The sequence below is a fragment of the Chanodichthys erythropterus genome, chromosome 1 (assembly GCF_024489055.1).
Source record: "Chanodichthys erythropterus isolate Z2021 chromosome 1, ASM2448905v1, whole genome shotgun sequence".
Taxonomy (NCBI): Eukaryota; Metazoa; Chordata; class Actinopteri; order Cypriniformes; family Xenocyprididae; genus Chanodichthys; species Chanodichthys erythropterus.
Window position 1 is genome coordinate 2,571,663 of NC_090221.1, and position 141,382 is coordinate 2,713,044.

Below are 141,382 nucleotides of genomic sequence, written 5' to 3' on the forward strand. Positions count from 1 at the left end.
AGATGGATGATGCAGATATGACATCGGAGGATGAGGAGGAAGTGGAAGGAGAAGGCGAAACGGAGGGAGACGAAATGGAGGATGAAATGACAGATGTGTGATTTCACTCAGGTTTCTCAGCCCACCCAAACCACATCACTTGTTTGTTTGTGGACCTTTTCGAAGTGATCCTGACACCCTCCACAGGGCGTAATATCTACAGCAATTGAGAAACCAACATCACACTAACCGTAGCAGTACAGTTGTTCGGCTGCCCTAATATCAAACCCTATGCAAAATATAAGTGGTATTTTTTATCATGAGCTTATTTGTCATGATTTCAGCCATGCAATGTCTCATATAATGCAAGATTTATTGTGTTTAATAAGTCACTCAAGACACTGTTTTCATATGCAGGATTTTAACTTGATCGGTTAAACTGATGAGATTTTTGTTTTTGAAATGAGCTTTTGAAAAGTAGCTTCACGCACACACACATTTACACATAAAAAACTGTGACCAAGCATGAAACACAATCTGTGTGTTCTCCTATGGGTTATATTATATGATGACCACCAAAAGAACATGAATTTTCCATTTTGTCACATCTGAGAGGAACTGTACAGTCATCGGGTAAAAAGGAAGAAGTGACCAGCTTCATGTTACTTTAAAGTCACTGAAAGTCAGCCAAATTTACTTCTAAAATACGTATTACTTGGTCCTTTTTCTCTTTCTTACAAAAGAAAAAAAGAAAGAAAATGTCTTTTATAATCTTGTGTATGTAAAGATTAGCTCCACCCCTTAATGACTTTACTTTTCAGCTTACAGTACCTAGGTTGCACTGGTGGAGAAAATATTAATCAGTTTATGGCCAAATAACTGTTTTAGCCCATTATTGTAGCTGAAGTAGTTTTTCTGAAATCTTGCCAATAGTTAATGTACATGTAATAAAGGCGATGGCAATAATAACGGTAGTTATATTCAATAAGAAGCTCTCAAAGCGTGGGTGTCCATGGTGTCCTCTACAATCTTTATTTGTATAGCACTTTTCACAATAAAACTTCACAATGTCACAATGTCTTAAAACAGCTTTGCATAAAAGGTCTTAAACCCCCGGTGAGCAAGCCAGAAGTGACTGTTGTAAAATAAATAAATAAAAATACCCTTCAAAAGATTTCTATTTCAAATAAATTCTTTTATTGTTTATCAAAGAATCCTGAAAAAATGTACAGTGTCTTGGTTTCCACTAAAATATTAAGCTGCAAGAACTATTTTCTACAAAAATCATTAATAATAATAGATCGCTGATAATAATTGAGCAGCAAATAAGAATATTAGAAATGATTTCTGAAGGAATCACTGAAGGACCAAAAACAACAAATAATGTTTGTGGTCATCACATTAAAATAACATTTAAAGTGCTGGAAAAATGTTGTGTGTGTCTAATTACAGACACATAATTTCTTATTCAAACGTTCCCATTAGTTTTGTCTTTACTGCAATCAATAAAACTGGTTTATTGGCAAATTGGGCAAGTGTGATAACTGCGTTAAAATATAAACACAACATTAAAAGTCAACCATTGAGGGTTTTGTGCAGTGTTGCCAATTTAGTGATTTTGTCATTATATTTAGTGACTTCCCCACCCCTTTTGAGACATTTTTTCAAAAGTTTAGGGACAAATCTAGCAACTTCTTGGACAAACCTTATCTACATTCTTATTTTGCCCACTGATCTATATTCATATTTCTATAGATCAATGAATTTGCCATTATGATGTCATCTAGTGACATTTAGCTACCAGTTTTAGCAACTTTCAATTGAAAGCAGTTTGCAACACTGGTTATCTGTCGATGTACAGAATGACAGCTAGTAGTTCACTGGAAATTCCCAAGCTTGCTTAAAGTGTTAGTTTACCCAAAAATGAAAATTCTGGCATTAATTACTCACCCACACCCGTAAGACCTTCGTTCATCTTCGGAACACAACTTAAGATATTTTTGATGAAATCCGATGGCTCAGTGAGGCCTCCATATGGAGCAATGACATTTCCTCTCTCAAGATCCTTTAATGTACTAAAAACATATTTAAATCAGTTCATGTGAATACAGTGGTTCAATATTAATAGGGCTGCACGATTAATCGTACGATTTGAAAAAACCCATTGAAATCACGCTTAAACAATTTGTCTTAATGCGATTATGAAATCGCATAGCTGCAGTTATTTTTTTTATGCGTTGCTTGTCAATGAATTATGGCTCCAAATTCTAATCCATCTGAAAACATCTGAAAGTTTGAATCGCTTATAATGTGCATTTGAAAAAACAACACGTTCCAGACATGAGAAGCATTTATTAACATCTTGTCCAACAAAAGACAACATTTAATAACATGTTTTTACTCCAAACTCACTTCATAACAACAGTTGAGCATCCTTCTGTGAGATGAAGTGGCTTCTTACACAGAATAAGGCAGTCGTGTGTTTATTAGTCATGTTTAATCAATCAAAACGTTTCAATCTTCTGTTTATTCAGTTACAGCGATTGTATAGGATTTACTGGAATGACGCGTGTTCTACTTCGGCAGCAAGGCATATTTGCAGTTTCTTTCTAAGAGCGCCCTCTGGCTTTCAGATGGAGAAGCATTTACTACTGATCACAGAGCCGTACAACTCTGACAAGCTACGCATGAAATAATCGCAGCCTTTGCTAAATCATGTGCGATAAATTTGTGATAAATCGTGCAGCCCTAAAAGCAACGAGAATATTTTTGGTGCGCCAAAAAAAAAAAAAAAAGACTTCAAAACACTGCTTCAGGAAGCTTCAGAGCGTTATGAATCAGTGTGTCGAATCAGCGGTTCGGAGCGCCAAAGTCACGTGATTTCAGCAGTTTGACACGCAACCCGAATCATGGATACGCTGATTCATAACGCTCCGATGCTTCCTGAAGCAGAGTTTTGAAATCGGCCATCACTAAATAAGTCGTAATTTAGTTTTTTTGGTGCACCAAAAATATTCTCGTCGCTTTATAATATTACTATTGAACCACTGTACTCACATGAACTGATTTAAATATGTTTTTAGTACATTGATGGATCTTGAGAGAGGAAATGTCATTGCTGGCTATGCAGGCCTCACTGAGCCACTGGATTTCATCAAAAATATCTCAATTTGTGTTCTGAAGATTAACAAAGGATGTGGAATGACATGAGGGTGAGTAATTAATGACATTATTTTAATTTTTGGGTGAACTAACCCTTTAATGAAAACCAGGAGACTTTAGCCTGATGTTTGATCTGGAAGTTGATTGGTTGCACCTGAACAAGTTCATAATGGTTTACTCTAAGGGGCTGATCACTTTACCAAATCAGGTATTTCAATTATTAATTTTTAATAATCCTCCAGAATGTTTTAAAATGTTATTTTCACTTTGATGATGAGGGTTATAATGTGTATAGACAGCTCACACAATTTACTACATTTTCCAGGGTGTAATGTGACAAAAGGTAAAGATTTTGATGACTTCGGCACTGTATATGGTGATGCAGGTAGTGTTCAGTGCTGCAAAAGTTGATGCATAATCCATCCTAAATGACTGGAACAAAGAAGGCAGTGGTTAATAATTGGCTTATATAGGCTCTAGTTGGCTGTAGTTTGTGGTCTTTGAAATCCATCCTAAATGGCTGGGATGATGCAGGCAGCGGTCAGTGTTCATCGCTGTATGACTCGTGTAGACTGTAGTTTGCAGTCGTCGCACGGCAACAGATGATGTGGGAGAGGGAAACGAAGCTGGACCAAATCAAACTCTCAAACTCACATTCACGTCTGGCTCTAATCTGTTATCCGACGCCCACTGTTCACGATCCAATCAATTCTTGATGGATAAAATCAAGTCTCTTGTTGAATATTCTGTTTCGCTTGAAAATCCAGCACGTTATGAAAGTCAAATGCGTTGCAATTGCCGCTTCATGTTGACTTTAAAGTAGCTGGTTTAAGTTGTCTGCTGGTAGAGTTTTATGTGTCATTAGGTGAAATCAGGTAGTATTGGCTTTGCCATCATCCAATCACTTCCTGCGGGCGATACACCTGCTGTTTGTCATTACAGTGGTATGAGTTCTGCAGCAGTCTCGAGTGCTTTGCTAATCTCACTGATGGCAGATCTGTAGTGAGTAAGCGTCGCTGTCCTAGTTGCCAAGCTGATGAATTTTGCCCCACAATTCTCTTTTTGATGTCGAGTGAGGACGATCTGCCATGTTGCGGAAAGTATGAAAATCCTCGCAATCCCATTTTATACCTCTTTTCATAATCCTCCAGTTTTTAATACTCTCATCCTCTGTTTATGAAATTCATCTTGAGCTCTCACACTTGCTCTCTTCTCTTCACACATAATGTTATTGACAATTTTTATATGTCTTCCTCATCAGACACATCTGCCAAAATAATTAAACACTTAGTGGTGCAGACACTAAATAAAGCATAAACACGAACGTTCTCAAAGCAAAACTAAACGTAATGACAGATAGCGAGTCTTCTGGCTCTGAAGATCACACATGAACTGTGTTTTAATGGCGCTTGCTATAAAGAAAGCTTTTCTGTTACTTGTTGCTCATATCTGGTGTGAGGGATTTGAGCAAGTCTTTAAGTACTGAACTTCGGCAGGAAACTTGATGCTTTTGTGTCACGCATGAATTATACAAATTAGGCAGCTTTTTGAGGAGAAGGGTGCTATTACATTTATGAATTATGCATTCTGAATTATGATTTACACCTGATGGATTGCTGAAACAATCAAAAACATGACTAAAAAAACATTCATAGACTAGAATATCAGACTTGTGCATGGGCTCCTGTTACGCACCAGCCAGAGCCACTGCATAGCATAGTGTTTAATATATTAATATGATAAAGCACTCAGAACACCTTAGCACATAGTAACCAAAGCATGCATTTTTTATGCAACAACCCAGCATTTTTTTTTAGAGTGTACTAAAAACAGGAATTCATAACTGACCATTTTCTGCTATGGTATAAAAAAAATGGATAGTACCTTCTGACATAAAAGACACTAAATATTAATAAAAGACACCCCCTCCCTACTGCTGATTGGCTCACTCTCTCTCCTCCCCCATCATGAGTGGGCACGCCCCCTACTGCTGATTGGCTCACTCTCCTCCCCCATCATGAATGGACACACCCCCTACTGCTGATTGGCTCACTCTCCTCCCCCATCATGAGTGGACACACCCCCTACTGCTGATTGGCTCACTCTCTCCTCCCCCATCATGAATGGACACACCCCCTACTGCTGATTGGCTCACTCTCTCTCCTCCCCCATCATGAGTGGACACACCCCCTACTGCTGATTGGCTCACTCTCTCCTCCCCCATCATGAATGGACACACCCCCTACTGCCGATTGGCTCACTCTCTCTCCTCCCCCATCATGAATGGACACACCCCCTACTGCTGATTGGCTCACTCTCTCTCCTCCCCCATCATGAGTGGGCACGCCCCCTACTGCTGATTGGCTCACTCTCTCTCCCCCATCATGAGTGGGCACGCCCCCTACTGCTGATTGGCTCACTCTCCTCCCCCATCATGAATGGACACACCCCCTACTGCTGATTGGCTCACTCTCCTCCCCCATCATGAGGGGACACGCCCCCTACTGTTGATTGGCTCACTCTCTCTCCTCCCCCATCGAGAGGACACACCCCCTACTGTTGATTGGCTCACTCTCCTCCCCCATCATGAGTGGATACGCCCCCTACTGCTGATTGGCTCTCTCTCCTCCCCCATCATGAATGGACACACCCCCTACTGCTGATTGGCTCACTCTCCTCCCCCATCATGAGGGGACACGCCCCCTACTGTTGATTGGCTCACTCTCCTCCCCCATCGAGAGGACACACCCCCTACTGTTGATTGGCTCACTCTCCTCCCCCATCATGAGTAGACACGCTCCCTACTGCTGATTGGCTCTCTCTCCTCCCTCATTATGTATATACGTCTCCTACTGCTGATTGGCTCACTCTCTGTCCTCCCCCATCATGAGTGGACACGCCCCGTACTGCTGATTGGCTCACTCTATCTCCTCCCCCATCATGAGTGGGCACGCCCCCAACTGCTGATTGGCTCACTCTATCTCCTCCCCCATCATGAGTGGGCACGCCCCCAACTGCTCATTGGCTCACTCTATCTCCTCCGCCATCATGAGTGGACACGCCCCCTACTGCTGATTGGCTCACTCTCTCTCCTCCCCCATCATGAGTGGACACGCCCCCTACTGCTGATTGGCTCACTCTATCTCCTCCCCCTTCATGAGTGGACCCGCCCCCTACTGCTGATTGGCTCACTCTATCTCTTCCGCCATCATGAGTGGACACGCCCCCTACTGCTGATTGGCTCACTCTATCTCCTCCGCCATCATGAGTGGACACGCCCCCTACTGCTGATTGGCTCACTCTCTCTCCTCCCCCATCATGAGTGGACACGCCCCCTACTGCTGATTGGCTATGTCTTTCTGCTCGGTTCGATCCACTTTCAACAGCATTTCTCAGAAATTATTTACTGCACCTTTAACTACTATCGAGTACTATCCCTTCTCATAACAGATTAGCAAACATGTTAATCCACCAGAACATAATCACAATCATTAATGTACTAAGAACACATTAGCAAGCAGTGATGGTGTGTTTTTTGTTCTTCAGTTACCACAAGAATCTAGTTCTAATCTTGTGATATTAAATGCATTTCTATTATCAGGCCAGTGATTATTTTTGTACTCATTACATCTCTTGCCCCCTTTTTCCTTTAATAGGTTTATTTTATCTTCCCTTTTAATTAGCAATTAATCCCTATTTGGGAAGATGAGGGATGTTTTAAATGCTCTCTCTCTTTGCAACCGGATCAAGATAAAATGGCAAAAAGTTTGTTTTCGGAGCTCTTGAAAACCCAATGCATCTGCAAATAATCTGTTTGTGTGTCTGAACCTGTATCTGTCTCTGCTCCTCTGGATGTTATTTTATTGAATGAGGCTATAATACAAGTCGGACATCCTGTGAGGATGAAAGAGAAGGGAATTACAGGGCAGAAGGGAAGGACACCTGGGGTTGTGCCTGTGAGGAATAACCACTGGATGCAGCTGGCAGCACAAAGCCAGCTGGGTCCTGACAGCTCAGGCCAGCGGCCCCGCAGGAGCACGTCCGAGTCTACTTTGAAATATTCTTGCAGAATGGCCCACTGTGAGAAATGCCACACAACCAGCGGAGTTTCTTCTTCACAGAGTGAGAGGGGTCAGAGAGCGTACCCCTGGAGGAAAGGGCTGATGTCGATGTTCAAGAGGAGGAGGGCAACACTCAAATAAAAGACAATTATGACTACAGAGAGAAAGAAGTCTTTATTCGGACGAACCCCAGGCCAGAAGGACCGAATTTACATTTTGTAAAAAGTGATTTGAAAGTAGTGATACATTTCAAACTCAAGGAGAGTGACTGAAATAGTACTTGACTTTATGTGTTTGAAACGAAGGAGTCAAATCTTCTGTGTTTACAACAGACCCAGGCCAGGGACTGCAAAGTCCGTAACTAATGAATATACTTCGTTTACACTTCAAGATAATGCTAATGAGTGCTCCCTTTTTAGTGCGTAATTAACTTGCACACAGCATTCTCTTATTTGCACACATTTGTTACACTTCAGTGCATTAACACAAATCTGTGTGCTCATATTTCCTTGAACAACAAGAACGGAAAAAATATGCAGAACTTTGTCCTTTATCAGCAGTGTCATAAACAGAGTCTGGTGCTCAAGGGAAACTTGTAAAGGAGTAAAAATTGTGTGGGTGCCATGAGTTTTTGCATCTATTAAGCATATGTGCCATTTCGAAAGTAGTTTGCTTCTTTTGATTTAGAAACTCTTGCTGTTTTAAGTTCTATCTGTGTTTTAGTTCTTGAGTGCTGAGAATGCGCCTTGTTCTCAAACTGCTGCAAGAATAAAAAGGATATTGTATAGAAGTGGTATTTCAAGGATTTTAAATCATTTATTAAGGTGCATTTCAGGTATTTAAAATATATTTAAGGAAGATGAGCAATCACAGTGCAGAATACAATTTACAGATGTATTGTTTTTGTAGTGTTTGCTGCCGATTTTACTGAGCATTTCATCAAAGTTTAGTTGAAGTCCATTATATGAAAAATACAAATATATATCACACCTAAAACTTAAAATTCTGAAGCCATATAATTGCTGTGTTTTTGAGGAACAAACCAAAATTTAAGTCATTGTATTTGTTTAATCTTGAGGTGAAAATTAATGTTCCACACACAAAGCTATCGTATGACTTTAGACACCTTTGATTTAGTCTCTGTTAAAATTTCTTAATTTTTGTTATTGTGTGCATATATTTGTTCTTTTGTTTCTTTTATATATATATAGAGGAGCATAAATGTTTACACAACACAATTTTCAACTAAAAATGGAAAATGTTTACACGACAACAGTGTTTTTAGGGCCTGAAAACAAAAACTTTTGAAAATGTGTGCAAGTTTATTACATTATACGTTATCGTCTCCTTGTAAACTATAAAAAAAATATTTTTTGGAAATGGTGATGTCATGCGTGTTACGTGTTCAGTCTATAGACGCGTAGTGTTTCTTTACAAAGTGACATCGCCATCTACTGGCCTGGCATGAATAATGCAGCCTTTTTTTGGCCTTTTTTCACTGATCGCTTTGAAAACATTGTCACCTGTACATGAATTTCCATTTTTAGTACATCGTTGTCATGTAAACATACCCTCAAGCCCAAAGTATAGTTCACTTTTTATGCGTAAACAAGGGTCAGTGTACAGTGCACGTGACGCGAAATTCGTCATCGGAAGATATGCGCACTGTCTGACTTTTGTAATCGTGTGTACATTGTATACGCAGGTCAGACATGCACACTTGTTTTTGCAGCAATTTGTTTAACCACAAGGTGGCAACCATGCCCTGGGAGCATCAGTTCACAAGGTAGTCAAAGAAAAACTGCACAAACAGAACAGACTGGAACGCATGCAAGCTACAGCGACAATGGAGGCCTAAATAGATGTTAGAAAGTACCCTCATTTATACAACTCTAGCATGAGAGAATACAAAGATATTTACATGAGTTGTAACTTGTGACGAGAGATTGCTCGAAACTGTGCATGCGTTGAATACCTGTGTATGCGTACAAGCCAAATTAAGTACTTTCCAAGGCTGTGCGTTCAACTGTACCAAAGACTATAGAATAACACAAGACGTGTCACTTGTATTGTTTTGAATGGAAGAAAAGTGTAACGCGCAATATGGCGGAATAAGTCCCGCCTTCTAAATAAGAGGCAATCGCCGACTGGTAAAGTCATCGCGTCACTTCAGCGGCCGTTAGAATCACCGGTTTCTTTAGAAACAGTCAGACGCGCGCCTCTGAAGAGACGCGCATTTAGGTCTGCACATGCGCATTAGCTTGATCCAGCCTGAAAAATACAGTTTTTTTGTCATGATTCGAGCGTTTAGAAACTAAATTTATGAGCCGGTTGTTGTTAGATTTCATTGGTGATTTCAAATACGAAATTTAATCGTAAGGTTGGCGAACAGTTTTGGAGAATTTGATGTTTCCCCATTCAAAGAGATTGCATGATGCCCAGGATGCCCGAGAGGCGTTTCAAAGATGGCCGCCGAGTGAAATGACTTGTCTTAAAGGGACTTTGGCTGTACCCAAGGCTTTAGTCAAAGACGCATCACGCATTTGGTGATTTTCAAATATGAAATTTAATTGGCGAACAGCTTTGGAGAATGTGAGATAGGAGCTGCACTTGCATGCCCGAGAGGCGTTTCAACGATGGCCACCGAGTGAAATAAGGTGAGACATCTGTGTCTTTAACCTCTATGTATCCTGCTACTTGGTGAGCTAAGCTTACTTGGCATTATTGTTGTTGGGATTTTACATATGTACATGTTTATGCAGACGCTGCACAATGAAAAACTAATTAGCGAGCTGTTTTGCTTGGAACCGTTTCTCAAGTTGAAGTATGAAGCACATGGAAACCATCAGCAGTGAGCTGTCCAAATCTGTTAGCGCTGTGAAAGCCATGAGCGCCCAGGAGGGAGATTGTAAACCAGAGTGACTGACTGCTCCTGTCCCGTGGAGCTGATGGAAAGCTCATTTGCACAACTACCCAGACTCTGCTGACATAAACACCGAGACTAGTGCCACAGAATTGGGCCATGAATGTCTTGCGATTGAGACAGTGTTTCACGTTCGTTCTGAATGGCTTAATTTTCTTGAAAGTTCAACAAACCATTCCTGAAATGTTCTTACAATGGTGGACATTCGTCAGAGAAAATCCCAGCTGGGAGATCACAAGCTTTTTCAAGGTTCACCGAAGGTACACAGCTTTTTTAGTGCGAAAATGTTTTATTAATTCAAGCAAATTCAGACTCGAACTAATGGATAGAGGCATCACACTGTTCTGTTTTCTTCTCTACGTTTGAATAGAGACCCATGGAGGCGATTGAGTTCCATTTGCAGTATTTTGGTACACAGCGAGGGTTTGGGGTTTTTATTTTAGCACAGTAAATGGATTGTTGGCTTCCATCTCATTCATTATTCTGTTCTCTCAACAGTGGCTTGAGACCTTTGGAATATGTTGACATTTGCGGAAGTTGTCCAACCCTATCCAATTTTGAATCCCAGACAATCAAAATAAAGCTGTGTTTTTCCGAAAGAACTGGAGTGTGCCCACACACATGATTTCATCGGCACGGGGCGGGCCATAGCTGTCCCAATGAGACTCGTGAAGTGTGAAAAGGCGACTGGTCATTCAGTGATCTGTCTTCTTATCTGGGCTTCTAATTCATTACAACAGGTTCCTTGTTAAATGAAGCTAATCTTTTTTTTCCTGCTTGGCATTTTGAAGTTGGGCTATGTAAAAGGAGGAACACTGAACAATTATGTTTAACTGATTCTGGGAGTCAATTTAGTAGGTCGCCAAGATATTCCACAAAGATAAGATATAACTCCCTTCTTGTCCTCGGGCGAGCCTTTTACTGAGTTTTATGTTGCACAAAAGGTCATTCATGAAGCAATCATTTCAGAAATGTTTGGCCCACCGCAGAATTAACATGGAGCTTCAACACGACAATCCTGTGATTCTATGATTTTGACTTCCTTTTTCAGAGGGCATGAATGAACCAATGGAAATGGCATGACCAGTTCAGTAGATGTCACTCTTGACTGACGAACAATAAGCTGATGTCAGCAGCTTAATACTGCCTTTATCTGAGGCCAACTAACATAGCAAACTAGATTTGTACATTTTCTGAAAAAAAATTAGTGGGTTTTCCCTATGCAAAACTCACCATCATGATGCTAAGGTGTTTTGAATGTATGTTAGCAGTGGGGTAAGATGAGCCAGTGTGAAAGTTGACCCACCCCCTGTATCTTGGCAACAGTACACTTTTATAGTCATGTGACCAGATATTTTGGAATCACCCATCATTTTTGACAGACTGTGAGAAGGAGAAGCACATTAGAGGAGTGGAAGTCGCCCATTTACTTTAAAAAAACTTTAAGATTTTAGCATAACAGATGTAATTGTCCAGGTCTAAAAATATTATAAATATATACAAACCCGATTCCAAAAAAGTTGTACAAATTGTGAATAAAAAAGGAATGCAATAATTTACAAATCTCATTAACTTGTGTTTTATTCAGAATAGAATATAGGGGTTGCATGAGTGCGTGTGGCATGGGCAGCTTACACATCTGGAAAGGCACCATCAATGCTGAAAGGTATATCCAAGTTCTAGAACAGCATATGCTCCCATCCAGACGTCGTCTCTTTCAGGGAAGACCTTGCATTTTCCAGCATGACAATGCCAGACCACATACTGCATCAATTACATCATCATGGCTGCGTAGAAGAAGGATCCGGGTACTGAAATGTCCAGCCTGCAGTCCAGATCTTTCACCCATAGAAAATATTTGGTGCATCATAAAGAGGAAGATGCGACAAAGAAGACCTAAGACAGTTGAGCAATTTAGACAAGAATGGGACAACATTCCTATTCCTAAACTTGAGCAACTTGTCTCCTCAGTCCCCAGACATTTGCAGACTGTTATAAAAAGAAGAGGGGATGCCACACAGTGGTAAACATGGCCTTGTCCCAACTTTTTTGAGATGTGTTGATGCCATGAAATTTAAAATCAACTTATTTTTCCCTTAAAATGATACATTTTCTCAGTTTAAACATTTGATATGACATCTATGTTGTATTCTGAATAAAATATTAAAATTTGAAACTTCCACATCATTGCATTCTGTTTTTATTCACAATTTGTACAGTGTCCCAACCTCTTTTGGAATCGGGTTTGTACATATTTGTGATTTACAAACGTACAAAACCATGCAAATCATTTGTGACCCTGGATCACAAAACCAGTCATAAGTCACGCAGGTTTATTTGTAGCAATAGCCAACAATACATTGTATGGGTCAAAATTATTGATTTTTTTAAATGCCAAAAATCATTAGGATGTTAAGTAAAGATCATACTCCATGAAGATATTTAGTAAATTTCCTACCATAAATAAATCAAAAATGTATTTTTGTGAGTGGATATGCATTGCTAAGGACTTCATTTGGACAACTTTAAAGGTGATTTTCTCAATATTTTGATTTTTTTGCACCCCAGATTTTTAAATAGTTGTATCTCGGCCAAATATTGTCCAATCCTAACAAACCAAAGAAAGATTATTTATTCTGCTTTCAGATGTATACATCAATTGACCCATATGACTGGTTTTGTGGTCCAGGGTAACATTTAGCTAAACATTTGCCTGAACTGATAACCAAGTTTTTTTTTTTTTTTTTTTTACCAAATTGGCAGCTATGGGGCAAAGTGAGCCAAATGATGTGGGGTAAATTGAGCCAGTGTTTTAACTTACCCCACCATAAGGCACTGTAATTAAATTAAATGAAGTATAAACTGCTGTAATTTCCATGTAATACAATAAGGTGCATTACGCAACCGGTTTAGTTTATCTTTATTTTTGAGTTTATTTGATGTACAAGTACACCAAATCCTTCTGTGATATGAACCAGAGGATGTTTAATCAAATAAATCTTTCCACCTGTAGTCCCGAATGGCCTAACATGGTCAACATTGCAGAAAAAACTACCATGTCAAGAACCTTTTGACTAAAATGTTTATTAGTTTTAGTGACATTCATTCATTCATTCTTGTTTTATTTAATTTTACTCAAACTCTTTGTTTAGTCAGTTTTTGGGAAGATTACAAATTTGGTTCATATTGTTTCAAAAAATGCAAACAATTAAAGATATTGAAATTTCAACTTCATTTGTTTGTTTTTTCGTTGTTTAAGTTAACTTTAAGAAAAGAAATATGAATATTTGTAACCAGAAAGTTGATTATTAAGGTACAATTTCACATGGGTTTGATTCAGATTCAGTTAGATGGTCAGTTTACACCCACCTACTGACTCGGCTCAACTTACCCCTAACCTGGGGTAAATTGAGCCACAGGAACACTTTTTTTAAAATAAAAATCCATATTTTTTAGAACCCTTTTGTCATAGATGTATTCTGATAATTTAAAATGATATAGGAAATATCTTGAAATTACTTACTTTTATTGGACTTCTGCCTCATTTTCCCTTATCTTGAGGACCACATAAGTAAAAAATGGCTCATCTTACCCTACTCCCCCTGTATGTTGCTAGATGGTTGTTTATCGCCCCTCAGTGGTGAACCATTGAAATTTCGAAAGGTTTCGAAATACTTATGACGTAACGAAGCCTCGTTTACTGAAATCACGTGACTTTGGCAGTTTGATACACGCTCTGAATCACTGATTCAAAACAAAAGCTTCATAAAGCTTCATGGAGCAGTGTTTTGAAATCGCTCATCACTAGATATTGCTGAATAAAGTCGTTATTTTGTTTTTTTGGCGTATTCTCATCACTTCATAACATTAAGGTTGAACCTCTGTAGTCACATGAACTGTTTTAAATACGTCTTTAGTAGCTTTCTGGACACTGAAAGTGTTAATTATGTTGCTCTCAATGGAGGCCTATATGAGCCATCGGATTTTATCAAAAATATCTTAATTTGTGTTCTGAAGATGAACTTTATTGGTCTACAAGGCAATTATAGAGTCATATATATAGAGTGCAGTATATCTAGAATGTATATGTGACCCTGTTTGGTCTCATTAAGGGAAATGAGCTCTCTGAAAAAAGCCAAGCGATTAAAACCCAGCCTGATAATAACACAAAAGCAGCTGTTTCTCTTTTAAATGGATATCTTTGTATGCTGTGCTTATTTTCCAGTGATTAATTACTATTACATGATGTGAGCTCAACGAAATGTTGCTGACACTTTCCTGTAAAGTCACCTTAATTAAGGATGCTTTGTGCTCAGTGACATCCTGCTAACCGCAGAGATTATACATTGAAAAAAAAATTCTGAAAAGGTTTTAGATATTTTTAGAAGCTTAGGGATCTTATTATTCATCAACCTAAAGGCACATTCATTAGCTGTTTTCCTCTTTAAAACATTTGTTGCTGTGGTTAATGTTGGGTATTGATTGATGTCGGAGCCGTTTATGGTGAGAGCCATAGCTGTGTTCTTAAGAGCAGTTGCTGCAGTCAATAGTGGACCTGATATTGATTACAGTTAATGGGATAGTTCACCAAAAAATGAAAATTCTGTCGTTCCAAACCTGTATGAATTTCTTTCTTCTGCTGAACACATTTTTGTAAGAATGTCAGTAACCAAGCAGATCTCCCCTTCCCCATCTAACATTAATTTGTTAGATGTAATACAATTGCAGGTATTTGGAGTCACACTTGGTCCAATTATAGGGTCCACTATTAACTAATAACTATGACTTTTGCTTCAATAAACTCCTAATTACTGCTTATTAATAGTTGAGTTATTTGTTAAGTTTAGGTATTGGGATAAGGTCATGCAGAATAAGGCATTAATATGTGCTTTATAAGTATCAGCCAATATTGTAATATGCATGCTAATAAGAAACTAGTTAATAGTGAGAAATGGACCTTAAACTGAAGAGTTACCATATTATGCGATCTCCTCACACTTATTTTGTTAACATTAGTTAATATATTAGATAATGATATTTTTAAATGTGTGTTTTTTATTAATCCATGTTATTCAATAATGTTAATTTCTACAACTTGAAGTGGTACACTCTTAAAAATGCTGGGTTAAAAACAACCCAAGTTGGGTTGAAAATGGACAAACTCAGCAATTGGGTTGTTTTAACCCAGCGGTTGGGTTAAATGTTTGCCCAACCTGCTGGGTAGTTTTATTTAAACCAACTATTGTTTAAACATTGCTATATGGCTAGCTTAAAATGAACCCAAAATAGTTGGGAAATTAAAAACCAGATGCAATTAGAGACAACAATAATAGACAAAAGGTGAATGTTTATTAATAAGCTTTAATATTTTATTAATATAAATTTAATAGTTTATTAATATACATTTATTAATAAGCAATTTAATAAATGTTTATTGTTTAATAATTATCCATTAAACATTAATAAATGTTCATTTCCAACATACTTTGGGTTAATTATAATTAAGCAATACAGTAATTTTTAAACAATAGTTGAGTTAAATAAAACTACCCAGCAGGTTGGGCAAACATTTGGTTTGGGTTTGTCCATTTTCAACCCAACTTGGGTTGTTTTTAACCCAGCATTTTTTAGAGCGTAAAAATGATGAAAAATAGTTGATTGGTGATTCATTTTTTTAGCTATTGCATTAACCTTATTGTAAAGTGTTATTAATTTACTGTGGATTAATGCATTAATTGCTTTCCTGTAGCTCAGTGGTTAGAGCATGGCACTAGCAATGCCAAGGTCATGGGTTCGATCCTAGGGATTGCACATACTCAGATACAAATGTATAGTATAATGCAATGTGGATAAAAGCGTCTGCCAAATGCATAAATATAAATATAATTGGTCATAAAATTTGACCAGATGTTCAGTAATGAGATAAAAATGTAAAATATTATTAAAAAGTACACTTGCAAATTACACAATTTCAATCCATTTTTAATTCCTGATATTCAAATTTGAATTAAATGCATAATTTCTGCTCATTCAGGAATTGAATTGGAATTTAAAAGACAATCTTAATTCACTACTGGATGACATAAAACCCTGGTGTAGACAGTCAGACAAAGTTTGATTTCTCTGAAGGTTATTCATGGCTGCTTTGCATTCAGAGTTCTTCATGAGAATGACCTACAAGACTTCTCTAGTCCCAGCTCCGCTTGTACAACCGTTTTGTCATCCTTATGGGAGTTTCTCTTTCCTGTCTCACTAATGGACATACCTTGGGGAGAGTTGAGATCCCCTTGAGGCACTCTTAAGATCAATGGTGAGACTCCACTTGTATTTATTAGGAGGAGAAACAGATATCTCATTAGCATGTTTTCAGAGGGGGCTGGTGTACAGATTGGCTCTGCCCTGCAGTGAAACTCACCACATCATTACATTTTCCACTTTGAACCGCTCTTCCCCTTCAATTTCAATTGATTACACATCAAAACACCACACAGCGATCAGCTTTCACATGCCGTCTGTTCTGCTGAAATATTTGCAGAAAAATCTGCAAGGAAGTTTTCTCTTTCTACAGTTTGAACAGTGAATCCTTGAACAAATTAGACGATTGATATTGTGCGCTGTGTTGCTGAAAGCATTTTCCCATTCTCTCCCAACAGTGCGGCACATGCCTCAAACTTACAGATGTATACATTCAGTTAACTACTCACTCGAGACTCTGATTTGGACTCCAGTAAAGGCCTGTCACACATGCTTTCTGTATGAGAGAACTGTCAGCTCGCATGCCAAACGCTTTCATTCTCATATACATACATGCATGTGGCGAGTGACATTTCTATTGTCTTCTTTTCTTTACTTGAAAACAGTCACATGCAATCAAACGACAATTATGCAGAGAGACCTTTGGGAAAATGGAATCGCAGTTTGATATTGTATTCATATATTCATGTTTTAATAATCAAGATCATATCCCAATGGGTCACGTTGATTGAATTAAATGGGACGTAAATAAGGTTCTGTATTTTATGGAAAATTAAATTCTGTGTGCATGTAATGCCTGCTAACATGCTCTAGATTATATAGAAAATTGCTAAAAGATGTCCAGTGTGCATTGTTTATAAGGAGTCGATTCTAAACAGCAATTAAAATAAGCCATCAACATTGGTTTGTGTTCACATTTATAAAAATATGATCAGTATGAGCATGATTGATGTTCATATTAAATTTCTTTGCATGATTTAACAAAGAGGAGATTGGACTATGGTAGCTTTTTGCTTTAACCCAGTTGTTGAAATCCAAGCTAAATATCAGAACAAGGTGTGTGCCAAATTTTAGGTTGATATCTCAAAAAAAGAACTTTCAGTAAGATTTTTTTGTGCCAAACTTTTCCACTAGACGACATCCAGACTCCATCGATAACCATATAAGGACTTCCATATATGTTTTGAGTGATCTGAACAATACATTTCCATACTTCTCAAAACATTTATGAAGTAGACATCCTATTCAGAAGTAGTTTGGGCAGTAATGTTAATATTTGATTTGAATTCAGTCTCTAAAGCACATAAAAATCATACGGAAAGAATCGGAGCGCGCGTTGTAGTTCGGCACCTGATCACAAATGAAGAATCTCTATTGCTCTGTCATTTCTTTTGAAAATCACTCACCAAATATGAAAACTAGAGTCTGAAAGCTTCCAGATGATATCATGATTACTTTAGGTTTAGACCAGAGCCTGCATAAAACAATGGACGTACACTCTAAAAAAAATGCCGGGTTAAAAACAACCCAAGTTGGGTTGAAAATGGGCAAACCCAGCAAATGGGTTGTTTTAACCCCTCGGTAGGGTTAAATGTTTGCCCAACCTGCTCGGTAGTTTTATTTAACTCAACTATTGTTTAAAAATTACTGTATTGCTTAATTAAAATGAACCCAAAGTATGTTGGAAATGAACATTTATTAATGTCCAATGAATAATTATTAAACAATAAACATTTATTAAATTGCTTATTAATAAATTTATATTAATAAACTATTAAACTATTAAATTTATATTAATAAAATATTAAAGCTTATTAATAAACATTCACCTTTTGTCTATTATTGTTGCCTGTAATTGCATCTGGTTTTTAATTTCAAGTTTCAAGTTTAATTCATTTCTAAAGCACATTTAAAAACAACAGTAGTTGACCAAAGTGCTGTACACATAAAAAAGGACATAAAACAAACAACAACAATAAAAAGGGCAATATACCTGTCACGATCACCGTCTGCCCCTGTCAAGTTTCGGACTACATTTCCCATCATCCCCCCTGTCAATCACATGCACTCACTCCACCAATCACCTGTTGCCACATACAGTCATGCACACTCCACACTAATCACCACACCCAGCTGATACGCATTACCTGGACTATAAAGGACTCACACATACACCACCTCACCGCGAGGTCTTGATTACTCTGGTATCACTTCTGAGCGTTTATATTCCTGTCTGCCTGTCTGTTCCCGTTACTGTCTGTTCCCTGTTATTGACCCGTTGCTGCCTGTCCTGACCCTTGCCTTGTCTACCGTCCTGTGAATGATATCTGCCTGTCCTCGATCTACTGCCTGTACTCTGACCACGACTCTGCCTGTTCCTTGCTGTTCCTGTCTGATCCTGATTGACCCTGCCTGTACGACTACGATATTCTTAATAAAGCTTGCAAATGGATCTCTGTCTGAGTCCCGCCTCGTTACAGAAGACCTCGCCGCCACCACGATCCAGCAGCTTTCCCGGAGGATCTCTACACGGTATGGACATCAATCAATTGTTGTTGTGGAGTACGCAGGGCACACGATCACTGGAGGATTACATCACAGAATACCTGAACATTGCATATTATTCAGATCTGCCTGACTGTGCACTTATTGACTTTTTCTGCGATGGTGTCAACCAACCACTCAAAGAACAATTAATTCGTGAGGGACCCCGTTCTTCTCTTAGTCATTTCCTGGACTATGTGTTATTGACTGTTGGTTCTCCGTTTACCGTGGGGGTCGCGGAGGAATGCGACACCGAGATAAACCACGTAATGGCCGCTGCGCCAAAGGACATTCACAAAATGGCGGCTACCACCATAACAACACCGAGCCACATCTCCGCTGATCGCCCAGAGCAACGTCACGTCTCCGCTGATCGCCCAGAGCAACGTCACGTCTCCGCTGATCGCCCAGAGCAACGTCACGTCTCCGCTGATCGCCCAGAGCAACGTCACGCCTTCGCTGATCGCCCAGAGCAACATCACGCCTTCGCTGATCGCCCAGAGCAACGTCACGTCGCCGCTGATCGCCCAGAGTCACGTCAGGTCTCTAGATCAGTCCGGGAGTGGAGAGGGTTGCGTTCCAGTGTGACCGATCCCCCGTTGATTTCAGTCCGAGCAGCTGGCATCCCCAAGTCTCCGTCGGCCGCTTCGCTCTCAAGCCCGCCGGCCGCTTCGCACTCAAGCCCGCCGCGGCCGCTTCGCACTCAAGCCCGCCGGCCGCTTCGCTCTCAAGCCAGCCGGTCGCTTCGCTCTCAAGCCAGCCGGCCGCTCCGCTCTCAAGCCAGCCGGCCACTTCGCTCTCAAGCCAGCCGGCCGCTTCGCTCTCAAACCTGCCGGTTGCTACGCTCTCAAGCTCGCCGGTTTCAATGCTCTCAAGCTCGCCGGTTTCAACGCTCTCAAGCTCGCCGGTTTCAACGCTCTCAAGCTCGCCGGTTTCAACGCTCTCAAGCTCGCCGGTTGCTATGGACTCTTGTTCGCCGATTGCAGTGGACTTATGCACCCTGGACGCGATGGACGAAATGGCTGCTTTGCCAGTGCCCACGGGCAAGATGGCCGCCCCTGCGGTGCTCAAGGATGCAGGGGTTGTTCCAGCCATTGAGTCCGCTTCAGCCAGTGAGTCTGCTCCAGAAACCGCTCAAGTCGGTGAACCATCGCCTCATCCTCGGAAGAGGAGGAGGAGGAGGAGGAGGAAGGCTCCATCTGTTCTTCCCCCTCTTACGTCCAAACGTCTTGTCCTGCCGGCGCCACCTGTGCTCCTCGCTCTGCCGGCGCCACCTGTGCTCCTCGCTCTGCCGGCGCCACCTGTGCTTCTTGCCCTGCCGGCGCCACCTGTGCTTCGTGCCCTGCCGGCGCCACCTGTGCTTCTTGCCCTGCCGGCGCCACCTGTGCTTCTTGCCCTGCCGGCGCCACCTGTGCTTCTTGCCCTGCCGGCGCCACCTGTGCTTCTTGCCCTGCCGGCGCCACCTGTGCTTCTTGCCCTGCCGGCGCCATCCACGCTTCTAGCCCTGCCGGCGCCATCCACGCTTCCAGCCCTGCCGGCGCCACTCAGGAGTCTTGCCCTGATGGCTTCACCCACACGCCTGGCCCTGCCGCCGCCACCCGAACCCCTTGCCCACGAACCTGCGACGGGCCCCGCTGAAATCCCTAAGAACTTTTTGGGGGGGGGGCAGTATACCTAGGGGTGGGGAGTTTGTGGGTGGGAACCCTGCACGGCCGCGGTCATCAGCGGTCCCTGAACTGCCCAGACCACCTGACCTGCCGTGGCCGCCTGAGCCACCTGACCTGCCCAAGCCACCTGACCTGCCGTGGCTGCCCAAGCCGCCTGACCTGCCGTGGCCGCCTGAGCCACCTGACCCGCCGTGGCTGCCCGTAGCACCTGACCTGCTGTGGCTGTTCTGGAACCTGCATTGGAGATTCCGTTCCTGTCAGCTGTTTAATCTCCAATGCACCCACCCCCCCACCCGTATTGGTGTCATCTACGGCGCGAGGTCGCGCCTTACGGGAGGGCGTTATGTCACGATCACCGTCTGCCCCTGTCAAGTTTCGGACTACATTTCCCATCATCCCCCCTGTCAATCACATGCACTCACTCCACCAATCACCTGTTGCCACATACAGTCATGCACACTCCACACTAATCACCACACCCAGCTGATACGCATTACCTGGACTATAAAGGACTCACACATACACCACCTCACCGCGAGGTCTTGATTACTCTGGTATCACTTCTGAGCGTTTATATTCCTGTCTGCCTGTCTGTTCCCGTTACTGTCTGTTCCCTGTTATTGACCCGTTGCTGCCTGTCCTGACCCTTGCCTTGTCTATCGTCCTGTGAATGATATCTGCCTGTCCTCGATCTACTGCCTGTACTCTGACCACGACTCTGCCTGTTCCTTGCTGTTCCTGTCTGATCCTGATTGACCCTGCCTGTACGACTACGATATTCTTAATAAAGCTTGCAAATGGATCTCTGTCTGAGTCCCGCCTCGTTACAATACCAAACATTACGAATTAGGAAACAAACAAAAAATTTCCCAACTATTTTGGGTTCATTTTAAGCTAGCCATATAGCAATTAAAATGCCCAGCAGGTTGGGCAAACATTTAACCCAACTGCTGGGTTAAAACAACCCAATCGCTGGGTTTGTCCATTTTCAACCCAACTTGGGTTGTTTTTAACCCAGCATTTTTTAGAGTAAAAACAACACAGGTTGGGTTAAATGTTTGCCTAACGTGTTAGTTTTATTTAACCCAACTATTGTTTAAAAATTACTATATTGCTTACTTAAAATGAACCCAAAATAGGTTGAAAATAAACATTTATTAATATGTTTAATAAATTAGCATTTATTAATAAGATAATGAATAATAAACAATAAACATTTATTAAATTGCTTATTAATAAATGTTCACCTTTTGATTATTATTGTTTCCTCCAGTAATTATGTGTCTGGTTTTAATTTCCAACATATTTTGGGTTCATTTTGAAGCCACACTCTAAAAAATGTTTGGTTAAAAACAACCCAAGTTGGGTTGAAAATGGACAAACCCAGCGATTGGGTTGTTTTAACCCAGTGACTGGGTTAAATGTTTGCCCAACCTGCTGGATAGTTTTATTTAACCCAACTACTGATTAAAAATGACTATATGTCTGGCTTAAAATGAATCCAAAATAGGTGAGAAATTAAAAATCAGACACATAATTACTAGAGGAAACAATAATAATCAAAAGGTGAACATTTATTAATAAGCAATTTAATAAATGTTTATTGTTTATTATTCATTATCTTATTAATAAATGCTCATTTATTAAACATATTAATAAATGTTAATTTTCAGCATATTTTGGGTTCATTTTAATTAAGCAATACAGTCATTTTTATACAACAGTTAAATAAAACTACCCAGCACGTTGGGCAAACATTTAACCCAACCACTGGGTTAAAACAACCCAATTGCTGGGTTTGTCTATTTTTCAACCCAACTTAGGTTGTTTTTAACCCAGCATTTTTTAGAGTGTAGACATATAGTCATTTTTAAACAATAGTTGAGTTAAATAAAACTTCCCAGCAGGTTTGGCAAACATTTAACCCAATCGCTGGGTTTGTCCATTTTCAACCCAACTTAGATTGTTTTTAACCCAGCGTTTTTTAGGGTCAAAACAACACAGGTTGGGTTAAATGTTTGCCTAACGTGTTGGGTAGTTTTATTTAACCCAACTATTGTTTAAAAATGAGTATATTGCTTACTTAAAATGAACCAAAAATAGGATGGAAATAAACATTTATTAAATTGCTTATTAATAAATGTTCACCCTTTGATTATTATTGTTTCCTCTAGTAATTATGTGTTTGGTTTTTAATTTCAACATATTTTGGATTAATTTTAAGCAAGCCATATAGTCATTATTAAACAAAAGTTGAGTTAAATAAAACTGCCCAGCAGGTTTGGCAAACATTTAACCCAACCACTGGATTTGTCCATTTTCAACCCATCTTAGAGTGTAGATTTAGTTTAGATGTACACTTTTCTCCCTGCACGTTCATTCAAAACAAATCCAGAAATCAACTGCCCAATCTATAGGGATTCTCAGATCTCACAGGAAGTTGGCTGGGACACGAGCTGGAGACATGATTAAAGTCGCTGTCTGTGGCCACACTCACAGTGTGCTTGAACAGCAGGCAAATACCTCAGGAAACGTTGAGCGTTTATTTCACATAAACCTGTTTAGTGTGACACTGGATAATGCAGCTTAAGTGACAGATGATTCTGTTTAATTCTGCAGAAGTTCTTGGACACTTTTGTGGGTTCTGTTAGTCAGGGCTGTTGGAAATGCTGCTTTTTTGCTGCGACCCCAATGACACTGACATTTCCTTCACTTTGTGAAAGGCTTCTTGTCTCCCCAGAGAGGAGATATAAAATAAACCCCCTAACTTAGCAGGCTGTGGTTCGTAAGCAGCTGCACGCTCGACTGACTGAGGCCACAGTGACTGGTTGCTTTTTGCTGGTTGAACAACCCCTCGGGGACAAATGGGTCTTGTGCAGGTCACTTTTTCCCAACCAACTGTTCAATTTGAGGGCCATATGGGCGTTTTAGATTGAGAACCTTAAATTGCCCATGTCTGGCCTCCATGTAGTGCTGACATTGGGGGTCAGCACTGCTCCAGGTACTCCTGTCACTTGTGATTGTTATTACACCCTTATGTTGTTCCAAACATGCATGACTTTCTTCAGTGGAACTCAAAAAGGAGATGTTTGGCCAAATGTTCATGCTGCTCTTTTACATATATCGAGGGTAAAAGTGGACTGAGACTTGTCAAACTCCCCAAAAACAAACCCGCACACTATATTCCAAGTCGATACAACAGGAACAAACTGAAATTTAAGCCATTACTTAGGTTGTTCTCATTTACACCTCTGCATATTCAATGCCATGTCATGTTCAGTTTCAAGACACTCAAAAACCAATATCATTTGGCATGATTGATTTAAAACTTGATGTGGCACATCTTCACATACCAACATTTGACTTTATGTAATTGCAAATGATATGGGAAATGTCATTTGAGGAAAGTTTTCAGCTTTTTAACAATCTGTGCAAGTGTTTTTTGATGAGAATCATATTTGATACATCAGGCTCATAGAGTATGATATATGAGAATATGAAGCTCATACTCAAGGGTGAAAAGTACCTCAATTTTATTCAGAGGCGAAAATGAGCAAAAATATGCAATTTGGTGCAGTTGCTGATATTTATATGGCCAGAAAGTAATATGATGCTTGTAATGCAAATCAATGAGACCTATATATCAGTATAGCAGACTTACATAAAATGCATATAAATATTTAAATGCTTAGTTTTATGATCAAAGCTCTGTAGTTTTAAAACATGCAATGCAATGCAATGATGATCAATTAAACCTCAAAACCCGGATGATCATACTTAATACTCACATTTTAACATTTAAACATTAAGTTGCATTAAGTGTTCATCTTTAAATATTACTAGTGGTATAAAAGTTATTCTTATGTTTACTTAATAAACAACAGTAAAGATTTCACAGCGAAAATAGACACGTGTACCACAATTATGCTAAAATGCGTTTACTTGCTAAAAAAGTCTAAACTATCAATCAGACGACAGAAGGCGTGTAGAAGATTGTGTACAACAGGTTTTCAGCAAAGTTTTGGTCATATTATTAATTTAGAGGCCTTAGAAATTTGTGTCAAATAAGTAAGCTTAGGATTACATCAGTAATGACTTTTGTATTATAAAATTTGGGGTAACACTGTAGTTTATGGTCCAATTCTCACTAGTAACTAGTTGCTTCTTAGCATGCATGTTACTAGGTTTATTATCACTTATAAAGCACATATAAATGCCTTATTCTGCATGACCATATTCTACATCCCTAAATCCTACACATCATAATGTCCAGTGTTAAATTAACACCGCTCAGTGTTCATATTTGTCCACACTGTTCATCAAAAATGAAACATAACTTACTTCTGCAGATGTATGACAAAAATAAAGTCAATCTGGTTAGTAATAAGTGTAATAATGTGTAATACCTGGAAGTCAGTTTTAGTTCTTGTGTTTCTCTTTTCTTCAGCGATTCTGCTTGTTAACAGCAGGTGTTCATCAATAATGCTCAATTGTCACTTAATTATCTAATTTCAACACAGTGTTACTTTTTAACACCCTGTAGTGTGTACACATATGAACATTTAGCTGTGTACCCAATACCTAAACTTAACTCTCTGGAGTCCGTTAACGCGCCGGCGCGTTTTGCAGGATTTTTTTTCACATTGCAGCAAAACAGACTTAAAATCTCCATCATTTCTTGTCATAGAGAATATATCAATTCAAACTATAGAATATCTTCTTTTATTTGTGTACACTCATAGTAAAAACACAATGTTGTTCTTTTTGTAAAATAAAGAAAACTAACATGATGCGTGATCTCTCCTCTCCCTCTGAACGAAGTCCAATCTGATAGTTCACAGAAAATGAACTGTAACTTATGAATACTAATGACAAAAAAATGACACTTATGTCTAAAGAAACGTTGAAATGTCAGGTTTTAAATCGTGCAAGTCAAATCGAAAACAAACATTCTGTGTTTATGTAATCTGTATGAAAAGAGAGCCATGTCAGAAGTCCGTGATTCAGCTCATTACCCGCTAATGCGGCCACGTCCACGGAGCCAGCGCTATTCAGACGCAAATTCAGTCAATATGCATGCATTGTCTCAATCGTGTATTTATTGTCTTGAAAAGTGTTTATTTGGATGTTAAAGCCATGGTTAGCGATCTCTAGAAGACATGCCGTTAGTTCCTGGTTCCTTTTCTTCTTTATATGAATTTGTGGCCTGAAGGTGTACATAGCGCCCTCCGGCTGCAAGTATGAATTGAAAACACAGTATCCAGCACTCATAGTGATGACAATAAATATTATATAATAGAATACCATTATTTTAAATTGAGCTGAGACATGATTACAGAGGGTTTTTTCACAGCCTACCTGACTGAAAGGCCTCATTAATATGCAAGTCATTTCAGGTCATTATTATGTGATTCTTTTGTCTTCTCAGGTGAGAATCACCCATTATTCATGATGATTCACACCTCCACGCATACTGCGTTTCTTGACAAAAAGTGTCTTACAAAAACTAAATCAATATATTGTTTTGTATGAAGGAGTAGGCAACATAATGTTTACATATTTTTGAAGCAAAAACTCTAGTCTACAACCTCCAATACCCAGAAGTCTTGTAAACACAGATTTAATATACTTTTTTTGGCCTTATTTCAGTGACTTAAGTTTTTTGTTTTTTCAATAATTACGCATAAACATTATTCCTTCAAAAACAAAAACATGTACATACATGTTCCTCACATATTATTGTAGCCTAGTTTGTGCTGAATAAAGTGTAATGACACTTTTGTCATTTATATGTTTATGAACAACTGAAAAAAGCACAAATGTCAGGGCATGTCAAAACTTCTCCAAGCCCCAAATCAGCCTCAGACTCCAGAAGGTTAACAACTACCTTACTAACTCTTAATAAGCAGTAATTAGGAGTTTATTTAGGCAAAAGTCGTAGTTAATTGTTAGTTAATAGTGAGAATTGGACCCTAAACTAAACATTTTTGTATTTCTCACACAAAGCAATTGTATGGCTTCAGGATACTTGAAGTATAGTGCCATTTTTGGGGCTTAACAGTCCTAGTCCAAATGTACTTCTACTAAACAGAAAAAAAGCACCACAAGCATTCCGCAAAATATGTGTTTCAACAATCTGATTGGGAGTAAATGATGACTGGGGGTTTTCATTTTTCCTGAACTATTCATCTAAAGATTGTGGGTTCATTTCATCATTCGCTGGATGCCAGAAACAAACTATATTGGCGTCACTGGTCAATAACTCCATCCTCACCAGCTGAGTCTAAGAAAATGTTTCATAAGTTTTTGTTTTCCTTTCAACCTGACCACTATAGACCATCCCAGAGCAAACACACAAAGCTGAACTTGTGGGGCGTCTGTCTGTTTGTGCGTCTGGGTCTCAGGGTACCGTGAGCTGCAGGCTTGATCCAGCAGACCTTCAAAGACACGGCTCTGTGGTAAATGTTGGCAGAGTTGTGTTTTGCACAGCTTGTGCCCCTTCTCAAGCTTACTGCAATGCACACAATCAGGAAACCTCTGAATTATAGATGCGGAAACAGGAAATTCATTCCTCCCATAGCCACTGTCACTCAGACCTTTGACCTAATCAATTAGTCGGGCTAAAGGCAGGGTTCCTTTGCAGCACGAACATCATTTTGGAGAAACGACTGATGGTCACATTTGGTAAAGTAAAAAACAAAATAGCAGCTAATTTAAATTGCTTGAACCCCAAATGGATGAATCTGAAGATCTGAATCGCTGTAATTTCTTCAACGTGGATGCTGAACATTGCACGCTTGCGTGTTTAATTGAGCGTTTCACGAGCACAGCTATATTAATAAATTAACAATTAATGTAATTCCCTGAGATCTACAGAGTGCGTTTTCAAATGTAGACGCGCAACTTCTCTTTAAAAGGCATTTAATAGGAAGGCTGGATGAATCAATAAGCTCTGAATTTTCCATCCGATTTGTTTTTGTGCCACTAAAAAGAGAAGCCTGTCATTCTGCAGTCCAGCTAATTTAAATTCATCATACGTATGTTGTTCCAAACCTGAATGACTTTGCCTTCTGTGAAAAACAAAATGGGAAATTTTGAAGAAATGTACCGGTTGCTTTTTTCCACGCAATTACAAAGAATGGAAATGCAAAGAAAAAGGATGCAAAACACCATAAAAGTATCATAAACCTACGCTCTGGGATAAAAATAACCCAAGTTGGCTTGAAAATGGACAAACCCTGTGATTGGGTTGTTTTATGGGGTAAAAACATTTATTAATATGTTTAATAAATGAACATTTATTGGATCAACTGGATATATATAACTGGATCAACCAATTCATTAAAAAGATTCCCAAAGAATGAATCCTTTCAGTAGCTTAAAAAAAAGAAATAAAGTTGAGCAGGTTTAGAACAACATTAGGGCGATTAAAAGATGGCCACTGGGTGAACTATCCCTTACATAAAACAATCAGCCCTTCAATATAACATTTTCTCTATCTATCTCTATATGGATAGGAGGATGGGGTCAAATCCCGCCGGATTCAGGGACCAGATGTGAATCTCTCCAATACATTCCCATCTGCGGGAGTTCTGGCGGTCATGTTTTACAGGGAAATAATAAGACATTTGTGAGCCTCGTACTGCTGTGCCGCTTTGAAAAGCTGGACAAACAGTTCTCCAATGACTCAGCTGAATCAAAGGCCCTCTGTGGTTTAAGGGAATCCACCCCTGACATGTTTAACGCTAGAATGGAGGAACTGGTTTTCCATCTTTTGGAAGGTTTCTGAGTCCTTTATCTTTATGAATACTGGGCATAATAGATCAAAGCAGCTCTTAATACATCAGACACTTGACCACATGTCACTGACACATAGAAGTTGATGTCCTACAAAGAGAATAAGATATGGCATGTGGGGTGGTATCACAGTCATTATGTTTCAGATATTTTTTAAATCAGCATATCAGAATGATTTCTGAAAGATCACGTGACACTGAAGACTGGAGTAAATCTCATCTTTGATCACAATATATTAAAACACAATATAATATTTCACAATAATACAGTTTTTTCTGTATTGTTTTGATCAAATAAATGCATCCTTGGTGAGCAGAAGAGACTTCTTTGAAAAATATAAAAAAATCTTACCAATCGCAAACTTTTGAATTGTAGAGTATATAATCAGAAATTGCAGTAAAATTGCAGAAATTTGACTCCATGTAATTATAAACTATAATTCATAACATATCTATTATGTTTTGTTAGTTGTATTGTAATTACTTTGGTTTTTAACAACTCAAATAATTGCACCTCAGAAATGGCAAATTAATGCACCATTTAAGCATTTCACAAACTATATGGCTCACACTTTTTTATATATTCATATTATTTTATTACTCTATAGGTGTGAACTGGACATTGTCCTGTCCGTTTTGCTTCCTTTTCAGGATAATTCAGGGTAATTTTCTTTCATTATTCCATTTAGAGCAAATAATTAGATTACGAAAGATGTTAAAGGTGAAAAGTAACTCAGAGATTGTGTTTCATCTGAAGGTTTTAGATGCAGTTTCTTCCTCTAGAGCTGCTCCCGTCAGTTTTGTTAGTTTTGTGGTCTGGCCGTGACCCAAAAGCCATGCTTTACAGTCAATTTCCAACCAAAAACCATTTAAAGCTGCTGTTGGTTAATTAAGTTTTGACGAAGATTGGTTTCATTTAATAACGTTGTGTTAACTTTCATCAGCCTTGATATTTATTTTAGTCACTGTCATTATGGTATTCAGGGCTAACATGAGACTGGAAAAGGGTTTCATTCATAAAGACTATAGGGGTTTACATGTACAAACTGTCACATTTCTGTGCATACCTTTATGAAAAGTAATGCGTTACATTACTTTTGCGTTACTTTTTCTCACCGGGGCTGGGCTTGCTTGTTTGTTTTTTAATAACATCAAAAAAGTTATATTTTTGGCTATGAGTCCCTTTCACACCAAAAGTGAAATGAATAAGCCTCAGGCTGAAGGAAATGCATATTTACACCTGTACAGTAGAGGGCGCAGCTCAAACAAACCTTTCAGCTGTGCTGCCATTCTGGATTAAAGAAGAATAAGATACAGAAGAAGGAAGTTCTAGTTCTTATTTCTAAATCTAAACTAAAGTATGTTTTGCTTATTAGTATGGTTGAATTAGGTATATTGAAGGTCAGCAGCAAAGACATTGGTTAATAATTGAGATTAAATACATAAAGTATGTTTGTGTAATAATATAGTTTATTATTACAAGTTTGCAAAAATCCTGAGATTGCATTTCACTGTTTTTATTGTTTTTGAGGAATACTGAATGTTTTCGTGCAAGTGAGATGAGTAAATGCATGTTCACATTTAGTCTAAAACTACAATAACCATCATGCTTACACAGTGCACACCACGACTCTGCACTTTATTTCTCTCAATATGGGGACAGGTGATCTGTACAGAAGAGGATTAGGGTCAAGCAATAATACAAAAAATAAAACCATCTTGAGATTAAAGATGTTGAATTTCGAGAAAAAACTCGTTAAATTTCAAGATAAAATGTTGAGAATAAAGTCATTAAATTACGAGAATAAAGTTGTTAAATTATGAGAACAAATTCGTTAAATTATGAGAAAAAAAGGCGAGATAAAATGTTGAGAATAAAGTCATTAAATTATGAGAAAAAAGTTGTTAAATTATGAGAACAAATTCGTTAAATTATGAAAAATGACTTTTTTTCTCATAATTTAATGACTTTATTCTCAACATTTTATCTCGACTTTTTTCTTGAAATTTAACGAGATTTTTCTCAAAATTTAACAACTTTAATCTCAAGATGGTTTTATTTTTTTATTATTGCTTGGCCCTAATCCTCTTCAGGAGATCTGTCAGTCAATAAATGTGAAAAAGTAACTTGCATTACTTATTTGAAAAAGTAACTTAGATATTTTGTTGTAAATTGAAAAAGTAATGCGTTACTTTATTAGTTACTTGAGTTACGTAATCAGATTACTTTTTCAAGTTACTTTTAATGCTTTACCCCCAACACTGCCTGTTAGTAATGTCTTAATTATTTAATATATATTTAAATATGTCATGAAAACAAGTTATGATCAGTTTTGGGGGTAACGCATTACAAGTTACGTAATCAGATTACTTTTTTCAAGTAACTAGTAATGCATTACTTTTAAATTTACAACAAAATATCTCAGTTACTTTTTCAAATAAGTAATGCAAGTTACTTTGTTTTCCATTTATTGACTGACAGCTCTTCTGTCTCCATGTTGAGAGAAATCGTGAGTGCCGAGGAGTTGTGTGCGCTGTCTAAACATGATGGTTACTGTGGTTCTAGACTAAATGTGAACATTTACTCAGTCAGTATTCCTCAAAATGAATAAAAACATTAAAATGCAATCTGAGAATATTGCACAAACCTGCAATAATTAAATATATTAAACTGAACAAATACACTTTATGTATTTAATCACACTTTATTAACCAATGTCTTTGCTGCAGACCTTCGATAATCCAATTCAACCATACTACTAAGCAAAAATGACTTCACATTTGTGATCAGCCTGAAGCTCATAAGCCTTTAAATTTACCAACATTTATTAAAAAACAAGCTAGCAAGCCCAGCCAAGGTGTGAGAAAAGTAATGCAAAAGTAATGTAACGCAATACTTTCCATAAAAAATAACTAACTTTTTTAGGGAGTAACGCAATGTTGTAATGCATTACTTTTAAAAGTAACTTTCCCCAACACTGGTTATGACTGTAACTGTGTAAATGTTTACATTTCAAAAATAAATTGGAGTAGAAAAATAATTCCACTAACATAATAATATCCACTAACCATTCAGAAACGTCTAAAAGTTGTAACTTCTTCCTGAGTCTCTCCATCAGTGTCGACTGCGGTTTGAACAATGTAAGGCTGAACACTTTCCTCATTTTGGCTGCGTGAGATTCTCCAGCTTTGTTGTTGTTGAGCTGTTAAAGCTCCGCCCTCTTCTGGACAGGGGGCGGGGAGCAGCAGCTCATTTGCATTTAAAGGGACACACACAAAAATTGTGTTTTTTTGCTCACACCCAAATAGAGGCAAATTTGACAAGCTATAATAAATGATCTGTGGGGGATTTTGAGCTGAAACTTCACAGACACATTCTGGAGACACCAGAGACTTATATTACATCTTGTGAAAGAGGCATTATAGGCGGTTTTATATAGTTTACAGCATTAGCTGAGATAAAAAAATATATATATATTCTTAAGAAAATGTTAATTATAATTGAATTTATTAACAGAGAGATGCACAATTTGTTTAATAAACCACTTTTTAATAAAAAAAGAAGAAAAAATAAGCATTTTTATGTTTAAAAATGTTTCTCCCCCCTGCTGTACTGAACCATGACTTCAATACCGAGGTACGTACGAACCGTCATGTTTGTGCACATTACACCCCTCATCACCTGCTCAGGACAATACGAGACTGTCAATCCCAAAAGAAGAGGTGCAGTACCTTTAACAGTTCCTTATTGGCGAGGTGCAGGACAGACACCACAAGCAAATGTTCCTCATTATTTATAATGTCTCATAGCCAACAGTGTGAATAGTTTAACAATGAGGCTTCTGCAGGGCACGGCAGCACGAACTCAACATGCACACGATCCAGCCACTGTCTGGCCCCTGTCTTTTTGGATATTGACTCACCTGTGCACACTGCCATTCTCGCTTTTTTAAAATCTACTTGCTCTTGAAAACCAAAACACCATTAACAAATTTTGTGGACAGTGCTTATTCCTCCTGCGCTTAAGAGGTTTCACTTAAACTCACATCCGTTCATGGCTGCCCATCTATCTCCGTCGACACACAGACATTTTAATGGCTGCCTTGATATTTAATGGCTCCGGTCACGGAAGACTAAATATACGCATTTGGAATGATAAAACACATATTGGAGTGTAAAAGCAGCCTGTGAAATGTTGAGAATAATGCATTATTCAGCCATGATGCCCTCACCGGCTTCAAGGTAAAGTAAAACCCCTGTGGTGTGTATCCATGAAGATGTCCATGCAAGTTCTGCTGAATTTTTGATGATATACTGACAAAATGCATGTCGTAAACCTCTCATGTAGTCAATGTTTGAGGAGCTGACAAAATGACCGTTTGCTCACTCTCCAGGATGGCAGACTCATTATAAAATGCAAATGTTATCTTTCCTCTTAAACCGACATCAGTGGAAAGCATTTTGTCAGTTATCAAGTCTATTAAAAATGGTGAAATGTCTGTAAGAATTACAATAAGAGTACAAAGCCCGGCCGAGCACACGGCGGCGGTCATGCCAATGTTTGTTGTGATTTGAATACTCTGGGATTTTGCTATTTCAATTAAGTCGGAAAGAAAACAGACCAGTTCCAGTGTTTATTTTGCACCCTAGGCTTTATTTTCAACCCCTCCTTTCCCAACCTCCCAAACCTTTTGCCCTGAAAACTGGTTTCCCCTAATTTGTGTAATTAAGTGCACTCGTAGAAACCCCCACTGCCCGTCACAGCTGTGAACCATGTTAGGTCAGGTCAGTCGTTCCACAGTGACCGCCACAGGATCCGAGGGGATGTCCTGCGGTCAGTCTTGTTTCAGGTTTGACGGACTCTTCCCTGCTGTTTTCCCACACGCTGCTGAAACACATCTGATAACTTATCGACTTTAAAATCCTTGGCTGTTGACTCAGGTGCCATCTGATTATTTTCGGCCACCAGGGGTGTTGATGAGATCAGTGATAAATGTTAGAGAGCAACCTTTTCACCCCATGTAAAGAGCCAGAGAGACTGTTATAAAAACCATTTTATGAATCTAGCACCCGACACAGGGATGGGAATCCGATCCATCTGGTATTTCACTGGGACGTGACTAATCTTTCATTATAGGGGTGATAATGTGTGAAACTTTAGAGGAGCAACATGTGAGGCTCCTTGAGGCATAAATAGGGGCAAATTTTCACAATTTTTTACTCCAGTGAATATTTCTCAGGGTAGGTTTATTTTTATAAAAGTCACTCACTTTCTTTATAGACACTTGCCTTGAAGTCTTTGGCTATGAAAAATCTTTGAACATTTTCACTGTTGCAGCGCTGGAAAAAAAATAAAAGATGCAGTTTAATTTTTAATGGGGCATATTGTCACATATGAGGCAGGCAGCTAAAAAATGCTGGGTTGTTTCAACCCAAATTTGGGTCAAATATGGACAAGCCCAACCATTGGGTTAAATATTTTAATTAAAGGTTTAACCCAACAGTTGGGTTTGTCAGTATTAGACACAAATTTAGGTTGAAGCAACTCCGAGTGTAGGACTGTTGGCTAATCTTAAACAGCAAACAAATGAACAAAATAGCAAAAATCTAAAAACTAACACATAAAACTATGGCTTTGAACAACAAATGTTTTAATTAATCAATTACACTGAAAAAATGGTGTAGGATTTATTCAGAAACTGAATATGAAAATCATCTGATTTATTTATAACTTTGATAAATATATTTTTTTTACGATGTATGGTATGTTTTGGAGTGAGATGAATAACAAATAAACATCTAAATTAATTTCTTACTGGTGCTTTTGCTTCCCACTAAAATGACGTCACTTCCTGCTGTGTGATGTAATTAATTATTTGCATTTTGTTGGTTAAAGGAAATTTACAGGCTAACAGGATGGAAGTTGAGGACATAAAAAAACATACAATTATTACCTATTAAAATAATGTTCCCAAAGCAAAAATGTTTTGTTTTATTGATTAGAGAAAGGAATAAAAAAATGGAATATTTCTTCATAAATTACCAGTTTTTAATGTTAGTGCAGCACCCAGAGACATGACAAAACAAGGTGGTGAAAATGATTATAAATTCACCTATGGCCACTGAATAAATTAAAACTAATATCGAATTTGAGTTTAATAACCCAGTAACCAAAAATAAATTATGTTAAATGTACACTGTAAAAATGCTGGGTTAAAAACAACCCAAGTTGGGTTGAAAATGGACAAACTCAGTGATTGGGTTGTTTTAACCCAGTGGTTGGGTTAAATGTTTGCCCAACATGCTGGGTAGTTTTATTTAACCCAACTACTGATTAAAAATGACTATATGTCTGGCTTAAAATGAACCCAAAATCAGACACATAATTACTAGAGGCAACAATAATAATCAAAAGGTGTACATTTATTAATAAGCAATTTAATAAAATTAATATTTATTGTTTATTATTCATTATCTTATTAATAAATGTTAATTTTCAGCATATTTTGGGTTCATTTTAATTAAGCAATACAGTCATTTGTATACAACAGTTGAGTTAAATAAAACTACCCAGCACGTTGGGCAAACATTTAACCCAACCACTGGGTTAAAACAACCCAATTGCTGGGTTCGTCCATTTTCAACCCAACTTGGGTTGTTTTTAACCCAGCATTTTTTAGAGTGTAGTTTTTTAGTTTTAGTTACTGTATTGTTTGCTTAAAATGAACACAAAGTATGCTGAAAATGAACATTTATTATGAATAATAATGAAACATTTATTAAATTGCTTATTAATAAATGTTCACCTTTTGATTAACATTGTTAATTAATATTGCATAGTAATTATGTGTCTGATTTTAAATTTCCAACATATTTTGGGTTCATTTTACGCCAGCCATTTAGTAATTTTTAAACAATAGTTGGGTTAAATAAAACTACCCAGCCACATTTAACCCAACCGCGGGGTTAAAACAACCCAATCGCTGGGTTTATCCAGTTTCAACCCAACTTGGGTTGTTTTAACCCAGCATTTTGTAGAGTGTATATTTAAGGACACACAGAGAACCAATGCATCATAACCTATTCTGCCCACACTGCGGGTACGACACGCGCCATCTGTTGTGCTGGAAAGTGAGGGGTCAATTACGTAGATGGCAATCCCAGCTTGGAATCTCTTGGAATTGAAACAATCCTTGCTTGTGGCAGGTGTTTAATGCCCTCCTCGAGCACATCTCAGCCGGCGCACACTGTTTTCACAAACAAATCTCATGGCTTTATAGATAAAGTGGAGGATGAAGTGAAACAATTCAGTTTTTTTTATCTTAAAGGCACTTTTACAAGCTTGGTGATGGTGCTGCATGCTTCGTGTTAAAAATAAATGAAATTAATTTTTGGCACATGATAAGAGTAACAAAAAAGTGTGGGTGAAAACACATTTGTTTGAGAAAAATAATAGAGAGCAAAGGATTCAAGAAGTGCATACTGATTATGCTCCCTGTATGTCTCCAACAATCAGTGGCTTCATTGAGTTTGGACACAAAAATGTGCTTCATATGTCCTCAGAGTGTGAGGCAGCAGCCCCACCGAGGCTGTAAATGATCCGGTGAAATGACATCACTGTCAGGGGACAGGAAGAATCGCTGCAGCGCAGACCTTGGCTCTCATGCCCTTCAAGTGGAGCCGGAAATATGTGTAATTATGAGTTCAGCGCACATGAATGACTGAACAAAGTTGCATTTACAAGTGCGAAACTCAGAATTCTAGGCGATATATGAGTTGTTGTGTTGAAACGTGATAGTTCTGAAACAGATAGTTCTGGTCCTTTATTATGATTATCTGAGCTGCATTAGAAGCCATTGTATAATACTCTATAAACACACACTTGTGAGCTCATTACATCAGTATTACTGCACCGCTGCATCTGCTAAATATTGCTGAAAATCTGCTTGGAAAGCTTTATCAATGAATGCAATAAGCCTTTGAAGCAATGTAATTTTAGAACAGCTAATATGCATGTAATACATCTGTATGTATAGAAAGAGATTGTGTAAAGCTAATTACTCATTTTGTGGCTGTTTGAATGCATGAGCGTCTACACCATGAAAGCAATCCGGTCAAATGCGTTTTCAACTACCTTTGGATGTGGACAAGCTCATAACATTTTAGACCCCATCAACACCTATATTTAGCATTGTCTGCTTGTGATCCAATTGACCAAAATGCATCTTCATACCAGGTGTAAACAAGGCCATAATGAGCCGTTCTGCTGCCTAATGCCACTTCTCTCAGCCAAACACAATCAAAGTTATATTAAAAAATATCCTGGCTCTTCCAAGCTTTATAATAGGATTGAATAGTAACTGAGATTTTGAAGCACAAAAAAAGTGCACATAGCAAAATCAGAGAGTCCCTCTCTAAATAGTGTTAAAGTAACACTGAAGCAGAGTTAAAGTTACTGAGATAATTAAGCGATGAATAAGAATTAGTGATGAACGCCTGCTGTTAACAAGCAAAATAACTGAAGAAAAGATAATCCTCCTCTGCTGAGATCTTGAGAGATATAATGTCTTATATTTTCTTGTGTTTCTTTTTTCTTCATTGATTATGCTTGTTAACAGCAGGTGTTCATCACTACCGTTCAATCAGCACTTAATTAATCACTTAATTATCTCATTAACTAACTCTGCTTCAGTGTTACTTTAAAACTATTTAGAGAGGGATCATATGTACTCCGAGTTGATTTAACTCTGGTGATTTTGCTGTGAATCAATCCATCATAAAAGTAATCCATATGACTCCAGGGAGTTAATAATGTCCTTCTCAAGTGAAGTGATGCGTTTTTCGTAAGCTTAGGTGAGAGTAGACGCCTCTCACGGTTCAAACGAATAGGGCAACAAACTCAAGCAAACTATTAAAATAATGTTCCCAAAGCAAAAATGTTTTGTTTTATTGATTAGAGAAAGGAATAAAAAAATGGAATATTTCTTCATAAATTACCAGTTTTTAATGTTAGTGCAGCACCCAGAGACATGACAAAACAAGGTGGTGAAAATGATTATAAATTCACCTATGGCCACTGAATAAATTAAAACTAATATCGAATTTGAGTTTAATAACCCAATAACCAAAAATAAATTATGTGAAATGTACACTGTAAAAATGCTGGGTTAAAAACAACCCAAGTTGGGTTGAAAATGGACAAACTCAGTGATTGGGTTGTTTTAACCCAGTGGTTGGGTTAAATGTTTGCCCAACCTGCTGGGTAGTTTTATTTAACCAAACTACTGATTAAAAATGACTATATGTCTGGCTTAAAATGAACCCAAAATCAGACACATAATTACTAGAGGCAACAATAATAATCAAAAGGTGAACATTTATTAATAAGCAATTTAATAAATGTTATTGTTTATTATTCATTATCTTATTAATAAATGCTAATTTATTAAACATATTAATAAATGTTAATTTCCAGCATATTTTCGGTTCATTTTAAGCAAGCAATACAGTAATTTTTATACAACAGTTAAATAAAACTACCCAGCACGTTGGGCAAACATTTAACCCAACCACTGGGTTAAAACAACCCAATTGCTGGGTTCGTCCATTTTCAACCCAACTTGGGTTGTTTTTAACCCAGCATTTTTTAGAGTGTAGTTTTTTAGTTTTAGTTACTGTATTGTTTGCTTAAAATGAACACAAAGTATGCTGAAAATGAACATTTATTAATACATTTAATGAATAATAATGAAACATTTATTAAATTTCTTATTAATAAATGTTCACCTTTTGATTAATATTGTTAATTAATATTGCATAGTAATTATGTGTCTGATTTTAAATTTCCAGCATATTTTGGGTTCATTTTACGCCAGCCATTTAGTAATTTTTAAACAATAGTTGGGTTAAATAAAACTACCCAGCAACATTTAACCCAACCGCGGGGTTAAAACAACCCAATCGCTGGGTTTATCCAGTTTCAACCCAACTTGGGTTGTTTTAACTCCTCAGACATTTATCATTAAAAATGTATCACATTGTCACATGACATTTATCAGATCCTATTTGATGGGTAAACATTAGATTTTCCAACACTCTAAAAAATGCTGGGTTAAAAACAACCCAAGCTGGGTAAAATATGTACAAACTCAGCAGGTTGGGTTAAAAGGCACCTATTATGCCCTCTCTCACATGATGTAATATAAGTCTCTGGTCTGGTCGAGTTTCAGCTTAAAATACTCCACAAATTTGCCCCTATTTGGGGGTGAGCAAAAACATGCCTTTTACTATATTACTATATTGCTGGCTAAAAAATAAAACCAAAATTGGTTGAAAAAAATGGCTGGGTGAAAACAACCCAATCCCTGGTTTTGTCCATATTTAACCCAGCAGTTTTAAGAGTGAAAGCATTTCACCAAACTTACAATTAAATTTCATATTTGAAATCACCAATGACATCGTACAACAACTGTCTCATAAATGTTGTTTCTCATGCTCAAATATCTTTAAAAAAGCTTATTTTTCAGATTAGATCTGGCAATCCGCATGTGCAGTCCTAAGCGTGCATTTGGCTCTTTTATATAGAAGGCGGGACTTATTGTGCCATATTACACGTTGTGTTTGTGTAAAGTCTTTGTTAAATGACTGCATTGGCAGAGCCTCATAAATGACTGATTTGGAACTATACATGGGCAGCAACCACACAAATTTGTAGCACTCTACACAGGAGACTTGTTGCACAATTGATTTGAATAGAGTTTGAAGTAAGCATGTTGCTAAGCGAACAGCATGATACTCTAATAAGCTCAAATAGACACAGCACAAACAAATACTGAGTAAAATAATATATTTCAATGACACTTTTTGTCCAGAAAGGTTCAAAAATGGCATTTGGCTTGACTCCAAGAATACTAGTATAACACATTGTTATTACACCAACTGACATCTTGTACTGTAAAGCAGAGGAGACAGAATGAGAATAGTTGGCATTATGTAATTCTCACATTAGTTCAGTCTTCTTTCACACCTGCCTATGTGGAACAGGAGGTCTGCGCCACCATCACAGGATTAATTATCTATCAGAAAGCTCTGCAGAGTGTCTGTTATCAGGCCGTGTGATGTTCAGCACAGCTCTTCTGTTTATTCTTTCTTTTGCGGCACCCTCAGTGGTCATGGCATGGGTCAGGGCAAGTCAGAGCTCAGGGAAGAAAGAGACAAAGACCACACAGAGGTACACGATCCTCTAAAAAAACAGACCCACCAAAAGAGCTGTCTGCTATAGTCGCAGACTTGTGCTCGCAGAGCATTTAAACTAAACAGAGAAGACTGAGATGTCTCATGCATTTAATATATGACTTGTTTTTATATAATATTGTATTTAATAATTCACTATTCCATTCCAGTGTTCTGTTTTGCTGCACATTATTTAGACTTTCTTACTGATTCTCATAAATCAGCAAGGAAAATGTTTAATATTTAGAATATTTTAAGGTATTTTAAGATTTTTTTATTTCATCTTTAAATTTTCATTTTGATTGAAGAAGGTGAACTAAGGCAATGTAATTCTAAGGTTGCAGGGAAATGTGAAATGTTGTTATTTAGCAATTTTCTGAATTTTGCGAGGCTGAAGGCTCTCTAGAATGTGTCTGTGAAGTTTCAGCTCAAAATCCCCCACAGATCATTTATTACAGCTTGTCAAATTTGCCTCTATTTGGGTGTGAGCAAAAACACGCCGTTTTTGTGTGTGTCCCTTTAAATGCAAATGAGCTGCCATTTTCCAGAAGAGGGCGGAGCTTTAACAGCTCAACAACAACAAAGCTGGAGAATCTCACGCAGCCAAAATGAGGAAAGTGTTCAGCCTTACATTGTTCAAACCGGAGTCGACACTGATGGAGAGACTCAGGAAGAAGTTACAACTTTTAGACGTTTCTGAATGGTTAGTGGATAAATTGATGTAGTTGCTGTGGAGTTGATTCAACTCATCCACTAGCATGTGCCGTCATGTTCATCTTTTGTGTTGAATTGACCCTCAGTTGGCGTAAAATGATGGCATGACAACAACACTCGACTACAACAACTCTTCCTCTTCTCTAAAGCAGCCCAACATGGCCCCGCCCCCTTTGATGTGTGCTCTTGGGGGCGGGGTTATGTAAATTTTAGGGTTAGTTATGTCACCAGGAAGTAGCTTGTTGTAGTCTCTACCAGCTGTTTGTTGCAGTCTTTAAACAGAGAATTCTTTAAAAGAAACTTTGCATTGAACTTTGAGTGTCGTAACTTTGCAGATGTTGTTTATGCTCAAACTGCAGCATTACACACTAACTAAAGTTGAACAAAAAGTAAAATAACCCCTTTACAATATTTTGCATTCATTTTACAGCTGAAGCCCAGTGGTAACCTGTTTTTCCATCACACACACACACAGTATAAAATTTTAAATACTGCCAACTTGTCAAGTTGGGTTTTCAGTCCAACAATGCTTATGGTATTACATGCCACTCCAGCCTATATTAAAACATTTTTCTACTGATTTTCAAAGTCAGTTGCAGATATTTTATTGCTTTCCATCCCTCCAGCGGTAACACACAGACAGTTTAGCTTTTTTACGTGCATTACCTTGAAATCCCCTCATAATTGATTCAAACTTTCAGTGCTTTCTTATCACATCTCTCTCCCTCATTTCAACCCCCATGTCACGATACACACAACCAGTCCAGTCCAAAAAAGAGCTTCAATTTTTAAACAATAGAGCACACTCTCATTCCAGAGAGCTCACAGCTGGAGACAGTCCTGTCATCAGCGCCAGTGAATGAACGGACTGCAATGAATGAGTTGGATTGATTATGCGACCCCCTTCTGACTGGTGAAGTGTCTTTCTTAACCTTCTATCATCATGGTCCCTCCTAACAAGCAAATATGTTATTCTATATATATGTATATACCGATCAGGCATAACATTATGACCACCTTCCTAATATTTTTTGGTCCCCCTTTTGCTGCTCCTGACCGGTCGAGGCATGGACTCCTCTAGACCCCTGAAGGCGTGCTGTGGTATCTGGCATCAAGATGTTGGCAGCATGGGGTCAGCATGGACACCCTGACTGGTCTGTGGCTATGCAGCTCCATACGCAACAAACTGCGATGTACTGTGTATTCTGACACCTTTCTATCAGAACCAGCATTAACCTTCTATCATCAAGCTCCTAACAAGCAAATATATTATTCTATTTATTAACTGCAACAAAGTGCATATAGCTGGCAAAAATGCAATGCATGATTGTAATTGTGAGTCATAATGCCCAATTTTAATGAGATACAGTACAATGCTTGCACTAGTATGCACTCATTAAGACTGAAGGCCGTGGCTTATGTTGTAAAACCACAGCCTTGGTGAGAAGGTTAGCAGTTCTCCAAGGCACACTTTGATTGCCAATATAAACCAGGGTTGTATAAACCGGTATATTTATATGTTTTTGATTGACTGATCTTGGTTCCCTTAAAGGTTTAGTTCACCCAAAAATGAAAACTCTGTCATAATTACTCACACTCATGTCGTTCCACAACCGTAAGACTTTTGTTCATCTTCAGAACACAAATTAAAGGGATATTCACCCAAAAATGAAAATTTGATGTTTATCTGCTTACCCTCAGCGCATCCAAGATGTAGGTGACTTTGTTTCTTCAGTAGAACACAAATGATGATTTTTAACTCCAAACGTTGCCGTCTGTCAGTCGTATAATGCGTGTCAATGGGAACTTCGTCTATAAGAGTCAAAAAAACATGCACAGACAAATCCAAATTAAACCCTGCGGCTCGTGACGACACATTGATGTCCTAAGACACGAAACGATCGGTTTGTGCAAGAAACCGAACAGTATTTATATCATTTTTTACCACTATGTCCAACTGCGTTCAGCATCCGGTTAGTGAGGTCAAAAAACGCGAGACATGACTTCTGCTGTCAGAGCGCGATCAGACCTCACTAACTGAATGCTGAAAACAGTTGGATATAGTGGTGTTTTAGAGGTAAAAAATGATATAAATACTGTTCAGTTTCTCGCACAAACTGATTGTTTTGTGTCTTAGGACATCAATGTGTCGTCACGAGCCGCAGGGTTTCATTTGGATTTGTCTGTGCGTGTTTTTTTGACTCTTATAGACAAAGTTCCCATTGACATTGGCATTATACGACTGACAGACCGTAATGGTTGGAGTTAAAAATCATCATTTGTGTTCTACTGAAGAAACAAAGTCACCTACATCTTGGATGCGCTGGGGGTAAGCAGATAAACATCAAATTTTCATTTTTGGGTGAACTATCCCTTTAAGATATTTTTTTGATGAAATCCGATGGCTCACTGAGGCCTGCATTAATAATTAACACTTTCAGATGCCCAGAAAGTTACTAAAGACGTATTTAAAACAGGTCATGTGACTACAGTGGTTCAACATTAATGTTATGAAGCGACGAGAAAACTTTTGTGCACCAAAACAAACAAAATAATGGCTTTATTCAACAATATCTAGTGATGGGCGATTTCAAAACACTGAAGCTTTACGAATCTTTTGTTTTGAATCAGTGGTTCAAAAACTGCCAAAGTCACGTGAACCATTCAAATTTCTAAACATTTTGAAACACTTATGATGCAACGAAGCCTTGTTTACTGAAATCACGTGACTTTGGCAGTTTGATACAAACTCTGAACAACTGATTCGAAACAAAAGATTCGTAACGCTTCAGTGTTTTGAAATCGCCCATCACTAGATATTGTTGAATAAAGTCATTATTTTGTTTGTTTTGGTGCACAGAAAGTATTTTCATCACTTCATAACATTAAGGTTGAACCACTGTAGTCACATGACCTGTTTTAAATACGTCTTTAGTAGCTTTCTGGACACTGAAAGTGTTAATTATCTTGCTGTCTATGCAGGCTTCACTGAGCCATCGGATTTCATCAAAAATATCTTAATTTGTGTTCTGAAGATGAATGAAGGTCTTACAGGTGTGGAACGACATGAGAGTGATTAATTAAAGACAGAAATTTTCATTTTTGGGTGAACTAACCCTTTAAAAGTGTGCAGTGAATGCTGAAATGTTTTCTGTAAGCACAATAGTGACTGCCTTTGGCTTTCAGTCAGCGTGTGGGACTCTCATTCATCTCATTCACTGTGTAAGCTAATGCATCTGTAGTACTAGAAGGCAGGGAGGGGAAAAAGAGCTACTTTGAAGAGTATTTGTCATCATATTTGTCATTTTTTGCAAATGTTTGCGTCATTTTTTCCCCACTGAAATCCACAGTTCAAAGCCGGAGCAGGACTGTTTGATAGCTTCTCTGACCTAATGGCGGTGGTTCAGAACATCTAGACAATTTTTGAGCACTCATCTAATATATGCACTCATTTGGTGTCATTTATGTAGGCTGCTCACTAGGTTTTGAGACACAGCTCAGATAGAGCCTCTCTCTCTCTCTCTCTCTCTGCTCAGAGTTTGAGCTTCACTCAATGAAATCTGACTCTTCATTCACTCGTGTTCTAACCCTCGGAGGGAACAAATGTCAATACGATATAATGGAGCAGATGGAGAACTTTCATTAGTGCTTTAATTTCATTTCAAGCTTTATCTGACGAATTGATTGACAGTTTGACACTTGGCGGTGCGGCGCGCGCGGCTGCTGCATGTTCAGTGGACGCTACTCTCGTTTTTGACCATTGTAAGAGTCTTTCACGCGCTGAATTGATATGAAAACAGGACGGCTTTCCTCTGTCGGTCACCTCAGAATATAAAAGAGACAGTTTCGCGGCATTTCGAACCAGTTCTCTTCAGACACGCGCAGAAATGGATCTTATGGGAATCTACCTGCTTCATCTGAGCTTTGCCGGTAGGTGATGTGCTGCATGCGCTTTATCTTCTACTTACCGACATCAAAGTTCCGCAACAGAAAAGCTCATAAAATGCAACTTGTATTCTATTCCTCGATCGTTTTGCACCGGCTTCATAGCAGCAGACTTTTGATTGATTAATGAGAATGAATTAAACTGAGTAAATGTGAACACGATAACCTGCTTTCTTCTCATTTGGATTTATGAATACATGTGTTATGCGTTATTAGTCAGCTAATGAGGTGTTTGCTCAGGTGTGAAAGGTTACTGCTTCTTGGCATTTGTTCTAACAGTCAAACATTACTCCTAATAATATGACTGATAAATATTCCTATCACCTAAAGTTAAACTTTTAATTGCTGCCATAGTAAAATCAAAGTGGTGGAAAAGTCACAATTGGTACTTTTTTTTAGACCACTTTGAATTGAAGTAATTAAGTAGATGAATGCATGAGAACAAAGATGTTATGTCATAAAATGATAATTAATGCATATGTATATGTATATATATATATATATATATATATATATATATATATATATATATATATATATATATATATATATATATTAGGGATGCATGATATATCGGCCACCATATCGGTATCTGCCCAATAAGAAAATTTGTCCAACATATTAAAGCTGATAAATAATGGATTATTTCCTTCAGCTGAGACACTTCAGATGTGTATTGTTCACAATTGCTTGAAATGTGATTGAAATCACTTCAAACAGAAAATGCAGTTAAGTACAACATGTGCAAGTCTGTCATATAAGATACATAATATTATAATAAGAACATTATAATTTTGTGTTTGGGATGTGGATTTAATAGTGAGACTTTTGTTTATGTAATCAGGCTCTCAAAAATTATATAAACATTTTGATTTAGATTTATCAGCCAATATATCGGTTATCGGACAAAATTTTCATATCGGTGTATCCCTTATATATATATATATGGTCACTTATGCATGGGCCACATCCAAAAGAACATTGATATGTAAAGTCTGTTTCTTTAAAGGATGCATGTGTTGTCATTGATCTGAAATTTGTAGCCTCACTTGATTGAATAGCCTGTGTGTTTTAGCAGATTGGATTTGTGCAAAGAATGTCTCTGTGTTGCTGCTAATATAATTAGGTTTTCAGGTAGACTGTCTTTTGTGTGTGTGTTTGTGTGTATGAATGAGAGGATGTATGTGTGGCATTATAACAAGTGCATTTGCATGTTTTGAAAAATGGATTCACAGATGAAAGCTTTGAAAAATGAATTCACTGATGAAACCACATAAAACCTAAAACATAACCATAGCTTTGAAACATAATTTTATTGTGCATTAATATGGCAGTGTGAAAACTTGTCCTTATCCCAAATTGGGTCTTTTTATGACTGGACTGGATTGCTGATTATATAAGAGTTCATATGAGAACATAGCATGTAATAGTTTTTTTATTTTTTTATATTAGCTAAATTATTTGTGCATTTTTTTTATTTTCACCTTCTGGTTTGTCTATTATCAATTATTCAATATTCCTCTGTAAACTGAACAGAGTCAATCTCTAGAACAGTAAAACATGCCAAGCTGTTGTTGAATTACCTGAAACAACAGAAATAAAGTAAATGATCACTTAAGTTCCCAAAAAAATATTAAGAAATAGTGTTAAAATCATCCCACCAATTAAAAAAAAAAAATTCACTTCTATGTAGATGGACCCCTTTATGCCATAGGGTCTATAAAGAAATGTCTTTGATTTCACATACGTTCATGTTTCATGGGTTATTTCCATTTTTAAACATAAAGTATGTTTGGGTCAATGATGTGACAGGTCTTTTTTTTTTTTTTTTTTTGTCCAAAGGCCTTAATAATTAAAAACAAAGATATGACATCCAAAGTATGTGAGGTATTTCATTTCAGATTAAAATATCTTAAAATGAAATAAATGTATACATATTTTTTTTTATTCTGGCATGATTTTATAGTGCAAAATGGTATTAAAATTATGTGTCGTTGCTTTGTTATGAGAAAGAATGTCCAGAAAAATGAATTTCATTGATGTAATTCGGCGTAACCAATATAAATGGATGATTTTGGATCAAGTCATGTGATCAATATCATGTGACATCATTCAGACACCTGAAAAGGACCACATGATCATGAAGCAAAGTAACTAACTCTCTCTTAACTATTTGATAAATTCATGTTTTCACTTGATCATACGCATGTCCCGAAACATCAGGTCATTCTGTGCAACCGCTATAAAACATGGAAAATGTTGTAATATTTTAAAAACTTGTAATAAATATAAAATGTTTGATTGTCCTTTTGCTAGATATCAGCCTGTTAGCATTGATTGAAAATATTGTCATTCGGTGTAACCAAAAGTGTCATTCGGTAAAACCAAAATTTTGGTTAAACCGAATGACTTTTTTTAGTGACAGATTTTGTCCATCATGTAAAAAATGACAAAAGCAGTGTTAATTGATTATAAAAACCACATAATTTCATTGTTAACACTTAATAAAACTTCAAAATTAATTAAATCTCCATTATGTTATTTTGCACTTTTAAAAACCTAATTCGTCAATGACCCGTTTACAAGCTGTTTAATTCTTAAAATTAAAAACAAAATGAATTAATTAAATCTAAATTCATAAAATGATCCCATGATGGGATAATTTATCTTCCAGAATCTGGCAGTAAGGTGTAGGAGTTCACTTTTAGTCCATCTCATATACTGAAATATCCGTCTTTCAGATATGGACTAAAAATGATCTTCCAAAACTGCCAGATTCTGGAAGATAAATTCTTCAAACAGTGGTACAAGAGGATGTGGTGCTGGTCCTTCAGGAGTCACTCTCAAGCTGTCTGTCTATAAGGCCTATAAAAACCCAGTCTTCATGTATTTTATAACACTTCAGCTTGTGATTCTTATTAAGAGCGGGTCATTTTTTGGGATTCTTTAGCTAAGTCTCTGAGATCCTGACACCTCACACTTCTGAAGACTCCAGGTAGGTTTCAGTACTGGGAAATGGTGGCACTGGAGACTAAAGGGTTCCTGATGGTTTCACACTTAATTATTCACCTTAATTCTTAATTATTTTTCTTCTCCAGCTGTTTTTGTATGACCCCGCTGACCCAATGATCATTTTGCTGTCCCTTGGTCATGCTTTAACTTTGCAATTTCTAGTATTGCATTAGTATTGCGTCCTTCTCATGAGCATTTAATCATTTTTGACTTTTCAGTTTGAGTTAAATCTCTTTTTTGGCTCATTTTGCCTGTAAAAGCAAACCTGCCTAATAATTATGCACACCTGAATATAAGGCATTTTTCATTTCCAGTCTTCAAGAACAATTATATATCACTTATAAATAATTAAATACAATATTAATAGTAGTTATTAAGATTGATGTGGATTGGAATTGGTAAAATGTGCTTGGAAAAAAAATTATACTTGCCTAATAATTCTGCACACAGTGTGTGTGTGTGTGTGTGTATATATATATATATATATATATATATATATATATATATATATATATATATATATATATATATAATATATATATATATATATATCATGACTATTTGATGAATAGAAAGTTCAAAAGAACAGTGTTTATCTGAAATCTAATCTTTTGTAACATTATAAATGTCTTTACTGCCACTTTTGATTGATTTAATGCATCCTTGCTGAATAAAAGTATTCATTTCTTTAATTTCTTTTCAAAAAAATAAAATTAAAAATTATTACTGACCCCAAACTTTTGAACGGTAATGTATAATGCTACAGAAGCTTTGTATTTCAGATAAATGCTGTTCTTTTGAACTTTCTATTCATCAAGGAATCCTGAAAAAAAAGTACACAACTGTTTTCAACATTGAAAATAATCATAAATGTTTATTGAGCAGCAGATCAGCATATTAGAATGATTTCTGAAGGATCATGTGACACTGAAGACTGGAGTAATGATGCTGAAAATTCAGCTTTGCATCACAGGAATAAATTACTTTGTGAAATATATTCAAATAGAAAACAGTTATTTTAAATTGTAATAATATTTTACAATATTACTGTTTTTACTGTATTTTCAATTAAATAAATGTAGCCTTGGTGAGCAGATGAAACTTCTTTTAAAAACATTTTAGTGGTTCCAAACTTTTGGACTGTATTGTATATATTATATATATATATATATATATATATATATATATATATATATATATATATATATATATTATATATATATATAAATTTAAAAATAAAATGTTAAAAGTCATGAAATTGTGATCACAACTTATTTACTTTACTATAATCTGAGATGCCAAAATGCAATAGGATATTCACTGAAATTTATTTTTAAAAATTGAATTTTAACTGTTATGCTCAATTCATCCAGCATCCATCCTCCATCCCAGATTCTTTCTTATTCTCCATAGTTATTTCCAATGAGCTTTAGTCACGTCCCATATCTGACTCCCTATATTTTAACCATCAACCTTTCTACTTTTTTCAAACCCTACATATACATTATGTGAACTTGTGAATAGAGGACTTAGCACCAGTTCCGTAGGTAATTCCACTGTCACTCAAGGGAAGTGAAAGGCAGGCTGTTTGTCAGCGATTAGCCAAGGTAAAGATCGATTCATGCTCGGAGAGCTTGTAAATTAGGAACTCTATCAATGTCCATTAGCTCAGGCCATGACTGACATATGCTAATTCTGACCTTGTTGTTAACAGAATAATGTCATTATCAGTGTTGACATGGATCTACACTGCAATTGATCATTTATGGTCCAAGTTTTCAGAGCATTATACTTCATAGCTCAGGCTTACTGAAATATGCAGTTCAAAGCCATAATCAAACTGTAGAATTGTAGCCGACAGCTTGAAGATCAGCCTCTCTCCAGCAGCCGACTCAGTGTTTCTGACTGCTACGCTCGACAGTGCCTCTGACGCCACGCGCATAATCTGCACTCACAGTAATATGATTCTTAATAAAGTGGCTTGCATAAACTTTTAAACTTAAACAATGCCTTGGAGGAACCATTCTGTGGTCCCTACAGAACCTTTCAGTGAACAGTTCTTAAAAGATCAGTTGAAGAACTTTTTAATAATTTAAAGTAATTTTTTGTGCAATGGAAAGGTTCCTTGGATGTTTAAAAGGGGACCTATAATGCCCCTTTTTACAAGATGTAATATAAGTCTCTGGTGTCCCCAGAATGTGTTTGTGAAGTTTCAGCTCAAAATACCCCACAGATCATTTATTAGCATGTTGTAAATGGCCATTTTTGAGAGGAAGGAAAAACATGCTGTTTTTGTGCTTGTGTCTTTAAATGCAAATGAGCAGCTACTCCCCGCCTCCTATCCAGAAGTGGGCGGAGCCTTTATAGCTCACAGATACTCGGCCATATCACGCTCACTTGACATTGTAGTTCTTCATCATCATGAAAGTTTATTATCTGAATGCATTTTAAAGCTATATCAGTCTAAACTTCTGATATGTGGTTTTCTACAGAGCCCCGCACATGACATGCAAGAAAAAAAATTAAATTGTGCACACGATTTACTAATTCGTTCCCTCGATTTATAAATCATGTGCATGATTTATAAATCGAGGGAACGAAATAGTAAATTGTGCTCATATTTTAATAAATTGAGGGAATGAATTAGTAAATCGCGTGCACGATTTAGCCTACGTTTTTTTCCTGCATGTCATGTCCGGGGCTCCGTAGTTTTCTGAGCGCGCACAGAAAGCTGTCTGTCACACGGCACGTCATGTGAGTATTAAACTAAGTTCTCTTTCACATCTTATTGCGCTTAAACTGTCAAATGCACACAAGATTATGTCAAAAACACACAAAGTTCAACACAGTCCGTTATGTCTGTGAACGTAAACAGCAGAGAAACAAATCACATGTGTATATTAGATCTGTGTATTAAAGTGACAGCAGCATAATATACTGTACTACTGCTGTATCTGCTGTTAATATACCAATCAACAAAAGAAAAACAGAAAATCACTCACTGCTCTTGACTGAATAACTTTAATAACTTTAATAAGAATACACGCTGCTGTGAAATGCTCTGGTGAGGAGAAAAACATGACTAAGGGGAGGAGCTATGCTAATAGGGCAAAGTCGTCAGCAGTCATGGGCGGGGCCTAAGCATATATGACATCACATTGCTAGAATCTGGCTTGTTCTGAGACACTGCTTATGATTTATGGGGATTAAAAAAGAGGAGTGGGTGGATTTTCATCATTATAGGGTAGTTGTGTTCACACACCGCTGACACATTTATTTTTAAACACCATGTACACTCTAAAAAATGTTTAGTTAAAAACAACCCAAGTTGGGTTGAAAATAGAAAAACCCAGCAATTGGGTTGTTTTAACCCAGTGGTTGGGTTAAATGTTTGCCCAACCTGCTGGGTAGTTTTATTTAACCCAACTACTGATTAAAAACGACTATATGTCTGGCTTAAAATGAATTCAAAATAGGTCAGAAATTAAAAATCAGACACATAATTACTAGAGGAAACAATAATAATCAAAAGGTGTACATTTATTAATAAGCAATTTAATACATGTTTATTTTTCATTATCTTATTAATAAATGCTTATTTATTAAACATATTAATAAATGTTAATTTACAGCATATTTTGGGTTCATTTTAATTAAGCAATACAGTAATTTTTATACAAAAGTTGAGTTAAATACAACTACCCAGCACGTTGGGTTTAACCCAACCACTGGGTTAAAACAACCCAATTGCTGGGTTTGTCCATTTTCAACCCAACTTGGGTTGTTTTTAACCCAGCATTTTTTAGAGTGTAAAAGTGAATTTTGCATAATACATCCAATTTAAGGTTCTTCATGGAACCTTTATTTGTAAGAGCTGAAATATTGAACTTGTATATCATCCAATCAATGTGTTATTGGCAAAGTAATTTTTATTTTCAATTTTCTTCTGGCCTTGACTTGAGTTTAGAGCTTGTGAAAACCATGTAATTAAATGTAGGCTGGATTTTGGGGTACATTTTTTATGAATTTTGTTATCAAAAGTGGTGTAGTTCTGTACTTTATGGAAATTTAATTTAAAATGATTTTTTTTACAGTTGAAAACATATTGACTAGTAGCGTCTAAAAGCATATACCATCGCTTAACAACCTTACAGGCCATGGTTGGTCTGAGATTAGTTGATGTTTGCAAACTAAACTATCAAACTATATGCCTGAACATTTCCTTGCTGATTATAATGCAGAACAGCTGGACTTCAGAAATCTGGAGTGAATCCCCAGCCGGCTGCAGGGTTAATGTGTGACGTCTAATGGAATACGGTAATACAGCTGTTGTGTGATAACAACGTTGCATAGGCAGTGATGGTAGAGCATGGTATGCATTGATTTTATCATTTTATTATTGATTTTATCTACATGACAAATGTGTAGGCCATTCAGTGTTGCAGGCTGATGCTGCAAACTGCACAGAACTTGCACAGTGTAGGTCTCTCTATTGTTCATTTTATTTTATTGAACAATATCACAAAGGAAACACATTCATAAGTTCATTATCATTGGTGTTGAGTAGTTGAACTCATAGGAAATTTCTCTGAATATTAATGGTCCAGTTTCTCTGGTGAATCCATAGATAACCGTCACATGCAATGTCTCTGAAAATGAGTAATTAGTCAAAGTTGACTTTGAACAAACCCTTAACCCACGTTACTCACCCGCACCTCTTGTGCTGCAGATATGAATGAATTGTGAGGCTTGTTGAGGAGACGAATGCTATTACTTTTCTTGGTAATGAGAATTATGCCTGATGGATGATAAAACAGGTGAAAAAAATCAACATAGGCTCATTTGAAAAGTGTGCCTCTACCTACATTTCTGTAAAACTCCAAAAGCGTCCTACTTTTATACACAAATTATGATTACACGGGCAGATTAGCTTATTTTTGCATGGTTCCTTGACATTAAAACACTTACTGTTGTGGATGATGTGAAGTATTACTTTTTGACATTTGCATCACATAGCTCCATATGTATGACTTTTCTGCCATAGTAAACTTGCTCGGCACCTCACCTGGTACAGGTCCTGTGAAACACGAGTTACGATAAAAGAGCCCAAAGACTTCAGCAAATGTTTTTTATCTCAGATTTGCTTTTGTAAACACTATTAACCTTTTAGTGCCACTCGCCAGACATTTCATTTCCGAACCTTACCAGATTCATGTTCATCTGTTTCTAATAAAACTGAATGCACTTTTAGCACCACTGAACTTTTCACTTTGAAAGTGTTGTGAAACGTGCAAGAAGCAACGTAATATCATTTTGCAGAAATTATAATGTTTTCCATTGAGCCTGGGTTGCAAAAAATCCTAGACTTGCATTAAAGAAGAGGGACTAGAGACTAGTTTAGACTCCTGACTCCTAACCAACATCCCAAACACCCTAGCTTTCACATGGGAAAGACTGTCTGCAGAAACTGTAAAAAGCTATCGATGGCTTTGGGATTTATTAATATAGATAATATAGATCTATGTTAAAATGTTGTTAAAAAGGCAATATGACCAGAATCAATACTAATGTCCCTTGTCACATTATTCATAGAGTGGATAACAATTTTTACTAGTTGCACAGAGTAATAAACCATACAGACATATTTCTTCCTGCTGAAAGAGTATATATCACAGCCAGGGCCGCTGCTGGCCAAATAGGTGCCCGAAGCAGAATTGTATTGTTGTGCCTCTCCCTGCCATCTCCTCCAAATATTATGCTAGTTTTTAAACAAAAAAACACACACAACTACATTAGGGGCCAGAATAGAACTTTAATAAATTGTAATTATTTACAATTGTAGCTACATACAAACTATAATATTATGCACATTAAATAAAAACTAACGATTATTTTGGTAATCGAGTAGTCGGTCGATTATTTTGACGATGCATTAATGTTTTGCAAATCATACATATTCAGGTCTTTAGTGACCTGGATCTATATTCTACCTGTCGCGATAATATACAACTCTCCTGATAATAAAGTAACGATTACAGAAGAATAAAATAAAGCATATTTTGTAAGCCTTTGGAGCTTGGAAGGGTTCAGTTTGAGCAGATGCATCACTGTCCTCATCAGAGCTAATTTTCCAGTACATTCAGCATCTGCCTCATATTTGCGAAAATATTCTCAAAAGATTTTCAGCATCTTCAAAATCAATTTTTTGATCGCTGACCAGATCCAGTGACAGTGACACTAATATTTGATAGCATTCATGATTTGATGTTGAGTTATTTCAAGATTTTGCTCATGATACTTCCTATTCTTTTGTTTACTGCCTGCAGTAACTATGAGTGAAACGTCAGGATTGTGTATCAGACATTGCCACCTTGTGGTATAACTGGTGAATTGTGCTTATTCAATTATTGCTGTGCAGAAAAAATATGCTTACACTGTTACACACCTCGGGTTGTTAGCGACCCTAACATAAAATGAATGGGAAAACAGGCATTGTTTTATAATTTTATTATTTTTTTCTTGTTATATTGTTCATAATGAATTGATTGAGGAAGGTTGATGTCTAGCTTGAAAGAATGAGGAGAAGGGTAGTGAATGACATCCCCAGTCACTAAAGAGACAAGGTATGCATTAATCGAGTAATCAGATCGTTTTTTTTGTGGTAATAAAATATTTGGCTTTTAAATTGACGTAAATCATGTTTCAGCGTGAATTTTGCTTCAACCAGCAGACTAAAATAACAACCTGCGGCAACAAACATGAGGTTGGACGGATGGGAATGGCGTATCCTGTGTTCTCCCATTTTTTATATTTATGTTTGAATGAAAGATTTTTTTTGAGCCCCTACGCAAACTGCGTACTCTGTGTATAATGAGTGGCCCTTCTAATAAGTGTGCATTTACAATGACCTTAAACCATTTAGCATCCATGCGATCAACAGCATTATGTGCTGCTATTACATATCTCATCTCATAACAATCGATCAAGCACTTTCATTGTCAGGCTCTCCTCATTCTCTGTGATAGCCGATTGATTGCGGTACTTATTGGACTTGATCCGAATGAATCATTCGTTTTCATAATGATTTTTCTCTTTCTGGGCCGAACACATTTTTAATCTTTAAGCAGCAGGGGCGGCTTTCAGATTTAACGGAGTGCCAGCGTATCATTTGCTCTGGCAGACAGCGGGGTGTTAAAAGTCAGAACGGGCTGTAACGTGGGCTACCTATACTGCCACCTCTATTCTGCTCTTATACTCAAACCTTTGAAACGGTTCTTATGTTTAATTATAGATTCTCTAGACCCCACAGTTAAGCGGCCACTCTGCCATTCATCTAACGTCAGTCACTTTGATGATTTTGACCTTTCATGCTGACATTGTTCAATTCTTCACATTATCATCTGCCTACAATATTAAACTGTAATAGCTCCAAACAGTACATAATATAAGGAGTCAGATGGAGGCACAGTTGAGAACTGTAAGGTTCCCTGGTTAGGATTAATCTTAGTGGCAGGTCATTTAAAATGGCTGCTGAGCAGTGGAATGGAAATTAGCCCGCAGCCCGAAACACTGTGTGTAGTGGGATATTTGCTTGGAATAAAAGGTTAGATCACTTTCCCCACCAGTCCTGTTAAGAAATTCAGGAGATGGCTCCAGGGTTAGATGACTACGGTGTCCTCTCAGGGCCAAACAGAGGCTCATTAGTTGAGTGATTGTTGACAGGTTCCCTGGCATAGAGAGACTGACAGATAGTGTGCTCTCCTGGCGATATATGCAAGGACTACGTTTGCATGGACTGCCATAATTTGGGCTATTTAAACAATTTTCACAAGACAAAATTGACATGTAGGCATGTACTTTGACATGAAAGAGTAGTAAACATCGAATCAATTAAGTCGGCACAAACTATACCTGACTTTTTAATGGCGGTGGGCAATTTGTTTAGTTTTGACTACTCAAGGTTTAGGGAGTGGACTCTATATGAATCGCATATGAATACAAAATTCATTCGAAATCTCAATGTATTCAAAAATCAAATGCGTAGGCCCCGCCCATGACTGCTGACAGACTCTGCCCTATTTGCATAGCTCCTCCCCCCGAGTCATGTTTATTTCCTCGCCAGAGCATTTCACAGCAGCGTGTGTTCTTATTAAAGCTACTAAAGTTATTCAGTCAAGAGCAGTGAGTGATTTTCTGTTTTTCTTTTGTTGATTGGTATATTAACAGCAGATACAGCAGTAGTACTGTATATTATGCTGCTGTCACTTTAATACACAGATCTAATATACACATGTGATTTCTTTCCCTGCTGTTTATGTTCACAGACATAACCAACTGTGTTTATGCATTTTTGACACAACCTTGTGTGTATTTGAGAGTTTAAGTGCAATAAGTCTTGTAAGAGAACTTAGTTTAATACTCACACAACGTGCCGTCTGACAGACAGCTTTCTGTGCGCGTGCTTAGGATGTGTGCGCTAAGAAAACCATATATCAGAAGTTTAGACTGATATGACTTTAAAACGCATGTAAATAATAAACTCACATAATGACGAAGAACTGCAATGTCACGTGAGTGTGGCCACAATAGAGATGATAATCAAAAACAAACAGATATTTTAATTTTTGGCTGCGCCCTGTTCTGGAAAGCGGGCGGGGAGTAGCTGCTCATTTGCATTTAAAGACACATGCACAAAAACAGCATGTTTTTCCTTCCACTCAAAAATGGGCATTTACAACATGGTATAATAAATGATCTGTGGGGTATTTTGAGCTGAAACTTCACAGACACATTCTGGGAACACCAGAGACTTGTAAAAATGGGCATAACAGGTCGCCTTTATGGTCTATTATCAACCTGGTCTCATGACGAAAACGTACCCGTGGGAACATTTTCGCGAGTCGCGAAATACGTACCAATGAGTACATATCACTGCAGTTTCGCTGCGAAATGTCCACTGAGCGGCACTAAAAGCGTGTTCTTTTTTTTTTTTGCTGGAGCAGATAATAGGGTGAATGCGGTATGTTTTTATGACGTTGCTTTTTAGACGAATCACCACGGTTCTTGATTTTACATTTGCGCTCTGTTTCGTTTTAAAATAACGTCCCACTGACGCTACGCGTAAACCTACCCAATAGCGTTAACAAAAGCAAATGTGACGTAAGAAGCGTCCGCGATCGTATACCGTTTTTCAGCTCGTTTAGATCTCTCTTTGAGTTCCTTTTTTTTTTACCAGTCAGTCGCCTTTCGCAGGATTCGTACCCAAGCAGGGGGGATTCGACTCCTCATTGTAAGTCCAACTCCGTATCGGCTGAGCTACCGAGCAAGCTTGGTCACGGCCAAAAAAAGGGAAACGCGACCAAAGTGCGTTCGTTTACAAATCGGCACTCTGGAAAGAAGCGTTTTGAAGTCGTAACATGATGTTGCGCAAGGAGATGTCAAAACGAGTCTTTACGAATCCATAATCCAACCCCGGCCATCATCAAAACCGTGTGTGAAAACGAGCCAAAGCGCCCATTGATGTTTTACCGGCCTCTAGCGTTCGTTTCTGTCAGAAACTGCAGCGAGACGTACGCGCCGGTACGTAATTTTGTGTCTCGCGAAAACGTGCCCACGGGTACGTCTCTCCCATGAGACCAGGTTGTAGTGTTGCTCAGGAGTTAATTTACCCTCCTCCATCCCCAGCTCCTCCTTTTTTTCCACAGTCAGGACTTTAAATCAGACTGTTGTTTATCTTGATTTATGTTGTTACATTAAATTATTGTCATTAACAACATGAATGAAATCTGCAATACATTTATGTTAGTTATGTTCGGTTGGGGTTATTGCTGAACCATATCGCCAATTCCAGCTGTCAGGCATCTTTGACCATATTGGTCCTGACAGAATATTGTTTAAGATGGCCAGTCAAGTTCAAAATTTGTTAAATGCATCTCAAGACCCCCGTGTTTTGTTCAGCTGTTTTTGAATGCTGAGAGACCAGAGTACCATCAATTCAACTGTATGAAAATCGTTAAATTACAAATGCATGTTCTCTTCATACCTTCAGCCTGAGATATGCTAGGATAGCCTCCAATACTCCCACGTGAGCCTTTAGAGGATAATGTGAGTACAGAAGAAATGGATGCAGAGGCCTTTAATAAGGAACCTAATATTATATTGAACACATAAATAGTTTAAATATGTAAAACCTTTTATTGCACAAAAATATCGGCACAAAACTAGAATGATGTGCCTCAGTGTAACCTGAGCACTTGGAGTCACAAAGCTCTCTTTACTCCCTTGTTCAAAAGTTCATAATTAGATAAAAAAAAATATTGTGGGTGTGAAACATCTACTTCAAAACATCCGACTGTTTGTTGAGATCTTTTGTGCTGAAACTATTTATTGAAGCATTCATCTGACTGCTGTGTTCTGAGAGACGCCCGGGAGCGAGCAATAAACAGCAAGTCATAAACAAAAATCTCTCAGCAACACCTCACAAATAAACCTGTGGACTGTGCATAATAACAGGAACATTGATCACAGCGGGCGATTTGATGCCTGTCAGTGTCTTTCAATTTAAAGGAGGTGAATTTGTACACAGGCACAGTTTTGATGGCCATGGCGATAGTGCTTTAAATGAGATGAATTAACAGTGTTTTACCATGCTAACTATTAGTACAATCCGTTACAAGTGTGCGAACACGCTTTAACGTCAGGATGAAATAAAAATTACTGAATGTTACTGAACGATTCATGTTTTAAAAAGAAAATACCTCGTAATTTTGGATCAAAAGTTCCTGTAATTGTATTTTTTTCCCTCAGTAAAGCTAAGTACACAATCTTGTATCTTTTTGTCTATTTTCAAATGCTTTTTTCTTTAAATCAAAGTTTGTAATGTTGAAATTCACCTTGTGGTTATTTGGTTTGGTTCATGGATTAAAACTCTTTCATAAAGACTTTTTTAAAAATCAAAAAAATGAATGGAAAAAATACTGCCACAATGCAACTAAAAAAGCCGGCGTGACTAATGCTGTATGTACATGTCCAATCATTTAGTCCACTTAAGCCACGCCCCTTTCTTAGAACTGATCTTCCTCCATCCAATCAACAACAGATGGATAGAACCAAGCCGTACAATCATCACAATTCAGAAGATTTTTCGCTACTTCCATTACATTGCAACGGTAATAACAATTGAACAACAATTGTGCCTTCTTTTAAATGGGTCATTGACGAATTAGGTTTTTAAAAGTGTGAAAATATATAATGGAGATATAATTAATTTTGAAGTTTTATTAAGTGTTAACAATGAGATTATGTGGTTTTTATAATCAATTAACACTGCTTTTGTCAGTTTTTACAAGATGGACAAAATTTGACACCAAAAAAGTCATTCGTTTTAACCAAAATTTCGGTTACACCGAATGATGATATTTTCAATCAATGTTAACAGGCTGATATCTAACAAAAGGACAATCAAACATTTTATATTTAGTAGAAGTTTTTTAAATATTACAACATTTTCCATGTTTTATAGCGGTTGCACCGAATGACCTGATGTTTCGGGACATGCGTATGATCAAGTGAAAACATGAATTTATCAAATAGTTAAGAGAGAGTTCGTTACTTTACTTCACAACCATGTGGTCCTTTGCAGGTGTCTGAATGATGTCACATGATATTGATCACATGACTTGATCCAAAAAGGTCTCTTTATATCAGTTACTCCAAATGACATCAATGAAAATCATTTTTCCAGACATTCTTTCTCATAACAAATCAACGACTTCTACACATAATTTTAATACCATTTTGCACTATGTTGATATATGATGTTATAAAATCATGCCAGAATAAAAAATATATACATTTATTTCATTTTACGATATTTTAATCACAAATTAAATGGCCGTATTGGACGGCTAAACCGAATGACACTTTTGACACTTCAGAATACCTTTATATTTAGGAAAATATAATTAAAACCTTTTGGATTCAATAAAAGAGATCAAGTTGTACTACCTCACATACTTTGGATGTCATATCTTTGTTTTTTATTATTATTAAGGCCTTTGGACTAAAAAAAAAAAAAAAAAGACCCATCACATCATTGACCCAAATACACTGGCATTGGCCATCCCGGCCCATCTCGACTTTCTATCCTATTTTTTCGAGCATTTTATGGCAGATACAGCAGTCAGAGTATTTGATAGAGCATCTTTGGTGTCAGTAATAGTGCAGGATGTGGTCTGTTCCTCCATGTAAATGCAAATCTGAATGGAATGAAACAGAAACTGTAACACAACTTCAAATAGAGGGCTTTAGCTGTTTGACAGTGTAAGTGCCAGTTTAAGGTGAACAAACAACTGTAGCCGGAGTGTGTGCTGAAGCCTGATAGTAAGGCGAACACTGGAGGGGGCTTATGTATTTTCTTAAGAGCCTCAGCGGGATCTTTGGGTTTCTGCTTAGTTTCGACTGCTGCTACGAAGTATGCATTTTTTACGGATGGCCACAGTGGTGGGAATCGTTTGTCTTGGAAAAATAAGTGAATCTTTTCTGATATATATATATATATTATTTTTTGCCTGCAATGAAACCTCCTGCTAGTCCCTCCTCAAGGTTGACATCCTCCACGGACAGGTCTTCTTTAGTCAGCCATTGACCAGGAAGTGGAGCTTCCGTCTTTGGCTGGATCCTGAGGGAAATAATCTCTTAATTAGATGTCAGGTCATTTTCTCAACAAGAGCTAGTTGATTTTTTTCGGTAAGGGGGCTTCAGAGTCTGAACGTCTTTCTTACATGTTTTTTTTTGTATGTGTTTGTCTGTCACAGTGGGTTAGATCTGTTGACTGATTCCTGCCTTTTAGTTTTTCTCATGAAGAGCTGTTGTCTTCTGGGCCTCCCTGGAGACCGTCTCCTGCACTGATTCCAACACAATCTTCAGCACATTAAAATTTTTGGCTTTGACTGTTTTTTAATGGCATCTCAGTAGGTGCTTTATTTATAAAACTGTATTGAGAAGAAGCACCCAATCATTTTGTTTTGAGAGCAAAAGCAGAGTGTTTCACCACAGGAGCCACAGGACATTTGCTTGCATGACACACTGAACCACAAATTAGGTTTGCATTGCGACGTCTGGTACATTTGAATTTTTTCCTCATATTTTCACCTTGGTGAATTAATGTCAGGAATATTCCACATGCTACAGTAGGATTTCTTTAAGCATTAGATAAACTTGGTGACAGTCAGTTTTCTAGATGTCTTGATTTGTATGCCATTGAATCTCATATGTCACTTATATCAGTGAGGACCAGATTTATAATTTATAATTCAGTCTTTTATTTGTATAATTATTATATAATTAATAATTTATAACTGATTAATTTAAATCATGTGATTTGTTATTTACTCACCAGTGCTTGATATACCAGCATTTGCGTCTAGGCGAATATATATATATATATACAGTGGGTACAGAAAGTATTCAGACCCCCTTAAATTTTTCACTCTTTGTTATATTGCAGCCATTTGCTAAAATCATTTAAGTTCATTTTTTTCCCTCATTAATGTACACACAGCACCCCATATTGACAGAAAAACAGAATTGTTGACATTTTTGCAGATTTATTAAAAAAGAAAAATATCACATGATCCTAAGTATTCAGACCCTTTGCTGTCACAATCATATATTTAACTCAGGTGCTGTCCATTTCTTCTGATCATCCTTGAGATGGTTCTACTCTTTCATTTGAGTCCAGCTGTGTTTGATTATACTGATTGGACTTGATTAGGAAAGCCACACACCTGTCTATATTAGACCTTACAGCTCACAGTGCATGTCAGAGCAAATGAGAATCATGAGGTCAAAGGAACTGCCTGAAAAGCTCAGAGACAGAATTGTGGCAAGGCACAGATCTGGCCAAGGTTACAAAAACATTTCTGCTGCACTTTAGGTTCCTAAGAGCACAGTGGCCTCCATAATCCTTAAATGGAAGACGTTTAGGATAACCAGAACCCTTCCTAGAGCTGGCTGTCCGGCCAAACTGAGCTATCGGGGGAGAAGAGCCTTGGTGAGAGAGGTAAAGAAGAACCCAAAGATCACTGTGGCTGAGCTCCAGAGATGCAGTCGGGAGATGGGAGAAAGTTGTAGAAAGTCAACCATCACTGCAGCCCTCCACCAGTCGGGGCTTTATGGCAGAGTGGCCCGATGGAAGCCTCTCCTCAGTGCAAGACACATGAAAGCCCGCATGGAGTTTGCCAAGATGGTGAGAAATAAGATTCTCTGGTCTGATGAGACCAAGATAGAACTTTTTGGCCTTAATTGTAAGCGGTATGTGTGGAGAAAACCAGGCACTGCTCATCACCTGTCCAATACAGTCCCAGCAGTGAAGCATGGTGGCGGCAGCATCATGCTGTGGGGGTGTTTTTCAGCTGCAGGGACAGGACGACTGGTTGCAATCAAGATGAATGCGGCCAAGTACAGGGATATCCAGGACGAAATCCTTCTCCAGAGCGCTCAGGACCTCAGACTGGGCCGAAGGTTTACCTTCCAACAAGACAATGACCCTAAGCACACAGCTAAAATAATTAAACAACTCCGTGACTGTTCTTGAATGGCCCAGCCAGAGCCCTGACTTAAACCCAATTGAGCATCTCTGGAGAGACCTAAAAATGGCTGTCCACCAACGTTTACCATCCAACCTGACAGAACTGGAGAGGATCTGCAAGGAGGAATGGCAGAGGATCCCCAAATCCAGGTGTGGAAAACTTGTTGCATCTTTCCCAAAAAGACTCATGGTTGTATTAGATCAAAAGGGTGCTTCTGCTAAATACTGAGCAAAGGGTCTGAATACTTAGGACCATGTGATATTTCAGTTTTTCTTTTTTAATAAATCTGCAAAAATGTCAACAATTCTGTTTTTCTGTCAATATGGGGTGCTGTGTGTACATTAATGAGGAAAAAAATGAACTTAAATGATTTTAGCAAATGGCTGCAATATAACAAAGAGTGAAAAATTTAAGGGGGTCTGAATACTTTCCGTACCCACTGTATATATATATATATTTACAGTCATCTTATAATCATAAAATCACAATATTCCTCTCGTTTCATTTTCACTTCCGTGCAAGTGCTTATTCTTGTTGTCATCGACCATTCTAAAACAAAATATTTCTTACCTGTGGATATTAGCTCATTTTTTAAATTTTACTTTCATCACAGTCCAACTTATGCAAGAAAAAATGTAGAAGGCTTCACTCTTTTGATTTATTTACTCATGCAAATTGTGCAAGCCAAAGAAGCCTGTGTGCTTTCAGAAAGGAAGGGCCATTGAACAAACTCTGTCAAATAGAGAGAGAGAGAGAGAGAGTAAGTGAGCTGGATAGAGGGTGAGGAACTATGAGGACGTCAGTGGTAGAACAGTGATGGATGCGGTTGTCTGATCTCATTGTAGTCGCAACACAGCATTGATGACAGCCAGAATGAATGAGCTCCTCATGCTGAACAGCTCTTATACAGTACTCACACACCATGCATGCATTATTTTCCTTTTAATCACTTACTTTCATAGACATAAATTCAGGTTCAGTACCTATGGCATTTAATTAATAACAGGCCACTCAGACGTTTACCCATATATGTGGAAATGTAAACACTAGCTTATCTGAAAGTGCAGGTACAATACGATTCTACTGCACAGCTGGGCTAGAGCACATGATATAGTTTCTAATGTCATAAGAAGATTTTGGTTTTAAATTGGTTAATTTTAAATTGGAAATGTAATGAAGTAATCAATCTGGAGTGCTGTGGCACATTGGTTAATGATCTGACAACTGGAAGGTTGTAGGTTCAAACACAACAAGAGGTGAATCTATCACCAGTCTGCACTTGAGCAAAACAGTTAAAGGTGTGTCACATTGGCGAATTTTCATGGGCCAAATCCAGTCATTTTATAGGATAGGGAATTTCCTATTAAATCTTCTCACTAAGAAAAAAAGTTGTTCTTTTAAGAACTGAACACTGAAAGCTCCAAAAATGGTCATTGGCTGCAAAAAAAAAAAAAATGTCAAACCTTTATTTGTAAGAGTTTAGTGTTTAGCTTTTCAGGCTGGACGTCATTATCAGAGTTTGCATTCAGTCTAACTGAATCTGGATCATTTCAGCTTTATCCATGTCAAATTTTCTGCTTTGTATCTATGTCGCATTTGTTAAAGTAACAGTTTCTGTTCAGATTTTTGGTTAAAAAATCTCTGGTCTGCACTGAGGATCGGTTCTGTGAAGACGCACACCGATAAAGAAGTATTTCTATTGGCTGCAACCTGCATGGCCAATCATGAAAGTTGACCATAAACGCAGAATATCCTGCTGCATTTTTATTCTTTTTTTTTATTCTTTTTTTTTTTTTATATATTGCGCTAGTTGTTTGTGTGGATCACTTTTGTAGGGTACACTGTAAAAAATGATTGTGATTTTAACGGTAAAAGACTGTAAAATGCTACAATGAAAAGCTGTTAAATGGTTAATTGAAAGTTTCCATACTATATACGGTGAATAACTGTAATAAATCTAACCATACATTTAATGTAATTTTACAGAAAAATACTGTTAAATTTACAGTTTTTTGAAGTAAAAAAGAAATAGTAATGTTATGATTTACAGTAAAATAAAATTCCCTGAGTGACACTTCACATTTTATGTATTTTAAAATAATCACAGTGATTTCATAATCGCACTAAGAATCACATTCAAGTTCAATCTTATTTTTCATAATTAACATTATATCAGTTAATGAAATATGGTATTTTACTGTAAATTTAAGTGAAATCTGTAAAACCTAAAATGTTGCTACCATATGTTTTACAGTAAATTTCTGGCAATCATACCTTCAGTTTTTTACCATAAATTTAACATTTTTTTAAAAAATTTTTTACAGTGTATTGAGTGAATAAAAGATAGAAATCCCTTTCATTTCCTTAAAAAAACCAAACCAGTCTGAACTGGAACTCCACATTCCCTTGAAATTTCCAGCCCTGCATATAACTTGGCATTGGTTTTCAGAAGTACAAATGACATTTTAGCCCTGCAGCAGAATTGTAAATTTTCAGAATAGCATCTTAAATTAAGTCTTTTTCTATATATACAGATTTTTTTGGAGCTTTAAAACCCCCAGCTCATGATATGAGTTTATTTCAGGTTTATTTGACATCAATAATACATAAAATGTACTATTGGATTATTGTTGTATGGAAAAGAGCAGCAGGAACATTCTTCAAAACATCTGAAAATAGAAACTCATATGGTTTTGAAATGACATGAGGTGTGGAAATGATGACAGAATTAGGTAACACTTTATTTTGATCCCATTTCTCACTATTAACTAGTTGCCTATTATCATGCATATTACTAGGATATTGGCTGTTTATTAGTACTAATAAAGCACATATTAATGCCTTATTCTGCATGACCTTATTCTACATCCCTAAATCCTACTTAAGCTTAACTAAAATAACTTGAGCAGTAATTAGGAGTTTATTGAGGCAAAAGTTGTAGTTAATAGTGATTACGTGTTCCCCATACTGAAGTGTGATCCAGAATTATATATAAATATATAGTATTTCACCCAATATATACGCATATGTGGGTGAAATACTGACTTAACTGTGATTTGTTTTCCAAAGCATTATTCACTTCATTCATAAAACAAATGTCTAAATCAGTGTTTCCATGAATGTGCATGGAGGAAAAACGATCCTTGGAGAGTTCTTATCTCAATTGCTCGGATGTTGACTAGGCAAATCCGATATCCAAAAGCATCATGGGTTCAGAGAGCTCCAGAGGCACAAATATAACGCACTAAATATATTTAACCCTATATATCTCTCTTCGGTTTGACTCATAGGTCTTTAGACACAGGGTCATGATGCTTTTCGAGAAAGAGACATTTGAGCCTAATCTTGGGTTCAATGGAAATGTCACAGTACCTCATATGATAAAGGTCTAAGGAAGTGCATGCAGGCTTATTGTCCAATGTTCCAGGAACGGAAACAAGCAGACAGAAACCGACTGGAGGGCACCTGCCTCGCCGAGACGATGCTGGATTTACAACATCTGCTCGAGTCAGGAAAAGGCCGCAATGTCATGATTAATATACCGTCTAGCTGCGCTCGCTGTACACAACAATATTCTTCAGTCATTATTATGGTATGATACTTCATTTTCTAAACCGCACTTCAATTTAATCAAATATTTTATTGTCTTTCACACTAAGAGAGCTTCAGCTCAAGGTCATGGCACACAGAACTCAGTTATAAAAATGATTAGATTTTCTCAACATAACATTTGCACATTCATTGATGGCAGTTGCCATAAGATGTTTCATTCGTTTGGAGTTATTTATTCATAGCACTGAAAAGTCTATTATTGCATCTCCTCCACTTCTGTCACAATATAACTGTTCATGTACATAATAGTTCTGTATCTGTCATCACTGAAGACCCCACCTTCTGCCTTGTATCATGGCTTGTTGAAGCTAAATTAGCTGGAGAACGAGAATGTCAGTAAGCATTTGACAGTGTGGTGTGAACAGAGTTTATAACTGGTGGCTCAGAGCCAAAGCCTCTGGAGAGTGTTCACTCCATATTAGACCTATTTACACACTCTCTCACCCAGAGTCAGTGGGAATTAGCCGTAACTTTAACTTAAACAGTCAAATGAAACTCGAGCCATTGCTCACATCCCTATACAGCTGACCTTAAAGACAGCTTGAAATCAAATTTTCCCCTGCTAAGCTTCTTAATAGATGTCCCAAGTGTAAATAAAAATCACAAATGAGATCTTTCTAATAACTCAGTTCTTTTTCCTCAACAGTAATGAGATTAAATGGGGGGTTAATGGAGCAAATGCACATTTGTCTCCTCTGGAGTTTCAGAAGATAGCTCAACGTCATGAACTATGCTCAGATTTGCTTGTATTTAAAAGTCTGATAATATATGAAATTATATAAACCTTTCACTTCAGCTTCTTCCAAAACCAAATGATCTGAGCTCTCCAATTTGTTTGTAGCTGTATATTCTGAAACATCTAAACATCTAAGATAAAGTCAATACTTAGATGAATCATAAAAGAGACTAATTAAGTCTCTATTAAAAATAAAAAGTTTTGCATTATCTATCATTAATATATAACAACTTTTGCAGACTCTAAAACTACTTTTCTGCTGATATAATCAAGGCCATGTGAGGGAGTTCAAAAACATTTTTCAGTTTCTAATCAAAAAAGACTTCAGTCTAGAAATCAGTCTAGGCCCATTGGAAAAACGTGCCTCTACCTATGCAACAATTCAATGCGGTTTCCAGCTGAGGTGAACACTGGTGGCATTAAAACACCAACAACTTTCAAATTAGGATTACAGGGGCAGATTTTTGATTTATAAAGACTAGGGGTGTGCACGAACAGTCGAATATTCAATCTGTAATTATTATTCAAAAAATGAAAATACTTTTCAAAATTTTACTTTCTGTTACTTTGCTGGCCAAAAACTCTGAATCCCCCCGGGATTGGGCTACTTTAACAGTGTACAGAACACGATTGGGCAAGTTTTGAGTAGCAATTGGGTAGGTTTTGTTGTGAAAACCTGGCAACCCTGGCTGCGGGTTGAAGCGACCCAAAATAACATGATATTTAGCTCCTGAAATGCGAATTTTACAAGGGGAACCCCACCAAAAATGCATATTTTACCCGCCAGAACACGATTGGGCAAGTTTTGAGTAGCAATTGGGTGGGTTTTGTTGTGAAAACCTGGCAACCCTGGCTGCGGGTTGAAGCGACCCAAAATAACATGATATTTAACCCTTAAATGCGAATTTTACAAGGGGAACCCCACCAAAAACGCATATTTTACCCGCCAGAACGCGATTGGGCAAGTTTTTAGTAGCAATTGGGTGGGTTTTGTTGTGAAAACCTGGCAACCCTGGCTGCGGGTTGAAGCGACCCAAAATAACATGATATTTAGCCCCTGAAATGCGAATTTTACTAGGGGAACCCCACCAAAAACGCATATTTTACCTGCCAGAACACGATTGGGCAAGTTTTGAGTAGCAATTGGGTAGGTTTTGTTGTGAAAACCTGGCAACCCTGGCTGCGGGTTGAAGCGACCCAAAATAACATGATATTTAGCCCCTGAAATGCGAATTTTACAAGGGGAACCCCACCAAAAACGCATATTTTACCCGCCAGAACGCGATTGGGCAAGTTTTTAGTAGCAATTGGGTGGGTTTTGTTGTGAAAACCTGGCAACCCTGGCTGCGGGTTGAAGCGACCCAAAATAACATGATATTTAGCTCCTGAAATGCGAATTTTACTAGGGGAACCCCACCAAAAACGCATATTTTACCCGCCAGAACGCGATTGGGCAAGTTTTGAGTAGCAATTGGGTAGGTTTTGTTGTGAAAACCTGGCAACCCTGGCTGCGGGTTGAAGCGACCCAAAATAACATGATATTTAGCTCCTGAAATGCGAATTTTGCAAGGGGAACCCCACCAAAAACGCATATTTTACCCGCCAGAACACGATTGGGCAAGTTTTGAGTAGCAATTGGGTGGGTTTTGTTGTGAAAACCTGGCAACCCTGGCTGCGGGTTGAAGCGACCCAAAATAACATGATATTTAGCCCCTGAAATGCGAATTTTACTAGGGGAACCCCACCAAAAACGCATATTTTACCTGCCAGAACACGATTGGGCAAGTTTTGAGTAGCAATTGGGTAGGTTTTGTTGTGAAAACCTAGCAACCCTGGCTGCGGGTTGAAGTGACCCTAAATAACATGATATAGCCCCTGCAATGCGAATTTTACAAGGGTAACCCCATCAAAAGCGCATAATTTACCCGCTGGATATCGCAATTGGGCTAGTTTTGAGTAGCAATTGGACAGGTTTTGTTGTAAAAACCTGGCAACCCTGGCTGCGGGTTGAAGCGACCCAAAATAACATGATATTTAGCTCCTGAAATGCGAATTTTGCAAGGGGAACCCCACCAAAAACGCATATTTTACCCGCCAGAACACGATTGGGCAAGTTTTGAGTAGCAATTGGGTGGGTTTTGTTGTGAAAACCTGGCAACCCTGGCTGCGGGTTGAAGCGACCCAAAATAACATGATATTTAGCCCCTGAAATGCGAATTTTACTAGGGGAACCCCACCAAAAACGCATATTTTACCTGCCAGAACACGATTGGGCAAGTTTTGAGTAGCAATTGGGTAGGTTTTGTTGTGAAAACCTAGCAACCCTGGCTGCGGGTTGAAGCGACCCAAAATAACATGATATTTAGCTCCTGAAATGCGAATTTTACAAGGGGAACCCCACCAAAAACGCATATTTTACCCGCCAGAACACGATTGGGCAAGTTTTGAGTAGCAATTGGGTGGGTTTTGTTGTGAAAACCTGGCAACCCTGGCTGCGGGTTGAAGCGGCCCCAAATAACATGATATTTATCCCCTGGAATGTAAAATTTACAAGGGGAACCCCATCAAAAACGCATAATTTACCCGCTGGATATCGCAATTGGGCTAGTTTTGAGTAGCAATCGGGTAGGTTTTGTTGTGAAAACCTGGCAAACCTGGCTGCGGGTTGAAGCGACCCCAAATAACATGATATTTAGCCCATGAAATTGAAATTTTACAAGGGGAACCCCATCAAAAACGCATATTTTACCCGCCAGAACGCGATTGGGCAAGTTTTGAGTAGCAATTGGGTGGGTTTTGTTGTGAAAACCTGGCAACCCTGCTCCCAGTTACAACTAAATGCACTGGGTGGCGCTGTGGAGCGTGTTAACAAGTTAGTTGTGTTTGATCAAACAATGTCGTTCTTCTGCCTCGTGACCTTTGTAATTACTTCAGATCAAAATTATCTTACTAAATGGAATTACTTTTGATCAAATGAGTTATAATATATCACCACAATGAGAAAGCACATGAAATCCAAACACCAGTCGAATGAGGAAAGACAGCTGTCCATCACTGCATTCACGAGTGCAGGTAACACAGCTGTACCTTAAACTTGTCAGATAGCAAAATGATTTCCAGACATATGTTTCTGAGACATATTCATCGACAGAGACAAGTTTAAGAACAGAAAACACAAAGTGCTGTTAGAAACTTTGCTTAACACACCGTTATCTTAGTGTCTCTGCAACATCTGTCAGCGGAGCACATTTTCTCACCCGAGCATCTGGATATTATTGTTTTTCTCAGCATGAACGTGAAACAAAATAAACACGATAATCATACCCCGACCCAAGTGTATATGTACGTTCTGTACGGTAATTGCCGCTCAGAACTAATAAATGCGTTACTTTACAAGTTACTAGAAAAAGTAATCTGATTACATATCGCAAGTTACTTGTAATGCGTTACACCCAACACTGGCAATGTGTAGTTCTGGGTGCGAGTCCAGAGTTTAACACGAGTCACAATAAAAGAGCTCAAAAACTTGTAGAAGCAGCTAAAATGCCATGATTGCTTCAGCAAATGTTTTTTTATATATATAATTTTGCAGAAATGCCGCCACAGGCACGTTTTTCCAATGAGCCTGAGTTAGTTAAAATCACTGCTTCATTCAAAAATAGATCACAATATGAATGTTAAATACTGCGAATGCTCATTCATGTGCTAATGAAGTTTCTCATATTCATCTTCTATCACATAACAGAAAAATATAGTGTAACATACACATAAATGTAACTTTGCACAAGTCTGAGCACTTGTCATGTTTGTTAATCCTTTGACAGCCTTATCATGCAGCACGGCGAGGGGTGATGAGACTCATTGGTAGTCGACTTGGGCTGAAAAATGCATATGAAAGGTGTGAAAACTTTATCTCCAGTATAACACGTAGCTGCAGAGGAGTGATGCCAGTGCCATATGTTTCAAAGAGTTACAGAGGCATTTTGGAAAGTAGCATATGCACCTGCTAATGCACATTACCTGCTGTGGCAGTGAGATACAGATGCTCTGTGGGCACCAAATGTGAAGTGGCAGAGAATCTCAGTAGACGTTCAGCTGGGGTGAAGAGTCAACATATGGTGTGATGTTTCCATCACGCTGCCAGAAGACTGTGGGATCATTTTCACTCTGTGTTAGATACTCTCTAAACTTCCACGTAATGAAATCATCATTCTCTTCAAGAGTGAAATGCACTTTCTGTGGGCGTCAGTCTATACCAGACCCAACTGTCCTTTTACTGGCTCTAATGTGAAAGTTGGCAGGTGAATCATATTTTTGTGAGTGTGAAATAACAACAACATCTTTTAGCATCCATGTCTACTCACTGCATATGTTCCATTAATTCAGAAATGGATTTTATCATCAAGATATGAGCGATAGGTCTTAAACACTCAAGCAGGATGTAAGAGCTCATTTAAAATCTAACTGTACATATCGGTCTCTTTCATACAATATGGCAATGCAGTATTGTGATTGAACAAGTTTTCTAGTCGCACCACATGACATTTTAAAACCTGAAATAACCTAGCTTTGTCATAAAAATTATCAGGGGTCCTCTCTATGACAATTTCCTGTTTGGCTTGTTGTTGCATGTTGATTATACCACTTGACTGAAGAAAAATGTTTTTAAAGGGGTGGTTGATTATGTGTGTAATGTTGCCTTTTGAGCATAAACAACATCTGTTCAATGCAAAGAGAGATATTTCAAAGGGAGATATGATCATTGCTTCTACCTTCAATTAAACTGCTAACAGTGATTGTAAATTAATTGCCTAAATTATTACATTATCAGCTAACTGCATTCTGTAAATTGTAATGTTGACATGCATTCTCTGTATAGCTGCTTTGAAATTATATGAAAAGCGCTATACAAATAAATGTGAATTGAATTGAATATTTTCTGTTAAAGAATTCTCTGTTTAAGGACTACAACAAATGGCTGGTAGGGACTACAACAAGCTTCTTCCTGGGTTGGTGACATAACTAACCCTAAAATTGACATAAACCCCGCCCCCGAGAACACTCAACAAAGGGGGCGGGGCCACGTTTGGCTGCTTTAGAGAAGAGGAAGAGTTGTTGTAGTCGAGTGTTGCTGACATGCCGTCATTTTACGCCGGACTGCTTCACAAACGAGGGTCAATTCAACACAAAAGATGAACATGACGGCACATGCTAGTGGATGAGTTGAATCAACTCCACAGCAACTACATCAATTTATCCACTAACCATTCAGAAACGTCTAAAAGTTGTAACTTCTTCCTGAGTCTCTCCATCAGTGTCGACTCCGGTTTGAACAATGTAAGGCTGAACACTTTCCTCATTTTGGCTGCGTGAGATTCTCCGGCTTTGTTGTTGTTGAGCTGTTAAAGCTCCGCCCTCTTCTGGAAAGGGGGCGGGAGCTGCAGCTCATTTGCATTTAAAAGGACACACACAAAAAAGGCATTTTTTTGCTCACACCCAAATAGGGGCAAATTTGAACATGATATTTTGAAGAATGCTGGTAACCAGCCGGTATTTTTTTCCTACTATGGAAGTCATTGGGTGCTGTCACTTGTTTGGTACTCGTATTCTTCAAAATGTCCTCTGTTGTGTTCAGCAGAAGAAAGAAACTCATACAGATTTGGAAGAACTTTAACATAAGCAGTCAAGCAGTTCATTTTTTTTTCTAAGAAATAATTATATTAATAAAAGATAATAAAAGATTATGTCAAACTACTTAATAAGGTTTTCTTTTCAACATATTCATTCTTATAATGAGGCCATTTTCTTCATTATGATATGGACATTTGTATTAGCCTGACATTTTTGACTTTGAGAACATTTCTGGAAAATATATCAAAATATTAATGCTGAAATGAAAAAACTCATCATAGAAGATGTGTATTTAATAAGATCTTGAATAAATTAATAGATCTAAATAAAAGCATTGTGTCTTTGACACACAACCTGGAAAAACACATAAATCTCTGCTTGATTTCCAAACTCCGAAGAAGGATGAAACCAATACTCACTGGGATTAATTCATTTAACAAACTGATACATTTGTTGTTCATTTAAATGTAAAGAAGAAACAAGTCTATCTTTAGGGAATAGGAGGAATGCAGGTGATGAATGAAACAGACTGTGATGCAGGTGTAGAGTCGATGATGAGTGGTGCAAAATTTGGTCTAAAAATATCTGCATTCTGATTAAATAATTGAGGGCACTCTTATGTGGCGTTTCATTTACACTCAGCCTATATGTCTTCAAGTGTTCTTCTCTGAGTCCTTTTGGCACTTTTCCTGTTTTCAAACATCAGACATTAGTGATTTTTCCCTTGTATATCCGTACAAAATGAACAATTCTGTCCTGATAATGCACAGAGGGAGTCGTACCTCACTGATGCCATGAAATGACATGACATTCTCACGTATGCTCAGTGTGCAGCAGATTTACACAGCCATAAGCACGGCAAGGCCGATCATCGCCATCTCTTGACATCAAGAGAAAAATGAGATGGCCTTGCCGGTCTTCATGACGAGACGCCATGAAATTACCTACTCTTAAATCATTACAGTAGCCATAAATTAAAGCCCAGTAGAGACAGATGAAGAACATTTACATTATTCAACAATAAAGGAGTGCTTTAATGCTGCAGCTTCCCATAGTTAAAGTAATTATTGCTGAAAGCACACTATTTCAGAAATTACTGTGGTGCCGTGATGGAAATGACTGTATTCTGTTTTAATATACCATGGTATTTCCTTCAAAGAATGCTAGTATTAAAATCAGAACAGTATATATCTCAATTTGGGTGACAATAACCACATAAATGCACACTAAATACAACAAATAATGCCTGGATTGAAAAGTTTGTAGACAAACTTTGATGTTGGCTTGACAATGCCATATAATAATTTCATAAGCTCTAAATTTAGTGAAGTGGAAAGAGAAAGACATTACTAATATGAATTAGCATGTTTCAACACATTGCTAGCATGAATTAACATTTTAGCACATTTAGCATTTTTTAACAGTTTGCTAACATGAATTAGCATATTTGCTAGCATGAATATACACTTTTCTAGCATGTTTTAGCATGTTGTTAGCATGAATTACCATGTTGCTAACACGAATTATCATGTTGATAACACGTATTACCAAATTATTAACATTTTTAACACACTGTAAAACTCAATAAGTTCAGAATACTCAAAACATTTGAGGAAACTTATTACCTCAAAACATTTAAGTTAACTAACTTATTTTTTTTAAGTTAGTAGAACTTAATTTTTTTGTGACAAGTGGGGCGGGGCCGAGAGCCATGGAAGTGGAGCAATGCTAGTGTGGTGCACAGGTGTCTCTCATTAACTCATTATCACATCACTGGCATTCCTTCGCTCCCACAGTTCTCAGCCTCGCCCTATTCAAGTACATATAGTTAATTTACATAAACATCACATTCAAATCTTGGTTAAATGTTAGTTAGCAAAAAACACATGCTATTATAATTATCAAAGAGACTGTCAATATATACTTGCATGTATATAATCAAACAACATACAGTATATGTGGTCTTAAAAGTTTTGCAGCCCATCCTCAACCTAACCACACGGTCTACTCTTCACCAGAATGGTAACCCTACAAAACTAACATAACAGAACCCCCTGTCAATCCCAACATAACACAACATTAAACACTAACTTATGTCTCCCTATGTTAATCTTATGCAAAAACACACAAAATAACACTTTATTTCAACATTTAGACAGTCTGATGCAAAGCATGCTGGGAATTAGAAATCTGCTGCAACTAAAACAGTTTAGTTTACTTGAAATATGTCAGTGCTGTGAACTCAAAAGTAAAAGAAAGTTTTAAATACTCATAACTGTTAATTTAACTGAACTAATTTGTTTAATTTAAGTTTGTCCTACTCAAACGAATTAAGTATTTTGAGCATTAGGGTTTACAGTGCATGTTGCTAACATGATTTAGCATGTTGTTTGCATGTTTCAACATTAATTAACATGTTGGTAACCTTTTAAGATGTTGTTAGCATTTTTTAACATGTTGATAACATGAATTAGCATTTTCTAGCATTATTTTACACTTTTCTAGCATGAATTAGCATGTTGCTCACATGGCTTTCCAAATTATTAACATTTTTAACATGTTGCTAGCATGATTTAGCATGTTGCTTGCATGTTTCAACATGTTGATAGCATTAATTAACATGTTGCTAACTTTTCAAGATGTTAGCATGTTTTAACATGTTGATAACATGAATTAACATGTTGTAAACATGTTTTAGCATTTTGATAGCATGAATTAGCATGTTGATAGCACATTTTATCACATTGCGAGCATGTTTTAACATGTTGCTGGCATTAATTAGCATTTTAGCATGTTTTAGCAAATTTTAAACATGTTTTACCATGTTGCTAGCATGAATTACCATGTTATTATCATATTTAACATGTTTAAATCATGTTAACATAACATGTTGCTAGCATTTTTAGGATGTTTGCTAACATGTTTTAGTATTCACATGAATTACAATGTTGTTAGCATGTTTTAACACATTGCTAGCATGAATTAGCATTGTTGTTAGCATATTTTAGCGTGTTGTCTTAGTCATTAAGCTTTGCTAGTGTTAGCTTAAATACTCTATAAGTCTTACTGTACAGAAGTTTTGATCCCCTTGATGCACACACACACACACACACACATACACACACACGCGCACACACACACACACACACACACACACACACACACACACACACACACACACACACACACACACACACACACACACACACACAGGTTTAGGAATATGACTGGACCTCAGTTTAATTACTTTCTGATCTCTTCTAGTGATACGGGGTGAATTTCTGGGGTTATCTCTGCATAAGTGCACAAATTTTAGGCTTTGACTACTACAGACTGACAACAGAAATGCCCCAAAAGGTTAAAAGAAATGCACTGACACAGATAGGTTGTATAGTTGCGTTGTTCATATGCCCTGAATACCTGAAAGACACAGATGGAGATGTGTCTTGACACACTTTGCCCATCGCAAAACAATCTGAAAATCTCTTTTCCTACAGTGAAACGCGCACATCACGCAAAGCGACCTACAGATGACCCGAGTCAGTCAGTTTGTGTAGATCAGACAAAAGAAAGAAGATCTAGTAATGAAGGAGCTCTCACGTGTCTGCTGACAGTCTGAGCACCGTTCATTTAGCTTGTCATACTTTTCAATGCCAAACAAACTGCGTTCTCACATCGGCACAATGCTACTCTATAATTAGCTTGAATAGCTGTTTTTGGGTGTCTCACTATAACCTTCATAAAAGGCAAACAAAGTGCTTTGAATCCTTTCATTTTTCATAATAAATGAAATACAATTAAAAGCCCATTGATGAACGAGGCTGAGTGCTTTAACTGTTAACCCTTAAAAGAGTGCCACACATGTGCGGTAATGCTAGCCAACATCTCTAACAACCAACAACGCACCATGTGCATGCAAAGTAAGCCGCTTTTGAACATAATGATACAGCTATTTCCTGAGCACAATGGATGTATCAACTCACTTGATCACTGCATATTTATATAGTCAAGCCTGAATTCAATGGAAAATCTATCCAGTGGAAAACATACATACTCTTGGATTGTTTATCCCCTCATTTCCTTCAAATTATCCAATTTAATTTTACAAGAATGTTGTCAGAAGTAATGAAGCGACACTATATGGACATGATGTCACTCCTGAAGAATATTCGACTGTTAGATTTTTTTCCTCTGAAAGGCTCGTTACATAGAATAACATTATCTCACTGCATATATGTGGCGTTATGCTGATACACTCTCATGGCATGTACAAAGTGTATGCAGAATACATTGTGTGTGCTGCTTATTTCAAGTTGATAGCATGAATTAGCATGTTGCTAGCAAGAATTAACATGTTGCTAGCAAGAATTAGCATGTTGTAGCACATTGATAGCATGAATAAACATGTTGCTAGCATGAATTAGCATATTGCAAACATGTTTAGCAGGTTGATAGCTGAATTAGCATGTTGCTAGCATGTTATAGCACATTGATGGCATGAATTAGCATGTTGTAATCATGTTATAGCACATTGATGGCATGAATTAGCATGTTGTAATCATGTTTTAGCATTTTGCTAACATGAATTAGCATGTTGGTTGTATGAATTAACATGTTGTTAGCATGAATTAAAATGTTAGCAACATGTTAAATCATGCTATCAACGTGAAATAAGCAGCACCCACAATGTATTTTTTTGCAGACAGTTTGTACATGCTGTGAGAGTAACGCCACATATATGCAGTGAGATAATGTTATTATATTTAACAAGCCTTTCAGAGAAAAAAAAAACTTATAACAGACAAATATTCTTCAGAAGTGACCTCATGTCCAAATAGTGTCACTTCATTACTTGACAACATTCTTGTACAATTGTGAATGAAAATAATTTAGTGCTAAAACATGATAAATCATGCTACTGACATGCTAATTCATGCTATCAACATGTTAATTATAGCATAATGATAATCCATGCTAGCAAAATGCTAAAAAATGCTAGCAATGTGCTAAAACATGTTAACAACATACTAATTAATGCTAGCAACATGTTAAAAAAATGCAAGCAATTTGTTGAAACATCAAAACAGCTTGTTAATTCATGCTATCAATTAGTATGTTGCTAGCATGTTGATAGCATGAATTAACATGGTGTAGCACATTGATAGCATGAATTAGCATGCTAGCATGTTTTAGCAGGTTGATAGCTGAATTAGCATGTTTGGTAGCATGTTGTAGCAGATTGATGGCATAAATTAGCAGTTGTAATCATGTTTTAGCACGTTTTAATATTTTGCTAGCATGAATTAGCATGTTATAATTTAACATGTTGATAACATGAATTAACATGTTGGTAGCATGATTTAACATTTTGCTAGCATTTTTAAGCATGCTGATAGCATGAATTATTTTCATTCTCAATTTTACAAGAATGTCTGAAGTAATGAAGCAACACTATTTGGACATGACATCACTTTTGAAGAATATTTGACTGTTATAAAAAATGTTGTCTCTCTGAAAGGTTACATAGAATAACATTATCTCACTGCATATATGTGGCGTTTGATACACTTTCACAACTTAACAAAGTGTATGCGAAAAATACATTGTGGGTGCTGCTTATTTCATGCTGATAGCATGAACTAACATGTTGACAACATGATTTAACATGTTGTTATAATTTTAGCATTTTGCTAGCATGTTTTAGCAAGGTTGATAGCATGAAATAACACGTTGTTAACATGTTTTAACACATTGCTAATATGTTTTAACATGTTGCTAGCATGAATTATTATGCTACTATAAGTGAACGTTGATACCATTAATTAGCATTTTGCTAGCATGTTGTAGCACATTGATAACATGAATTAGCATTTTGTTAACGTTTTAACACATTGATAACATGTTTAGCATTTTGCTAGCATGTTTTAGCAGGTTGATAACATGAATTAGCATGAATTAGCATATTGTAGCAGGTTGATAACATGAAATACCATGTTGTTAACATGTTTTAACACATTGCTAATATGTTTTAACATGTAGCTAGCATGAATTATTATGCTACTATAAGTGAACATGTTGATAGCATGAATTAGCATGTTAAGATGTTTTAGCACATTGCTAGCATGTTGTTAGCATTAATTAGCATGTTGCTATAATTTAACATGTTGATACCATTAATTAGCATATTGCTAGCATGTTGTAGCACACTGATGACATGAATTAGCATTTTGTTAACGTTTTAACACATTGCTAACATGTTTAGCATTTTGCTAGCATTAATTAGCATGTTGTTATAATTTAACATATTGATAGAATGAATTAGCATTTTGCTAGCATGTTTTAGCAGGTTGATAACATGAATTAGCAGGAATTAGCATATTGTAGCAGGTTGATAACATGAAATAGCATGTTGTTAACATGTTTTAACACATTGCTAATATGTTTTAACATGTAGCTAGCATGAATTATTATGCTACTATAAGTGAACATGTTGATAGCATGAATTAGCATGTTGTAGCACATTGATGACATGAATTAGCATGTTGTTAAGATGTTTTAGCACATTGCTAGCATGTTGTTAGCATGAATTACCATTTTGCTATAATTTAACATGTTGATAGCATTAATTATTTTAATTCTTAATTTTACAAGAATGTTGTCAGAAGTAATGAAGCGACACTATTTGGTCACTCCTGAAGAATATTCGACTGTTATAAGATTTTTTCTCTCAGAAAGGCTCGTTACATAGAGTAACATTATCTTACCGCATATATGTACAAAGTGTATTATGAAAAATACATTGTGGGTGCTGCTTATTTTCTAAAGCGGCCCCACGTTTTAACTCACCATTAAATCCAGCGAGAAAAAATCAGTAGCTTTTCCCCTTTACTCCCTCTTTCATTCCTTTTTTATTAACTTCAGGAGCAGGAAATTATTCTTGACCATAATTTTCCCTTGGGAAGATGATTAAAAAGTTACTCTTACTTTCTGACCCGGCATTGATTACTACATTGCCTCATTAATCTAGTTTTATTACAGCTTGCAACAATCAGTATTTTCAGCAAGTGAAAATGTATCTCAAGTTGGTAATTAAACGGATAAAAAATTGCTCTGATAAGAGTGTGTACACCATCCCACCGCTCACTAAAGTGTGTTGAAGTTGCCACTGAATGTAGTTCTCTCGATGGCTGTTGGCTCTTTCGCATGCAGCGAGTCGTGATAAAACCTGAGAAATGCGTGTAATCGAAGCCCTGTGGAATGCCATGCAATCTCAGGAGACGCGTGTGACGGATAACGCGCTCTGAAACATCTCCATGCCCTCTATTGGATGACCTTATAGAAGCTGCGATTGGTTCATCATATTCTCTTGTTTCTGCTCTATTTATAGATGTAATCTGTTTCAATCTAGGTTCTTTACAATTGGTTGTCACCAAGAGCAAACTCAAAAGATTCTGTTATAGATCAGAGAAATAAATATGCATGTATCAGCAGTGTTGGCTAGAGGAGAGGCTGGTTTCAGTGAAGCAGAGCTACATACGGTATGTCTTGGATCAGTGTTTTACTATTGTTTCCAGACTAGCTAAAAGTGGGGTAAAAAAAAAAAAAAAAAGATAAAAATGCCCCCAAACAAAGCTTTTTTTTTAAATATAGGTCATTCCTTAAAGTTATATTCAAGGCCTAGATGTTATCCCATAAAATGAGTTGATAAATAAATAACTCTAATATGCACTCATTAAGCCAGCTTGGTCATTTTCCCGCTGTACATCGACACAAAACCATCAATGGTTGACTTTTTAATGTTGTATTTATATTTTAATGCAGTTATCACACTTGCCTAATTTGCCAATAAACTTTATTGACTGCAATAAAGACGAAGCTAATGGGAACGTTTGAATAAGAAATGACACGCACACGCTTAAAATTTTATTTTTAATGTGATTACTACAAACATTATTTGTTCGTCATTCTGAGATTGTCTCCATTTGTAAAACTGAACATTTCAAGATGTAGGAAATCCAACATTTGATAGAAAACACTTTTATTTAAAAGTAAAAAATACATTAATTACCACTATAACCAGCAGATGGCAGCAGAGGACCATTTATTTACGCATATATTGGGGATTTCACTTTTGAATAAATATTTAATATTATAATATCACTCGGTATAAAAATACATTTTGTCAAGGTAAAGTATGAAGTACTCACAGAATCTCATGAAAAACAATAACTTTTCTTGCGAATGAATTACACAGAAAGCGAGCACAGCGCTCTCCCTTTACAATCACAGAATCACTTTTGAAAACTCACATTTAATTCAGTGAATCTAAATAAATGTCACAGTTACCAGCTGTAGTGCCTGTGATTACCACCAGAGGGCACTTCACCCCAGACTGTTGACACTCTATCAAGAACTACATTACCCATAATGCTTTCCCGTACATGACAGAATGAACCAGGCTTATACAGGGTGAGCTAAACAGGCTAATGAGACAGCTGAAAACAAGGAGTGCTGATGAATCCTTAATGAGCAAGGATTATGGGTAATGTAGTTCTTGATAGAGTGTCAACAGTCTGGGGTGAAGTGCCCTCTGGTGGTATTCACAGGCACTACAGCTGGTAACTGTGACATTTAGTTAGATTCATTAAATAAAATTTAATGTGAGTTTTCACAAGTGATTCTGTGATTGTAAAGGGAGAGCGCTGTGCTCGCTTTCTGTGTAATTAATTCGCAAGAAAAGTTTTTGTTTTTCATGAGATTTTTTTAAACCGAGTGATATTATAATGTTCCTCTGGTGGTAATCACGGGCACTCCAGCTAGTAATTGTGACACTAAAGTGCACAATAAATCTTTAATTTACAGTGTGCTGACACTTTTTTCCACACAAAAGTCCATGGTCGAATTAAATTTTATTGAGGAGGAACACTAAAACACGTCTTTTTTTTATGTTCGAATAACTAAATTAAGTATTACACTATTGATGCTATTAAAGCTACCGCAGGGCATTGAAGATACAACATACCAATAAGTGACATTTCACCGGAAGTTTTTATATTATTGCGTATTATTGGTCAATTAAATAAACTGAAGTATTTAACATTATTTACAGTGTTTTCTTATGGTTAGAAAAAAATGCTTTCATAAATGACATGCCCCTTGAAGTAAAGTCCAGGGTCAAATACTGCTTCATAATAAACAAAATTAAAGCAATAATTTGCATGAAAGGTATACTAACCTTCATGTTGTATACTTGTTTGATACCATACAATTTTTAGTGTAAAATTCTTCAGGAATGTCTAATTTGTGGTCTACAGAAAAATTTAGAATGACATGAAAGTGAGTAAATAATGAAAAGTTTATTAATTTGTTAATTTTTATCCTTTTATCCACTGGCCCAGGTGTAGATCAGGTGTCAGCACATTATGCAGCGTCTAATAAACAACCATAATACTATTAACTGCAAGACGGTTTTCTGCTTGTGATTTGCAATCTTTTCTGGATGTTTTATGCAGCCTGCTGAACGGAGCGGAGGTTGACAAAGATCAATTTGTGACAGACCTCTGAGAGTCTCATTAGAAAGAGCACCCATCTTTCTCACTGATGGAACACTTGCCGTACACATGGACCTGTCATCTTCTGCAGAAGTTGCCCTCAGTGACAGAGAGCTCGTGATGATTGTGATGTCTTTTCAGAAGTGCTTCACATTCCCAGCAGCTGCATTATGAAACATGCTGCTGTTTCTCTGAGCTCGGCTCGTGATGATTCAGAGGTGAAAATGGAACAGCAAGGGTTAATTGTAGAAAACGGACATGCATCAGGGGTCATATGATTAAACATTGAGCTCATCATCGCAGTGTAAACAGACTGCAATAATTAGACAGCTGGAATTTTTGAATAATCAGACAGCAAGAAATCAGCATGTAAACACCATTTTCCAAGACTTGAATAATTTCATGTTTGGAAAAATAATCGAATTAAGATGTGCAAGTCTAATTCTTGGTACGTCTCATTCGTATGTGGTCATCATGATTCTCTATTTTTAGGGAAAGGGGATGTGGATTACATACAGCAGTCTGCAACTCATGCTAGCCTCAATGCAATGAATACATTTGCTGATAAATTTATCGCATTTATTGATTCATTATTGTTTGAATTATTTCAAGCTTTGAGTTTCTGTAACAGTCAATCTGTTACACACACTTCTGAAAAGTCCCTACAAATGGCAGTGACTAAACAAATGACACCTGATGGACGCTGCATTGGGCGGTCAAATATGTTTTTAATTAATAAAGATATGGATTGGTGTTGAATAGAAGAAAAAAAAATTAAAAAGACAAAACAAATAGGCTGAGACCGTCATATGGTGCAACCAATTATACAAATGTTTCCTTAAAGGAAAAATACTAATTTAACGATAATGAATCATGCTTAATTAGAGGTGTTTGCTAAGGCAAACATCACTATTTGGATAGCTCATAATTAGGCTTTGGGATTTGAACAAATGCCTTTAATGTAACTCATCCTGCAGTGTTTGTTCTACAGACTTGATATAAATAGGCTTAAGGGAAGATGTTCTGTTTATTTTCTAAGTGAACTGACAAAGGGGACATTCAGGGGAGGGTGGGGTAAGATGAGCCATGTGGTCCTCAAGGGTAGGCAGAAGTACAATGAAAGTAATTTCAGGACATTTCCTATCATTTTAAATGATCTGAATACATCTGTGACAAAGGGTTTTAAAAATATGGCTTCTTATTTAAAAAAGTGTTCCTGTGGCTCAATATACCCCAGGTTAGGGGTAAGTTGAGCCGAGTCAGTAGGTGGGTGTAAACTCTTTTAAAAACTAATTTAATAATCAAATCTCCATTTACAAATAGTCATATTTCTTTTCTTAAAGCTAAATTAAACAGCATAAAACCAACCAAATGAAGTTGAAATTTCAATATCTTTAATTGTTCGCATTTCTGAAACAATATGTTGAACACCAAAGTTTTAACCTTTCCAAAAATAGACTAAACAAAGAGTTTGTCAAATAAAAACTAAATTAGAATGAATAAATGTTACTGAAACTAATAAACATTTTAGTCAAAATGTTTTTCTGCAATGCTGACCATGTTAGGCCATTAGAGACTACAGGTGGAAAGATATATATGATTAAACATCCTCTGGTTCGTATCAGAGAAGGATTTGGTGTACTTGTGCACTGTTCCTATCAAATAAACTCAATAATAATAAACTAAATCAGTTGCGTAATATTACCAGTTTTTAAAAAATTATACAAATTTATACTTCAGACATTTAACATAACTTCAGTGCCTTATGGTGGGGTGAGTTAAAACACTGGCTCAATTTACCCCACAGCATTTGGCTCACTTTGACCCAAAGCTGCCATTTTGGACAAAGCTAGTTGGCTAACCAATACTAATATTTAGCTAAATGATTTGCATGGCTTTATTCGTTGCTAAATCACCAACATGCATCATAAATATTTTTTTAGACCTGGACAAATTTGCTTTCATGTAACATCTGTTATGCTAAAATTTACTTTGACAAGCCAAAAACATTTTTCAAAGTGGGTATTTTCCACTCCTTTTCCACATGCGCTTCTCCTTTTCACAGTCTGGCAGAAATGATGGGTGGTTCCAAAATATATGGTCACATGACTATAAAAGGCCAAGATTGCCAAGATACAGGGGGTGGGTCAACTTTCCCACTGGCTCATCTTACCCCACTCTCCCCTACACGACAACAATGTATTTTTTATTTATTTTTATTTTTTTTAGTGTATAGGCGACAATGTTGTCAAAAAAACTCCCCATTCACTCGGATCCGCAAACACGTCTAAAATTGCTGTATTCTGCTGCCAGGCCAGTAGATGGCGATGTCACTTTGTAAAGAAACACTACACGCCTATAGACTGAACGCGTAATATGCATGTGCATGACGTCACTGTTTTCATAAATTCGCATTTTTATAGTTTACACAGAGACGATAACGATACCGTTTTCAAAAACTTGCCTTTTTAGGCTCCAAAATGCCATTGTCGTATAAATGAACGGCCAAAACGCATAAAAAGTTTTCAGGTTTTTTTTTTGCTTGTTGAAAACATTGCCACGTAAACAGCCCCTTAAAAAAGTGAAAAATAAGTTTAAAAATCCCATATACTTACTAAAATAACGAAATTTAAAGCATAGCATAGCAAAACCACCCAAAACATCCCAAAAATCGCACATGTTCACAACTTTTGCAGAAAAACACGATTCATCTTTCTTCAGAAAATGTTAAAAGTGTTTTAATACAGTATCTTCAATTGTTTTTTTTAAAAAATAAGGCCATGTAGTTTGATTATTTTTAAACATAACCATTGAGTTTAACATGAAAACATGTACATTTAAAAACATAACACATAACAAATTAACATTTACATTTTTGGCTAGTAAGTCCATTATAATGACCTCCAACCTGTTCATAAGCAGAGTTCGGGTTACTCGTGAGTATATTTGCATGATAAAGAGGCCAGTTCTGAGCTCAATTCTTACCCTGACAATCAGTCATTAGAGGAGGACTGATGCTGGCCCTGTGTTTTAATGACATTAGTCTCTCAACCACAGAAAAAATGAGATGAGTCACGCTCTTGCTCTCTGCTCAGTGAAGGACAATATGCCGATAAGTTAATTGCTACCATTATGAACCAACAGGTTCTGTTGCTGCTGTAATGTCATCGCGCCCTGTCTTCAGATAAAAGGCTTTTGTTGTGGGGGGTGTTGAGGCTTGACAAGCTATCGGTGCATATGAGAATCTGCCGACACCTGATTTTAACTAGACTTTTTTTTATTTTTAATTAATGCTTGTTTTATAACTCAGGAGAACGGCTCAAATTAAACAGTCGCTCACTCTGTATGCAATCTCTTCTGAATACAAATAGAAGCACCCCCGCATTTGCACTCTCTTGTGTTTTATATATCCTGAGGCTCTTTGTCTGTCTAGTAAAATGACGGTGAGATAGCGTACATGTGGCAATTACACCAGAATGAATTAAGTACGAAATCTGCATGTGTAACAAGAGTTTATTCTATTATTCATTCCAAATTTCATGATCAATTTTAACTTCCAAATTTGGTTTAAGGAGGATTTATCTCTATTCAGGCCACAAGCAATGCTGGAAGTGTTTCATTAACGCACCAGAGCAGCCTGCCAATTTAAACAGAACCATCAAGTGTTGCCCTTTCTCATTTCATCCCATTGTATTTCCTGCAACAAGGATAAATACTCTCTGTCAGAATCCAACCTCCCACCTTGGCTAAATTGCTGGAATGTTGCGTTTCACCTTCTGAGGTAGTCAATTGCGTGTTACTAATTGCCATCTTCGTTGGTTCCTCCTCCACAAGGCTGTTTTCATGTTCTCTGCGGTCAGTAAATAAGAATGTGTTGTTTTGAAGTGTGATCTGGTGCACGCTCCCCGAGTTTCTGGCAAGCAGCCTGGAACTCTGTTGGTGCAATTGTATAAAGTGAACTCTTAGTCCTGCAAGTGAACCCATCGACAGCCTGTAAATGACTCCCAGCATGACCAATTACAAGCTTTTACAATGTATTTTATATTTGTTTTTTGATAGTCATCCTCCATGCAGTGTAGGGGTTTAGGGTTCAACTGAACTGAAACAGTTCACTTTGATTGTCTGTAGTGTTAACTCTCCATAGAGCACTACAGTGCTGTTTCGGGTTTTAAAATCCTGTTCATTTTCCCCATTGAGAGGCGAATGTTTAATGATGCATATGCATGTACCTTTCAATACAGACCTACCATGACCTCAGTATGTGTTTCTAAGCTACAAATCAGTGTGATTTGAACTGAAAAAGTCATGTTTAACAGGGAAACGAGAGCCTCGCCACAAGAGATCGGCATTGACGTGTTTGAGTTGGATTTCCAACACTCAACCAACTTTTGTTTATATCTGAATTTATACAACAGATTTAAATATATCTGATTCTTGAATCTGAGCCGTGCGATATTCTAGTGATAACAGCACTCTTATCTTGATTGTCATGGCGGCTGAGCAAATCCACTGTATTTTTTACAAATACTTCACTTGTTGTACCATGAACTGTAGTTTTAAGATTTTTTAGGCAAGCATGTAGTTGTTTAGACCTGAAATATGTGACTCACATTTAATCATAGAGCCTATTTTACTATTTGTTTTGACGCTTTTGCAGACGCGAGCTCCAGGCCGTCAGCGGCCGTTCAGTGCTCGAGTACCCGCCGAGAACACCTTCATCTCGGCCAATGCTTCGGGTGTTTGCTGCTGGTTCTTATGTAGATAGTGGTTAAATTCATTTGGGGTATATCAAACGTGCAGTATTTGGTCTTATTAATCTATTTCTTGTTCTAGAGCAAAACGATTTGGGTTAAGGGGAAAATTACATTTCATGACTTTATATTTAGGCTAAATTGAACTTAAATCATGTACTAGAGCGCTACTTTTGTACTGTATGCTTGACTAAATAGTTTGCTTGTGTTTTTTTTATTTATTCGATTGTGTTTATTGTTTGCTTGTGTTTATGTCTTTTATAATGGCTATTGTTGTTTATTTCAATATTGTTGTTCAACAAATATTATTTCATATAAATATGCCGTATTTGGCATTGAGAAAGGGTCCATCAGTAGCATTAGTGAAAGATACATTATTGCACCATTAAATGGCGGCAAAGACTCTGTTTATGAGTGAGTCAGAACAAGAAAGTTGTTTAGCGCTGTGGGAAATCCCCTTAACTTTTAAAAGGACAAAGATATCACTTTCCTCAGCGGACATTCAAACTGATTTTTTATAATGGATATAATACTATGGACATCGACCTCAAGAATGAATGCTATCAGATGCAGGTAACACACTCGTTTAGTCGATCTCTCTCTCCCTCTCTCTCTCTCATAATACTCTACATAATGCAAAAAGCTTCAGTGAAGCGACTCAACGTTCCTACGTTACTAGTTTTAAAGTGATGTTTTAGAATTAGTAATGGCTTTGACTGTTAAACTGTCAATTTGAGATTTGAATCCGTAGCGGAAATAAATTTTTCTGCACAAAAGAGGGTTTTAAAGACACTCCGTTGTTATTTCTTATTTATTTACACACTCGTGCCGTCAAACTGTGGTATAAACACAAAATCACACTCGTAGCCGTGCGTATATCAGTGATTACCTACGGCCGAATCACAGCCGTGCTGATATACCATATGATATTCCATATAACACGGTATTCGTCAAAGAATCTAGTTTCCACAAAATTATTAAGCAGCACAACAGTTTTAAACATTGATAATAATCAGAAATGTTTCTTGAGCAGCAAATCATCTTATCAGAAGGATTTCTGAAGGATCATGTGACACTGAAGACTGGAGTAATGATGCTGAAAATTCAGCTTTGATCACAGGAATAAATTACATTTGGCAATATAGAAAACAGTTATTTTAATATGTTTTTTTTTTTTTTTTTACTGTTTTCTGTATTTTTGTTTGAATAATTGCAGCCTTGGTGAGCATAAGAGATTTTAATGTTTGTTCAAAACCATTAAGAACCAACCCTAAAATTTTAAATGGTAGTGTATATTGTTTATATAGTATTTTATTGACATTGTTTTTATATTACATTATATTATATTATATCATTATTGAAAATAAGTCAATAGTTGTAAATAATAAAAGTACTTCAATTTTTTATTCAGTGACATCATTTTCAATGCTTCATGGGATAAGTACACTCTAAAAAAATGCTGGGTTAAAAACAACCCAAGTTGGGTTGAAAATGGACAAACCCAGTGATTGGGTTGTTTTAACCCAGCAGTTGGGTTAAATGTTTGCACTTTTAGCTCAACTATTGTTCAAAAATGACTGTATTGTTGCTTAAAATGAACCCAAATATGTTTAATAAATGAACATTTATTAAATTGCTTATTAATAAATGTTCACCTTTTGATTATTATTGTTGCCTCTAGTAATTATGTGTCTGATTTTTAATTTCCAACCTATTTTGGGTTCATTTTAAGCCAGACATATAGTCATTTTTAAACAATAGTTGAGTTAAATAAAACTGCCCAGCAGGCAAACATTTAACCCAACCACTGGGTTAAAACACCCCAATTGCTGGATTTGTCCATTTTCAACGCATTTTGAGTTGTTTTTAACCCAGAATTTTTTAAAGTGTAGTTAATTTATCTGATTTCTAAAATATTTTTGTTTTAAAACAAAGTTGTGAGATTCATCTCAAAGCTGGTTGGTTGGAGAGCAGTCCCTGTTGCTCTCTATAGCTTTTGGAGCAACACACTGATAAACATGCAGTGACAAATCCTCAATCAGGCGCAATGAAACTTATCTGATCTAAAAGCAGCGATCAGGTATCTGAGGAAATGGGAAGGTGTAAATGTTTTTGCAGCAGGTGATTTCACGTTTCTGTAGGGAACTGCATGCTTCCATGCCTTTGTGTGAGATTACGAGTGACATGCCTCATGTGATGTCTGCAGATAAATCACCAGCCTGTGTTTTGTTGGTAGAAGTGAACCATGGGAAATAGGCATCTACTACTGACAAAATACATGATTAAAGGAAGGCCACCGTGTTCAATGCATCAGACACGCTGATCAGCATTGGCTTTCCAGAGCTATCAATGTTATATTATAACGGCATTTACAAGATTCAAGGTCTATTTTATGTGGGCCGTTAGAAGACATTAGGTGGCCTTAATGTATTTTCCATTCCGCTTGTGTCTGATGCATTTTATCCCATTTTTGGTGATAAAATGCGAGTGGCTTCTCTTCTGTGTTACTCGAGAGATAGGTAATTTTTTTTCTGTGTTTATAGGAAACTCCTGAACAGAGGAACCTTATATATGCAGCGTTAGGAGCAAACAGTCGACTGTGAATAATATTGCAACTTTAATTATGTGTTTTCACAGATTATTTGCTTGGACATTTGTTACGGGGTTCTTATGCAGTTTGGAAAAGTAATTTGCAGGTCTGGATAAGTATGTAAAAATATTTGTGTTTCCAGACTATTGCCTCTATTCAGTTTTCTAAAATATAAAATTATGAATTTATAGAAATAAATGTATGATACAAGCCGAATGTATTTATGGCAAAAGTTTAGTGATCCTTTAGTGATTGTCGAACACAATGGAATAAATTCAAAGCGAAAAAATTTTAATTACTCAAAGCTCTTTGTCTTTAACCATAAGCGAGTATCTTTTGAACTTCACAAATCGAATGTGTGTGTCAAACCAGTCACAGTAAAGGACCAAACCATCATCTAAATCAGACAGTTTGGTGATCATTCAATATCAAACCCTCAATTACAGTATCAAACTGATGTGTCAGAGTGAATATACACAGATTATAAAGTGTTTTAGGTTTCTTCTTGTCATATAATCGCATGTTATCACTTTGAGAACACCAATGAAAAAAACCCAAAGAAAATATGAATATGTGACCCCTTCTGGCAAATTGAGTCGCAATGAGCAAATTTTCAAAAATGAATCATTGCTATTTTCAGCAAAGGTTTAAAAACCTTCAAAATGATGTATGATTTGTTGGAATTCAACAAAAAATGACTTGAAGTCGGCAAAGTCAATTTTGAGAAAAATCGAGTTTTCTGAAGTTTCCAAAACAAAATCACCTAGCAATCAAACCTTAAAATCCCTGATAAAACCACAAAATTTGGCACAAACCAGGTCAAAACCCATATCTATAGGACATACCTGTCAACCCTCCCATTTTTCCCAAAATTCTTTTGTATTTTACCGTTCTATCCCACTATCATCCTGTTTAAATATTTTCCCGTATTTTTAATCCTTCTATAAATAGATCACAAATTATTATTTAAACACCTGGCTGTTAGTAAAACACATTAAAATGAGTCAATGCCTCCATAATATATTTTAATAACAAAAATAATATAATTTTTTTTTACCTTTTTAATACAATTTTATTTAATTTTAAAATGTATCAATTTTAATCCTGAAAATTTCCCTTATTTTCAAATCCCAATGTTGACAGATATACTATAGGAAAAATATATATTAAACTTCTTTCCACAATTGTTTGATTAACATAAAATGAACTCTTATACGGTAGGGGGCGCTATTACGCATCTTCTAAAATAGTACAGAATCTCTGGATCAAAACACAGATGAAGAAGAAGCAGAAACAAGCGAAAAAAGCATTGCTTATATGAAATACTGCGATTATCAAACATTAAAAAGCATTTAAATCAAAACGACCTAATGTTAATGAAAAGAACTTATCCACATTCAAGTGTTGATAAAAAAAAAAAAATGCATGAAGCAGAGGCTCTTTTCTTCCTTTCAATATATTTGATGTTCAGATATTCATACAACAAAATATTCTGGGGGCCATGAAAGTTTTGAGAAAATTATCAAAAATGCTGACGCAACTTTTTAAAAAATCTCTGGAAGGGAATGAGTTATTAATATAGCGTGTTAAATAATGGTTTAAGAAATTACTTCGCCTTCATCTATCCAAATATTTGGTATTTTAAGTGAGCATGCAAAGAACTAACACAGCGATCAAGCGTCCATAAACGTTCAGAGCTGCGGTAGTGAAATGACAGATGGTCCGTTCCTGGATTTCAACTGTAGTTTGAAACCACGGCCTCTCTCCAGCGCAAAGTGTGTCTGCTAATGCTGCATTGGCAGAAGCCAGAATAGACACCATACATCATGAATGCAAATGAAGTGCTTGATTTGACATTTCCAATAAGCCTGTCTCAGTGTACCAGTGGGTTTAGCCAATTAACCATGTCAGTAATCAATTCCTTCAGAGCCCTCTGCTAAGTCCTCACTTCTCCTCGCACATAAATCAAAGACAGATTAGCCGATCAGTTACCCAGATGCACCAAACTAACGACCCACTTTAGAATGGATGACAGTGGAAATGAAAGTTAATGGACTCTGTTAGGGTGGCTCCAACCGAGCCCCTTTATACCTCCACAGACGCTCCCTGGGAGGAAAGAAAATCAGGTTGTTCCACAAATGTGAATGTCATTTTATTTACAGTCAAACCGGTTATGGTGATGTGTGTCGTTTTTGCCAATGTTAAAACACCTCCTCCCATCTCAGGTTAATGTGGAGAAAAAGTAAGCATAGGCATTAACAAAACATTGCTCGGAGCTGCTTTTCCCAAAAGTAGATTGTGGAATCATTGCCACCAATGGTCTCTATAATCAGCTTAGCTCACAATATTCAACAATATTTTGCTTCAAAACAGGCCTCCCATTCACTACCATTATACATATTTGCAGAGCAAGGATATTTTTGAATATATCTCTGATTGCGTTCATCTGAGAGAAGAAAGTCATATACACCTAGTATGGCTTGAGGGTGAGTAAATCAATATGCAATCAAATGCAATAAATCATTTTTGGGTGAACTATCCCTTTAAGCAACCCCGACCATGAAGAGCATAAGTTGGAGATGGCGAGCCTACACAATTAACCTGTTTGCCAATTGTCAGCGTCATGCAAATGATACATTTTAGGCACGTGTCGTGTTCGTTAAAACTTAAAGACAGCGTGAATGTTGAATGAGGGTGAATTCAAAGCTCAAATATGAGGTACTGGCTAATGACGGCCTCGCGCACATCCCTGACCTTTACGTCACGCACACAGAATCAAAAAGAGAATTTGATTCTCATATAAAAACATTTCATTACACACAACACCGAAAGAGATGATATTAAATTTAGAGCAGCCAATCAAAAGTTTGAGGGATTTAAATATTAACATGCCGAAAAGACAAGATGCCACGCACTAGCAGAAACCAGCACCGACACAATTACTCAACTGGGCACAAAAACCACTTACTGACATCAAAGGGAAATGAATTGCTCTTAGAAAATTGAGACAGCAAAACATTTTAAGGTGTTTAAAAGTTGTAGGAATCACAACCGTTCCAATCTATATGCAACGCATATTTTTGTGTACCAGAGATACAGCCCGGGGCAAAGACAGATTTACTTGTACAATGTTTTGATAGAGAAGCAATTTCCACAAGTCAGTTCCAGGGGAAATATGTCCTCGTCTTCCTCTGCAACGCAGCTTTAGGACTGAAAATAAGAGATATTTTATCTGCTGTTCAATATACTAAAAAAGTTTCATATTTAATAAGTTCTTTTTACTTGGAGAGTATTCCTACTTACAGTATAATCAAGATAAGAATGTCCTGATTAAAAGGCGGCTGAATTTGAGGGGATAAAATGTCACTTTTCTAATTTATAACAACAGTGTTCCTACACAGTTTCCATTTCAAAATAAATTTCTAAACCTCTCTGTAGATTTTTTTAGACCACGTTTAACATACATTAAAGGTGCTATAGAGGATGTTTTCGTCGACTGAGAAACCAAAGACTGTTAGTGAGTTTTTGCGTAAGAACAACCTCCTCCTTCACAGCTCATCTTGAGGGAACGCCTCCCAAAACTCATGCACGAGTATTGGAACACGAGTGTTGCTGTGTCGTGTTTCATTATGTCGGACTCAACGCAGGTAACTCATAATCTGCAGTTGTTACTCCTGACAAAAACATTGCATGCGGCGCCTGTGGAGTGTGGAAAGTTACTGGAGCGCGCAGCTGTGCTCGTCTCTCACAAGGAACATCACAGCAGTGATTGACAAGCCAGAGGGCCAATCGTTTGCGTGATGATCACACAAACGATTGGCTGATGTTTTTAAGGCACTACCTCGTGCACAGATGATGTATATTAATATTATTCCTTTCAGTGCACCTAATAAATAGTCTTTTATCAGTTAGTAAAGTAATATTGCAAAAATGTATGTAACAAAACATCCTCTATACAGTCCCTCCAGAAAAACGCAGATTTTTTTTGTGATTGTTGCGGGCAAAAATCCTTGATTATGCGGCATGTTTTCTTAAAAAATGCAATAGAATATGCAGGATATTTTTGCAATTTTATGCGATGAAATTGCGGGAACTTGCAAAAACTGCGGTTTGATGAAAAAGAGAGAAAAAAATGTAATTTCCCCAAACCCTGTTTTCACTAGGCTACTACCTTAATGTAAAAAGTCATTTCTTATTACGTCATATGATAAGCAAGCATACTAAATCAGAGAATATTTAAGTTCTCATTCTGTTTTATTTCAGACTTTAATTAACACATGTCTCAACTTCCGTCTGTGGTCCAACACGCAGTTGTGAATAATTTGCCCCCACTGTCATGTAACACACCGGGAAACTGCTTCGCGCTGTCTTTTGCGCTTATTTTTGTTGGCAAATGAGAATGATTTGCGTGCTTCATCATGGTATCACTGATTTCACCGCGGGGTTTGCAGATGATATTCACATCGCGTAATTACGTCACTTCATAAGGTTCCCATGGCAATAGGGGGAAACAATGGCGCTTTACTTGTGTGAAGTAAATGCAACATTTTTCAACTTCCTGCTAAGATATATGTTTGCAACGAAAATACAGGGATTATGAAACCATGCTAGCCCCGCATATTTTGCTTGCTGAAATCGGCAATTTATGTGGCAAAAGTGCGGCGTATTTAAAAAAATGCGACCCCCCACATAAATATGCGGACTTCGGCTGATTATGCGTTAAATCAGGGGATCGTCCATAGCACCTTTAAATGGCTCAGACAGCATTATTTTTAGCATTATATCTGGTATATAGTAAAGTCATCTGCAAATATATCTGACCCGTGCTGGCAAAATGAGTTGGATTGTGCATGGGTTAATTTTAATCTACTGGCAAAACAAGTCGAATTTGAGGTTTTCACAAAAATTAGTTCATTAAGCCCTCGTCTAGCGATCCCAATGCTCCAAATAGCAATCAAACATCTAAAAGTATCGTTATTTATACGTTTTCTGAGAGGAGGACCTTTCCTTTGACTATTGAAAATGCAGTTTTTCTTGATTTTTGGCGCTTCCCTGCATCCCCTCAATACCAAAATTTGGTATCGTTTTAAAGCGCAAGTGAATATTCATAGTGAATTCTGAAAGTCTGAACCAATGAAATGTGATTTTCAAACTACTAGTTACATCCAGTAACATTACCACTGAATTTGAACATGAAAACATGGATTGCTGGAAAATTCTGGTAATGTCGGGGAAATAGTTAATATGAATTACAGAGCAACAAAGTGACATTTTTCCCTACAGTTGACTCAACTTAACAATAGGACCTTGTATGCTAAACAACAACTATTAATATTTTTGTAATTTTTTTTTTTTTTTTAATTTATTTTGTAAATATGCACATTTACACAGGCATAACATTATGAGCACTGACAGGTGAAGTAAATAACACTGATTATCTCTTCATCACGGCACCTGTTAGTGGGCAGCAAGTGAACATTTTGTCCTCAAAGTTGATGTGTTAGATGCAGGAAAAATGGGCAAGCGTAAGGATTTGAGTTTGACAAGAGCCAAATTGTGATGGCTAGACGACCCGGTCAGAGCATCTCCAAAACTGCAGCTCTTGTGGGGTGTTCCCGGTCTGCAGTGGTCAGTATCTATCAAAAGTGCTCCAAGAAAGGAACAGTGTTGAACCGGCGACAGGGTCATGGGCGGCCGAGGCTTATTGAAGGCTGGCCCGTGTGGTCCGATCCAACAGACGATCTACTGTAGCTCAAACTGTTAATGCTGGTTCTGATAGAAAAGTGTCAGAATACACAGGTATGGGGCTGAATACCTGCTGACCAGTCAGGGTGCCCATGCTGACCCCGTCAACCGCCTAAAAAATCTAACAGTAACAGTCTGGTTCATTTTTAGTGGTTGCCAACTTTATATTCTTGGCTGAGTGAGATTTTGATGACATGGTCTGAATCAATCACGTGCCTATTTGACATGCTGTGGATGAAACGTAGCTGCCTGCTGGATCTTTACCAAACACTCAAATTTCTTAGCAGTAAATTCAGTGAGAAGCAAACAGGCCTACTAAATGTATTTTTGTATTCTCTACATTGTGTGCCAAAAAGGTTTAACATATAATGTTTACAATAGAAACCTTCATACATCTTGTTTGTCCACAGAAGCAAGACAATTTAAAAAGCACTAAATTATAGAAGGAATATTTAATGAAAATGGATATTCTAAATTATTGCACTCATTTCTATTGTATGCTATCAGGCTTGATAGGCCAAATAGCCTAGTTTTGTTAAATAGAAATATGCACATGAATTTAAATGCGAAAAGGTCAGAATAAAGAGAACATAACAGTTATGTGCTGAGAAATCATCTCTCAAGTGTGTCAGTCTCTGTCTGACCGCGGCAACTGGACCACATTAAAGAGAACATTTCCAAATCACATATGAAACCACATGAATGAACACAAAGCTTAAATGGGACCTATTATGCCCATTTACACAAGATGTAATATAAATCTCAGGTGTCTCCAGAATGTGTCTGTGAAGTTTCAGCTCAAAATACCCCACAGATCATGTGTTATAACTTGTTGTAAATGCCCATTTTTGAGTGGAAGGAAAAACAGCTTGTGCCTCGATACTCTGCCAAAATCTAAAACATCTGTTTGGTTTTGATTATCATCTCTATCGCTATCAAGCTCACGTGACATTGCAGTTCTTCATCATCATGAAAGCTTATTATCTGCATACGTTTTAAAGTCGTATCAGTCTAAACTTCTGATATATGGTTTTCTTAGCGCACACATCCTAAGCACGCGCACAGAAAGCTGTCTGTCAGACGGCACGTTGTGTGAGTATTAAACTAAGTTCTCTTACAAGACTTATTGCACTTTAAACACAGTCGGTTATGTCTGTGAACGTAAACAGCAGGGAAAGAAATCACATTTGCATATTAGATCTGTGATTTAAAGTGACAGATACTGCTGTATCTGCTGTTAATATGAACCAAACAACAAAAGAAAACAGAAAATCACTCACTGCTCTTGACTGACTAACTTTAGTAGCTTTAATAAGAACACATTTCATACTTGAATGTGAAGGGAAAAGATAAACTTGTGGGAGGAGCTATGCTAATAGGGCAGAGTCTGCCAGCAGTCGTGGGCGGGGCCTGGGCATTTGTGACATCACATTGCTAGAATATTGTTCTGAGACTGTTTTTGATTTATGGGGATTAATAAAACAAAAGTGGGTGGATTTTTACCATTATAAGGTGGTTGTGTACACACACTGCAAAATTGAATTTTGCAAAATAGGTCCACTTTAACAACCGAATCCCTGAATTACACATGAAACCTTTAAAGAAGTCATTTGAGTAAGTGAAAATAGTCTTTGAATTGGATTAGTAGTTTGTGCTAACTGTGAAATCAGACTTGTCGGATTGGCTCAGATATTGTTCATGAGCCCTTGCGGATTTGGGACAGTAATCATCAGGATTGAGGTGGACACAGACTGTAGAATCGTACCATTCATCTTTACAATCACTGGCGCACTTAGGCGTCTCTTTCGAACAACAGGTTATCATTTTTAGATCAATAGAACGCCTGCTGTGCAATTTTGCTTCTCACTTTCCACAATGGACAGGGCACCAGCCGCCTGAAAGAGATTGTGTGTTTGTTAGTGTGTGTGTGCATGTGTACAAAAATACAGAAGCAAAAAGCTATGATTTGCTGGTTGAAAGTCCATAAGCTTTGATGTGCCGTGAATGACAATTATGTACTAAAAGAGAAGTGACTGTAGAACGGGATGGGTGTTTTTGATTGGCTGAATTACTTGCATCTGTATTTAAGGACCCCCTGTGGTGTGAGAGAGCGGAGGCGGAGCTAATTTGCATATTCATACGCATTCCGCGTATACTAAATGAAGCAAGGGTGTCGAGTTACATTCAAGCTATTTTAAGACATGAAAAAGGAAAAACTTTAAATATGTCATCAAAGATGAGTTCTGACGGATAAAATTAACGAATAAGGTCGGACTGTTAGGTATGGAGGTATTCTGAAAATCTTGCCCTCTGGGTGTAGCTCTCAAATCTCAATTGGCATTTGTCTGTATTCAAACTTGAGTAATGTTCAATACTGTCAGAATTCAAGAACATTTATTTCAAGACAAAATGTCACGTTAGCTAGCGATTATTATTAGATTATTGTGACTTGGCAGCTAACAAGACATTTTCACCTTCACACATCTCTCTCTCCACTCGCCTACCGAAGCAAAACGCTTTTCCAACTGAGCATCTGAAAAGAGATTGCATGAATAGGCATTCACTGGAACCCGGCAGACAGAGAAAATATTGGAAATACTTGCATGGCCTGCAGGACTGCAAGAGTGTGAAGGACAAATATTGAGTGAAAAACACCCTTTATTCAATAATACACACAACATAATAGTTTCTTCAGAAAATGTCTTTGTTGAAATTGTTTTTATTTTATTTCTTTATTCGAACACATAGGGTTTCAGGTTCAGAATAAGTTGAGCTGTGTTGGCAGCAGCTGTGATAAAGGTGTTTAAAATTAGAAATGTGCGGATCCTGTTTATCACTCATATTCATTCATTCCAAACAAAAATGTGTTGGAACTGTAACAGTGAGACTGAACTTCTTCTTATGTTACTATTGTAATTCAAGTAGAATTTGTATTGAAATTCTTTCTCTTTCTCATGTAATGGTATCCTTGTGCAATATTGTGTGCAAGTGCACATGCTGATGACTTGAGCTGTTGATAACTTTGTATGTGATTTTATATATTCACGAATCGAAAAAAATGTATGCAAAATCTTTTGCATATATCAATATTTTCTGAGAAAAGCTCCCAAATTAAGCTGCTAAAACATCATTTGCATTTGGTTTTTAACATGCAATAATTCATGCTTGTATTGCTGTGATGGTATGGAAATTCTTTCTTATTAAATTTGTGGTTTATGGTTAGAGGGAACATGAATTGTTATTTTTGTGTTAAGTTTTTTTATTTTTTATTTTAAATTTAAAGCTTCTTATTACAGAATTTATGTTAGTTTGCATTAATGTTTTTACCATTTTAATTTTTTTTTTTTTCCTTATTTGTGCTAAAATAACAGTTGAAATCATCGGTTAATTTAATATAGTCTCTTCCTTGATCCAAAAATATCCCTTTTTAAAAAAAAAAAAAAAAAAATCTGAGTTATTATTGTTAACTAAAATGAAAATTATTAAAGCGCGTCTGTTAATTGAAATAAAGCTGTAATAAAATAAAATATAAATATTAGTCTAAATGAAAAATATAAAATGGTCTCTTGGCAATGAACTGAAAAAAGCTTGTTGAAGCACTAAACTAATTAAATAAATACTTAAATAAAAAAAAAAATCTAAACTAAAACGCAGAAAAAAACAACAACCTAAAAATATAAAATTAACATGAAAACTAAAAATTCAAAATATATAATAAAACTTATATATATAGAGATATAGTTTATATATATATATATATATATATATATATATATATATATATATATATATATATATATATATAATTTTTTTTTTATTATTATTATTATTATTATTATTATTAAAAATGCACAAACCCAGTTATTGGGTTGTTTTAACCCAGTGGTTGGGTTAAATGTTTGGGTGTAGTTTTATTTACCCCAACTATTGTTTAAAAATGACTATATGTCTGGCGTAAATGAACCCAAAATAGGTTGGAAATTAAAAATCAGACGCATAATTACTAGAGGCAACAATAATAATCAAAAGGTGAGCAATTATTAATAAACAATTTAATAAATATTTATGGTTTAATTATTATTCATGAAACTTATTAATAAATGTTAATTTCCAACATACTTTGGGTTCATTTTAAGTCTGCCATATAGTAATTTTTAAACAATAGTTGAGTTAAACATTTAACCCAACTGCTGGGTTTGTCCATTTTTAACCCAACTTGGGTTGTTTTTAACCCAGCGTTTTTTTTCAGCGAGTGTATAATAAAACAAAACAAAAAACAAAATAACACTGTTACACTGTAATTACAGTCTTATTTAAGCACTTTTTTTTCTAATGCTCATCAGTTTAGAATATGAATATGATGCAAACATAATCAGAATATGACAAAATATGACTCTGTGTGGTTTGCACTGTTGTATTGTTATAGCATTTATTTTAACAACCAACTATATAGTGAACTAAAATATGGATTTTTCGGAGGATCTCAAACAAACTGCATCATTTGAAGAAGAACTGTAAACAATTATACAGCCTTCTACACACACCGTGTAACTATAGATACTAATCTTGATCTTAATGAGTGTCAGATTTTGTGTAATGAGGAAAAAATATGACATTCATCACGGCGTGCAGTTCTAGTCATTAGAGCAGAAACGATCATCACACGTTACAGAAGCCAGTCTCAAGGGCCAGTTCTTCAGCTGTTTACGTCACTCCCATATGAATTAGTTCAAACACGTCTCCCTTGTGGCCACAATTTCCAGTCGTTAACGTAAACCTCTAGAAAAGGAATAAATTACACATGCATCAGAAGCTAAAGTTAAGAAAGTAGAATCCCTCATTAATATGCGTCCTAGCCTGGTAGAAGGAGAAAACGGGATTGTTTAATTGACATAATGAATTGTCTGGTTGTGTTTGGTTTGATCAAACTGTGGCTCGGCTGTTTTTTTATCAGACTCTTCCCTTCCTAATCCAGCTCAGGCACTAATGTTGAACAATGCTCCAATAAGATATAGAAAGTCTCATTTTGCCCGCTGTCATGTTGATTTATTCTCATGTCTGTAGTCATGATACATCGCCTTCCCTGCCTCCACAAAACTCTCTGCATATGGTTGCATCTGTCAGAGAGCCTTTTGAGTGTTTTGGGTGCAAAATATCAGCCCACAGGTTCTTCTATTCCCAAAAAACATCAGGCTATCACCAACAAGCACACCGATGGATGAAAAGCCATCTCAAAGTCATGCAATGATGCTTTTTAACAGCTGTTAATTTGCTTTTTGGTCCAAAAATGTGGTTGTGATTTTACCTCTTATTTGACGTTGTCATTTGTTCAAAACTCGAGCGCATGCATAAATCTGTTAGATGTTGAAATAATGTATTTTCTCATTTTGTTTGAATTTAGTTCAGAGCACTTTTCTCATGCAAATTAATCAGCGGATTAACAGATGGTGTTGCAACCTGTAGTGTATTTTATGTATCTGTCATTTCAGGAGATGTGTCACATCTTTTATTTTATGTAAATGCATTCATTCTGACTCTCTAAGCAATGCCAAGTGACATCTCCAGGATTAGAAGCTTATCGTGTTACTAACCTCAAATCATCAAGTCATTTTGATTTTCCCAATTAATGCATGATGTATAGAATAAAAGAAAATGTGTTTTCTCATGCAAAATATGATGTTGGAGATTGGCTAAAATATCTTCCATGCCTTCCTAAATTTGAATAATATCTTAATTCAAAAGATTTTTTGAGTATTTATCCCCCAAAATATCACAATCACATGTTTGTCAGACATTTTCCCAACTTTTTACAAAAATTTTACTCTTTCCTGCAGATTTTGTGCTCACACCCACATAAAGCTGCCTCTCAGTGCTAAATTGAGTTCTTTTTTAAGGGATGCACTGATATAAAAAAAAAATTGGCCGATACCGATAACCGATATATTAGCCGATAAATCTAAATCAAAATTTTTATATAATTTTTGAGAGCCTGATTACAAAAACAAAAGTTTCACCATTAAATCCATGTCCCAAACACACAATTATAATGTACTCGTTATAATATTATGTAGCCTATATGACAGACTTGCGCTGCACATGTTGCACTTAAATGTATTTTCCTTTTTGAAGTGATTTCAATCATATTTCAAGCAATTCAGAACCATCATGGTGAACTGTGCACATCTGAAGTGTTTCAGCTGAAAGAAATTATAGTTTTTTTTAATATATTGGACAAATTGTCTTAATGGGTCAATAACGATAACATTAAAAATGAACATATATCGGCAGATACCGATATGGTGGCCGATATATCGTACATACTTGTTCTTTTTCACTGCTTTTTGTGCTTAAACACACAAAATAATGTCAAAATGCAGGTCTTGGCAAGTATGTAAAGTGAATGTAAACAGGGCTGGTAAATTTAGGACAGAACACATGTTGGGTTAATTTTACCAAGCAAATTGGGTTAATTATAGGGCTGTGAAACGACTAATCGCGATTAATCGCATACAAAATAAGAGTTTGAGTTTGCATAATATATGTGTGAGTAATGTGTGTAAATAATATGTATATATAAAGACACACATGTAATGTATATATTTAAGAGAAATATGTTATTTATGTACAAAAAATGTAGTTATATGTAATATAAATTATATAAAAATATAAATAAATACATATACTTGTAAATATTTCTCAAATCTATACATGGATGTGTTTGTATTTATATATACACATAATAATTACACACAGTACACCCACATATATTAGGCAAACTCAAACTTTTATTTTGTATGCGATTAATCGTGATTAATAGTTTGACAGCCCTAGTTACTTATTTAACTCAGAATAATGGGTTGATTCATTTTTACTATAATACTAGCTTTTTTTTTTTTACTTCACACATGAATTAATGTTTATGGATTAACTTAAATCGTCTAAACTTTTTTTTTAAATACTCCACATAACCACTGGTTTGCATGATTATTCCTTTATTTTCGATCATATTTTACAAATAAAGCATATTTTATATAGTTTTTTAATACATATTGCCTACATTTAAGATTGTTTAACAAATATTAGAAGTAAAAATTTCACATTAAGAAGTAATTCAAGAGTAATCGACCAGTCTCTGTTGTCCTGTTTACACCGTAACGGCGCTGGATCTCGTGCCGGAGATGACTCGAGTTCGGAGGCGGAACTGGTAACTCGTAACTCGACCGTATGTCGGTTTGCATAAAATTAAATGATATACAGAACAATAATGAATTTTAGATCAAATAAATCACACACAAACCTGTACTTTACCAAAGACATGCACCAATTTGACGACGCTTCACTGCTCTCTCCTGAAGAGGGCGCAAAAATCCTGAGATAAATAACTCATCCCCTGGGTTATAATGTCTGACCCAGGATCTGGGTAACACAAAAACTACCCAAACACTGGAAAAATGACCCCAAAAAATGACCCAAAGAGCTTAACCCAGGACTTGGGTAGAAAAAATAACCCAAGATTTTTTAGAGTGTGTCAATACACAGAATTCAGGAGGGTTTACGGTAGTAGTAAACAAAAGCATAAACAGACAGAGTGGTAACAGACAAGACTTGGATCAGCAGGCTGCAGTTGATAAAAATGAATAATTACATCTGAACAGCAGATGGGATGTGACTGTATCTAATGAAGTGCAGGTGTTTGAAACCTGATGGGTATTGTGTGGAGATGTTTTCGTCTGGTGGCCGCTGTTTCTGATGCTGCATAACCACTTACTGTACCAGTCACTTAAACCTGAGAAGATGGATAATGCAATGTTGGTTGTTTGGTCTCCTAATGATATCAGTACATCCAGATCGGGCAAAACACTAATGGTAAATTTCTCATGCCCTTTAGCTTTGCAGGGACTGCTTTCTGCGGGGAGAGACTGTCTTATAGCAGGAGACACCTGTTCCAGTGACGAGACCTGCAGCCCGCGCCTTCGGACCCTTCGCCAGTGCGTTGCCGGTAACGGCAGCATGAAACTCGGCCCTGGTGCCCGCAGTCAGTGTGCAAACGCCGTCTCTGCCCTGTTGTCCAGCCCTTTGCATGGCTGCCAGTGCAGACGAGGCATGAAGAGAGAGAAAAACTGTCTCAGCATATACTGGAGTCTACACCAATCTGGAATGCATGGCGAGTAACACAACAATATCTAATTGTCTTGAGGCCACCTTTGAGAAAGGCACTAATTCACTTTCAATTTGTATCTATATATATATATATATATATATATAATGGTAAAGTTTACTTTGTTTACTTGTTTACAAAAACATTGATAATAAATCAGAATATTAGAATGATTTCTGAAGGATCATATGACACTGATTGGAGTAATGGCGATCAGAAATAGATTATATTTTAAAGTATATTAAAATACAAAACCATTATTTTAATAATAATACACAATATTACTGTTTTTCTGTATTTTTGATCAAATAAATGCAGGCTTGATGAGCATAAGAGACTTCTTTCAAAAACATTAAATGTGTCCAAACTTTGGTATAACTCGGTAAAGACATCACAAGCATGAACAAAATAACATATGACTGCATATCAACACATATTCAGCATCGAGTAACGTGACCTGCCCTGATGAAGTGTGAACTACACTGGTATGCAGCTGTTATTCAGTCAAAAACCTGTAATTTACATGTTGAATTCTTAAAGCTGTCAACGACAGGATGGAAAATGTACATGAAACACAATGTCCTAGCCAGGCGCAGCACAAAAAAGCATCAAGCGATAAAATCTGTTTTAAATTTATTCAAAGTTGATGTCCTAACCAACCGCAACAGGACATTTTTTTGGTTGCTTTGGTTTCTTGATGCATTTCTCACCACGTCTAGCCCACAGTTAAATCTCACTGTAAAAATATAAACCTATTTCACACTTTTAAGAGCCCTTTAAAAATCAGGCAGTGACAAAACACCTACTGTGATATAATAAAATATTTCAAGTTTACATATTTGTTGGAGAAAGTTTTAGTTTTGTCTTTTGATTGGTGTAGTGGTGAATTGTGTTAGTTCTAACAACATCTGCCGTCATGTCACACCTGGTTAGGACAATGATGGAAAACACCTAATCTAACAGTATTGCTGGACTCCACATTGTCCCATAAAATATATTGTACTGTGTAAAACATTTCATATACGATTTCATATCTGAAACAAGATGTTTGTTGTTGCAGGGCTTAACCTGGTAGAGAACTATCCATATGAAGCAGTGCAGAAAGGTTATGACTTTGTCCGTCTGGCCTCCATCACTGCAGGTAAGATCTGTTTAATACAATATGGCAACCTGCTGTACAACCTGGCTTTAAAAAAAATAATGCTTTAGTAATAATAAATGTGTATAACAAAGATGCACTCAAATAAATGGAAGCTTGTTTCTGCCACTGAGTAAAAAATAAAAAAGATAATTGCGACTTTTTGATATAAAGTCGCAGTTTCGTTTTATAAAGTCAGAATTGCGAAATATAAACAGAATTCTGACTTTTTTCCTCACAATTGCAAGTTTATATCTCACAGTTTTGACTTTTTTTCTCACAATTGCATGATATAAACTCACAATTTTGTGTTATAAAGTCAGAATTGCGAAATATAAACAGAATTCGGACTTTTTTCCTCACAATTGCAAGTTTATATATCACAATTTTTACTTTTTTCTCACAATTGCATGATATAAACTCACAATTTCCTGTTATAAAGTCAGAATTGCGAAATATAAACAGAATTCTGACTTTTTTCCTCACAATTGCAAGTTTATATCTCACAATTTTTACTTTTTTCTCACAATTGCATGATATAAACTCACAATTTCGTGTTATGAAGTCAGAATTGTGAAATATAAACAGAATTCGGACTTTTTTCCTCACAATTGCAAGTTTATATCTCACAGTTTTGACTTTTTTTCTCACAATTGCATGATATAAACTCACAATTGTGAGTTATAAAGTCTGAATTGTGTGATATAAAGTCAGAATTGCGAGTTATAAAGTCAGAATTGTGAATAATAAACTCACAATTCTGACTTTTTTCGCAATTGCAAGTTTATCTTGTAATTTTGATTTTTTCCTCAGAATTGCATGATATAAACTCACAATTTCTTGTTATAAAGTCAGAATTGCGAAATATAAACAGAATTCTGACTTTTTTCCTCACAATTGCAAGTTTATATCTCACAATTTTTACTTTTTTCTCACAATTGCATGATATAAACTCACAATTTCGTGTTATAAAATCAGAATTGCGTGATATAAAGTCACAATTGCGAGTTATAAAGTCAGAATTGTGAATAATAAACTCACAATTCTGACTTTTTTCGCAATTGCAAGTTTATCTTGTAATTTTGACTTTTTCCTCAGAATTGCGTGATATAAACTCACAATTTCTTGTTATCAAGTCAGAATTGCGAAATATAAACAGAATTCTGACCTTTTTCCTCACAATTGCAAGTTTATATATCACAATTTTTACTTTTTTCTCACAATTGCATGATATAAACTCACAATTTTGTGTTATGAAGTCAGAATTGTGAAATATAAACAGAATTCTGACTTTTTTCCTCACAATTGCAAGTTTATATCTCACAGTTTTGACTTTTTTTCTCACAATTGCATGATATAAACTCACAATTTTGTGTTATAAAGTCAGAATTGCGAAATATAAACAGAATTCTGACTTTTTTCCTCACAATTGCAAGTTTATATATCACAATTTTTACTTTTTTCTCACAATTGCATGATATAAACTCACAATTTCCTGTTATAAAGTCAGAATTGCGAAATATAAACAGAATTCTGACTTTTTTCCTCACAATTGCAAGTTTATATCTCACAGTTTTGACTTTTTTTCTCACAATTGCATGATATAAACTCACAATTTTGTGTTATAAAGTCTGAATTGTGTGATATAAAGTCACAATTGCGAGTTATAAAGTCAGAATTGCGAAATATAAACAGAATTCTGACTTTTTTCCTCACAATTGCAAGTTTATATATCACAATTTTTACTTTTTTCTCACAATTGCATGATATAAACTCACAATTTCCTGTTATAAAGTCAGAATTGCGAAATATAAACAGAATTCTGACTTTTTTCCTCACAATTGCAAGTTTATATCTCACAATTTTTACTTTTTTCTCACAATTGCATGATATAAACTCACAATTTCGTGTTATGAAGTCAGAATTGTGAAATATAAACAGAATTCTGACTTTTTTCCTCACAATTGCAAGTTTATATCTCACAGTTTTGACTTTTTTTCTCACAATTGCATGATATAAACTCACAATTTTGTGTTATGAAGTCAGAATTGTGAAATATAAACAGAATTCTGACTTTTTTCCTCACAATTGCAAGTTTATATCTCACAGTTTTGACTTTTTTTCTCACAATTGCATGATATAAACTCACAATTTTGTGTTATAAAGTCAGAATTGCGAAATATAAACAGAATTCTGACTTTTTTCCTCACAATTGCAAGTTTATATATCACAATTTTTACTTTTTTCTCACAATTGCATGATATAAACTCACAATTTCCTGTTATAAAGTCAGAATTGCGAAATATAAACAGAATTCTGACTTTTTTCCTCACAATTGCAAGTTTATATCTCACAGTTTTTACTTTTTTTCTCACAATTGCATGATATAAACTCACAATTTTGTGTTATAAAGTCAGAATTGCGAAATATAAACAGAATTCTGACTTTTTTCCTCACAATTGCAAGTTTATATATCACAATTTTTACTTTTTTCTCACAATTGCATGATATAAACTCACAATTTCCTGTTATAAAGTCAGAATTGCGAAATATAAACAGAATTCTGACTTTTTTCCTCACAATTGCAAGTTTATATCTCACAATTTTTACTTTTTTCTCACAATTGCATGATATAAACTCACAATTTCGTGTTATGAAGTCAGAATTGTGAAATATAAACAGAATTCTGACTTTTTTCCTCACAATTGCAAGTTTATATCTCACAGTTTTGACTTTTTTTCTCACAATTGCATGATATAAACTCACAATTTTGTGTTATAAAGTCAGAATTGTGAATAATAAACTCACAATTCTGACTTTTTTCGCAATTGCAAGTTTATCTTGTAATTTTGACTTTTTCCTCAGAATTGCATGATATAAACTCACAATTTCTTGTTATAAAGTCAGAATTGCGAAATATAAACAGAATTCTGACTTTTTTCCTCACAATTGCAAGTTTATATATCACAATTTTTACTTTTTTCTCACGATTGCATGATATAAACTCACAATTTCGTGTTATAAAGTCAGAATTGCGAAATATAAACAGAATTCTGACTTTTTTCCTCACAATTGCAAGTTTTTATCTCACAGTTTTGACTTTTTTCTCACAATTGCATGATATAAACTCACAATTGTGAGTTATAAAGTCAGAATTGCGTGATATAAAGTCGCAATTGTGAGTTATAATTCAGAATTGCGAAAAATAAACTCATGATTCCGACTTTTTTCACAATTACAAGTTTTTCTCGTAATTTTTGACTTTTTTCTCAGAATTGCGTGATATAAAGTCGCAATTGCGAGTTCTAAAGTCAGAATTGTGAAAAATAAACTCACAAATCTGATTTTTTTCACAATTACAAGTTTTTCTCGTAATTTTGACTTTTTTTCAGAATTGCATGATATAAAGTCGCAAATGCGAGTTATAAAGTAAGAATTGCGAAATGTAAACTCACAATTTTGAAGTTTTTCTCACAATTTTGAGACATAAACTGACTTTATAACTCGCAATTGCACGTTTATATCACACAAAAGTAAGAATTGTGAGATCAAAAGTCGCAATTACCTTTTTGTATTCAGTGGCGGAATATGAAAATGCTCTTTAATGAAAAAAATAGTAAGCGTTTGTGAAAAAGAAAGTAAATGAAACAGCATTTGTAACAATTTGACGTACATGTGAAGTAAGAAAAACTTATTGCAGTACATGTAGTCTTGAATATATCAAACATTTCATTTCAATGTGTCTTTTTGTGACTGACTAGAATGGAGCTCAGGGCTTAGAAATAGACTTATTTAACAAAAGGCACACACACTAACACACTGAGACCCTAGTACAATAATCTTCACTTCAAATGTCATGGTGTCCAGAACATCTTAATAGCATGTGTATTAGCAGTGCAAATGTGTCTCCGGCGTGGGAGAGTCTCAGTCGTTGCATATTAGCGTTGCTCTGAAACTTGTTTTCACTGTCATCTCCTTTAGTTATACCCTTGTTTTTGTTCAGCTGTCCTATGGAAATTAGTCATTGAGTTTGTTTGTTGAAGCTTTGTGTCTGGACTGGATTTTTCATCATCTCTGTAAGAATCAACAAAGCTGCTATGTGAATGATGTAGACAGGCATTCTTAACTCTTCTGTGATTATTAATTGCGATGAAATAGAGGTTTCGAGAGCCTGAGTGAGCTGCTTATTTTCATTTCCTCAGGTTTTACTGACCTTAGCTGAAGTTGTTTACTGTGCTTTCGTATGATGCAGACCATTCTGTTTGATGATGTTGATCAGAATGCTAAAATTATTTCTTGGAAAGATGTTTCCACAGCATTGCTTTTAATTTGTTCCATCTCCTTTCACATCAAGAGGTATTTCCTTTGGTTGTTATGAGTTGTGCATCAGAGTAGCCTGAGTTGTCTGAACTTCTACATTACCCTTGCATTTCCTTTTTTACAACATGTGCAAAGGTGACTGAATGAATTCATCTCACATGTGATAGCCACAGAACATCTAGTAACCCTACAATCTTAAAAATAAAGTTTCCAGTTACAACCAAAGCAGACATTTTAGCACACAACAAAGTTTTACAGATTAAGTCATCATTATTAAGAGATTAAAAGAGTAAGATTTTGAGAAGTCTTAGCATTATAAGAAGTTATAATGACAATATGAGAACACATTTTTTTAATGCTACATACTTTATTCTCATAATTTCGACTCTTTTCGAAACACTTTATTCTCAAAACGTAATTCTCGTAATCTTTTATTCTCAAAATATTACTTTAAAAATGTTAAAATGCCAAAAATGCTGTTAAGTAAACTAAAAAATAAGTGCTGTTGTAGTTTTACAGCCTAGGCCGTGTTACTAAAACTAAAACTAAAAAAAGAAAAAAAAAGTAAAATAGAAGTATAAAATATAAAAAAACAAAAAGACCCAAAAAACACTGAACTAATGAACCTAATGCAACATCAAGAACTTTTAAATCTCCTTAAAACCAAATAGCAACAGAAGACTGCCAAAATTGGTCTTGAAAAGAAGAACAAAAGGTGCTGCAAAAAACACTGAAGTCTGATGTTTTGATGTATCCGACTCAAATCCATTTAGTTGTTTGTCGGCTGAACAGCAAAAAGCCTCAAAGAGATTGGCTGTCGGCCCATATTTTTCACCTCTCATTTAAATACAAAGTTTCTCACTTTTTTGATGCTTTCACCATTTGCTCCTCTCCATTGTCAGTCCCACAACACCATGTGAATTGAAAACGGCCGCTCATCTCTACTCTATGGTGCTGTCCGATGCACCTCATGAGTCAAAATGTCGAGACGGACATAAGCGTGAAATGCAGGTTCACATCCTCTTTTCATCCTCTTGTCATATTGCCTTTGTCCTGACACTTAATTCAATATTATGGCAACATATATAGATATACTAAATATTATGTAGTAGGAGTGTAATGGTACACAGAAGTCACGGTTCGGTACGTACCTCAGTTTTAGGGTCATGGTTCAAGTCCGGCACAACAGGAAAAAGCAAAATTCCCCAGTGCTAGGTTTCTTTTCATTTATTTTGAACAGACAGTTACAGTTTGTTCCACCTGGCGGTCTTTAGTCCCCTTAGGTAGTTGGTACACTAAGCAGTAAACACTCTAGCATAGTTCATATTTTGGTCCCACTTTATATTAAGTGGCCTTAACTACTATGTACTTACATTTAAATTAATGATTTGATACAATGCACTTATTGTGTACATACATGTTCTTACATTGTACTTATATTTGAAAAACACCTGCATGTAATTACATCTGTAATTAATTTTTGTAATTACATTTATAATTACACTGTTGACCCATCCCTTACACCTAACCCCTTCCCTTAAACCTACCCATACCACCAAAGCTTTCCTTAACCTTACCAGTATTCCAATTCAATAGCAGAAAATGTGTTTTGCAATTCAATATGAACCCAATAAGTACATTGTACTTATTTTTTGATGTAAGTACATAGTAGATAAGGCCACTTAATATAAAGTGGGACCTAATTTTTTGTAGGGCTGTTAAAAGACAAAAGGTATTTGGTTGCAACCAGCTACAGAATTTAAAAGCATCTCTTGTGTTAAAAAAGTACAAAATAAATAGAATGATGAAAAATAAATCTTGTGCAGAGATTAGTTTTCTTTGTGCGTAAAAGTTCATTAAAATGCGGTGACAATGTTGGATGCACAAAATTCAATATTACGTTTTTTCAAGAAATCACAGAAAGATGACCGAGAAGGAGAAAAATTAGTTTTGTGTTTCACTGGACTGTAGTGGCGAGACTTCAACGACTCAAATCGGCACAATGCCAAGTGATTTTGTCTCATTATAACAGCAGAAACAACTTAAAATACTGTGTCATTTATGGTCATACAGATAAGAGTAAGACATCATTCGAAACTTATGTACACTCAAAATAAAAACAAAACATTGTGCTTTTGTAAAATGAGAAAACATACCGAATGCCGCTTTCTGCCGTCCCGGTTTCCTTTCTGTGAAGTTTGTGGAGCACGTCACAAAAATTAATCGAAACTCAGCGTACAGGCTAATAGCAAGCTCTCCTGTGCCATCGTAACTCTTGTTTTGGGTTGGTGCATTGATCGTCTCTTCTTCTTCTGCTCTTTTGTCTGTTGTGGCAGTTAGCAAACAGCATTGCATTACTGTGCATGCCCCCTTCTGGATTGGAGTGTGGATCACCTTTGACTGTATTTGTCATCTGACCTTGATGGTTTGAGACGAATACTTGAACCATTACACCCCTATTATGTAGCCAAAGTTTTGACCTGTGTTGTAATAGTTGAGACCGGATGAGATGGGATTAATCTCCAAGACCATATTTTCATGATCTTGGTCTTATCATGGACTTGGGAGCATTTGGACGTTGAGTGCTTTCGCACTAGCACTTTTGGTGTACACCTGGGTTGAAAAGTGTTTTCCAAACTCCCGAGTCTGCCTCAGAAAGGTGTTTCTTCATGTGAACTCTCGTACGGGAAGCTGCTGATATAACACAAACATACTAAATTGCAAAAGTGAACCGCTATTGATGACATGTGGGTAAAACTGTGTGTTTGTGGGTGTTCTCACTCACGTTCCTGTCAAGCGTGACTGATACACTGCAAGCAGAGAGAATCTTATTTCTGTTCGTCTCCAGGAGAAATAGACTCCTGTGTGCTTTAGAACATTTGTAGTACATTTGCGCCATATTGGATGCAAGTGCTGTTTTGTGCAGATGCTTTTGGAACAAAACAAATCATTCAAAAAACAAAGTTTAAAAGTGAGGCTAGCAACTTTTGCCTTCTCCTGCTTTGCCATTACAGCAACAGGGGTAAACAGCTGCCACTTTGATGAAAGTGAAAGTGACATGGTGTGTGGCCAAGTATGGTGTCCCATACTCTAAATTTGTGCTCTGCATTTCACCTATCCAAGTGCACACACACATACACAACAAGTATTGAACACACACCCGGGGAAGTGGGCAGACGTTTTTGCTGTGGTGCCCGGGTCTTGCTCAAGGGCACCTCAGTTGTGGGTAATGAGAGTGGAAGAGAGCACTGCCCCCATCTATGTTTCCCGCCGATACTAAGACTCGAACCTGCAACCTTTACAAGTCTGACTCTCTAGACATTAGGCCCTGGAAACATACCATGATTTGGACCCAAGTATACTGTGTGAACACAATGTAGTGGGAGCAGGAGATGGGGGGAACAATCAAAATCAGACCAAGCAACTGAATCAAGTGTGAAAGCACCATAAACTCTCTGGAGTCGGGTAACGCGCCGGCGCGTTTTGCAGGATTTTTTTCACTTTGCGTCAAAACAGACTTAAAATATTTTTTTTGTCATAGAGACATAAGTAATATATCAATTGAAACTATAGAATGTCATCTTTTAATTGTGTACACTTGATGCGTGATCTCTCGTCTCCCTCTGAACGAAGTACAACCTAATATTTCTTAGAAAATGAAATGTAACTTATGAATACTAATGATAAAAAAATTTGATTTATGTCTAAAGAAACGTTGAAATTTCAGGTTTTAAATTGTGTAAGTCAAATCGAAAACAAACATTCTGTGTTTATGTAATCTGTATGAAAAGAGAGCCATGTCAGAAGTCCGTGATTCAGCTCATTATCTGCTAATGCGGCCATTAATATGCAAGTCATTTCAGGTCATTAATATGCGATTCTTTTGTCTTCTCTGGTGAGAATCACCCATTATTCATGATGATTCATGCCTCCACGCATACTGTGTTTCTTGACAAAAAGCTACAGCCCTAACTATAACACTGCCTTTTACTTCAGACTTTTGAACCTTTGATGGCATAAAGTCTGGTCCACATTGCAGCCTATTCTGGCTAAGAACCGCCAATTTAGACAGGTTGAGACTCTCTGACTAACACGTAAAACAGCCAGCCCAAGTTAATTTTGTTTTATGTAGTGCTTAGGAGCAATTCTATATGAAATTAATCATAGCACAGTAATAAAAATCTGGCAAAACCATTTATTCTCCTTGACTGGATGTACAGAAAACCAATTTTGGTTAATCCAATGAGGTTGAGACTAACTAGATACTGCAACATGTTCTCCAACCAATATACCTATATAAGTCGTTTGTCACTTCCCTAAAAAATGACCCATAAGAGTGTTTACTAAAGTTGCACCCCTATCGACAACAGGACACTTTCATTTTAATGCATTATTCCCTTTTATCTCCGTCATATTTCGTGTTTCGCGTAGCTCAATTGGCAGAGCATTGCAATATATAACAATATGCAATCATGTGAAAATGCGATCGTGGGTTCGATCCCAGGGAACGCATGTGCTCATAAATTGTATATGCACTATAAATCACTAAGGTTAGGTTTAGGGATGGGGTGGGTGTAGTCGTTAATAAAAAATTAGTTTTGCTAAATGGAAATAGGACAAATGGTGTAAAAAGTGCACACATTGCATTTAAATGAACACACATTTTGATTGGTAACGACGGTCATACGTCTTGAAAAATGACCTATAGGGTCGTGTTTTTGATATTGGCTTCACTTTTTGACCAAACAGACCAGATTTTATAACATCCTAAAGATGGGATTTGAGAAACCTTTTTATTCTCCACAGATTCCGAGATCGGTATGACAACAGTGAACCGCTGCCTGGATGCGGCCAAAGCTTGCAACATTGACGATGTGTGTCAGAAACTGCGCACAGAGTATGTGTCAACGTGCATCAAGCCATCCACCAAGTCGGGTTTGTGTAACCAATCGAGGTGCAACAAGGCCTTGCGGCGGTTCTTCGACCGGGTGCCTCCGGAGTACACCCACGAACTGCTGTTCTGCCCTTGCAGCGACATGGCCTGTTCGGAGAGGCGGCGTCAGACCATCGTGCCCAGCTGCTCCTACGAGGGAGAAGAGAAACCCAGCTGCCTCTCCCAGATGAGAATCTGTAAGGCCGACTATATTTGCAGGTCAGTTTCAAAAGCTTCTACTCTCTGTGGGTTTGGACAACCACATACCATGTAGGTGGCGGAATTAAAAAAAAACTCACCTTGCATGCACTCTTTTCTCAGGGTAAAGAAAGCCTTGGATTTCTATAGCTGTCTAGAGAAAAGAGAGTACTCGCGTATTACTGCTGATAAGAAAAGAGCTTTTCTTCACATTCCTCGTAAACCATGTCTGTATAAATGGGCATTGGACAGACAAATTAAAGCTATGAGACCCTGTGAAATGTTTTTGAAGTCAGGCTGGTAGATCTGTGCCAGATAAAACCCCATGATTGTGCATTTAATATTGAGCATTGTAGGGTAGATGAAGTCAGATTCAGGCCCTTCATCAAGACTTTATTGGCATATTAAGACATATTATTCTGGATCCTCAGATTGTATACTTCAGTGCACAGTGATTTTGCTGCGATAGACGCATATTTTGTTAATCCTGCATAAACATTCCTTTCTGAAAATGTACTTCCAACTATATCCCTACCCCTAAACCTAACCCTATCCATAAGTTATCCCTAAAATCAGGGAAATGATACATGAATAACACTGATGTAGAAGCTCCTAACTTTGGTTGTAAGCCTAAACTTGACATAAACGGATCTGATTGGTTGTTTGAAATGTTGTTCCAGGATCAACAAAGATGTTGATCCTGGAACATGTTGCACTTGGTGAAATCATCTATCACTATAAATAACAGAGTGAAAACCATCTGTTGATGATTAATTGGTATTAAAGACAGGATCTAAACATTTCCGCTTTGAAAATAATATTTGGTTGTGAGATGACTCAGATGTCTTAGTGAATGATGTCAAGAGAAGCAGCATGGCATGAATATGATGATGACTATTTATCAAAGTCGTTGTCATGATGTTGGGATTTAAATCGACTGTTTGTTTGGTTGGTTGGTTGCCCATATTTTTATTTGTGTATGTGAAACAATTTTGGTACTGTTTTGGGATGCCAGTTTAATCTAAAACGTTTGTGAAGTGAAACCAATTGAGACCATGTTGGTGATCATCTTCATGGGCATGTCAGTATGGCTGACACACACTTCTGTCTACTTGACTGCTGTCCATATACAGTTGTGCTTGTTCTTCAGGTCTCGTTTGGCCCAGTTTCAGTACGACTGCCAGCCAGAAGAGCAGTCTGCCACCGGCTGCAAGCAGGGAAACTACGCAGCATGTCTTATTGCTTACACTGGACTGATAGGTAAGTGTTTTAAGTGCTTTAGATATTTGTTCTGCAAACCAGTAATTGCGGCTGTTGCTTTCTCATGTCCATTAAAACAGGAGTAAGGCTGATGTAATTCATTTAGAGAGTTATACCTTTGTTTTTCCCTAGATCAGAGAAACACCTGTGTGTCTGTGTGATGAGAGACTATAAAACTAGGCACTTTCAAAGTCATGGAGAGATTGATTTCACTTCCCAATAAAACATACTGAAAGCAATATTTTTTATGAGGCTTTTTGTTACATAAAACCTTTTTTGTTTGTTTAGTTCTGCTTCACACTCATTTGATATTGAGCAAACAGAATCCGCTTGAAATAAATCTCTTTTTTAAACAGAAATTTTTTATTTGACAAACATACTTCTGACAGGAAATTTGATTTCTAAATACAATACCTATAAAAAAAATACATATATATATATATATATATATATATACACACACACACACACACATGAAAAAATCTAAATATATAATAATATAATAATAATTATAATTTATATAAATAAAATAATATAAAAAATTAAAACAAATAAATAAAATAATATATATTATTTTACATATAAACTGTTTGTATTGATTTTTTCCACACACAAACATATATATATATGAAAAAAAAAAAAAAAAAAAAAAAAAAAAAAAAAAATATATATATATATATATATATATATATATATATATATATATATATATATATATATATATATATATATATATATTTGTTTTTTTTTCATAGGTATTGTATTATTATTATAGCATATTTAATATTTTTATACTATAAATAATTATATTGTTTATATATATATATATATATACACTGATGATATATATGCATCAAACAAAAACAAAACCGCTAAGAAATCATACCAAATTATTATTATTATTATTGATTTATTTCTTTTTTTGAAAATGTGAAAAAAAAGAAGGGTAAATTAAGGGCTGTGATTAAGGGATTAAGGGATGGAAAATACTGTTTGTACAGTATAAAAATAATTATGTTAATGTAAATGGTGTGTACATTATTTTAAATTGTAGTAATATTTCACAATATTACTGTTTTTTACTGTATTTTTAATTAAATGTAGCCTTGGTGAGCAGACGAAACTTCTTTTAAAAACATTAAAAATCTTAGTGGTTCCAAACTTTTGGACTGTACTGTATATATATATATATATATGCTATTTTGTGTACTGACCATGTTAATGGAAATCAACAAAAGTCACCATGTTCACACTGGCCTTTTGGTATTGCAGGCAGCTCAATCACCCCAAACTACGTGGACAACTCCACATCCAACGTGTCTCCCTGGTGCTCGTGTTCAGCCAGCGGGAATCTGAGAGACCAGTGCACCGAGTTCCTGAACTATTTCACAGACAACCTCTGTCTAAGTGAGTGAATGCTGCTCCTGTAAATCATTTATGTCAGCTGTCATATCATGAAAACCTGATACTGTAAGGACATTGCATGTGTAGTCTGGCAGGAGATGGTTATTTTTAGTCAACATTGTAATGTGAAGGCAGGATCACATGCTCTGTTTTAAACCCTATTGTGGTTCAACAGATTCATCATTGTCAAAAGTTTCTGAACCTTAAATTCATAAATGAATTTTAAACACTGCATGCATTAAAAGAACACGTGCAGATTTTTAAATGAAGGCCACTGAAGTTGTTGAGGAGGGGAAATGCATTTTAATTACTTTTAGCTGTCCATAAACTTTTTAATTCTTTAAAGTAGAAGTTTATATTAAAGTTGGATGTCCTTCACAGCAGCACAGAACACTATCAAGCCTCCTCTTGCTATTCATTGCACCATTAGTCATACGTTCTCCGTTATACTGTATGTCACATCAACCTAGTGTTCAGACCCACTGCACAGAAAACAGTCAGGCTGCCTCTCTCAAACGACAGAACATTTCTGAAACCCCCTCATCGGTCTCTCATCGCTTGCGTCCTGATTCTCCATTTAAGCAGAACCAGGACATTTTTGAAAAGCATTTGAAGAGTGTCACTTTTTTAGATTGTCGGTCTATGGGTTGTGTTGGAATTCATTCAGTAACAAGGTTTATTCATGTAGGAATATGATAAGAATTGTAAAGATTAATTATAATAATTCTTGGGGGAAAAAAAGGTTTGCTTTTACCCCACCCTTAATGCCAATGTAATGTTCTTGAAATCTATATTGACAGAATATATGGGCTTTTGTCTTCTCTTCTTTATATGAAGGTCACATGTTTTCATCTTAGGGTTGTTTTTGTACTTTTCAAACACCTTTCATTCTTAAGATATGAAAATCCATTGTTAAAATATTAATTACACTTTAATAATTAATAATTAATTACACATTAATTACAAAATAAGAATTTTAATGTTTTTGAAAACTAAAACATTTGAACTTGTGTTTTTAATGAGTCTCTTCTGCTCACCAATGCTGCATTTATTTGATCAAAAATACAGTAAAAACTGTAATAATGTGAAATCTAGCTGCAAGCAGCAATTACAGGGTCAAGCTAAATAAGGGCAGAAAATGAAATATTTGTGGACATCTGTGATCATGAGGTTGGGATAAAGCTATTTAAATCAAATCAGTTAAAGCGCTTATAACATAATATCTTGGTTTATAACTTCTGAGCAGTAGGTGGCGCTATGACGAAACTCTGCATGCATCCTCAAGACATGCCTGTGATGACATGTACCAAGTTTCATGTCAATACACAAAGCTTTAGCAAAGATACAGCCGCATATCCATTTTGGTGTGCTCGCAGTCAAATTTGTTGACGCAGTATAAAACAACGGTTGGGTCTATCAAAAATATTTTAATAACTTTTTGTCATGAGTGTCTGTAAATGCTACATACCAAATTTTGTACGAACCAGACAAATTTTGTAGGAGGAGTTCAAAAAAGTAGGTTTTGAATAAAATTCTATAATGTTGAATTTTTCACTAGTATTTTTCATAAATTTCATTATATCTCATGACCACTAGGGGTCGCTGACCTAAAACTTTACAGGTGCTCTCAGAACATGGCCTCGATGAATCATAGCAAATTTCGTAACTATACGTTCACACGTTCATATAACACAGCATTTTATGACAAAATTCAAAATGGTCGACGCCCAAAAAGGCCGACTACGGAATTTGGATATCGTTCAATTCAGCATGCCTCAAGGAATCTAAGGAGACCAATTAATTTACATTTAGTCATTTAGCAGATGCTATTCTCCAAAGCGACTTACAAATGAGAACAGTAGAAGCAATCAAATCAACATGAGTGCAACTGTATGCAAGTGCCGTGTCCAGTCCCAGTTTATCCAGCAAAGTGCTCGTAGCAAGGATTTTTTATAAATAGATGGAGAGAGAGAATAGAAATAGAAAAAAGAAAAGAAAAAGTAAGGGCTAATATTACTGGATCAAGTGTTGATGAAAAGGATAAGCCTTTAGCAGTTTTTTGAAAATGGCTAAAGACTCAGCTGCTAGGATAGAGCACGGCAGGTCATTCTACTAGCTTCAAAAGCTATAAGCAAAAGTAGCCATTTTTCTTATCTCAACACCAGTAGGTGGTGCTGTGACGATACTGTGCATGTACCCCCAAATCATGATTGTAATGACATATACCAAGTTTGGTGTCAATACACCAAAACATTGCGAAGATATAGCATCTAATCCATTTTTGTGTCAAATTCATTGACGCGCTATACAAGAATGGATCAAAAATCTTTTAATAAAACTGGACAAACACTCTAGGAGGAGTTTGAAAGAGTAGAAAATTAATAATAGCAGAAAATTAATTCAAATCAGCATGGAATCAGATAAAAAATAGAATTTTGTTTCTAGGACTTGTGCGTCAAAAGTTATGAGCATAAACATGAGTAAATCTTTGAACTGTTGGTGGCACTGGAGGGTTTGAGGTAGAGGCTCCAAATTTGCTATGGTAACATTTCAGACTGTTCTCTATCCGTGTGCCAAATTTCAATTTTTTTTACCATACGGTTCTATGGGCTGCCATAGACTCAAGAGCGGAAGAAGAATAACAAGAAAACTAACGATTTTCAATAGGGGCTTCAGGGCTTGACCCCTACATATTATTACAATTTAAAATAACTGTTTTCTATGTGAATATATAGTAACATTTCATTTATTCCTGTGATCAAAGCTGAATTTTCAGCATCATTACTCCAGTCTTCAATGTCCTTCATTCTAATATGATGATTTACTGTTCAAAAAACATTTATGATTTTTTCAATGTTGAAAACAATTGTGCTGTTTAATATTTTTGTGGAAACGTGATCCATTTTCCTCAGGATTCTTTGATAAACACAAAGTTAAAAACAACAGCAATTATAAAGATTTTTACTGTCACTTTTGATCAATTGAATGTGTCCTTGCTGAACAAAAGTATTCATTTCTGACCCCAAACATTTGAAATTGAACTACTGAAATGTGTTTGTTCTCTAAACTTGCACAATGCTCATATCGTCTAGCATCTAATGTTGAGTAGGCCAGAGATGCTTGAAAATATGAAGAGCTATCTAAAGTCCAAAGCATGCTCTGATGTATGTCAGGAGCCGCAAGCATTAATGAATCTCTGATTGATATCCAGCCCTCTCTCAGTCACACTTCTCCAGTCCCGTTTCTGAAGGTCCTTATGTATTATATATAGCGATTCGTCAATACAGCCGCAATATTCTGCTCAGTCCTGTTCAAACAGAGATCTCTTACATGAAGCAACTCCTCAGACAGCCAAATGGCAGCTCTCGGAGTGAGCGATGTGAGCGGATGAGAGTGATGTTTGGTCAAGCCACTCATCTGTGAGTTAATGAGAGGATGTGGAGAGGCAGGTGCAGCCGTGTGGCCTGAGCAGAATACAGAGCGCCCGAAAGCGCCGAGCTCTTCTCGGCCTAGAATTCAAATAGGCGTCTGATAACAGAAGCAGTTGCGAATGGAAATGATGTCTGTTTCACTCAGAGCTGGGACGTCTTGTCTGTTGCATGAATAGGGAACGCTCTCCTGACGTTTGGGAATGGAATGGACTTCACGCCCACTCCCACCCAACTGCTGCGGTTAAGCCCTGTGACGGACAGAGGGCCACGGCGGACGACTCCTGTGTTTGTCACCATGGAGACTGAACAGGACGTTCTGAGCCCAGCTAAACCCACACAGGTGAGGGTTAGAGATGAGGAGCAGTTTGGTTATGGGTTTATAACTACTTTGATTGTAGTGTGGCTGCAAAGGAACTGGCTTCACTCAGTAAAAAGAGATTTTTTTCTGTGATTCTGAGAGATTGCAAAATTGGGCTGATTTCTCTAGAGCTCTAAGTGAAATGGCAACTGGGCAGTCTCACAGTAAAACCATGGCTGTGTGACTAGTTGAAATAAAACCAAAATTGTGATATAAAACACAGCATTTTATGACAAAATTCAAAATAGCTGACGCCCAAAATGGCGGACCACAGAAAATTGGATATTGGCATGCCTCAAGGAATCTAAGGAGACCAATTCAAAAGCTATAAGCAAAAGTAGCCATTTTTCTTATCTCGGCACCAGTAGGTGGCGATACTGTGCATGCACCCCTAAGCCATGCCTGTAATGACACATACCAAGTTTGGTGTCAATACACGAAATCATTGTGAAGATACAGCATTAAATACATTTTTTTGTGTGCTTGACGTCAAATTTGTTGACGCACTATACTGAACAGAACAGATTGGTCGATCAAAAATCTTTTAATAAATTTTTGCCTGGAGTGTGAGTAGATGCTACATACCAAATTTCGTGCAAATTGGACAAACGCTCGAAAAAGTAGGTTTTTGGGAAAATTCTAAATGGCGAAAAAAATTTCATGATGGAAATAAAGTCAATAAGGTGCATTCGAATCAGCACGAGCCATGGAATCAGAGGAAGTTTGTTTCTAGGACTTCAAAAGTTATGATCATAAACATGAGTGAATCTTTAAACTGTTGGTGGCTTAGTGCCGTTTACAAACGGCTATGATTTCAAGGATAAGTTCACCAAAAAATGAAAATTCTGTCATTTATTACTCACCCTTGTGTTATTCCTCTTAGGAACACAGATTAAGATATTTTTAATGAAATCCGAGAGGTTCCTTTCCCTCCATTCAGATCCAACATAACTACCACTTTCAAGGTCCAGAAAGGTAGTAAAGACATCATTAAAGTAATCCATGTGACTCCAGTGGTTTAACCAGTGATTAAAATCATATTTTTTATCTTTTTTTTTTTTTTTTTTAAATCACAACTGCAACTTTTATCAGAAAAATCTAAATCCTCCCTCCCAAAATCATGCAGCTCTAAACTGCTGTGGTACCATAGTACAGTAACAGCATCATGATGATACCATAGTGCTTTGGTACATATGCATGATTACCATATTTAAATACCAGGGTATTTACATTAAATGTCCTAAAATAACATGGTTTATCATGGTAAATATCCAAGATGGTGCCACAAAAAAAAAAACAACAACAACATGATATTTCTTAAGTTTATCTGTTTTTACAATACTTGTAAAATGAGCACTATTTTGATATTCTGGAAACACTGTTTAGTTTTTCTGTAATTGTATAATTTTAGTTATAATTTATGTAGGCTATTTACATTATGCATTTATTGTGTAAATTCATGTATGCCACCTTTGAGCAAAATTAAAGAGTCTGTGCAAATAAACATAAATGCCATGTCAGTGGAAATCAATTCCTTGGGACAAATATAATGGAAAAGTTAATTTCTGACCCTGGTGTGTATATGACCAAACTTACATGAAGCTGGTGGGAAATGCAAATGTTTTCTAGATTGCAATTCCCATTATAAACTGATCATTCTTTCTCGTTCTTCAGGACTCTGCAAAGGTGAGACTTTGGTCCGACTCCACCGCGTCCTTCGACACACAGCAGAACTCCGCTCGAGCGTTTGCCGCAGCGGCGCTGCCTGTCTGGATTTGTATGTTTCTTAGCATCCTGCTCAGCTGTGATGAATAAACAGACTAAAGACTTTTGAGACATCTATTCTGACGGGCCCATGATTTTGGACAGACTGGAACATATTCAGCTCCAGAGCTGAAGAAACCGGCCATACTGGCCTCATTTCTCCAACACTGAAGTCATCGTGTTTTCTCTGTTTCTGTGGAACCGCCAGTAAAACCAACAGAATCTGAATTTGCAAGGCACTTTTGTAGAAATGAATGTGGTTAGTCAAACGCAAAGGCCAGTGGAAAGCGTACCTGTACATATGTACATAGCGTCACACAGAGTCAATATGAAACTGTGCTGTTCATTGAGAGTTTTAGTGTAAAATCATATTTTTGTGGGGTCCAAATCCAACACGTTTCTAAATCCCAAATTACCTTCTAGCACTCCAAAATCAATTCTTGATGAAATGTGGAGAGGAGAGAAATGAAGCTTTTTTTCTTCTTTCATTTTATAGTTCCTCATGCATCAGTTCAACCATTTGGAGGAAATCCCCTTGAGGAAAGCAGGGATTTAATATCATTCTGTTCAACTTGACTGAAGAGAAGACATAGGCTATTTCTAATCAATAATGGAATGGTAATGCCTTTGGGTGGAAGTAAACAATACTCTTCCCAAAGCTTCTAGCACCACACCAAATGCAGAATTTGCTATTGGGAACATAAGCTACTTCAACTAACCAATCTTCAGATTCTGATTTGAGACTCTGTTCTGGCGTCGCCACAGCTGATCTCCTTTATGTATAATATGGTGTGTTTATAAGGAGTCCCGGTGGTTATGATCATGAATGTGAGGGCTGATGATGTGGGAATGAGCTAGGAAAGGTGTTTGAGAGGTCCCGCTCCAGCTCCTGGTAAGAAAACCCTGGAAATGTCTAAAGGAAGGCTGGGAATCTCATTATGGAACATTCTTTGGTTCATTATATGGCACTAATAAAAGATGCTGGTTCATTTAAAGCCTGTTGTTGTTCCTTTGTGACTCAGAAACCTTGAACAAACTGGTACAAAAATGTGGAAAAGTTATTCAGGTGAAACTCCACATGGTGTGTGTCTTTGTCAAAAACATGCTTGGGGCCAAATGTGTGGAGAAACGGTTATTCATAGTGAGAAGAGAAGCTATAGAGATTCCTTGTCCGACAGAGAGATAGTTTATGGCCAGGTAAATCAAGTGAACTGTGGCAGGGGGATTATTTGGATCTCGAGAAGGGAAGAACATTTTGTCAAAACTTCAGCGTGCTAAATCCATTAATTCCACAAAGATGTTATTTCAGAGAACTCTATTAATTTTTCAACAAGTACCACAAAAGAGTACACTCTAAAAAATGCTGGGTTAAAACAACCCAATTTTGCTTGAAAATGGACAAACCCAGCGATTGGGTTGTTTTAACCCAGCGGTTGGGTTATATGTTTGCCCAATGTGCTGGGCAGTTTTATTTAACTCAACTATTGATTAAAAATGACTATATGGCTGACTTAAAATGAACCCAAAATAGGTTGGAAATTCAAATCAGGCACGTATTTACATTTATTCTTTAAGAATAAATAATAGATGAAATAACTATAAAAGAAGTGTTATTAGCTCAATACGCATAACCTAAAAATAAATCTGTTTGATATAATTGCTGGAGATGCAGTCTGGCAAACTATAGTTTCTCTTCATCTATTAAGGCAGGGTTGGAGATTTGTTCCAGAAACATTTTTTGCTATGCTGGTTGAAAGTCTCTTCAGGTCCTGATAGCAATAAATAAGTGGTGTAATGTATTTATATTGTCTGTGGAAGGCGTATGACCATAAAATGTTCTTCCAATCATTGCATTCAGTGTGAATGAAATAGTACGATGTCCTAACTGCCTGTCGGCATATGTATTCCCATATATTCCCAGAATAGCACTGTTGCCAAGTCCATGGTTTTGCTGCACAATTGGACTACTTTAACACTGTTGCCGCAGGTTGGTTGAAGCAACCCCAAATTACATGATATTTAGCCCCTGGAATGAGAATTTTACAAGGGGAACCCTGCCAAAAACGAAGATTTTAACCCCAGAATGCGATTGGGCTAGTTTTGAGAAACAATTGTGCAGGTTTGTTGTGAAAACCTGGCAACCCTGGCCACAGGTTGTTTTTCATGTCCGCAGGTTGAAGCGGCTCCAAATAACATGATATTTAGTCCCTGGAATGAGAATTTTACAAGGGTAACCACGCCAAAACGCGGATTTTACCCCCCAGAACACAATTGGGCTAGTTTTGAGTATCAGTTGGGAGGGTTTTGTTGCGAAAACCTGGCAACCCTGGCTGCGGGTTGCTTTTCATGTCCTCCGGTTGAAGCAAACCCAAATAATGTAATATTTAGCCCCTGGAATGAGAATTTTACAAGGGGAACTCTGCCAAAAACACGGATTTTACCCCCCAGAACACAATTGGACTAGTTTTGAGTAACAATTGTGTGGGTTTGTTGTGAAAACCTGGCAACCCTGGCCATGGGTTGTTTTTCATGTCCGCGGGCTGAAGCGACTCCAAATAACATATTTAGCCTGTGGAATGAGAATTTTACAAGGGGAACTCTTCCAAAAACACAGATTTTACCCCCCAGAACACAATTGGACTAGTTTTGAGTAACAATTGTGCGGGTTTGTTGTGAAAACCTGGCAACCCTGGTTGTCTTTCATGTCCGCGGGTTGAAGCGACTCCAAATAACATGATATTTAGCCCCTGGAATGAGAATTTTACAAGAGTAACCCTACCAAAACACAGATTTTACCTCCCAGAACACAATTACGCTAGTTTTGAGTAACAGTTGGGAGGGTTTTGTTGTGAAAACCTGGCAACCCTGGCCGCGGGTTGCTTTTCATGTCCTCCGGTTGAAGCAAACCCAAATAATGTAATATTTAGCCCCTGGAATGAGAATTTTACAAGGGTAACCACGCCAAAACGCAGATTTTACCCCCCAGAACACAATTGGGCTAGTTTTGAGTATCAGTTGGGAGGGTTTTGTTGCGAAAACCTGGTAACCCTGGCCGTGGGTTGCTTTTCATGTCCTCCGGTTGAAGCAAACCCAAATAATGTAATATTTAGCCCCTGGAATTAAAATTTTACAAGGGGAACTCTGCCAAAAACACAGATTTTACCCCCCAGAACACAATTGGACTAGTTTTGAGTAACAATTTTGCGGGTTTGTTGTGAAAACCTGGCAACCCTGGCCGCGGGTTGTTTTTCATGTCCGCGGGTTGAAGCGACTCCAAATAACATGATATTTAGCCCCTGGAATGAGAATTTTACAAGAGTAACCCTACCAAAACACAGATTTTACCTCCCAGAACACAATTACTTTAGTTTTGAGTAACAGTTGGGAGGGTTTTGTTGTGAAAACCTGGCAACCCTGGCCGCGGGTTGCTTTTCATGTCCTCCGGTTGAAGCAAACCCAAATAATGTAATATTTAGCCCCTGGAATGAGAATTTTACAAGGGGAACTCTGCCAAAAACACGGATTTTACCCCCCAGAACACAATTGGACTAGTTTTGAGTAACAATTGTGTGGGTTTGTTGTGAAAACCTGGCAACCCTGGCCATGGGTTGTTTTTCATGTCCGCGGGCTGAAGCGACTCCAAATAACATGATATTTAGCCCGTGGAATGAGAATTTTACAAGGGTAACCCTGCCAAAATGTGGATTTTACCCCCCAGAACGCAATTGGGTTAGTTTTGAGTAACGATTGTGCGGGTTTTGTTGTGAAAATCTGGTAACCCTGCATCCGGGTCACACAGACATCACACGTCATCAGGTGTCTGGTGGTACTGGTACAGGTCAGTGCTCTTTAAGTTCTTGATGTTCATTATTATTGTAATGCTATGTTTTTTGAGACTTTTGTTTGCTCCCTGCTGTACTCGTTCATGTGTTTTGAAGGAGGCGTGGCTTTGGAGACGCTCTGAAGGGAGGGTGGGATCTAATGCTTTCAAAGTTGACTCACTATTGCTAGCCTCTTCAAAAATAACCTACCCTACCTTTACAACATTGGTCATTGGTTTTTTGTCTGTATATACGGGAATGATAAGCAAAGTGATGTTCTGAACCAAATTCTGAGTGAAATAACTCAGACACTCAGTCAGCTGCTTTCATCACGGTCTGTCACCCAATTACGCAGGATATCAAGATCCTCCGACCCACATGGAAACATGCTGCAGCCCATTTTGGCCCTGTGCCCAGTTATAATGCTGCTTTTCCATTCCAGTCCTTTTAACACATTTTATTGATTAGATCCCAGACACAGATATGGATCTCTTAAATAAAAAGGCCCATATTCAAGCAAAAATGATGGTTTATGTTCTTTTAATTTCCTTTTTCACTAGGTCATTTTCCAGTTCATTAGAAATTAGTCTTCATTTATTCATTTTTTTCACTCATTCATTCTTATTTGTAGCCTACATGTAACAAACAAGTACACATCACAGTCTAAAAAGTGCACATAGTAATTCAAATATTTCTTATATTCATGATAAGTAAGTAATTGTGCAATATTTAAATATTCTATGTTTTGTGGCTCACTCAGAGCAGCGAAACCGTCATTTGCTTTAGCTGACATTTAAAAACCAGCTGTAACGGCGTAGTAAGCACACACTGCGTCGCATTTTGGACTGGTTGCAAAATATTTACACTAAGCCCATATAATCACAGTGCTAGGGGAAAATCAATTAAATCTATTTGCTGAGGCATGTTAAAAGGAGTTCATTTAAAAAAAGAGCCAGAGGCCCCATCCCGAAAGGGCACAGTGCTATAATATACCAAGCACCTCTCTAGCCCTCATCCTTCCATTTTCAATCCCAGATCATTCATTGATCCACCTGAGAGTAGACCCACATCATCACGCAACGATCCATCTCAATATGCTTCCGACATCTCCATCAGAGGTAATTGTTGGGTACATTTATCTGAATATGTGTTGAAATGAAGTATTTAAGCATGTTCCAGATAGCAATCCAGTGAGAGATCTGGGACACTATTTTTTATTCTGAATAAACACCCTGTCACGGTGACATTATGTTTGTGTGGCTCCTGAGAATCCAGAGAGCCTAATGTTATTTCACAGCTTTTATAAATGAGCTAACTTTCCACACGCACCCCAGCTCAGTTCAGTTCTCATCCGATAGTGTCAGTGCAGTCAAATCAACCAACCACATTAAATCACTGTCAATCTGTATTGTATAAAGCACCATATACTGTAAATAAAGGTGACTTGATATGTGTAAAAAACAACTTTACATACCTACATGCTGCACAGTTTTACCCTTTCCGCTCTGCTTTAAATAGAAATAGGCTCAGTGATGACAGAATGTCAGACCGCTGACATTTATTCTCTTAAAAAACATCCTTTAACGTTTAAATCCATATTTTACGTTATAGAGTGCAATGTGGGTACTTACACACCTGTTTCATTCATCTCACAGTGAAGATGTCAAAATACTCTCTGTGGTGTCCAACCTTCTGTCATCTCCTGTCTAAATTATGGTCTGTAGCCATTTCACGGTATTTACTATTTCATCAAGGTGGAAACATGAGGCTGTAATGTGTCATCACACGGAGCAGGGATCAGCTTCAAGATCTGAGCAGATCCCCACTGATGCCGATTCCGATTTAAATTTGAGAAGAATCTATAAATTGTAGTTAAGTCAAGCAAAATCGGATAGTAGGATAGTGACTAGAGACATACATTTTATGGTTGGGCCCCTTTATCACAGGGCCTGGAACAAATTTACCTGTTTTTCCTTCCTGAAAGATGAAAACTAAGTGTGGAAAAACGTCTCACATGAGAAATCTAATTTTCTTTGATCTTTTGACATATATGAGGAATTTGCACCATCAAAACATCCTGCAAATTTTATTTCATAAGATGTAATATAAGTTTCTAGTGTCTCCAGAATGTGTCTGTGAAGTTTCAGCTCAAAATACCCCACAGATCTTTTATTATAACATGTTAAAATTAAGCAAAAATGTGTTGTTTTTGAGTGTGTCCCTTTAAATGCAAATGAACAGGTGCTCCCGGCCCCCTTTTCCAGAAGAGGGCGGAGCTTCAAGAACTCATGCTCCGGCATACCGGCAAAAACAAAAAAACAGGACAATCTCACGCACCAAAAAAAGTCAGAAAGGGAGTTTATGTGCAATTTTTAACTAGGAAACTCTCGTTTACGATAATTCTGATAGCATGTGGGGGCACCAACAGTTCTGGATATGAAGTTTGAGAATGAAGCATTGGTACTTACCCATCTTTCAGAATCAATCTTTGTGAAAATCTAGCATTGTTTGTGAAGCAGTCTGATGTAAAATGATTGGTTGAAACGTACAATTTCTATGGAGACTCTTATATTCATTGGTACATCCCAAAACACAACACTTGTTATGCCTCTTTGGAGCAGACAATTCCAGCTGCTATAGCTTTTTTGGATATTGTGTAATTTGTGACACCACATGGGCAAAATATTTGCATATGACTGCCTGTAAAGCAAGACATCGACTAATCATATTACATCATCGCACCACTGGCCTACCGGCGTTCAGTTGCTTAATGGCTGACACAACAGATAGGCCTATATGATTCGAAACAAAAGCAAACAGAAAAACAGTTCAGCGTCAAAATCTGTTTTAGCAGACCTACATATTGTGCAAGCTCGAGCTTACTATATATATAATATATAACAATATTATTTATGAGTACTATAGACATAGGCATTGTAAATACAAGGACAATTTTCAGATTTTTATAGATGGATCGAAAGATTTAGGATTAAGATTTACTGTGCCCAACTGGTTACCAATTGGATCTTGACTCTTTATGTTTATACTATTTAATTATTTGCCATATTGAAGACATAAGAGTGGATGGAACAAAACTAGTGATAATAACTTTTCAGTGTGCAGTGATTCTATAGCTGCATTTGCAAGCATTAAATCAGGCACAGCCAGAAACCATCAGGATCTGCTCTATGAAATCTTGTTTACTTTAGAATAGATAGACAAGGGAAAAATGTCTCATTCATGTGGGTCCTGGCTTATTTGGGTATCCAGGGCAACAAAAGAGCAGACAAACTGCAAAAAAAAAAGCAGCAAGAAAAGAAAATGTTGAAATCAATATTAAGTTATCAAAAGGAAAAAGCATAGTATGGAGGGAAGTAAATAAAAAATGGCTGCAACAGTGGGATAATGCAGTAAAAGAAAGACTTATACGCAATACAAAGCAAGATAGAAAATATCTATTTAACTGGAAGAAACTGGACTGGACAATGCGACTGTAAAATAAAAGAATTTAGAACAGAAGGTGGCAGTATTGCAACAATTTGGATGCCAACTGCAGTAAGAGCAAAGAAGAAGAAGAACAGAAAAAAACATTCACTTGCATTTCTGTACAGACTTAAGAAGAATCTCAGCATCAGGAACAAGTGGATGGTTAATATTTTGTCGTACCGGATTGTATGTTTATTCAGAGCATTTTACTGCAAATTTACTGCAATGGAGAGTTTTCAAAGAAATGTAAAGCGATCAGCTGTACTGGATCTGACAGCAGCTACATCATGAAGAGTAAGTAATGCTTTGTCAGTGGATCATTCAGACTGAAGGTCAGAATGAGGGTTGAAAATAATACTATAATAATAACAACATTATTAACATTATAAATGAACCTCAAGGAACCTGAGTGACTTGGCCACTCCTATTTTGTAAATGACCCTGCTATCGCTATCCAAAGGCCAAAGTTCAACATTTTTTGATACTTATTGTCCTAAAGATTCCAGATAATTGTGCCCCAGTGGTTTTATCGAGGCTGAGCCAAAAAATGTCATTGACGTGTCCAAAAAATCACGTGATATACAATCCTTTATGCATTGTAAAATGGTGGCCGATTTCTTTCAAATTTCTCACAGGCCTCAGCGAGTTTCATTCTGATCGGCCTCCATTAACCTTGTCTGATAGCTGCTCAAAATTCATTGGCCACCAACGGCCACATTTTTTGAGATACATGAATGTCCTCAAAGACAGTCTTGGTACCTTGGACAAAGACACCGCATGCCAATTTTCAAGTCAATCAGTCTTAGGGTTACATAGCCATTTTTAATTTTTTTTCCATGTTATAGCACCACCAAGTGGCCAGTTCCCACATCTTTTTTGACATGACCACAGAATGAGCTCTTACATATTTGTGCCAAGTTTGGTGAAAATATCTCATTCTCTTCACAAGTTATAGCCATTTTAGTACAAGTGGCTCTGCCACTTTGAACTTTTTGGTGACCTTTAGAGACAGTGATCAAAATTTCAACCTTTTTTGATAATTATTGACAATCAGACTCCAGAGAATCTTGCCGCACTGGTTTGGTTCCGATCGGGCCAAAAACATAGGTTTTTAAAAAGTAGATAAAAAAATCCCAAAACCCGAAGGTTGAATCCGATGCATGCATTTTGCCTACGCCAGGAGTTTTGAGCGATTTCGTACTTTTCACCACTGTAGCGCCCCCGTCAGGCCGATTGGGGCGAGCTTTGCTGACTTTGCAGTGTGTGTGAGCACTACCAGCCCTCAAAGTTTCAAGTCTCTATGACTTACGGTTTGCACTGCCCAATCACTTTTATGGGAGAATGCTGATCCTTGGAAATTTTAACAATAACAATAGGGTTTATGCTCTTGAACCCCTAAAAATGTATTTAAACTTGTAGTAAAAGCACAGGTTATTTAAGAGTTTGACTTCCTTTATTATGTATTTACAAGTCTTTTTTCCTTATACGTCAGATTTTACATTTGACATTTCATTTTGATTGTGTTGGAAAAAGAGACGCTGCCATGAGCATTTGAAAAGATTGTTCTGTTAGATGGTAAACATATCACAATATTCATAACTTTTTCAAAAATGTCAGCTCTCAGCTGACCTATTTTTTTTTTCTAGATTCCTGCTGCACTAAGAGAAGCTGAATCTTGGCAGTCGAATAATCTCTGTGGCGTCCTCATTTTTCCCAAAGTTCATCCTCAACTATGATTATAAATCCCTACACGATCAATAAAAACGATTGAGCGGTGTGCTGGCAGGGTTTCGAAACCTTTTGCAATTATAACAGCATCCTAACCCCGTCTGCACTGTATATCTGTCCGTCTCCTATGGTTGTTGTCTGTCTTTTTCCCAGTTGTGAGTTTGCATTCAGAGGAGTGACTCATATACACAACTTCCATTATTTCCAAAGCCAGCATTGGCGAAGAAGGAATTATGATTGATTTTTTTCTCACTGCTGTAAACATTGTGACAAAACTGCCAACTTGACTTTCCTGGGGGTTTTGTCTTTAGGGTAAAACAAACAGTTTTTGCTCAAAAGCGTAACAGCATAACCCAATATAAGTGCCCATGTTCAATTATCTAGTTGTTGAAATCACCTGGTGCTTATGTGCTTTCTTGGAGTTGGTGATTAAAACCCCACAAATTGCAAATACAAAGAAAAAGTGTGTTGCTCTCTGTTGGTTAGAGAAAGACAATTACACCCTACATTAATATTGATGGATTTTTAAAAGGGTTCTGAAAAGGGTTATGACTTCTCATAACGAGGCCCCCCATTTACAGACTTTTATATTTCACCAGCCCAGCAGAGTAAATCATCTGTGGATGTACAAATAAGACCATTCAGTGTACCAGGCTGAGATAAACTACTGTAATGGATTAGAAACAAAGTGTTTGAATTACAGGAAAGCTAGAGGAGATTGATTCATTTTTGTGAGATTGATTCATTGAATTGAACTGACACTTCTTCTGTAGACCTTTTATTATAACTGAAATGGAATTAGTTTTATAATTGATTAATTTTCTATCATTATAGTACTGTGCAGCTGCTTTGAAACAATCTGTATTGTAAAAAGTGATAATAGTGATGACTTAAAATAGTGACGAGAATTCTGCTTGAAACGTCATGTTTGCAATAAGATTATATATATATATATATATATATATATATATATATATATATATATTATATTTTATACTTTTTCAGCTTTATCATCATGCGAGGTGGGATTTATCACACGAACCAATCATAGCCGATCGTAACCAATCATATCCAATCATAGAGTGATGGAGGCATTGCCTCCTCTCACTTGACTTTCCCCCATTCATTCTTAATTACCCCCCACTAAAGCCTCCCGCTGTAACTTTACCTGCTGGTGTCGCTGTTGGACAATGTTACTTTAGAATAAAGAGTGATTTATAAACTTGTTGTTTTATATTTGTAATATAGATTATTTTCTCCAATTTTTTGAGGAGGCACTGCCTCCCTTTGCATCCTCGGAGGAAACGCTCCTGACTATAAGAACATGATACCTGCCCAACTTAAAAATGCCATTTCCATTGCTTTTTTTGTGAATACTGGAAAGATCTACTTTTTCCAAAAAATTGGGCCCCCATGGAGTATCATTTCTAAAGCATCTCATGTGCATCAGCAAAAGCAAATTTGTTATTTGTGTGTGTACGTTTGCAACCTCATGCCTGTGATTGGAGATGTTTGCACAAGCTTCCACTCTGCTGAACTTTAAAGAGTAAAGGAGATGAGCTGGATCATCCTGGCCCGTGTCTCTTGTCCTGTATTCCTCTGGGGAGCCGTGTCCTGCTGCCCAGCAGTCCTTCCACCTGAGACCTCAGGCACTTCTGCCCCAGCCATCCCTCTGCCAATCCACTGCAAAAGAAAAACATGCTGACCCCATTTAACCCTGTTCCAAATCTGAAGAGGAAAACAGGAAAACTAACAACCAGCATTAGTGTTATGTACCTTATGCTCCATAGCTTAAACTCACTGGAAGACAAAAATACTTCAGAACGTTCAATGGCCCCATTCTGACCTGGTATTAACATTCATTTTGAGTAATCTGATCATAAGTGGATAGTACTAAATACAGGCTAAACATCCTGGGTATTTTGCAATCTGATTCATCGAACCACATTCATAGTGACCACATCGCAAATCAGTTAATCAATCCTGATGCATCTCAGAAATATCAAAATACCACCTACTCAGCTGTAAATCAATCACTGCACTTTGCCGTTTACAAAACATCTTGAAAAATATACACAAGACTTCATAGAGCTCTTGATTGACACCAACAGAAGCTTAACTTAAATTGGATGAGAACAAAACTTAAACTGAATTGAGCTGGATATTGACACTGTTGTCAAGCTGCTTTATAGCTGAATCGAATCAGAATTGATGAATATTGCAACATCGACAGAGTTAACTGAATTAAATCTTCATTGAACTGAATAATGACACTATTGTCTTCTGTAGAGATATTGAGTTTGTTTCATAACTGAATTGAATCAACATTGAATTGAACTGACACTTCTTCTGTAGACCTTTTATTATAACTGAAATGGAATTAGTTTTATAATTGATTAATTTTCTATCATTATAGTACTGTGCAGCTGCTTTGAAACAATCTGTATTGTAAAAAGTGATAATTGTGATGACTTAAAATAGTGACGAGAATTCTGCTAGAAACGGCATGTTTGCAATAAGATAAAATATATATATATATAATATGTTATAAATTATATTTTATACTTTTTCAGCTTTATTTATATATTTTATATATATTTTAAATATATTTTATTATTTTATAATGTTTCCTGGGGTGCACTTACAATGTTTGTATGATTTTTACATCAAAAATGGTCATCATTTAGAAATAAAAGGCATTTTTTCTACTCTGATTTTAGCCTCTGATTTGAACACTGTTTTAAGGGGTGTGTCTGCTGTGATTCAGTGTAAACGCCCACTGCTGTGATTGGCTGACATCTTTGCATATGAAATAGCTAAGTTTTACTCTCTTGAAAACTTTTAGCACGTTTTTACCATTACAGCTCTCAAGGTTATCTAATCATGTAAAGTGTTGATTATATTTAGATCTATAGCATTAAAGGTTGCAGTGATGAACATGTAGGCGATCACAGACGATCTCGTCATTGAAACTCGATTTCTGCACACTAAACTCATTCTGTTTGATTGACAGCTCCAGCGATTGTAAAGGGAGCGTTCTTTGATCACAGATTATTTTCATCCTACTGAGAGAATCAAGGTGAAGTTGAGCGTTTAGTCACTGGATTGATTTACTGACACACAGACAAAGATCATGTGACTGTACATGAATCATTAATATCAGATCAGGCATTAGAATGAACACAGTTACTGACATGTTGTTGCATTACTGTCGAGTTCATATCGTAAAAGTCTGTTTGCACCAAAATACGATTGATTTACCAAAGAATCCACAGTGAAATGAACCGAATACAAATAAATAAAGCTCAACTGAGACTTTCACATTGTTGAAAATAACCATATTCCTGCATTAGGATCCTTTGAAAGATAATCACTGTTTAAATAACAGATTATTTTCATCCTACTAAGAGAAACAATGTGAAGTTGAATGTTTAGTCACTGGTTTGATTTACTGACACACAGACAAAGATCATCTGACTGTACATGAATCATTAATATCAGATCAGGCATTAGAATGAACACAGTAACTGACATTTTTCACATTTTATTTCCTTTTAAAACCACCAATTTGTTGTGAAATGATTGTAGAGTCCACTGAGGTTTTGACATAAATTGAAGACCGTTGGATTTTGGGAACACCCCTTTGCTTAAGTTCCTGGTATGAAAACGAACACTGAAATCAAACCATTTCATGCACCAAACAATAATGGTGACATGGTGGAAGTACACTTTGAAGCCTTAATAATCTTTTACAGTGTTAGAACAAAGACAACAACTTTGTATTGATGTTTTAGCTATATTGGCCAGCAGCACAGGATATTTCACTTAGATATTAAATACTCGAACACTACATTTCCACTGCTCTTGGGAATAATATCTATTAGCTTGCTGTTGTGCTATACAGTATATATCAGTGATGGCTTTCCACAATAGTTTGCTGTAAAGCAGTATTCTCAATGAGTTTCATTGCTATTGAAGTAGATGCATGACAAAACCTTTTCTCCTTATCATTAAATAGGTATAGAAGAAAATTATTTTCCTTTATCTGTTTTGTTTTTGTCCTGTATTACTCAAAGCCATACCTGAGATCAAACAAAAGCACTGAAGGCATTCATAAACACCTCATATGGAGTAATTGTGCTATAACTTATTCTCGCACAATACCTGTTTGCTGGAGCAAACCCACGGTCAGGTGTGCCGTTGTGCTCAGTAACTGCTGAAATGAGGTAACATGGGTCAATACATGGACCAGATAGAAACAGAAGGTGTGTAAAGAACATTTCAGCTCTTCAAAGCAGCAAATGCACAAATAGTTTCTGCTCACATTCGGGAGGAAGGAACAGTGCTTTATTTGACGATTGTGTTGAAGTACCTCTCTCTCATTATATAACTGCTAATTGGAACGCACTCTGGCACCGATTTGAACAGACAAACAGGGATGAGAGATGTCAACGGCTCTCTTGATAACTGAAAGAGGCCTATGCTGCCAATAAATACAGGAAACCTTTGTGATTAAAACCGTCCACAGATTGATAGTCAAGATGAGCGGCACTATTCAGATCGCTCACAGAAAATTCAGCAGGCAATTAAGGCGGTCTATTTTGAATGCATACAGACGAAACGAAAAGATTTTTTGTCTAACAATATGAAATCTCTCTAATGTGAATAACTGATGTTAATGTGTCTAAATTTCAGATGAAAACATTATGATTGCAACAGGTCATTCTGATACCGTTAGCATTCTGCATGCCAATAGAAGTATGCAGTCTGAAATCTATCATCTTTGCACATGGATAGCCTGCTAATTTAGAACATTTATTTCCCTTTTAAATGCCGTGAAAGGGAAAAGAAGCTTTTTGGAACCAGGAGCCAGTTGTTAGATAGCAGTTTTAGCTTAAAATGTATTTACAATGAGGGTATTTACAATTCTCATGAGAGTTTTACTAAGGAACTCCTAATATAAGAGTAGAGCTTGACAGGAACTTTTTTGCTCACCAGTCACTGTGGCTAGTGGTTTTCCAAAGTCACTAGCCACTCAGCATTTTCACTGGCCACAATTTAAACATTGATACCATGGGGGAAAACTGCCATATAGATATTTTTAATATTATCTCATAATTTGGCAGGTTTATTAGGCTGCTGTCACTTTAAGACCTGACGCACGGATCCCTTATACTGTTACACATGCATTTTCTTTCTCAACTATTTACGTTCACTTCAAACATAACTGACTGTGTTTATGTGAATACTCACCAAGAGTGACATTTTGACATTATTTTGTGTGTATTTGTGCAAAATTTGTTTTCAGTGACAGTCCGTTTTGTTCTGTCATGAGATTTCAAAAATTTCGGTTTTGATTTGTTGCGAGATTTCAACGACGATCGGTTTTGTTCTGTTATGAGATTCGAAGAGCAATAAGCAGAGTAAAAAGAATTCAATTTAGTACTGAGAGGCGGCTTTATGCGTGCACACTTTGGATGTGAACACAAAATCTGCGGGAATGGGTAAAATTATGCGCAATATGCCAAATTCAAGCCCTGTAACACCAACAATATTCATGAGATGGGTTTGTGTGTTACTCATTGTCAGAGAGATGAGAGAAAAAAAGCAGCTGGTATTGTGTATATATTCTGCAAAAAATGAGTATTGAAAGCATTTCAGATATTTCAGTATCAATGTGCATAAAAAAAAAATCTATATTTTTGACAACACTACATTGCACTCAGTTTATCATTTCAGATGCCTTTTTAAAAGACTACTGTGAGGAGGTATGTTGATAAGGGAAGGAGGAGGCGGGAACCAGCGAGCATGCAACAAAATGAAAGTAAAGCGACATAATCACGTTGGGAAGGTCATGCAAAAGTCTGCGGTACAGCGAAAAACTCCATCTCATTTTCTCCTCTAACTTCAAAATCATCCGACATCGTTGTTTTACCTTTTTTTGTAAAGGCCGTTTGACCTAGTATTTGCACGTTCACTTTGTAAACATTGGATCGGGACTTCCACCTTGATTACGTAATGCATGCTGCATCACAGAGCAGTGCAAGATGAGCATTTGTGGTTAAAAAGTATATCATTTTTGTTTTTTTGTTTAGAAAATGAGCGATGGTTTCTCTAGATTAGACTCTTATTCCTCGTCTGGGATCATGTAGAGCTCTTTGAAGCTGCATTGAAACTTGGACCTTCAACCCATTGAATCCCAGTGAGAAAAATCCTGGAATGTTTTCCTCAAAAAAATTATTTTCAAACGAAGAAAGAATTCTGAAGTAAACTAATCCTTTAGCTTACCGTGCCTTGTTATAAAATGTCAAACTATCTGATATAGAGACTTTTTGACACGGTCATGATGGTCTGCAAGTTGGTCGCAGATATTTTTATTAATGAGGCATTCATTAAGACATTTTGACCTTTTTTAATTAAAATCATGCTTATCTTAAAAGAGCTGTATTCAGTTTACTTTGCATTTAATTTTTATTTGAAAATAAATTGATAAATCGGACCAAAAATTTGTATCATGCCATTGATCCATAATTGAACAGACTGTGTGCGGTGCCGTCTGAGGCCTGGAACATGTGTTGAATAAAGTGCAGAAGACGATATACATATCCTGTCTATGTGCCATACAGCTGATTTCTTGCCTTTTTTCTCCCTGTCCTTTTATTTTGATCTGTCATCTCAGGAATTCAATCTCAATTCTTTCACTCACGATGCATAGCCATCCTCCTCCAGTGCATGTGGTCTGGCTGTATGTCTGTCAGTAAGCTGTCTATCACATGCGGTCCAGGCTATCCAGTCAGGCCTCAGGCATATATACTCAGAGAAGCCTGGCTTTGCCTGATGGATTCCAAGCGCACGCCTCCCTCCAAACTTTCCCTCAGCTTACAGCGAGAGGCACTTCTGTCAGGAAAAAAATAATGAGCGATGCAAACTCGCTTGACCTCCCTGCAATGAGGCAGATCCTTCTCCGTCGACAAATTTTGAAACCCCACCAACTGGCCCTTTACATGGACAAAATGCACCGCAACCCCTCATATTTGATCTGCTTGTTTGTTAAATATATTTCCAGAGATGCTGATCTCTGAAACCGTTAGATAAATATTTCAGCATCACTCCTTTTTCGCCCAACATAACAGTGAACTTAATACACACCCTTTGCAGTGGGCAGCAATCAGACCTTGTCCAAATGCAATCAGACCGATGCTTCAAACACAATCAGGCACAGATTAGTCATTAAGGTGCTAATAAGTATTCTTAAGTCCTGTAAGACCCACGTAGGTAACAGTACAGAGCCTTCTCAAGCCATTACGGTGCAATCTAGATGCTCTCTACGCAATTACTTTTAGAAGTACCGTGAAGCGTTTTTATTTCTAAGCTGTGCATATGTCAATTTTTCCAGCCAGGCTGAATATGGACACTGTCCAGGATGCTAAGGTGCTCGGGCTTTCATTTGCTAAATAAATAAACAAGTTGATGATGAGGAAGGCAGGAGCGTGTGTGCTTCTCATGATGATTCTCCTAAATAACAAGCAAAGGAAAGTGCATTTGGCAGGTGTCTTATAAACAGAAAACCGGAAAGTTTATGCTTCTCAAAGTGCAAAGACACTTGCAAGCTCCTCTGGCTTATTGAGTTACTGCCCCCTGCTGCCCAGCAGACACATCGCATATATTTTTGACATTTCTTTTAGGGTTATTTGCACTGTAATTTCAACTGCAGATATTGCACAATGAGATTTTTGTGCTAGCCAATTATATTCACGTTCAAGAACACTTTAGCCTCTCCAGTTTGTGAAATACAATTTTGGAATCCATGCAACAAACTGTCTGTACACCTATAATCCTGCTGCATGTCAATACAGCTCTCTTCAATTCAATTTCAGCTATTTGATTTGATTTCTGGTCATGGGTTTTGAGATTCTCTGTGTGAGTGTGTTCCTCAGGTGATGGTACGTTTTTTGATTGCAACATATGATTATATGAAAATCAGTGCTGCTTCTTGGGTTTCTAAAGGCAGTCGTAAATATGGCCTTTTTCAGTATTTGAATTTTTATCATTTCATTTCAAAATGTTACTGCTCAACTTCCTACAAGAATTCATATCAAATGTCAATATACTGTACTTGTTGTCAAGTTTTTAAAAAAATTTTTTTTCTTTCTTTCAAAGCAGTCATTTTAGTATAATTTATATACTGTTATAGTATTTATTAATAATTGGATCTATAGTTTCAGTTTTAATTTTAATTTTTCACAATTCAGAATTTGTAACTCACAGTTGTAACTTTTAATAATGACTTTATTTCGCAGAATTGTGTGATATAAAATTGCAATCGCAAAAGTCTTTTTTTAAAGCTTTTTTTATTTTATTTTGAGTTTATATCTCACAATTCTAAGAAATAAAGTCAGATAAACTTCAGGATGAGTGTGAATGTGAACATGAATGACACGCGGGACAGGTGTCACACATCACGGAAGTTTAAGCCTTGTGAATTTTAATGTTCAAGCGCAAGAAGACGTGATAGGGAACTCAATTTATTACTCATCCGAAGTTCATGCCCTGAAATCCGTGTCTCAGACCGCACACGAATACTGAATTGAGTTCTCCTTTACATCTTTTTGCACTTGAATGGACAAATTAAAAAAAATGATGTCAATAAATGTCTTTCTCGACGAGTATCCTAGTAAATATAGTCAGTTATGGCTTAAGTGAATGTGAACAGTAGAGAAAGACAACACAGAGTGTGTCCCTTTAAATGCAAATGAGCTTTTGCTCCCGGCCCCCTTTCCAGAAGAGGGTGGAGCTTCAAGAACTCATGCCAGCAACAACAAAACAGGACAATCTCATGCACCAAAAATGTCAGAAAGGGTGTTTATGTGTGATTTTTAACTAGTAAACTCTGGTTTACGATAATTCTGATAGCACGTAAGGTGTTGCTTGAGCAGGAAGCGTTGGTATTGGACCATCTTTCAGAATTAACCTCTGAGTGTTAGTCCCTGCAGATCAGCTGGACTATATTAGATCCAAATGAATGATAATAAGAGTAACTTTGCTCCTCTGAGCAACAAAACATTTTGCTTTTAGTAAAGGGCAATGTCAAACCTGCAATTTATTTGATATCAGTACATCTCGACCAGCAGCTTGAACGTAGCAGTCATCACATTATGTTTTTATGTGTGTGGGCACTTATAATTAATGTCTTTTTAATTTGATTTTTTTTTTTAAATGAATTGGTCACATTCCATCCACAATATCAACATATGTCAAGCAGTGTATGTGTTCCCATACTGAGTGAGTCAGCACAGAGTGACATTTAAAATTGTTTATGAACAATATTCCAATCAGCCCACTTGTGGCAGGTCAGTGTTTGGCACAGGACATCTTGTACTGTAGGTCAGATTAGCCAGCACAGAGGCAATATTGGCAAACTTCACGGTTCTAATCAGTCCTCGCTGTCAGGCTAATGATAATGAAATAAAGCCAAGTCCTAGAGCTGTTGTTCACTTCTGTCGTCATTTGAAGTTAACTTTGTTGCTTCTCTACAATGAATCCCAAACATTTTGTCACAAAAATAGTTAAAAAGGTGAAGGGAAAGAATACTTTATGAAATCTTATAGTCCATAATATATTATTCTTCATAGATACATCATAGATCTTATGATTTTTTTACATTGTTATGTTATGCACTGCAAAAAGTTATTTTCATCTTGTTTTCCAATACAAATATCTAAACAGTCTTAAATCAATATACATTTACCTGAGAAGCATAATGACATACTTTGTTTTCTGAAATATTTATCAAAATAATGTGAGTGGCTTAAAACAAGAAAGAATATCTGCCAGTAGGGAAGGAAAAATAAACTTACAGTTTTTCCTCAGTCGCTTTGGTACATTTCTCAGATCAGAATTGAAATTCTGAAAACTACCTGTTCAATTCTCACATCATTGTGTCACTTGTGCACATCAAAAAAGCAGTTTCTCATTTCTTTGAACAAGTTGCAAATGCTTTGGTACATCCATGCAAATGATTATGTACAATTCTCTGTTGTTTCCTACATTATCAGTTGCTTATGTCATGTTGATCAAAATGTATTATATTGGGTCTCTGTTGAATAGTCTCACCCCCCACAACATTTAGGCACAAGCTCATAGCAAAAGTCTTTACATGCAAAATGGTTGAACAAGTTATCATAATATGTCAAGCATATTTCTATACTTTCTATATTTCCATTAGACTTTTTTCTAAATCTGTCCTGAATTTGTAAATTGGTCCCAGGTGAATCTTGATGACATGACATGACTCAATAACGACATGACTCAATGACATGTTCTGTCAATAAAATACAGTACAAACAGTAAGAGGGTAAATTTGAATCTTTTCCATTCTCTTGCAATTACACTCACACATACACTAAGATGTAACTTATAATTGACAATAATTGTCATCAAAACTTTAGCCATAGTTTCCATCAGAACGTCCCTCCAGAGTAAACGGTTATATTGAGAACATGACTAAACAATTTGACTGTCTTATCCGTACACAATGACACAAGGACTTGTCATTCTGATGGCACTGACATGTTCATTGACACAGATATTTACTTTTGAGAGATGAACTAAGGATTTTGAGTAAGAGAGTGGCTTTTGCAGGTTATCCATGGTGTTTTGCTATTTGTACAAATTGTTTTGAGAAATGCACTTACTGTTTTGCAAATTGTGAGTTTGATTCGAGAAATGTACCAAAGCGACTGAGAAAAACTGTAATTCAAAAGGATAACAAGTTTACTTTACTTATGCTTCTGGCAGGTATTTTTCTTGTTTTAAATAGGAAAGAATTCACCTAATTCTGATACATTTGAGAAAACAATTTATTTATTTTGCAGTTAAGATGAGCG

At 36.7% G+C, this 141,382-nt stretch overlaps 2 protein-coding genes across 2 annotated transcripts in view; both read left to right on the plus strand.

Moving 5' to 3' along the window:
- smyd5 (SMYD family member 5) overlaps positions 1-1,910 on the plus strand; it is a 17,280-nt gene extending 15,370 nt beyond the window's left edge. The window contains exon 13 of the mRNA XM_067364624.1: positions 1-1,910. This exon is cut by the window's left edge and continues 44 nt beyond it. Within this exon, the coding sequence (XP_067220725.1) occupies positions 1-101 (101 nt within the window). The 3' untranslated portion in view covers positions 102-1,910.
- An 8,118-nt stretch (positions 1,911-10,028) lies between these two features.
- Positions 10,029-121,517, plus strand: gfra4b (GDNF family receptor alpha 4b). The gene is made up of 8 exons (XM_067382698.1): positions 10,029-10,110; positions 102,386-102,661; positions 103,716-103,796; positions 112,920-113,265; positions 114,395-114,504; positions 115,777-115,911; positions 119,516-119,679; positions 121,372-121,517. The coding sequence occupies exons 1-8, from the start codon at positions 10,029-10,031 to the stop codon at positions 121,510-121,512; spliced, it is 1,335 nt and encodes a 444-aa protein (XP_067238799.1). The 3' UTR covers positions 121,513-121,517.
- The last annotated feature ends 19,865 nt before the right edge of the window (positions 121,518-141,382 follow it).

Bases quoted from the DNA above. Each gene is read 5' to 3' on its own strand.
- gfra4b (XM_067382698.1), top strand. From the start codon at position 10,029: ATGAAGCACATGGAAACCATCAGCAGTGAGCTGTCCAAATCTGTTAGC. The intron at 102,662-103,715 runs GCGAGTAACACA...TTGTTGTTGCAG, and splicing joins ACACCAATCTGGAATGCATG to GGCTTAACCTGGTAGAGAAC. The intron at 103,797-112,919 runs GTAAGATCTGTT...TATTCTCCACAG, and splicing joins TCTGGCCTCCATCACTGCAG to ATTCCGAGATCGGTATGACA.